Genomic DNA, 144,179 nt, shown 5'->3' with positions numbered 1-144,179 from the left:
CCAATTCCCCCCTCCCCTTCCTGGCCGTTGCTCGCATGTGCCCCCCACTGGTCGTCTAGGGCAGTGGTTCCCAAAGTCGGGGTCGCGACCCAAAGGTGGGCCGCGAGCAGCCACGGGTGGGCCGCGAGATGATTTAAAAAAATAAAATAAAAATAAATAATTTTTTTTTTTTTTTTTTTTTGTCAGGCCACTGAACTTAGAAGCAGGCCAGGACAGTGTTTCTAGTTGTATTCTAAAATTCTATTCTATTGTATTCTAAAATGTGACTATATGGTTTTATATTAACTTAATAAATAAACAAAAACGAAAAATCTACTTATTTCAACGAACATTTCAAACTAAATAACAGATTATGCACATAAAACGCTGAAAACAACCGAAGCAACAATAGTATTTTAATGAGGCTATTATTATTATCATTATTATTTTGCAACAAGTTAGCCCTCTCATAAATAGCACATATAAATGAATAACTAACTTGAACTAACTTAATAGGATTGAAGTGATATTTGGCTTAAAAAATCACCTGGCAAAAAAAAAAGAAAAAAAAAAGCCTGACGATGTCCATTGGGCCGCGGCTCTCTGACGCCTTATTTTCTGGGCCCTGGCCTGAAAAGTTTGGGAACCCCTGGTCTAGGGCAGAGGTTCCTAAAGTGGGGGTCGCCAGATGATTTAAAAAAACAAAAACAAAAAAAGATTTATTTTTATTTTTTTATGCAGTCAGGCCACTGAACTTAGAAGCAGGCCAGGCCGCGTCTATTCTTTTACCAACGGATTTCCAGTACCGCGTTTGCGTTCTGCGATCTGATTGGCCACTGACGTTTCTGGTGCGATCTGATTGGCCACTGACGTTTCTGGTGCGATCTGATTGGCCACTGATGTTTCTGGTCATGTGACATCTGCGCCCAATCGCGTGACGCGCCCATTTCCGCAAACTACCTAACGCCTAGTTTATCACTGGTTAAGCTTAGGCGACTCTTTTGAAGTTGGTTAAGGTTAGAGTATGGAATCAGGGCTGGTGTTCTATCGCCCTGCTCTAAGACAAACTCTAACCTTAACCAATTTTGAAAGAGTGCCTAAGCTTAACCGGTGAAAGAAACAGGCGAGGCAGCCTAGTAGCTAACGTGAGCTTGCGCTACACTCAGTGTATGTAGCCTAGTAGCTAACGTGAGCTCGCGCTACACTCAGTGTATGTAGCCTAGTAGCTAACGTGAGCTAGCGCTACACTTAGTGTATGTAGCTTAGTAGCTAACGTGAGCTCATGCTACACTCACTGTATGTAGGCTAGTAGCTAACGTGAGCTCGCACTACACTCAGTGTATGTAGCCTAGTAGCTAACGTGAGCTCGCGCTAGCGGACAACAAAAGCAAACTAGCGATTGGGCGCACATGTCACATGACCAGAAACGTCAGTGGCCAATCAGATCGCAGAACGCGAAACTGGAAATCCGTTGGTAAAAGAATAGACGCGGCCAGGCCAGTGTTTCTAGTTGCAGCAGCGCAATAGTTAGATAACCTAGGTGGGGAACAACCAGGAGATCACTGCAACTCACACAAGTTGGAGAACTATCTCTCTCTCTCTCTCTTGCTCTCTCACACACACACAATGTGATTGGTGGAGGCGGGACCCTTACAAAAAACTGTTGTTGCTAATCATTGACACATGCTAGCCTGTAATAATCCCCCCCAGAAAAATCTACTTTGCATTTGATATATTGCAAATATATGCCATCACACACACTGGCATTTAAAGGGTTAGAATTATAAAATGAATATGTGGTGTTATGATCAGGGCTGAAGTTGAATAAAAGGTTTGAATTTTTTTCAATCTGACATTACAAAAAAACAGAAAATCCATCCAAATCAGTGTTGTTGCTAATCATACATATGCTAGCCTGTTTTTTCATAATAATTTGTGATGCCATCACAAACACTGGCATTTAAAGGGTACAAAAAAAAAAAAAGCCTGCACCAGAATGCAAGAAATGAAGTCTTTGTAACAAAAAAATTCCTGACTGGGGCTATATTTTGCACTATATTTCCTGGCCTGAATGATTTCCCCAGTACGGCCCTGGTTAAAAGCCTCCAATGCGTATTAGTGTGTGTGCGTTTGAACGTTTGCATGTTTCAACCATAAATTTCCATTTATAAAAAAAAAAAAAAATGATAATTTTTAATATTTTTTTTATACCTCCTATAATAGTGGGGGTGGCGGCTCTCTGACACCGTTATTTGGGGGTTGCGGCCTGAAAAGTTTGGGAACCCCTGGTCTAGGGAGTTCTGAAGTCTATCAGATGCTTCCTCCATCACATAGGAGACAGCCAGCAACCTCTTTTCACCTGCCAGCGCGGACTCTCATTGGTGAAGTGTAACGCGTGGGAGGTCACACTACCTTCACTATATCCCTTCTTTGCTGTGCAGGCGCCCTGACCGACCTGTAGGAGTCGCTGTTTACAATTACCAGAATACCACCCCACCGGCTTCCCTCCCGCTGACTCTGCCAATTGAGCCAGTATGATGGCCGGCCAAGCCGGAGGCAACGCTGACAGCCGGATTCGATACCGGTGTCTCTTAATAATAATAATAATAATAATTAATTTTATTTATATAGCGCTTCTCAATGACCCGAAGTCGCTGACAGTAGTTAGGAACATAGTAAAAACAAAGAAACAAAACACAAAGAAACAAAAACAAAGAAACAAAAACAAAAGGAACATGAGACCATGGCGGGAACAGGGGAAGACAGCATGAGATAGCACAAAAAGACAGAGCGACAGGAGACCGACATCAGTCGGGTTGGAGGGGGGGGGGGGGGGGGGGGGGTTATGGGTGGGGGGGGGGGGTTGAAGGCAAGGGAGAACAGGTGGGTTTTGAGGCGAGCTTTGAAGGTGGAGAGTGTAGGGGAGTCTCTGATGGACTGAGGGAGGGAGTTCCAGAGTCGGGGTGCAGTGCGAGAGAAGGCCCGATCACCAACGTTTTTGAGTTTGGATGTTGGGACAGTGAGGGAGGCAGTGGAGGAGGACTGGAGGGAACGGGTGGGGCGGTAGGGAAGAAGGAGATCAGTCAGGTAGGGGGGGGGGGGGCAGGCTGTGGAGGGCTTTGAAGGTGAGGAGTAGTGTTTTGAAGTTTACTAGTTGGTGACGAGCGCTTAGACCGCTGCGCCACCCAGCCGCCCACCTACTCTTACTAGTTATACCACTGGCCAGTATGGCTTACTACCATTGTATATTCATATCTGTATCGCTATACATAATTATACTGTACATACATCCATTTAGCATATTACTTACAGTAGTAGCTCCTTATATACATTATATAAAATGTAATCACTTGTACATTGTATATTACTGTTGCACTTTACTGTTACATTTGGATGCCAAATGTATTTTCGTTGCACTGTACTTGTGCTGTTATGATTACAATACTGGAGGGAACGGGTTGGGCGGTAGGGAAGAAGGAGATCAGTCAGGTAGGGGGGGGGGCAGGCTGTGGAGGGCTTTGAAGGTGAGGAGTAGTGTTTTGAAGTTTACTAGTTGGTGACGAGCGCTTAGACCGCTGCGCCACCCAGCCGCCCACCTACTCTTACTAGTTATACCACTGGCCAGTATGGCTTACTACCATTGTATATTCATATCTGTATCGCTATACATAATTATACTGTACATACATCCATTTAGCATATTACTTACAGTAGTAGCTCCTTATATACATTATATAAAATGTAATCACTTGTACATTGTATATTACTGTTGCACTTTACTGTTACATTTGGATGCCAAATGTATTTTCGTTGCACTGTACTTGTGCTGTTATGATTACAATACATTTCAATGTAATGTAATCTAATCTAAATTAGGACATAATCTAAACATGAGACCATGAATCCAGCTTTGTCTTTGCTTCCTCACCGTCACTTACATATAATAATATTAATTAATAATAATAATAATAATAATAATAATAATAATAATAATAATAATAATAATAATAATAATAATAATAATAATAATAATACATTTTATTTATATTGCACTTTACATTATACAATCTCAAAGTGTTACAAGTTAGCTACAGGTCCTGGCCCTGGGGGGTTTGAGGAGGCTGGCGGCTCCAGATCGGGGGTCAGGTCGCCTATTGCTTATTAACAGCGGAGCAGTGCTGCCGTTGCTTCCGCGTTTTCCCTGATTGGCTGCGACACGCCCCGCGGCTGGCGCGGCAACCGCAGAGTGGAGCGGCAGAGCTTGCGGCATTATGTAGCCCTAATCCGCCATGATTTTCATTCGAAGCTCAGCTCACCTGGCAGCGCAGCGGTCCTGCGGTCCTGCGGTCCGTTGTTGACAAGTTCGAATCCCATAAAATTTTTTTTTAACGTGTATTCTTTCGCCGGTTAAGGTTAGGCATGGTTAAGGTTAAGGTTAGGCATTGTTTCGGAGTTGGTTAAGGTTAGAACGGTTAAGTTTAGGCGCTGTTAAGGAGCTGGTTAAGGTTAGAGTTTGTCTTAGAGAATGGCAATATTCTTTCTATGGTTAAGGTTAAGGTTAGGCATGGTTAAGGTTAAGGTTAAGGTTAGGCATTGTTTCGGAGTTGGTTAAGGTTAGAACGGTTAAGTTTAGGCGCTGTTAAGGAGCTGGTTAAGGTTAGCGTTTGTCTTAGAGAATGGCAATAGACAGCCTATTTCCGCACTGCCGCTCTCTCGCGCTGCCGCGGTCACATGGTCAAATTGTCACATTCTTGCACTCCTCCGCTGTTAGAAAGCAACACGCGGTCAGGTCACGTCACGTGTGGCACTTTGTGGAGTGAGGAGTTAACTTCCGCATTAATCAGCGACCCTTTAATAAGGGCTTAGTCAGAACTGATGAGAAACAGTATCAAAAGGATACTGGATTGGGGAGCCCAGTGAAGCTACAGGGATCTCACAGGACATCCAGCCTCTTCCACCGGCTCCTTGCGGAGGACCAGCGCAGACAGACGTGTGGAGGGAGGCTCCCAGAGGACCAGCTGCTTAGCGGCCTAACAAGCCTCCTGGTTGTCCTCAGCAGCCACTCACACCACCCTGCTCCACGCGAGAAGTATAGCTGCTGCTTGATTTCACCAATAATTGGGATCTTGCCTCTTGTCTGGCCCACAGCCTTTGCTATGGTTAATAAAGACAGGCCTCTATGAAGAGGTACAGTAGGTGTGTGTGTGTGTGTGTGTGTGTGTGTGTGTGTGTGTGTGTGTGTGTGTGTGTGTGTGTGTGTGTGTGTGTGTGTGTGTGTGTGTGTGTGTGTGTGTGTGTGTGTGTGTGTGTGTGTGTGTGTGTGTGTGTGTGTGTGTGTGTGTGTGTGTGTGTGTGTGTGTGTGTGTGTGTGTGCGCGTGCGTGCGTGCGTGCGTGCGTGTGTCTGTTAGCTGTGAATGTTGTGGCAGGTTGAGGTCCAGCAGGGAACAGGCAGCTAATGAACAGCCAGCGGCAGGTTTACCAGGTCATTCAGGACCAAACATACTGACAACACAATGACTCTTCATCAATCACCACTATGTAACCAGTGCCCTGGTTGTAGAGAGAGAGGGAAAGAGAGAGAGAGAGAGAGAGAGAGAGAGAGAGAGAGAGAGAGAGAGAGAGAGAGAGAGAGAGAGAGAGAGAGAGAGAGAGAGAGAGAGAGAGAGAGAGAAATAACCAGCAAATAGAATTCCTTATTCAATCAAAAACTTGTGGAAGTGTTTAGAATTCTACTATAGCCCAGAATGTCAGTGTTTATAATACTAACACTGTTCTGTCAGCATTACTTTGACCATTTCTACACCACTTCACTTATGACATTATTATCAATAAGGTAATAATAGTATTCCATTGAATGAGTGTGATTCAAATGTAAACATTAAGGGAGCCCCACCACCAAAAAATAAAGAAATAGTAACAGAGAAATTGTTTTCATTCTCTAGTTAACGGGAAGAGGACCGTTTACAGTTTGTGTAAATCCTGTCATAAGAGCTTGGCGACCACTGTTATAACACATTCTAATCCACCACAGCTGTGAGCTTTAAAGGAACATGTGCTTACCGTCTTCTCAGACAAGAAGATAGATACCAACTTCCTCTCTGCAAGCTGGCCTAGCTTAGCACAAATGAAGTGTGTACAGACCACTAGCCTAGCTTAAAGGTCCTGCGTCTTATAAATGGCCTTTTCCAGTGTTTAGCATTGTTTCCTAGAAATGGGGGATTATATCAATGTGGTCTGTGTCTCTAATCATCATATTAACTCATCAGTCTCAGGGGCGGAGCTTCCTACAGGCGATATAGGCGGTTGCCTAGAGCGCCACCAAGAGGGGGGCGCCAAAAAAAAATTAATATTTTTTTTAATTTTTAATTTTTACATTTCTTTTGCTCTGCGCAGTTTTGGCGCCCTCCTATATCTGCAACCATTATTTTTACATAAAAAAAATCTAACATAAGGGAAAATGAGCCAAAAATCAAAAACGGTCAGTCGGTCTGAGCCTCAGTTTTAGGTGTTCACAGTCAGAACATGCTAGAGCGCTGTGCATTGATGGGTATCGGTCAAGTGTTTATAGAATTGAGCGTTGAGGAAAGAAAGACTAACATTAGAGAACTATGAAGAGGCAAAAGCCATCCGGCCATCCAGTATAAAAAGAGAAGAAAAGAAGAAGACGAGAAACGTGCCAAGGTGAAAGGTATGCAATTTTGTACAACTTCCAAGACCTGCCACACCAAGAGCTGATGAAGCAAGCAGAGGCACTTAATAATGGATTGGACTTGTACACACCTTGGCTTAAACCATGGAGGGCAATCTGATTTGGATGGGAAGGAGCTGGCTCAGGAGTTGGCAAATTTGATGTGATTGATGACTTTTCAGCGAGGAAGGCCAGAAGGATTGCACTATAAATGGAAACCAGTAGGAGCTACAGGCTAACCTTGAAGTGTGATGATAGGGAGTGGAATGTAAATAGTTCTTTAGACAAAGTGAATTTGCAATTTTTATTTATTTGTTTGTTTATTTAGCATCTTATATTTTGATTATATATGTGTAACATATTTTACAATATATAATTTTCTTTTAAAGCAAATTTGCACGTTATTTTATTGTTTGTTATTGTTATTATTATTATTGATTGTTAGCTAAGTTGTTTGTTTTAATTCTTTAGTGTGCACTTTACATTTCTTCTTAATTTTCTTTGAAAGCAAATTTGCACATTCTTTTATTGTTTGTTATTGTTATTATTATTGTGTGTTAGCTAAGTTGTTTATTTGTTTTAATTCTTTAGTGTGCACTTTACATTTATTCTTAGCTCTTGTTCTTGCTTGTAAAAAATAAAGGTGCAGTACTTTACTGTATAACTGTTGACCCTTTCACTGCCACACGACGGAGGGTTAACCCTTTACTATCACACAACCGACGGTCGTGAAAGGGTTAACACTTTGCCGCCCGACCACGTATAAATACGGGTTTCGAATCCATGCGTTGTGGACAGAATCACGTATAAAGCCGTGGCAAGTTGTTATTGCTTTTATTCCATTTTAATAACCGGGTCAAGGTCGCGGATCGGCACTGCATATATTCCCTAGTCTGTGAAATTGAGAATGTGCAATACCGGCCAGATCCTCTTAGGGGCGCCATCGCTCCACTGCAGTATGCCCTGTGGGCGAATGGAAAACTTTTTTTCCCTTTCAATGGAGTATTTTAGTACCCGGATCCTGGATCTGCAGCATGTACCGTGGATTACGTTTCGAATCGCAGATTTCACCATGGAATAAGGGGATTTATCATCAGCCAATGGACATATCGATCTACCAGATGCCGATCGATAACGGGGAAATGCTCGGGGGTATCCCACCGGCTTATGGTAAGATCTTTTTCACATAAATTACAGCCGGATCAGAGCTTGCTATGATACGCAACCAGCCGATCGGCGTATGTGGCTAGTTACACGGACACTGTTAGTGGTAATCAATAATACTAAACGACGTCCCCCGCCCCCCCCCCCCCCTTTGATGCATACATGCTTTGGGACAGTACCGATGATATGCAGTTTGAGTTATTTCTTTAGCATATGTAAAACGGAAATGTCGTTGAATATAATGTTAGCAGCTATTAGCCCTATAACTAGCCTTCCAGAAAATATACAAGACAAAACCCGCTATAATGCTCATATTCACGGCGCTATAAAATGACAACCTATTGATGATTTCTTTTTGTCTTTAAGCCATTTTGAAGGGACGGTTTATGAACTCAATTGACAATGAGAATGGACAGATAGCAATACTATAAAGTATAGATTTAGCTGTACAAAAAGACACCGGTCTGTTGACAAAAGCTGGTCCTCAACCACTATATTAGACGCATCCCAGCGGTCGCCAATGTGTTAACCTTCTGTGTATTGTCGCAGTGAAAAGGGTTAACCGGTTGGTAGCGCGGCGATGTTTTGATTTTGGGGGGGGCGGGGGCGCAGTGGTGAACCTCGCCTAGGGCGCCAAATGTGCTAGGTCCGCCCCTCTCGAGTTCACGAGATCTTCCCTCACTCAACTAAGCCATTCTGATTTGACTGTTTTGCTGACGTGAATAAGGCACTGGTTGTAGTCACCGCCCACAATTCGCTCAACAACAGAGCAGTGAAATTACTTCCTGAAACAGAGGGTGCTGACAGACAGCAGAGAACGAGGGAGAGAGAGATAGAGAGGGAGAGAGAGAGAGGGAGAGAGAGGGAGCGAGAGAGAGAGGGACCGCGGCGCAGGAGTGTGTGTAAATGTGTGTGCGCCGCGGGGATGGGTCTTCTCCCCGCAGTCGGGAGCACTCCATATCACTGTCAAAATATCTTTGCGCACGCTCCCACGCGCACGCCCGTATTCCGATCCGTGCAATAATATTCACAGAGGTATATATTGTCACAGGGCTCGAAATTGCGACCAAATTGGTTGCATATGCGACAGAAATTGTATCTGTGCGACCTCAAAATATAATTGGGAGCATTCGTGCGAGTGAAAATAATTGTTCTGGTGCGACCCCCCCCCCCCCCCCCTCTCTTATTGACGCGGATTAGCTACGGAGCTAACAGAGTGTACCACTATGAATTGAAAATGGGGGACCCTGATGTAAACAAGACAAACGTCTTTCTCTGGTCTGCATCCCCTTAACAATTGTGTGTATTGAGCCGTACTGTATTGTACCCATTCTGCAATCTGTTAATACAATTTTCATTCATTCATTCATTCACCATCCATCTGCGATGCAACGGAGAGGATTAGCTATGGAGCTAACAGAGTGTACCATCCATCTGCGACGCAACGGTGGCAGCAACACTTGAAACGGAGTAACGTACAATGTGGAGTTCATACTACACTACACGTATGAACTCGACATAATGTTAACGTTACTCCGTTTCCATGAAGTGTTTAATTAGCAGCAATCTGTTCTGTTGTTGAAAATTTAACGTTAAGTTAGGTATCCAACGCACTTTCTGCGAGGACAGGAAGCCGTCATGAAATCGTTGTAGTGATATTGTAGTCTTTTAGTCTTATTAACTAAAAGATTTTTACTAAATAAAAAGCAGCAGCACTATTGGATAACTGAGTCATGTTTGTTATGTATTTCTTTCTTTAGGGGAGTAGGACATTTGTTTCACAGTTTTAGCATGATGTTTTATAGATGGCTAGGTTAAACACTGGTTTTTGTTTTTAAGAGGGGGGGTTTGATAACTTTGATTTTATTTGATTGAAGTTTATTTCAAATATGCAACACAACAAACAAACATCAAGTACAGATATAGCCATAAGCCGTTCAAATAATAAATGTATAAAAAAATAAAATAATAATAATAATCTAAAAGAACCGATAAGAGTATCGATAAAGTACTGAACCGTTAAACAGTATCGTAAGAGTAGTAGTATCGATAAAATCCTAACGATACCCATCCCTAATTACATTACTGTTATATTGTTGTTTTTTTATCAATAAAAAATATATTACATATATATTGTTGGTGCTCCTTACATTTTGGTGGGTGCTCCTAAATTTTTGCTGGTGCTCCCAACTTTTTGAAGTTGGGAGCACCAGTGCTACCAAGTAAAAATGTTAATTTCGAGCCCTGTGTCATTTGAAACAAGTTACCAATGCATTGTCCCGTGGGATTATGCCCCCTGTGGCGAAATTAATTAGTATCCCCCTCAATCTCTCTATCTCTCTCTGTGTGGGTGACTGTCACTCAAAGCGCTTATGGGCGGAGCCCAGAACAAACAGCTTGAAATCTTGAGGTTGAAATTTTTTGCTTTTGAGTACTAAAAATATAAAACAATGAATATGTTTGAAAAAAACTTTACAGATGTGTTCCATAAACTCACAGGAATTGTATAAAGTTGCCCAAATAGTGAAAGGAATAGCAATGCATGTCCCCTTTAAAACATCCGGGAGAGGTGTTTTTGACCAACAGCCAGACTAGCTGATCGGTATCTGCTTCCATTCATTTGTGCTAAGCTAGGCCAGTGGGTAGAGTGTCCGCCCTGAGTTCGGGAGGCAGGGAGTTAAAGCCCCGGCCGAGTCATACCAAAGACTATTTAAAAATGGTACCCATAGCCTCCCTGCTTGACACTCAGTATCAAGGGTTGGTTTGGGGGGAAGTCCTTGCGACATACTAGCGTCATGTCCAAGGGGTGTACTTGTACATCAAGCTGCCTCACGCTACGGAAACAGGAGATAGGCTCCTGCCCCATGTGCCGTTACGGCTCGAGAACCATTGGTTCTCAAAGGCAAACTTCTAGGCCAGTTTGCAGCCAGATAGCTTTATACTGAACTAACAGAGGGACAATTAGTATCTATCTTCTTGTCTGACTCTGGAGAAGGCGGTAAGCACATTCCCTTATGTGTTCCTTGAAGTACGGTTGTAGCAGCAACTTTCCCATGAAAAATAAGTTTTGTTATAATACCATGGAGTGGTTTTGTGGAGGAAACACAAGCAGCCAGTGGTCAGAGTGTCTTGTGAGGACTTGTTTGTAATGTATTGCTTCTTCCATATGTCCCTATAGCACGCTGGGCCAATAAGTAGATAATCTATAGAATCTAAGCCCCTCCAATCCAATCAAGGTACTTAATGAGGGGGATGTCGAATTATGTGTCCACTCAATATAGCTGTTATCCACTGAAGATAACTGAGATTAACTCTTATTGAGATTAACTTTTATACATGGGTAGCTTGGGCTTCTTGACTCAGAGAAGTGTGATATATGAGAAGATGAAAGATTATCATTTTGTTAAAGTTGTACTGTGTGATCTGCTGTAATGTAATGTTATCCAAAACTTCTTCTGTTTACTTTGTGTGTGTGTTTTTTTTAGGTATGGTGAAATTGATGTTTTAGTAACATTGATGAGCATTCTGAAAGCAATTCTTAAAAAGATTCACTTTTAAAAACAACCTTAATTACTGTGTAGTATTTTGTTTTGTTTTTTTGTTTTCTGTTTCTTTGCTTGCATGTCATTTTAGCCATCTTAATTGTTAGTTTCATTGTGCATTGTGTGTTGAGTACTGACTTTTAATAACTTTGTTTTGCAATAATAATAGTTTTTATATGTTTTTTTGTGTGGACCCCAGGAAGACTAGCTAGTTGCCATGGCACCAGCTAATGGGGATCCGTAATAAAATAAAATAATGTGCACTCCTGTGTGAAGAAATGAGATTCATAAATCAATAATTTGAAAGATTCTTTGATTTATTCTGTCTAGTGTCACCATGAATCAAACAAACTATTTTGGAGACAGTTGCAAACGTGAGCCTACCTAACGTCAGTGGTGGAAAGTAACTAAGTATTTTTACTCAAGTACTGTAACTTAATTACAATTTCGAGCTACTTGTACTTTGTGTGTATTTTCATTTAACGGAACTTTATACTTTTACTCCACTACATTTCAAGGGAAATGTTGTACTTTTTACTCCACTACATTTATTTGAACCCATCAGTTACTAATTACTTTGAAGAAAATGATTTTGCATAGAAAACATAATATATAAAGGCGGCTGGGTGGCGCAGCGGACTAAGCGCTCGTCACCAACGCGTGCAACACCGGTATCGAATCGGGTTGGGCCGGCCGTCATACTGACTCAATTGGCAGAGTCAGCGGGAGGGGAGTCGATGGGTGGTAATCTGGTCGTTGTAAACAGCGACTCCTACAGGTCGGTCAGGGTGCCTGCACAGCAAGGACAGGAGACGTCGAGGGTAGTGTGAGCCTCCCACACATTACACCTCGCCAATGAGAGTCCGCGCTGGCAGGTGAAAAGAAGTGGTTGGCTGACTCCGCATGTATCGAAGGGGACAGCCGCCCTAAAATAAAATATTTATGAAGATTATATACTTTCACGTTTGAAGCCTGTCAACTTCAAGAGGACGTTATCAGAGCAGCATAACTGGACCACATACCACTTTAACATAACCTGTAATCAGAGCAGCATAGCTGGACCACAACCACATACCTCTTTAACATAACCTATAGAGGTCAATGGATACACAAACGTCATGTGGAATGTGTACTTTTACTTTAGATACCTAAGTACATTCAATAGCAAATACTTTTGAATGTACTTACCTAAGTAGGAACTGTGTAGGCTACTGCGCGCAGGGCCATGTTGACTACAAAGAAGTATCTCATGTTAGGCAGTGGTGGAAGAAGTAAACAACACAGTAAGCAACTTTCCAATTTCCTCCCGACGACACGTTTATTTATTCAGTTATGAAAATAAACCACGTAATATTTTTTTGTCTGTACCTTTCTGCGGTCCAAACTGCCCTCCCCCAAAAACAACGCAGCGCTGCTTTAACAAAGTATGAAAAATATGTCTTGAATGCAACTGTAAACTGCCTCCCTGTTTTTTTGGCAGGAGGCGGCAGTGGTCGACAGAGAGACTCCTGTGGGATGAAACTGACCTTGAAATTTGAATGCCCTGAGCAGAAACGCCGTGTTAGCTGTCCATGAAGAATGACTGTAACTCAATCTTCCTCTGATAGTCCGAGCAGATAGAGCCCCACGTTGACTTTCCCCTCTGTTTTTCACCCCAACACGCCCGTCTTGGGTTCTCCTGGTTTGCGCGGCTGTCGCCTGGCCTGACAACCTCAGTGTACAATGATGAATTGGGCACTTTGCCCCCTGACCATTCTGCTAAGATTAAAAGCAAACAACTTTTGCCTCAGTTGACGAGGTTGGAGGTCATGATGAGGTAGAACCTTTTTATTGAGTTTTGAAGTCTTTTTTTTTTGGATTTGTTTTGGTCTGTTGAGTGAACTGGGACAAACTATACTTTGTAGAGGTGGGAATTCTGTGTGTTTTTTAAAGATCCCCTCCCATCAAAAACATGTTTTATTTTATGGTTAACTCCTCTTGGAGGCATGCCTTTGACTACACAGATAGTTATTTATGGCTCCTCTTGGAGACATGACTTTGACTCTACAGATAGTTATTTATGGTTAACTCCTCTTGGAGGCATGCCTTTGACTATAAAGATTGTTATTAACCCTTGGAGGCAAGACTTTGACTATACATATTGTTATTAACTCTAGGAGGCATGACTGACTATACATATTGTTATTAACTCTAGGAGGCATGACTGACTATACATATTGTTATTAACTCTAGGAGGCAAGACTTTGACTATACATATTGTTATTAACTCTGGAAGGCATGACTTTGACTATACATATTGTTATTAACTCTAGGAGGCATGACTTTGACTATACATATTGTTATTAACTCTGGAAGGCATGACTTTGACTATACATATTGTTATTAACTCTAGGAGGCATGACTTTGACTATACATATTGTTATTAACTCTAGGAGGCATGACTTTGACTATACATATTGTTATTAACTCTAGGAGGCATGACTTTGACTATACATATTGTTATTAACTCTGGAAGGCATGACTTTGACTATACATATTGTTATTAACTCTAGGAGGCATGACTTTGACTATACATATTGTTATTAACTCTGGAAGGCATGACTTTGACTATACATATTGTTATTAACTCTAGGAGGCATGACTGACTATACATATTGTTATTAACTCTAGGAGGCATGACTTTGACTATACATATTGTTATTAACTCTGGAAGGCATGACTTTGACTATACATATTGTTATTAACTCTAGGAGGCATGACTTTGACTATACATATTGTTATTAACTCTGGAAGGCATGACTTTGACTATACATATTGTTATTAACTCTGGAAGGCATGACTTTGACTATACATATTGTTATTAACTCTAGGAGGCATGACTTTGACTATACATATTGTTATTAACTCTAGGAGGCATGACTTTGACTATACATATTGTTATTAACTCTAGGAGGCATGACTTTGACTATACATATTGTTATTAACTCTGGAAGGCATGACTTTGACTATACATATTGTTATTAACTCTAGGAGGCATGACTTTGACTATACATATTGTTATTAACTCTGGAAGGCATGACTTTGACTATACATATTGTTATTAACTCTAGGAGGCATGACTTTGACTATACATATTGTTATTAACTCTGGAAGGCATGACTTTGACTATACATATTGTTATTAACTCTAGGAGGCATGGCTTTGACTATACATATTGTTATTAACTCTGGAAGGCATGACTTTGACTATACATATTGTTATTAACTCTGGAAGGCATGACTTTGACTATACATATTGTTATTAACTCTAGGAGGCATGACTTTGACTATACATATTGTTATTAACTCTAGGAGGCATGACTTTGACTATACATATTGTTATTAACTCTAGGAGGCATGACTTTGACTATACATATTGTTATTAACTCTAGGAGGCATGACTTTGACTATACATATTGTTATTAACTCTAGGAGGCATGACTTTGACTATACATATTGTTATTAACTCTAAGAGGCATGACTTTGACTATACATATTGTTATTAACTCTAGGAGGCATGACTTTGACTATACATATTGTTATTAACTCTGGAAGGCATGACTTTGACTATACATATTGTTATTAACTCTAGGAGGCATGACTTTGACTATACATATTGTTATTAACTCTAGGAGGCATGACTTTGACTATACATATTGTTATTAACTCTAGGAGGCATGACTTTGACTATACATATTGTTATTAACTCTAGGAGGCATGACTTTGACTATACATATTGTTATTAACTCTAGGAGGCATGACTTTGACTATACATATTGTTATTAACTCTGGAAGGCATGACTTTGACTATACATATTGTTATTAACTCTGGAAGGCATGACTTTGACTATACATATTGTTATTAACTCTAGGAGGCATGACTTTGACTATACATATTGTTATTAACTCTGGAAGGCATGACTTTGACTATACATATTGTTATTAACTCTAGGAGGCATGACTTTGACTATACATATTGTTATTAACTCTGGAAGGCATGACTTTGACTATACATATTGTTATTAACTCTAGGAGGCATGACTTTGACTATACATATTGTTATTAACTCTAGGAGGCATGACTTTGACTATACATATTGTTATTAACTCTGGAAGGCATGACTTTGACTATACATATTGTTATTAACTCTAGGAGGCATGACTTTGACTATACATATTGTTATTAACTCTAGGAGGCATGACTTTGACTATACATATTGTTATTAACTCTAGGAGGCATGACTTTGACTATACATATTGTTATTAACTCTGGAAGGCATGACTTTGACTATACATATTGTTATTAACTCTGGAAGGCATGACTTTGACTATACATATTGTTATTAACTCTAGGAGGCATGGCTTTGACTATACATATTGTTATTAACTCTGGAAGGCATGACTTTGACTATACATATTGTTATTAACTCTGGAAGACATGACTTTGACTATACATATTGTTATTAACTCTGGAAGGCATGACTTTGACTATACATATTGTTATTAACTCTAGGAGGCATGACTTTGACTATACATATTGTTATTAACTCTAGGAGGCATGACTTTGACTATACATATTGTTATTAACTCTAGGAGGCATGACTTTGACTATACATATTGTTATTAACTCTAGGAGGCATGACTTTGACTATACATATTGTTATTAACTCTGGAAGGCATGACTTTGACTATTGTTATTAACTCTGGAAGGCATGACTTTGACTATACATATTGTTATTAACTCTGGAAGGCATGACTTTGACTATACATATTGTTATTAACTCTAGGAGGCATGACTTTGACTATACATATTGTTATTAACTCTAGGAGGCATGACTTTGACTATACATATTGTTATTAACTCTGGAAGGCATGACTTTGACTATACATATTGTTATTAACTCTGGAAGGCATGACTTTGACTATACATATTGTTATTAACTCTAGGAGGCATGACTTTGACTATACATATTGTTATTAACTCTAGGAGGCATGACTTTGACTATACATATTGTTATTAACTCTAGGAGGCATGACTTTGACTATACATATTGTTATTAACTCTAGGAGGCATGACTTTGACTATACATATTGTTATTAACTCTGGAAGGCATGACTTTGACTATACATATTGTTATTAACTCTGGAAGGCATGACTTTGACTATACATATTGTTATTAACTCTGGAAGGCATGACTTTGACTATACATATTGTTATTAACTCTGGAAGGCATGACTTTGACTATACATATTGTTATTAACTCTAGGAGGCATGGCTTTGACTATACATATTGTTATTAACTCTAGGAGGCATGACTTTGACTATACATATTGTTATTAACTCTAGGAGGCATGACTTTGACTATACATATTGTTATTAACTCTGGAAGGCATGACTTTGACTATACATATTGTTATTAACTCTAGGAGGCATGACTTTGACTATACATATTGTTATTAACTCTAGGAGGCATGACTTTGACTATACATATTGTTATTAACTCTGGAAGGCATGACTTTGACTATACATATTGTTATTAACTCTAGGAGGCATGACTTTGACTATACATATTGTTATTAACTCTGGAAGGCATGACTTTGACTATACATATTGTTATTAACTCTAGGAGGCATGACTTTGACTATACATATTGTTATTAACTCTAGGAGGCATGACTTTGACTATACATATTGTTATTAACTCTGGAAGGCATGACTTTGACTATACATATTGTTATTAACTCTGGAAGGCATGACTTTGACTATACATATTGTTATTAACTCTGGAAGGCATGACTTTGACTATACATATTGTTATTAACTCTGGAAGGCATGACTTTGACTATACATATTGTTATTAACTCTAGGAGGCATGACTTTGACTATACATATTGTTATTAACTCTGGAAGGCATGACTTTGACTATACATATTGTTATTAACTCTAGGAGGCATGGCTTTGACTATACATATTGTTATTAACTCTAGGAGGCATGACTTTGACTATACATATTGTTATTAACTCTAGGAGGCATGACTTTGACTATACATATTGTTATTAACTCTAGGAGGCATGACTTTGACTATACATATTGTTATTAACTCTAGGAGGCATGACTTTGACTATACATATTGTTATTAACTCTAGGAGGCATGACTTTGACTATACATATTGTTATTAACTCTAGGAGGCATGACTTTGACTATACATATTGTTATTAACTCTAGGAGGCATGACTTTGACTATACAGACCTTGTCACCAGAGCACCTTTTTCATATTCTTCCCCTGGAGACAGAGTTTCTCTGTACTTTCCTGAAATCTGAGTTGCATGTGTGACGTCACCAATAGGTTGAAACTATATGGTCCAATATGTGGTAACTTGACACTTTTAGCCTCAGCAGACATAGAAATGTGAGTTGGTATTGACATGTCTTGAAAGAATATAAGCTGCTGACTTGGAATTCCAGTATGAGCTTGTTTTCAATTTGCATATCCATAGATCCTTGCGTTCTCGATGACGGCACATCTGGAGGGGATATTTAAGATGTTCTAAGTCTTTTTATTTTTGCTGAATTATGAATACCTTTTAACACGTAAAGGACCGAACATCGAATCATGACCTCAAAATCAGAATTCATGTTGAAAATGTGTGACCCCCCCCCCCCTATTAAACTACTGGGACACGTTCTAGCATGGTGACTAGACATTATAGAATTATATACAGACCTTCAACTGCACTGCAACTGTTCCTAATTTATGCAAATGACATGTCGTCAGCTTGTGACTGCAACTTGTTCCTGTTTGCGGACGACTCAGCCCTGCTGCTCTCTGACAAGAACAAGTTACAGGTTGAAAAAACCCTCAGCTCGGAACTAGGCAGAATCTGCATATGGCTCGCTGATAACAAACTATCATTACACATGGGCAAAACAGAGTCCATTCTCTTCGGTTCAAATAACAAACTCAGCAAGACCGACGGCTTCTCAGTTACAGTGGGTGACAATATTGTCACAAGGAAAGATGAAATTACCTACCTGGGTTCCATCCTAGAGGCTAATCTCTCCTGTGACAAAATGGCATCCAATGTAATAAAAAAAGTCAACCAACGAACTCGATTCTTGTACCGGATCTCCTCTCTGGTAAACAAGAACACCCTGAAGACTCTGGCAGGAGCACTCATTCAGGGGTACTACGACTATGCTTGCACCTCATGGTACCAAAGCACCTCAAAGGCGCTAAAAACAAAATTACAAACATCTCAAAACAAACTGGTCAGACTACTGCTTGACCTTACTCCTAGAACCCACCTCACCCCTGCCCACTTTGACAACCTAGGATGGCTTAGAGTAGACGACAGAGTACAACAACTTGCAATGGGCCTGGTCTACAAGATACACTACACGACCAAGGTACCCATGTACATGTCAAAATACTTCCCAAAGGTCAGTGAATACCACGATCACAACACCAGAGGGAGCTCCACAAATCATGTTAAACCCAGATTCGGCTCAAATAAGGGACTAAACACGTTTCGCAATTATGCCACATCAATGTGGAACGCCCTACCCAAAGCTGTAAAGGAATGTGGATCACTACCCACTTTCAAAACCTCTCTCAAGGGACACCTACGGGAGACTGCAATTCAACACTGGCCCCTGTAAATATCCTAACCCAACCCCCTCCAATGTACAGTCATTTACCTAGTATGGGTTTGTCAATAGTTCAATGTACAATTTTGTTTGTTTGTACAGTGTCTCCTCCCCCCCCCCCTCAATGTACAGTATTACTTGTTTATACAGTGTGCCCCCCGCCCCCCCCCCCAACCACCTCCAATGTAAATTACCCAGTATGGTTGTCAATATCCCAATGTACCCAACCCCCCCCACACAACCTCCTCCAATGTACAGTTTCTACGTCAAATGTATATACTCCCTTTTCTTGACTCCTTCTGTATCACAAACAGTACTGTATTTGCAAATCTGGTATGTCATAAATGTATAGATGTAGCAGTACTGACTATCTGTATGTCATGTATGTCATATATGTCCTGATGAATTGAAAATGGGGGACCCTGATGTAAACAAGACGAAAGTCTTTCTCTGGTCTGCATCCCCTTAACAATTGTGTGTATTGAGCTGTACTGTATTGTACCCATTCTACAATCTGTTAATAAAGTTTTCAATCAATCAATCAATCAAACCTTTGTTTACACTGTTTCTTTTTCTCATATTTCTATATCAAATTTGATTGCTTATATTCGTGTCTTTCTACTATTACCCTGCCCATACCTGTATCTCCCTTCCCCCCTCCCCCATAGGCTACTGCTATGACGCCCCAAATTTCACCAAGGAATCAATTAATTAAAGGAACATCTTATCTTATATTACCGATACAACTTCTCTCATAATGTTTCCTCCAGTCACACTAGGAGGGTATATCGGTCCATAAACTCTCATGCACTTGTGAGCTTAAGGGACTTGAATATACAATATGTCAAAGATACATAATATAACGGCTTTAATGATGATAATGACTAAAAGACATTTGAAACAAAGCGATATGCAGACGATTTCAACCTTCAAGTCGCATTCTGTCTTGATTAAATGCGCTGAAAGAAACATCAAAAGTTAGAACACGCTGGCGCTCTAGTAGCACACCATGTATCGCGCTGCGTCGCGAAGCGGCCGCCCCGGGTTCGTTTCTCACTCCCGGTGACTTCCATTTGTCGCATGTCTTCCCCCTCTTCTCCCGTTCATCCTCTCCTCATCTGTCGGTCATGTCTGACCATGAAAAAGCGATAAAAAAAAAAAAGTTAGAAGACGCATAACAGAAATTGACCTAAGACCAGGTGTGAGTCATTCCCTGCATTTTTTAAACTACCAGTAATTTTTTAGGCAGCACCTTTCTTTTTTCTCTGTAAACTGTAAACAAATTCTAGTTACTATGGCAACATTATGAACTGTTAAACTAGCAGTTGTACCGGGACTAAGAAAAGGGGAGCTGGACAAGTTAACTAGCCGGCGCGGGTCAGTGCCGGGGCCATCACTCTTAAAGTCGCTGTGCAGAGAGACCAGATGTTGATTCACTTGAGATTCTGTGGGTTGACCAGCTGAGGTGTGGATCGTTGAGCCTCGTTCTGACAGTCAGAGTCTTGAACACTGAACTCTCCACACACAAGCACACATGAGCACACACACAACACACATACTGTATATGCTCACAGTCACTTTAGCACGAAAACACACACACACACACACACACATGCTGCACACACTCACACTCAACGGTCACTTTACACAATGAAAAGGTCACTTAAAAAAAAAGAACAGGAGTGGTTCTTGTATAGTATATAGATGGATATAGCAAGATAGCATAAGGATATATAGTATAACTGCAGATTGTATACCGGTAGTATAGTATTGTACAGTAGTGTACATAAGACCCAGTGCCTCATCCGTAGCTAACATTGTATTGCACTATCACAGGACCTTAGCATGCCTTTTACCATGCTCTTTGTAAACTTTATGTACATTTTACCTGTTGTCTTATTCTTATTACTTGTATTATTGCACAATCACTGCGGGCATGACCGCCCGCATTTCACTGTATGCTTGTATGCCGTGACAAATAAAACTCTTGACTTGACTTGAGGAGGACCACCTACATTCACCGTCCCTCTGTCCCTCTGCCCCTCTGTCCCTCTGCCCCTCTGCCCCTCTGTCCCTCTGCCCCTCTCCCCCTCTGCCCCTCTGCCCCTCTGTCCCTCTGCCCCTCCCCCACTGTCCCTCTCCCCCTCTGCCCCTCCCCCTCTGCCCCTCTGACCCTCTGCTCCTCTGCTCCTCTGTCCCTCTGCCCCTCTGTCCCTCTGCTCCTCTGCCCCTCTGCTCCTCTGCCCCTCTGCTCCTCTGCCCCTCTGCCCCCCTCCCCCTCTGCCCCTCCCCCTCTGCCCCTCTGCTCCTCTGCCCCTCTGCCCCTCTGCCCCTCTGCCCCTCCCCCCCTCTGCCCCTCTGCTCCTCTGCCCCTCTGCCCCTCTGCCCCTCTCCCCCTCCCCCTCTGCCCCTCTGCCCCTCTGCTCCTCTGCCCCTCTGCCCCTCTCCCTCTGCCCCTCTGCCCCTCTGCTCCTCTCCCCCTCCCCCTCTGCCCCTCTGCCCCTCTGCCCCTCTGCCCCTCTCCTCCTCTGCCCCTCTGTCCCTCTGCCCCTCCCCCTCTGTCCCTCTGCCCCTCTGCCCCTCTCCCCCTCTGCTCCTCTGCCCCTCTGCCCCTCTCCCCCTCTGCCCCTCTGCCCCTCTGCCCCTCTGTCCCTCTCCTCCTCTGCCCCTCTGCCCCTCTCCTCCTCTGCCCCTCTGCCCCTCTCCCCCTCTGCCCCTCTCCCCCTCTGCCCCTCTGCCCCTCTGTCCCTCTCCTCCTCTGCCCCTCTGCCCCTCTGCCCCTCTGTCCCTCTGCCCCTCTCCCCCTCTGCCCCTCTGCCCCTCTCCTCCTCTGCCCCTCTGTCCCTCTCCCCCTCTCCTCCTCTCCCCCTCTGTCCCTCTGTCCCTCTGCCCCTCTCCCCCTCTGTCCCTCTGCCCCTCTCCCCCTCTGCCCCTCTGCTCCTCTGCCCCTCTGCCCCTCTCCCTCTGCCCCTCTGCCCCTCTCCCTCTGCTCCTCTGCCCCTCTGCCCCTCTGTCCCTCTGCCCCTCTGCCCCTCTCCTCCTCTGCCCCTCTGCTCCTCTGCCCCTCTGCCCCTCCCCCTCTGCCCCTCTCCCCCTCTGCCCCTCTCCCCCTCTGCCCCTCCCCCTCTGTCCCTCTGCCCCTCTCCCCCTCTGCCCCTCTCCCCCTCTGCCCCTCTGCCCCTCTGCCCCTCTGCTCCTCTGCCCCTCTGCCCCTCTGCTCCTCTGCCCCTCTGTCCCTCTGCCCCTCTCCCCCTCTGCCCCTCTGCTCCTCTCCCCCTCTGCTCCTCTGCCCCTCTGCTCCTCTGCCCCTCTGCCCCTCTGTCCCTCTGCCCCTCTCCCCCTCTCCCCCTCTCCTCCTCTCCCCCTCTGCCCCTCTGTCCCTCTGCTCCTCTCCCCCTCTGCTCCTCTGCCCCTCTGCTCCTCTCCCCCTCTGCCCCTCTGCCACTCTGCCCCTCTGCCCCTCTCCCCCTCTCCCCCTCTGTCCCTCTGCCCCTCTGCTCCTCTCCCCCTCTCCCCCTCTCCTCCTCTCCCCCTCTGTCCCTCTGTCCCTCTGCCCCTCTGCTCCTCTCCCCCTCTCCCCCTCTCCTCCTCTGTCCCTCTGCCCCTCTGCTCCTCTCCCCCTCTGTCCCTCTGTCCCTCTGCCCCTCTGCCCCTCTGCCCCTCTCCCCCTCTGCCCCTCTGCCCCTCTCCTCCTCTCCTCCTCTGCCCCTCTGCTCCTCTCCCCCTCTGCTCCTCTGCCCCTCTCCTCCTCTCCTCCTCTGCCCCTCTGCCCCTCTCCTCCTCTGCCCCTCTCCTCCTCTCCTCCTCTGCCCCTCTCCTCCTCTCCTCCTCTGCCCCTCTGCCCCTCTCCTCCTCTGCCCCTCTCCTCCTCTCCTCCTCTGCCCCTGTCCCTCTCCCCCTCTCCTCCTCTCCTCCTCTGCCCCTCTCCTCCTCTGCTCCTCTGCTCCTCTGCCCCTCTGCTCCTCTGCCCCTCTGCCCCTCTGCTCCTCTGCCCCTCCCCCTCTGCCCCTCTGCCCCTCTGTCCCTCTGCCCCTCCCCCTCTGCCCCTCTCCTCCTCTGCCCCTCTGTCCCTCTCCCCCTCTCCCCCTCTGCCCCTCTGTCCCTCTCCCCCTCTCCTCCTCTGTCCCTCTGTCCCTCTGCTCCTCTCCCCCTCTGCTCCTCTGCTCCTCTCCCCCTCTGCCCCTCTGCCCCTCTGCCCCTCTGCCCCTCTCCCCCTCTGTCCCTCTGTCCCTCTGTCCCTCTGTCCCTCTGCCCCTCTGCCCCTCTGTCCCTCTGTCCCTCTCCTCCTCTCCCCCTCTGTCCCTCTGCCCCTCTGCCCCTCTCCCCCTCTGCTCCTCTGCCCCTCTGTCCCTCTGCCCCTCTGCTCCTCTCCCCCTCTGCCCCTCTGCCCCTCTGCCCCTCTCCTCCTCTCCTCCTCTGCCCCTCTGCTCCTCTCCCCCTCTGCTCCTCTGCCCCTCTCCTCCTCTCCTCCTCTGCCCCTCTGCCCCTCTCCTCCTCTCCTCCTCTGTCCCTCTCCTCCTCTGCCCCTCTGCCCCTCTCCTCCTCTGCCCCTCTCCTCCTCTCCTCCTCTGCCCCTCTCCTCCTCTCCTCCTCTGCCCCTCTGCCCCTCTCCTCCTCTGTCCCTCTCCTCCTCTCCTCCTCTGCTCCTCTGCCCCTCTCCTCCTCTGCCCCTCTCCTCCTCTCCTCCTCTGCCCCTCTCCTCCTCTGCTCCTCTGCTCCTCTGCCCCTCTGCTCCTCTGCCCCTCTGCCCCTCTGCTCCTCTGCCCCTCCCCCTCTGCCCCTCTGCCCCTCTGTCCCTCTGCCCCTCTGCTCCTCTGCCCCTCCCCCTCTGCCCCTCTCCTCCTCTGCCCCTCTGTCCCTCTCCTCCTCTGCTCCTCTGCTCCTCTGCCCCTCTGCCCCTCCCCCTCTGCCCCTCTGCCCCTCCCCCTCTGCCCCTCTGCCCCTCTCCTCCTCTGCCCCTCTGTCCCTCTGCTCCTCTCCCCCTCTGCCCCTCTGCCCCTCTGTCCCTCTCCCCCTCTCCTCCTCTGCCCCTCTCCCCCTCTGCCCCTCTCCTCCTCTGCCCCTCTCCCCCTCTGCCCCTCTCCTCCTCTGCCCCTCTCCTCCTCTGCCCCTCTCCTCCTCTGCCCCTCTCCCCCTCTGCCCCTCTCCTCCTCTGTCCCTCTCCCCCTCTGCTCCTCTCCCCCTCTGCTCCTCTCCTCCTCTGTCCCTCTCCCCCTCTGCTCCTCTCCCCCTCTGCTCCTCTCCTCCTCTGTCCCTCTCCCCCTCTGCTCCTCTCCCCCTCTGCTCCTCTCCTCCTCTGTCCCTCTCCCCCTCTGCTCCTCTCCCCCTCTGCTCCTCTCCTCCTCTGTCCCTCTCCCCCTCTGCTCCTCTCCCCCTCTGCTCCTCTCCTCCTCTGTCCCTCTCCCCCTCTGCTCCTCTGCTCCTCTGCTCCTCTCCTCCTCTGCTCCTCTGCTCCTCTGCCCCTCTCCCCCTCTGTCCCTCTGCCCCTCTGCCCCTCTGTCCCTCTCCCCCTCTCCTCCTCTGTCCCTCTCCCCCTCTGCCCCTCTGCCCCTCTGCTCCTCTCCCCCTCTGCTCCTCTGCCCCTCTCCCCCTCTGCCCCTCCCCCTCTGTCCCTCTCCCCCTCTGCCCCTCTCCTCCTCTCCCCCTCTCCCCCTCTGCCCCTCTCCTCCTCTCCTCCTCTCCCCCTCTGTCCCTCTCCCCCTCTGCCCCTCTGCTCCTCTCCCCCTCTCCCCCTCTGTCCCTCTGCCCCTCTGCCCCTCTGTCCCTCTCCCCCTCTGTCCCTCTGCCCCTCTGCCCCTCTGTCCCTCTCCTCCTCTGCCCCTCTGCCCCTCTCTCTCCACGAGAGCAGGAACTCTGAGAGAACTGGAACTCTACACTGTAAACAGTAGTGGAGTCATTAGGACTGAGAGACTCAGGCAGGAAGGGAAAGTGAACGACTGGCTTGACTCCCAGGGATTCTGTTTCACTTGAGTTGCTTTACACCAGCTGTGTGAATGTCTCAGTTATGATGCAAAGTATAGTCTAAATGGTAAACGGTAAACGGCTGCATTTATATAGAGCTTTTATCCAATGCGCTTTACAATTTGTTGCTCACATTTTACCCATTCACTCACATTCACACACTGACGGCGGAGGTGACCATGCAACCTGCTCATTGGGAGCAGTTAGGGGTTAAGTCTCTTGCTCAAGGACACTTCGACACACTGCCCGGGAGGAGCGGGAATCGAACCGGGAACCTCCAGATTACCAGACGACTGCTCTACCTCCCGAGCCACTAGTCTACCCATAGTCTACCCAGATAACTTTGTATGATAGCATGCACAATAATACTGTATACACCATGTACATATATATTTACTGTATATATATTTCTATATTTCCATATCTGTCTGAATATACCTGCTTATAATCCCTTCTATATACCTATTTATACACCTGCATATAACCCATATAACTCTGTATAATAGCATACACAATAATGCTGTATATAACGTATACATATATTACATTTAGCGTATATCTATATATACCTGCATATAATCCTTTTTACATAACTTTAGATACTATATCTATATCTGTACATATCCCTTACTCATACTAGTCATACCACTGGCCAGTATGACTTACTTACTACCATAGTATATTTATACCTGTATCACTGTACATAATAATACTACAACTCTGTACATACTCTGATTACTATTACTCAGTAGTACTAATTTATATATTTTTATATTAAAGTTGTCGTTGTACTGTACTTGTGCTTTTGAATATAATATAATATGATGATGCAAAGTATTTGTTTATCCCGACTTTTAACAAATGTCACGTAATTTCATAACGTCACGTAATTTCATCCAAGCTATATTTTTATTTATATTTTTTCATCCATTTAATCGAATGGATGGAAAACGTGCTGAAAATCATTTAGGCCTATATATCTACACAGTATGAAAGCATGAACTCTCTTGAACTCAACTGCATTATGTGACACTGAACACTGTTGGAGTTGGTGTGTGATACTTTTGGCCAAAAGCGTAATCCTGTAACATTAGCACCATGCGTCAATATTCAACAGTGTCCATGTATTTCAAAATGTGAATACAGTGTACAAGTGAAACATGAGAGAATACATGCTGAAATGACAGACAATTGTACAACCAGAAAGGCTTCAATGTGGTTCCATATTCCCTGGAATATCTTTAGGAAGATAGGAGGTTGATGAAATATGATTTTTAAATTGGCAAACTTCCCTTTAACTGTCCGTAAATATTGTTGTATTGGAAAATAGAGCCACCCTGTGGAACAATATGGTAATTACAGTTAGTAAAAATAATCACTGTTGTATGATTGTTTTTGTCAGAGATGTATTGGATGAAAACGGAATATAATGACATTGTTAATAATATTGTACTCACAGGGACAAGATATGCAAAGCGATACCTTGTTCCTTACATATGTTGATGAGAAATAGTCTGAAATTCAATTGTGGTGACAACATCCGCTAATCTACTGTAAATGCCAACGACGTTGATTTAAATTTAAAAGGTGACGACACATGGATTTGAGAAGTAATTAAAAAACTAAATGGAATTCAAATATTTTCTGTTATTTTTTCTTTAAAAAAAATTTCAAGATTCAATTTAGAAGAAAGGAAAACACAACCAAGGGTTACAATTTAGATTAGATTAGATTCAAATGTATTGTCATTATACAGCACAAGTACAGTACAACGAAACTAAGTTTGGCATCCAACCAAATTATTAAATTATCAAGTCTGATATTTTTTAAGTATAGGTGGATATGTTGAAAGCAGGAATAGTATTAACGCTGTATAATAGCATGTACAATAATGCTGTATACCATATATATATATATCTTTATTTACCATATGTATCCACATCTGTCTATATATATTCCTTATCCTCTTACGCTATTGGCCAGTGTATGAATTACTACCATAGTGTCTTTATACCTGTATCACTGATGTACATAATAATACTATAACTGTAAATATACTGTAGCCTACATACATCTGATTAGCACTATTACTCAGTAGTACTCTTTATATATTTTATAACCAGTTTAATCACCTGTACATTGTATATTACTATTGCACTATTACTGTTTAATTTGCACTCTGCTGTATAATGCCAATACATTTAATAATAATAATTAATAATAATTACTTGCATTTATATAGCGCTTTTCTAGACACTCAAAGCGCTTTACAATGTAGGGTGGATATTGCCTCCTTCACCACCACTGGTAGCACCCAACCCTACGCCGGCTCAATGGTTACCATACACTGGCACCCGGTACACATCACACTACACAATGGCTGAACGGCTCAGGAGACCTAGGGATTGATATCAGCCAATTAAGGGAAATTTGAATCTAATCTAATTGAATCTAACTATTTCTAAAAAGAACCAACCATGAATATCGTTCCAGAATTGCCTATCGCTCTGTACAGTACAGTGTCCCCCACCCACCACTCCTACCCAACCTCCCCCCCCCCCCCCACCCAACCTCCTCCAATGTACAGTTTCTACGTCAAATGTATATACTTTTTCTCTGGACTCTTTTCGTATCACAAACAGTACTGTATTTGCAAATCTGGTATGTCATAAATGTATAGATGTAGCAGTACTGTCTATCTGTATGTCATATATGTTACGATGAATTGAAAATGGGGGACCCTGATGTAAACAAGGTGAAAGTCTTTCTCTGGTCTGCATCCCCTTAACAATTGTATGTATTGAGCTGTACTGTACTGTACCCATTCTGCAATCTGTTAATAACGTTTTCAATCAATCAATCAATCTGGCAGAGGAAGAAAAGATGTTCCATTGAATTTTCTCCAGATCTACTTCAAAACAAAATATATCAGCGACATGATATATTGATAATAAAAAAAATGGGACTCGTTCACTTTAGGAACAGGTCGAAAAGTACCTTGCGGAAAAAAATCGAATCTACGAATTCCAATCTGGCTTCAGAACATCCCACTCCCCTGACACATGCCTTCTCTATTTGAACGACCACATCAAACAAGAGGTGGACGCGGGCAAATACTGTGGCATGGTCATGCTGGACCTACAAAAGGCCTTCGTCACTGTCAATCACCCCATTCTGATTGACAAGCTAAAAGAAAATGGTTTTGATAGTTTATCAGTGAGCTGGATGCAATCCTACCTGGAGGGGAGAGAGCAGATGGTGGAGGTAAACGGTACTCCACCCCCCCCCTCCCGCCCCCCTCCCAGTGAGCTGTGGTGTTCCACAAGGAAGCATACTAGGACCGTTACTGTTCCTAATTATGCAAATGACATGTCGTCAGCTTTTGACTGCAACTTGGTCCTGTTCGCGGACGACTCAGCCCTGCTGGTCTCTGACAAGAACAAGTTACAGGTTGAAAAAACCCTCAGCTCAGAACTTGGCAGAATCTGCACCTGGCTCGCTGATAACAAACTATCATTAAACCTGAGTAAAACAGAGTCCATTCTCTTCGGCTCAAATAACAAACTCAGCAAAACCAACAGCTTCTCTGTTACAGTGAGTGGGTGATAATATTGTCACAATGAAAGATGAAATTACATACCTGGGTTCCATCCTAGAGGCAAATCTTTCCTGTGACAAAATGGCATCCAATGTAATCAAAAAAGTCAACCAAAGAACAACATTCTTGTACCGGATCTCCTCTCTGGTAAACAAGAATACCCTGAAGACTCTGGCAGGAGCACTCATTCAATGGTACTACGACTATGCTTAGACCTCATGGTACCAAAGCACCTCAAAGGCACTAAAAACAAGATTACAAACATCACAAAACAAACTGGTCAGACTACTGCTTGACCTGACTCCTAAAACCCACCTCACCCCTGCCCATTTTGACAACCTAGGATGGCTTAGAGTAGACGACAGAGTACAGCAACTTGCAATGGGCCTGGTACAAGATACACTACACCACGAAGGTACCCATGTACATGTCGAATTACTTCCTAAAGGTCAGTGACAGAATACCACGACCACAACACCAGAGGGAGTTTCACAAATCATGTTCAACCCAGATTCGGCACAAACAATGGTCTAAACACGTTTCGCAATTATGCCACATCAATGTGGAACGCACTACCCAGCCGTAAAAAAATTTGAATACCTACCCACCAAGTTTTCAATCAATCAGGAGGGACAGGGGGGACCCTGATGTAAACAAGACGAAAGTCTTTCTCTGGTCTGCATCCCCTTAACAATTGTATGTATTGAGCTGTACTGTACTGTAGTCTGTAGTAGTACCCATTCTGCAATCTGTTAATAAAATGTTCAATCAATCAGACAAGCCATGTGATGTATTTGTCTCAAACACGCTTTCTTGATCAATATCAGTGCTTTGAAGACAAAGACATCAAATCTACTTCTATTTAACTTCAGAGAAGAGAGATGCTACTGACCAACGGCTTAGTATATTTCTGTTGGATCCGCTGCCACGCGCAGGGTTGTGCAGTCCAGCTTGTGGCACCTGCCTGCTAATTACTTGGGCTGTACCTCCCCCTTGTGGTGAAAAGAAGAAGTGTGTTGTAAGTTCCTTGCAAGCCACACTGTGCGACACAAATTGAATAATCTTGGGTACGACCATCAATCTGATGCATGTACACTGTGCGATGAGAGTCGTAGGCTACGACGCAGACTACGTAGCGTCATAATAAAGCGTAGCATCATCATAAAGCGTTATCCTGTGTGTCATCAGTGTGCGTCAACCTGACGAGTTGTAAACAAGACGGTCGTGATACGAAGAAGAAGCAGACTGTGAACATGCCAATGTCCAGGAAGCGAACACTTGCCATAGTGGCTTTTATGTGCCTAGAGAGGCCGGCTATATTTAAAAAAAAGAGAAAGAGAACAAAGTCGTGGCTAGGGAAAAGAGGCCAACTGGGAATGCCAGTCCTGCAAATGGAACTTGAGGTAAGTAACGTTATTAACGTCAGCATGCTAACGCTACATGTGTCGTAGCCTCCTAATGAATGTTGAGCTTGTTATCACTGCTAGCTTGTGTTGTTCCCAATGCACTCATTAATGTCTGCCTGTTGTACTTCTAGATACTAACGTCAGCATGCTAACGCTACATGTGTCGTACCCTCCTAATGAATGTTGAGCTTGTTATCACTGCTAGCTTGTGTTGTTCCCAATGCACTCATTAATGTCTGCCTGTTGTACTTCTAGATACTAACGTCAGCATGCTAACGCTACATGTGTCGTACCCTCCTAATGAATGTTGAGCTTGTTTACCTCACTGCTAGCTTGTGTTGTTCTCAATGCACCCATTAAAGTCTGCCTGTTGTACTTCTAGACAGATGATCGAAGTGGATTCAGAAGTCTACTCCGCATGGATGTGGAACAGTTCGATCATCTGCTACAGCTGGTGGCTCCTTATATCTCCAAAGCAGACACCCAGATGAGGAGAGCGATCACTGCCAGAGAGAGACTGTCCATCACACTGCGATACTTAGCAACAGGTAATAATCAGGGGTTGTAGTGGAGGGTAAACCCAAGTGAACTCAGGCTACAGTGTATCCGCGGTGACCAGAATGTAACTATAGAATGTGTCAGTCTAATAGTTCTGATATGCTGCAGTTTGGCACATTTATTTGTCGACGCGCATACATAAATGATATTCTACAATCATTCTCCATGCTGACAGGAGAGTCGTTCACTTCCCTGAGCTTCCAGTACCGTATTGGACAGAGCACTGTTGGTGTGATTGTCAAGGAGACATGCAAGGTGTTGCACCAGGTCCTGAAGAAGGATCACCTGACGGTAAGATCCATTTAGAAGCAGCTAGAATGTAACATATGGGACAATCATACCTAGATCAGATAAATATTGATAGATTCATGTCACTGTTCTGATGCAGTCTGTCTGTCTGTTTGTGTAGACACCGACTACAGAGGCTGAGTGGAGAGCAGTGGCCAGTGGCTTCCAGGAGAATTGGCAATTCCCTCACTGTCTCGGAGCCATAGATGGAAAACACATCACCATCCGCCCACCAGGCAACAGTGGGAGCACCTTCAGGAACTACAAGTCTCGTTTCTCTGTGGTCCTGATGGCTGTTGTAGACGCCAATTATCGTTTCCTCTATGCGAATATTGGAACCCAGGGCAGAGTGTCTGATGGAGGTGTTTATGCCCACTGTGACCTGAAAAAGGCATTGGACAGCAACCAGTTAAATGTCCCGCCAGCCCAAAGTCTGCCAGGTACAGATGTAGTCACCCCTTTCATGTTCATTGCAGACGAGGCTTTTCCGCTCCACACACACCTGATGAAGCCATACCCCTTCAGACAGCTTGACCATGACCAGCGTGTCTACAACTACAGACTGTCAAGAGCGAGGCGTGTTGTAGAGAATGCGTTTGGCATACTTGCCAACAAATGGCGAGTCTTTCTCACCATCATTCCCCTAGAACCAGATACAGTGTCCCAGATAACCCTGGCTGCTCTCTCCCTGCACAACTACCTACGAGCCCAGGCCACAGACACCTACATCCCCCCTGCTCTGGTCGACACGGAGGATGAGGACCACCACATCATCCCTGGGAGCTGGCGCAGTGATGCCGCCCTGGCATCAGTGCCTGCTAGCAGGGATCGGAATGCCAACAGAACTGCAAAGGAGCAGCGCGACACACTGAAACAATACTTTGTCTCACCATCAGGTTCTGTGCATTGGCAGGAAGACATGTTGTAATGTCCTTTTGTACTTTTTTGGTTATAAAGATGGTGTTTGAACACTAGGCCTATACACCATAGCCTAACTGTTGGGCCTAAAATCATTATACATGTCCTAAAAGAAAATAACATATGCCTAGGCCTACTTGTAGGGCCTATCGAGTTCAAATGTAGGCCTACATGTTAAGCTACGTAAATATCCACACGTTAAATACGATAACCATATAGGTAGGCCTACAGGCTAACCTTGTTATTCTGTTTTATTTAAAGGCACATAGGGACATGCATGACATATATAGTACTGTTACATTTGTGACATATACGATATGCAAATATACACTGTTGATGATATGATATAATGTTAATAGACTAGTGTCTCATTCTCCGTTGCTACTTTACTGTTTGTTGGATACCATTCCCCCACATAGAGACGAATGTTGGTTTTTGCCTCTACACTATATATAATATAATAATTATCTCCTATCAGGTTGGTTCTGTCCACCTGTCTCTCTGTCGGCAGCTAACCTCACAAACTACAGGGCAGTTTTATGACAAGCATATAAGTTAATTAATTTCCATCATTGTCCATTGAAATGCATATTCAGTATGAAGTTACAGCTTTTGATTCAGGGCTGACCAGACGTGTGCACCAATCAAGGGGGGGGGGGGGGGGGGTCACCTCATCGCCCAGCCGAAGGGCATTGTCTCCGATTAGTACAACGTTGGGGAGAATTAAGAGGGGAGAATGCAAGGGAACAAACAACACACATAGAGTTAGAGTAAACAAAAACAACAGCTCACCAACAACAGGGACAGTGGTCACTAGCTTACTTGTAGATTTACTTGGATGGAAGTAAGACTGCTGGACCTTGACCCTGAAGTTCTACAAAATTGAAATATCAATCTAACACGGGTCATTGATAACCCCGATACAAGTGGTAATTAATCATTTTCTTTGTCTTTATTATAACTGCTTTATTATTCATTTCATTCTATTTCCTTGTTTGTCTGAGAAATGTAAATAAATGAAACTGGAATGGTTTATCAAAGTAATTATTTTTTTATTTGAATAGCAAGTGCTTCAAGATTAGCAAGTGCTTCAAGATATCAAAAAAATTAAGAAATTACAGTATTTCTATACAGTATATACAAATACAATATATATAATAAATATATAAATATATACTATAATATAAATATACGCTCTGCTCCCCCTTTTGATCACAAAAAAAGAATGTAAGAAGGTGCTTCAAGATATCAAAAAAATTTAGAAATTACAGTATATGAACTTACTGTTCACTGCTCAACAGGGGCTAGAAAACTTCAAATAAAGTGCAAAGTATAAGGAAAATAAAACGTACTATAAAAAAAAAAAGATTCCTGAGGCAGGCAGCCACGAACCCCAACCACGGAGGACCCGGTGTCCGGCACCCCCGCGGGCCAAAGCATCACGCCTCTTTAATGCCTCGACCCGCAGAGACACCGAACCACGGCCCCCCCCCAGTCAGAGCCCACGGCCGCCAGACCCAGAAAATATACATCATTAAAATTACAAGAAAAAAAACAAGTGGAGGAAAATAAAACGTACTATAAAAAAAAAAAGATTCCTGAGGCAGGCAGCCACGAACCCCAACCACGGAGGACCCGGTGTCCGGCACCCCCGCGGGCCAAAGCATCACGCCTCTTTAATGCCTCGACCCGCAGAGACACCGAACCACGCCCCCCCCCCAGTCAGAGCCCACGGCCGCCAGACCCAGAAAATATACATCATTAAAATTACAAGAAAAAAAACAAGTGGAGGAAAATAAAACGTACTATAAAAAAAAAAAGATTCCTGAGGCAGGCAGCCACGAACCCCAACCACGGAGGACCCGGTGTCCGGCACCCCCGCGGGCCAAAGCATCACGCCTCTTTAATGCCTCGACCCGCAGAGACACCGAACCACGCCCCCCCCCCAGTCAGAGCCCACGGCCGCCAGACCCAGAAAATATACATCATTAAAATTACAAGAAAAAAAACAAGTGGAGGAAAATAAAACGTACTATAAAAAAAAAAAGATTCCTGAGGCAGGCAGCCACGAACCCCAACCACGGAGGACCCGGTGTCCGGCACCCCCGCGGGCCAAAGCATCACGCCTCTTTAATGCCTCGACCCGCAGAGACACCGAACCACGGCCCCCCCCCAGTCAGAGCCCACGGCCGCCAGACCCAGAAAATATACATCATTAAAATTACAAGAAAAAAAACAAGTGGACAATGGCACTACCACACTACCAGTTGTACTGATTATCAGTAATCATATTCAGCCTGCGTATCTGAATTTTCACTGAGCATCCCCATGTAGCTACTAGACGGTTGAGAACTGGGAGTGGGAGGAGGCTGGTGGTAGGGTTGAAAGGTTTGCGTTTGCCGCTGGTGTGGTGTGTTGTGTGGGAAGGTGCGATACATCGGCTGATTCGGCTGTGATGCAGGACCCTGCACCTGTTGACGTATTGACATGCTTCTGTCCTGAGATTCATAAATCATCCTCATGATGGACCGCCTTGCTCGCATTTTTTCAACAGGATCCGTTACGTGACGCATCTCACTGCCCACCTGTTTACCAAAAATTACATCTTCATCATCATCATCTCTGTTGTCTGAAACTACTTGCTTGAGGAGGTCAATCTTCTCTCTCTCAAGGTTCAGCCCTCTCTCCCATGGCTTGCTCCGGACCACTTTTGCCTGACCACCCGGTGTGGGTGTGGGTGCGGGTGTGGATGTACGGGTTGGTGGGTCCTGTGCTGATGATTCTGACACCGCTGATTCCCCAAGGTCATCACTCTCTGGATCTTGTTCAGCAGTGTCAGCACAGCTGTCCGTCACTGAATCATCTAGCTGGATGAAGGACATAGGATCAGAATAATCTTTATTGACCAAGTATACACACAATGATTATGCAGGTGACACCATTTGTGAACTGTAGGACACAGTACAAGGTGATAATTAAGCAATAAACCACGAGAGGCAGTGGGTTACAGGGTATTTTACAAAGGCTACTACAGTATATAGTTTGTAGATATATGGAAAATATATAGTTTGGTATAAAATTCCAAATAGAATGGGTTACAGAGAAACGTTCATCCAGTTGATTTTAAACGTGTAATTAAAAGAGAAATTTAAGAAGTCAAGGCCACCACAGACTATAGTATTCATTATTAAGAAATAAACGGTCTGACAACTTTAGTGGTTCAATCCTGATGAATTGAAAATGGGGGACCCTGATGTAAACAAGACGAAAGTCTTTCTCTGGTCTGCATCCCCTTAACAATTGTGTGTATTGAGCTGTACTGTATTGTACCCATTCTGCAATCTGTTAATAAAGTTTTCAATCAATCAATCAAGTATGTACAGTAAGTACGTTATTATTGTCAATTTCCAAATATACACATACCTCCAGGGTGCTGTAGGACTGACGAGGCAATACATGATGCTTTAGGAAGTCCAGGTACTTCAGTATCCATGTCTGTCGCTGGGTTGGGTCTTTAGTCCCACTTCCACTGGGTTTGGGATGTAATAGCTTCCCGTATTGGGTGCGCAGGGACGCTGCATGCGTTACCACCTCTTCGGCTGTGAAGCGCAATAACAACATTACGTTAGTTAATGTACACTGAAAGTGGGCTGACAGAAACAAGACTGTACTTGCATAGTGTGTGTGTGTGTGCTAGCTAGCCAGCCGCTAGCTAGCCAGCCGCTAGCTAGCTAGCTAGCTAGCCAGCCGCTAGCTAGCTAGCTAGCCACTAACGTTAAACTCACCCGGGAGCTGCAATTCCTCCGCCATTTCCTTCCATTCTTTGTCCTTCTGTACACGGTCATGGTAACAGCTGGAGGACACATCATACAGGCATGGCTTCTGTTGCCACAACTCGACAAGCCTCTCCTCTTTGATACGACTCCACACAATTGGCGTCCGTTTGCGGGGCGGCATTATTGGATTGTACAGTCACTGTCCCACATAAACGCACATGTGTCGCACTGATCACACGTCATCATGCGGTCGCACTGATCACACGTCATCATGCTGCATTTCTATTGGTTGGTAGCTGACGCTGGTCGTAGAATATCAAGCACTGTCAGATATGTGTCGCAGGCATCTTTGATCGCAAGACTTGCACGTCGGTCATCTTTGAACCTCTCTCACTGTGCGACGTACGACCTGCGTCTTGGAGCCACGATTTCGCCCACGACCACAGATTATGCCACGATTGGTCATCTTTCGTCTGGGACGGCCGAAAATCGCCCAGTTAAGAGCGGGCATAGACCAAGTGGTTCTTAACCCTTTTCACGACCCCCACCGGTCACAGAACGACCCCCGTCGTGGTCAAGTTGAGACAGAACGGTGAATTCTGACACCAAATAATGATATTTCCCATTTAATTGATAATTTAATTAATTAATCAAATGATTAAGAAACTATTTACTTCCAGGTAACCACCAAAATATATTCAAAGATAAAGAGGGAAGACAGGACTTAAGCTGTAGCCCTATTTTCAGAAATTCCGCCTAAAGGTACATGCCCAAGTAAATGGAAGATTGCTCCACTTCTACAAGGTAAATTTGCATGTTCTTGGTATAGGAACATCTAGGAGTAGGGACCTGGGACTAGGGACATCTATGGACCTCAGGGAATGTATCCCCAGTGTCAGATATATTGTGTCTGTTACTATGCTTGAGTACATTGTAATGAACCAAAAGGAGAATATAAATTATTTGTTAGTTTTCCCCCCATCTTTGATGGTGAATAACACCATGCTAACATTGACCAAAAGCAAAAAGATCCTTCTTGAGATAGAGTATATTAAAGAGCTAAGCAAATGAACAAAGGGCAGATCATTTACAGGTTTCTTTTGTAGACACAGTACTGAATTTTGCCATTCAGACACATGCAATATTAAATATGAATATAGAATATCAGTCAGGGGCGGCTGGGTGGCGCAGCGGACATTGCGCTCGTCACCAACGCAAGAGACACCGGGTTAGAATCCGGCTGTCGGCGTTGCCTCCGGCTTGGGCCGGCCGTCATACTAACTCAATTGGCAGTTAGTGGGTGGAAGTCGATGGGTGGTAATCTGGACGTTGTGGACAGCGACTCCTACAGGTCGGTTGGGGGACGCCTGCACAGCAGAGACAGGAAATGGCGGGGGTAGTGTGAGCCTCCCACACGTTACACCTCGCCAATGAGAGTCCGCGCTGGCAGGTGAAAAGATGTGACAGGCTGCCTCCTCGTGTATCGGAGGGGACACGTGATGCAAGGCTTCTATCCTCCCTACAACTGGCCAGTGGGGGGCATATGCAAGCAACGTTCAAGACAGGGGAGGGGACAGTGTTAAGGCCTCTACATGGCGGAATACCATCCGCCATTGTTGTAGCCAGCAAGCTATGCTATCAATATTAGCTAAATAATTAGCGTCATAGCTGGCCTTTTTCTGAAAACCCAAGCACATATTGTTCCATAGCATATGCCTTCAGTTGATCATGACAAATCCTCTCTTACCTTGACGATTAAAAAGCCTCCATAATTTAGTAAATAAAGCTGTAGCCAGCCAGCTAGCATTGATGCTATACAAAATGCTATCCACATTAGCTACATAGCTAACCAACTAAATACAATGGTATCCTGAGGTAACGTTAAATACAACGTTTGCTAGTCGAAATGACTGGACACACACAGGGACAAGTTAAACATCAATCAATTAATTTATTCCAACAGGTAGTTTGAGCTGCATGAGCCGAGGTCTTTCTCTCCTCTCCATTGGAAACTAATGACGTTACGGTAACGTTAGCTCGAAAAGCACAGAAACGGGCGACAGAAGTTAAGCTGCTAGCAACAGACACTATAACACTTCCGGTCGGGGGATTTCAAAATAAAAGAGCGACGTCTAAAAGCATCGGAAATACGTTTATTTTGTACATTATCTAACGTTAACACGAACCTAAACTAACTTTAGTTAAACAAACTTTGCGCGTCGATGTTGCAGAAGCATAAAGGCAGAGTGTCTACAACACCGTTGCTTTGTCGATGTTGTGGTGCAGTTGCTTTGAAGTTGCTGTAGCATGTAGAGGCCTTTAGAGCAGGGTTCGAATTATCACCTGAGAGCTATGGGGGCCCCCTGAATCTTTTTTTTTTAAATTTTTTTTCCTGGAATTGTGGCTGTTTTCGAAGTCATATTTAGAGGAATATCTCATTAGGATTAGTCTAATACTAAGTAATAATGACATCACACAACATTCTAATAATTAGACCAGGGGTGTCAAACTCATTTTCACAGAGGGCCACATCAGCATTATGGTTGCCCTCAAAGGGCCAAAGACCGTATTAATGTTAATGTAATGTAAAATAAATGTAGCTACTCATTTACATATTGTTAAACATGTTGTTTCTGTATTTATTACTTATTCAAGTTATACATATTGCATATGCATTTGCATAGATGTAGAAATATATGTTAGCTTATGTTATTTTTACAAATAATTTTAGTTTATCAGAACCCCATATTACTCCATCAATCAATGATCAAACCATTCAAGTAAATAACAAAGAAGAATATCATCAAATACAAGCTATGACATTAAGTTTGTTCAAAACCTTTTTGTCACAGTCAAGAAGGGCAGAACTAACAACTGAGCTGCAAAGAACACGTGGGACAGATGTAGCAGATGTTACAAAAACAAATGGCTGCACACAACCTTGCAGAGGCCACTAATGGAAGATAGTTTAATTAACTTTAATTAACAGATTGCAGAATGGGTACAGTACAGTACAGCTCAATACACACAATTGTTAAGGGAATGCAGACCAGAGAAGGACTTTCGACTTGTTTACTTCATCAAGGTCCCCCATTTTCAATTCGTAATGAAATTGCTATTATGTGTCTGCATGAACACACAACTGTAACTGTACTCAAAAATAACAAAATAAGGGTTGTCTCAGTTTTGGGTGGGACTTGTTTGCGTCCCTACAGCTTCTTATTCAATTGAGCGAGATGCTCGGTTATGTCACACAGCCAGCTTGCATCTGACAGTTCAGACAATATTTCTTCAACCCTTTGTTACCTATTCCGCCTGGATCTTTTTTGTATTTTGGGCTGTAAAATTGTCAAAGAATGTCTGAGGAGTAAGTGCTTTTGGCTTTTTTCCTTTGTTACTTCATCAATACCTCAGATGTTCAACACACATGTATGTGTAAGAATGTGTAATAACTAAGGATGTCAAAGCTTTATTAACGCATTAACCCACAATTATTTTAACGCCGCTATTTTTTTACCGGCGCTCTTGTGGCGGGCCGCATTTGGCCCGCGGGCCATGAGTTTGACACCTATGCATTAGACTATTGTGTGATGTCATTATTCAGGCTCATTCTTAACCATCAATATTTGTTCATTTTCTTACTCACCTCTGATATATAATGCCATATTTACTTATTTGCATTTTGCATCTGAAAAAATACAACAATTTAATTTGAAAAATTAGACCAAATTTATGAACTTGAATTAACATTTATTTGTCTCTGCACTTATAAATCAAAAACTAACAAAATAATCTAATGGAAAATAAATAGTTGTATGGCACAACAGCAGCATTTATCAGGATACAGTAAGTAACATTATCATCTGATAATAAAATGAACATAAAATAAATACTTGTATAAATCAAAATAAATAATGTTATAAACAAATGTGCACAGGTAATCAAGAACTGTATGAAAAATAGTAGCAGCATCTTCTTAGAACAACAAGAAGAAAAGTAACTACTGCAGCATGTCACCGACATGCAGACTGGAAGAGCCGGGATTCAAACCACTGACCTCTTTTATCCAAAGCGAGTAGTGACGACTATATTCTCTTCCTCAACTTCTTGCTCTGAGAGCTAGTCACAGTCCCATTCATCCACTGCTCTGCCAAATGGGCTCCAAATGATTTATTTAACAATATCTTGGCGTTTTTACATGGAAGGCAGCCAATGCATCCCTCCTTGGCAAATAACCAGTCATATTTATTTTTCCAAAAGTTCCACTGACTCGGACCCCAGCATTGTGGTGGTTGAGTAGCAGCGCAGTCCAGGTCTAGTGGTGGAGACTCGGGTCTGGCAGTGGCAACCGGCGCGGTAACAATAACAGGTGCACTGCGCACAGGAGCAGCAGAGCTAACACTAGTACTAGCACTAGCAGTGTCAACTTCAGTGACAGTAGCGCTAGAGCTGCCGCGGTATTGATATTTTCCTTACCGCACGAATTTGCGCAATATTTCCTACCGCCGCGGTAATTACCGCACAGTGCGCACAAAAAAAAAAAAAAGTTTGAATGCATTTTTTCTTTTTTTAGTAGTCTACTCTTATAGCCTGCCTCTAGTCTAATGGTGCTTTTCCACTGCATATTACCTACTCGACTCGACCCGCTTTAGGCACCTGGTACTTCGTTCCTTTTCCACTGCAGCCAGGTACTACTCCGTTTGGGGAATGGGGATGCAGGCGGGGCCGCCGCCGCTCGCTTGTGTACACTGAAAGCTCCGTGGGCATAGATGTCCAAGGGCTTGCAGCAAGCCAGAGTTTAACACAGTTTCAATCAATCAATCAATAACAACATTAACCAGACTCTCGTTGCGTCTATTCTGCCAAAGCTAACGTTACCTCTCATTGTGTATTCTACCAAGCAAACCCGGGTTTAACGTTGTTACCTCTCGTGTATATCGGCTGACTGTAGTATTAGGCTAATCACAACAACAAACTTAACACATCAGCGATCTTGTTGTGACACTAAACTCTCCGCTCGGTGGTAAATTGGGTTGATGTCGGTTTTGTTTCATCAATAAATAAGGCAGAATACACAGTGAATCCATTCTTTTTTGTTTATTGCACTTGGTTCTGTCGCAAACAAATCCTGAATGAAATGCATCCTTAGCGAGGCAGTAAAGATGGCGGCGCGGCGTTCTGTTTTCGTTCAGAGGCTACAAAGTGTGACGCGTCGAGTAGGGGGTATCTGCAGAGCCGCAGAGCCAGGCTGGACCAATAGGGTCGCTTGGAACCGAGTAGGGTATATCTGCAGAGCCGCAAGCCGCAAGCCAACTTTATTATTATGATAAAAAACAGCGGTGACGCGGTATTGAGCCTAACTCTGCGGTGAGCGTGATGCAACAGCGATACCGCGGTAATGCGGTTATCGCGGCAGCTCTAAGTAGCGCTGCTAGCTGCTACACTAACAGCGTCAGTCTTTGGCCTTTTTATAAAACCAAAGCTGTCCAGCTTTGTACAGCCTTGCGGCGGGTTGAGCCTTTTTTTTTTCTTTCTTTTTGGCGGCATGTGGCGTACTGTTTAGTGTTTATGTTTTTAGTTGCAGGACACAGACCGGCAGCTTTCTGTTTACAGCAGCTGCTTGCTGCTTCTTCTTCACTAGGTTGGAGTAGCGTTAAACTTATGGGTGACGCATAGCGGCTTGGAGGTGAAATGCAGCCTATTCCACAACATTAATTACTCAGTTCTTTTAAAAACTGAAAAGAAAAATATGATCTATTAACAATTTATTTAGGTAACATAAATAATACTAATTCATAAAAAAAAAAAAATATATATTATATAAATTTTTTGAGAGACCCCCACAGGGGGTCTTGACTATGGGGGCTCAGACTATAGCTATGGGGGCTGAGCCCCCATTGGCCCCCTCATAATTCGAACACTGCTTTAGAGGGTGGGAAAGCCGGTGGGTGGGGATTGGACGTTGTGGACAGCGACTCCTACAGGTCCGTTGGTGCGCCTGTACAGCAGAATCAGGAAGTATCGGGGGCAGCGTGAGCCTCCCACGCGTTACTCCTCGCCACTGAGAGATCGCGCTGTTCAGGTGAAAAGATGCGACAGCTGCCTCCTCGTGTACCGGAGGGGACACGTGATGCAAGGCTTGGTCCTCACTGCAGCCGACCAGTGGGAGGCATAGTCTAGCAACGTTCGAGACAGGGGAGGGGAGAATTGGCGAGGCGAAATTGGGATGGGAGAAAAATAGAAAATAAGAAGAAAAAGTAGATAAAAAAAAGACCGGGGAGGGGAGAATTGGCACAGCGAAATTGGCATGGGAGAAAAATAGAAAAAGTGGCTTTATATGGTCAAGTGATACGTCTTTTTAAAGGCCCAGATCTCGTCTGTCAGATTCCTGTCATTACTTATGGATGTAGTACCACCAGGCAGGCAGAGGGCAGCAAAGACTGAATACAATTGACTGTAAATACAGTTACTTGCGAATTATGTCCATAGTTCCAGATTGAGATGCATTTTTTTCCTAGACGTTCACAGAAAAGTAAAGAAATAGATGTTTTATTTTATGGCAATAACGTTGAGGTTTTTTCGACCCGTTAACACATTGGCAACCGCTGGGATGCGTCTAATATAGTGGTTGAGGACCAGCTTTTGTAAACAGACCGGTGTCTTTTTGTACAGCTAAATCTATACTTTATAGTATTGCTATCTGTCCATTCTCATTGTCAATTGAGTTCATAAACCGTCCCTTCAAAATGGCTTAAAGAAAAAAAAATGCATCAATAGGTTGTCATTTTATAGCGCTGTGAATATAAGCATTATAGCGGATTTTGTCTCGTATATTTTCTGGAAGGCTAGTTAAAGGGCTAATAGCTGCTAACGTTATATTCAACGGCATTTCCGTTTAATATATGCTAAAGAAATAACTCAAACTGCATATCATCGGGACTGTCCCAAAGCATGTATGCATCAAAGGGGGCGGGGCGGGGGGGGGGGGGGGGTCGTTTATTATTATTGATCACCCATAACAGTGGTTGTGTAACTAGCCACGTACGCTGCTCGGCTGGTTGCGTATCATAGCAAGCTCTGATCCGGCTGTAATTTATGTGAAAAAGATCTTACCATGAGCCGGTGAGATACCGCCGAGCATTTCCCCGTTATCGATCGGCATCTGGTAGATCGATATGTCCATTGGCTGATGATTAATCCCCTTATTCCATGGTGAAATCTGCGATTCGAAACGTAATCCACGGTACAAGATGCTGATTCAGAATCCGGGTACTGAAAATCTCCATTGAAAGGGAGAAAAAAAGTCATCCATTCGCCCACAGGGCACTTGCAGTGGAGCGATGGCGCCCCTAAGATCTGGCCGGTATTGCACATCCTCGAATTCACAGACTAGGGATTATATATGCAGTGCCGCTCCACGACCTTGACCCGGTTATTAAAATGATATAAAAGCAATAACTTGCCACGGCTTTATACGTGATTCTGTCAACAATGCATGGATTCGAAACCCGTATTAACTTGTGGTCAGGCGGCAAAGTGTTAAGATATAAACACGACATTCCAGTCAATGCTTGTAAGAAATAACCACGGCTGGTGTAAGTTGGGTAGTGTAGTTTTATGAAATGTAGAAGTCCATCGAAAGCCCTGGGTCTCCTCTTTCTTTTGAAGACCAAGATTTCATGACTTCCTGTTCTCACGTATAAATCGTCCGATTTCCAATGCAATGTGCAGAGATTTTTTACAAGCTAATAACACTTAAAATCATTGCTAAACAAACATAGTGCTGAAAATATACACTGTGACTGCTGTTTTGATAGGGTTATGGTCTTTACTCTTGGCTACATTTGAAAAAGAAACCTCACTTATATGGACTGTATTGATCTATTTGTGCAGCGTTAAATAAATCTACCAGGCTGATCGGGCTTAAACAGGAAAAGCAATACTTTTATTTATACCTTTCTGTTGATGTGTGTATATATATTGTGTGTATATGTGTGTATATATATTGAGCTGTACTGTACTGTACCCATTCTGCAATCTGTTAATAAAGTTTTCAATCAATCAATATATATTTACATTTTTTTTTATCTATAGCATTAGCACCTTTAAATTAACAGTTGAATCTACATGGTACTCATGCCAAACGATGATCGTAAATCTTAACACATTGGATGCCAACAACGTGATAATTCGTTATTGCCCGCCATGCGTTGAACGCCAACAACGTGATAATTCGTTGTTGGGATCAATATTTCATTTTTTCACCATGGCATTCATAATTGATCCAGCCTCCCTGCGGGACTGCAGCTGCACCCTGTCTGATATTGCAACGCCTCAATACCGCCGCCTGGTGGATGATCGGGCGAGTTACACTCCACGCCAAACCGGAAGTGGCACTGGTGCATCGATGAAATCCCTCCGGCAGTAATATCTTGTTACATGGGTCCAGACAAACACTTGTGTGCATGGGATCGCTTTCTAAACGCAATAATCTATATGATTTCTGCGTTTATTGCGTCATACAAACAGGAAATGGATCTAGCAGATCGACGTCAAATAATTGGAATATTTTTCCTCCAGTCTCATCGGTGAACGGTAAAAGGAATATAACGTTATTTTCAGCTTGATTGTCCATTTCTTTGTTTGCAATCCATCTGATCAATGTATCAACCCATACTAAATAAAGCAGTTACTGACGATCAAGGGATTATAAACGCCCCCCCCCCCCCCCCCTTTCATTCACGCATGATGAAGCATAATCTATACCGATCATATACATTTGAATTTTTTAATATAGCGTGTATAGGAAAGAAACACCAATCAATAATCTATCATATGCTTCAGGGCCTATAACTTGCGTTTTTGGAATTACAGCAGAAAAGCTTAAAAACATACTTATATTCTCGACGGTATTAACACAACAATGTATGAATAAAAAAATATAACGTTCCCACATCCGGAAAGATAGATACCCGATGTTGAATGGGCCATAGTAATGTCAATATAGCTATAATATTTAAAAAGTTATAGCCCTGCAAAGAAGGTAAACATCTCCATAGGCTTACAGCGGTGGCAGACTGGACCCAATGATGGGCATACTGCGTGGCAATCAAAGTGTTAACCGACCACACTTTTGATTTTGTGGGGGAAATAATCTACGCTGGTGACTGGAGAAATAACTGAGCAGCTTCAGAGACAAAAAAAACGAGGGAAGTAGAAATTAAACGAATGTCTTTTCTTTCTCGTTCCACCGCCCAGGTTTCACAGCTGACCTGCGTTCCAACACCGGAGGCCAGGCGTTCCGTGTTCGACCACTGGCAGATCCTGCCCGGTGACCCCGGTGAGGAGAACACCCGGCCGGCGCAGGTGGTCAACGAGACCCGCAAACGCAAGGGCCTGAAGGAGGGCATCCCAGCACCGGGTTAACTACCTGGACAAGATGTAGCTCGCTGTTGCCGTACTGCTTTTCTCCAGTGCAAAATCACTTTAAATTATCAAAACATTCAAACGATAACCAATAAAAAAAGAAAACTAAAAAAAACATGTATACACAACATTGTAACTGAACATAGGCTGTGTTTTTACAGATTGAAACAATAAAAACATGATACAGCTTTGTAAGAAACACTTCTATGACATCTTCATTCTGACAGAAAATAAAATCAAGCACCTTCAATTTGTGAGTCTTTGCTTTACGAGACGGCAACTTCAATATGTTGACGTTAACAAGGTGTGTTGCTATGGTATCAAAGTGGTTTGCAAGGGTTGAGCTGCGCCTTTAGACAACTGGCCTTCGGAAATCATGGAAAAGGTTTCAGTGCAGCAAGGGACTCGAACAGAGAACAAAAAAATCATTCATTGATCAGTCTGGATTTAAACATTTCTATATTTTACATTGCAGGGCTGTACACAGTAAAATGGGACACACCATGTAAATGAGCTGTTGAACAGATCCTAAATCAGCTGTTGCAAAACTTTGCAGACAGCATTGATTCAATCTCTGACATTGATGTGATGAGTCCTAATCGTGTTGGAAATGAGCATCCGATTTGAATCCAATGTGAATGCAAAATATCTTCACTGCACCCAAGGGCTTAAATGAAGAATGACGGACCTGTTTTCTGTGACTCCCATCTCATTGTCTTTCTATACCAGAGGCTCCCATTCCCAGCGTAAAAGCCAACATCTGTATATATATATATATTATTACTCTTATGTGTTTGTAATGAACTGACCTGCTGTTAAAAGGATTCATGTGTCAATCAAGCCCTAGATCACAGACTAGTTGCACCTGTAGAGAAACCTACATCATAATGACTCATCATGAAGGCCTCATTCTGCACTAAGGAAAGTCCAACATGGACTGAAACAGCCATGTGTACAGCCCTGCAATGTAAAATATAAGAGAATCCAGACTCTAGTCCGAATCCTTTCTTGCTAGTGTCTACGGTATAAATGAGCAGATGGATCCATATTCCCCAATCAGTTTGCATTTGAACAAATACAAAATGTAAAAATTAACTGGTTTAAAAGGTGGTATAGATAACATTCAGCCACTAGATGTCGCCCTAGAACACCAGCATATAATTTATCCAATCGGGTGCATTCCACGTGGGAGGGGATGCGTGAATACTTTCGACAACAAATGTTTGTTTCCGCGTGCGAGTTTTGCGCTCTGATTGGCCAGGTCATGTGACATATGCGCCAATCGTGGGACAGCAAGTTCTGAGCCTATTTCCGGGTCTAACAGCCTGCAAACTACCTGGCGTGCTATTGCCATGCTCTAAGACAAACTCTAACCTTAACCAACTTCGAAAGAGCGCCTAAGCTTAACCAGTGTAGACACTTGCGGTCCCACAATTGGGCGTACATGTCACATGACCAGAAATGACCTGGCCAATCAGAGACGCGGAAACAAACATTTGTTGTCAAAAGCATTCAGGCGGAGGGCGTACATGCACAACATACATTTTGGACGTGCAAATGCATTAATCAATTCTCTCAAAAACGTATTCCGCACCTAACTTGTTTTGAGGTTCACATAAAATGTAGTACGAAAAAAAGCTGTAGATGGTAATAGACATTAACTTACTAAACATACAGAAAAGGTAAAGAAAATCTTACCAGCAGTATCAGGCCTGTGGAATATGTCCTATTAGGGGTGAGGTAGGCACTTAAAAAAAAAAGCAAACACACCAGTCTCTGTGATTGTCTGGTTGGTGAGATTCAGGATTCCTGGGACAATCAGATTGTTTTGAGCCTTCCAAGCGATGTTCCCAGGGTCACATCAATAACTAACACCACCATCATGTACCTCACTCTCACTGACAAATACACACATAGAAGAAAACCGCATTCTAGTCAAGAGACTGGGAAATAGCTTTTATTAATTAAAAAGAAAACGATCCAGCTGGAAGCTGCCGCTACCTGGACTTAAGTGATTCAGAGCTTGATCTGATTTCAGATCAGTTCACTGTTGCTCATTCCCTACCCCACCTTAAAAGGAACATGCCAACATTATGGGAAAACCACTTTCTCCAGTCGGACAAGAAGATGGATACCAATTTCCTCTCAGTAGAAAGCTATCCGGCTGCAAGCTAACATAGCTTAGCACAAATTAATCAGATAGTGGTCCGTATCTGCTTCTAGTAATTTATTCTAAGCTAGGCTATCTTGCAGCCGGATAGCTTTCTACTGAACTTAGAGGAAATAGGTATCCATCTTCTTGTCCGACTCTGGAGAAGAATGTAAGCGCATTTCCCATAATGTTGGAGTGTCCTTTTAAGTGAATGTAGGTACTTCCTTTAATCTACACCTGGGGAACCACACCTCTGACCACAAACAATAAAGTCTGGAGAAAGTCATGAACTGTGGCAGCAGTTTGATTGGCTCAAGAGTACAAATGGCGTACTATAAGTATAAAGTATAGTATTTTGGTTTGCAAAAAAAGTATGCAGTCCTCAAAAACGAAAATGGCCATGGGAAATTCATTAAAAGTTGTTTATAAACCCATCATGTAGGAACCCTAACCTTCACAGATCCATCATGTAGGAACCCTAACCGTAAACAAACTCTGGCCTTTACCTTACAGGTCCATCATGTAGGAACCCTAACCCTGACCTTTAACTTTACAGGTCCTCGCCAATGTCTTTCTGGGCTATGGGATCTAAAAAGCACAAATAAAAACAGGATGATCAAAAAAGGAAAGTACTAGAGCACACAAATCATCGTAGAAAGACTTCTTAATAAAACATAAAATAATTAAACATCTTCGCACCTAAACTAAGTCTTTCTGAGATGATCCGTGTCTACAGTACCTTCCCTTGCTCAAGTCTGAGCAGCACTGGCCGCCGTCTGACGAACAGGTTTAGCATGTGAACTCTGACTTCTTGGCTAGAGCAGTAGGTGTGGCTCGGTAGGTGAGATGACATAATGTACTATCTGACCATTTCACCAGACTGTGGGAGACCAAAAAAACTTGACATGGGGACACTCCTATTCTTAAAACCTCGTAAAGATGAACAGTAATTTAATAAACTATTATTGCTGTGACTGAATTTGAGAGAAACATAAATACACTTTGTTAAATCAGTCAGTAGAACTACAGTGAGCTGCCTCATGACGCCCCCCTGTCACGGTACTGACAGGCAGCCGGTACGACCAATCAAACATGCTTGTTCGCCTTCCACGTCTCGATTTGTCCAATTAAAAAGGGAAAGAGAAGGCCAGTCAAAGCCAACAAGAAGTACAGTAAAAAAAACAACACAGTCCCAATCTCTCATGAGACGTATGAAGAGGCCAAGCTCGGGGAACAGAGTCGTCATGGCAAGTCCAAACTTTATCGCTCGTGGCTTCCACCTCGCCAGCCTCCTGTCTAGAGGTGAGGTGAAAAGCGAGGAGTTTGTTAAGAGCTGCACGTGTCCAGAAGAACAGTCTTCTTTCACCGGTGATCTTCAGATCACTGAAGGGCTGAAGAGCAGAGACATTCGTGAAGGTCTGCTGTTGGAGATGTGGCCAGTCTACACATCAGGCCAGCATGGTGTCATCAGATCAGCATGGTGATCTGGCCACGCCTCTTTTAGGGGGGGGAAACTTGGGACAGTAAACAAGGGGGCAGGGGGAGGTTGGGGAGCCAACAGACTTATCAAGCTCCATACAATCTATTACCTCGTAGTTTTAAGTCACCCAGAGATTCATAAATGTAATGTTATATGTCCAGGGAGGAAAATGGGGAAAACGTCCTGCAGTTGAATGGGGGAAATACCACAACTTGGATAGCGTGAACGCTCCACGATGGCCAGTGTTGAAAAGTAATTGCTTGGTGTAAGAAAACAAACGTTCAAAGCATCCTGCTGACCAAATACAATAGCGGTCAACAGGAACGGCATTCGTGTTTCCCCCCAAAAGTAGGCGTGCTGGCAAGTACTGCCAAAGTCCCCGGATCTAGCGCCAGTCTGGCGTATCCTGTGCTCAGTCTAGCGAGATGATGTCCGATATGCTGTTGGGACCGCCTCCTCCGCCAACCCCTCCTCCTCCTGTGATGACACGGGTCTCGTGAGTGGAGCTGGCGACGTGGGCGCTGGCCTCGTAGTGGCTGGTTGAGGAGGAGACCAGGGAGGAGCTGGTGGTGGCGGCTACGGCACTCTGGAGGCTGCTGGTCAGATTATCCAGGAACATGGGCGCCCGGTAATGCTGCATATACACAGATACAACAAAGGGTCAATGCTGCATATACACAAACGGCAAGACTCTGGGTCCTATGATCTATGATGCCTCTAGCTCAGGGGTTCTCAAACTTTTTTATACCACAACCCCATTTTATTTTGGATTTTTTTTGGGGACCCCACACTTAATGTATCGTGGAATTTCAATGTGGAATTAAGGAATAAAGATAAAAGCACACGTTGTTGAACTTGATCATGCATATTTATTAGAAAATGTAATTACAATACTAGGTCATCAATACACATTTATAAAACAAGGCATATTTTGCCAAAATATGTTGCCAGAACATATAATTAAAAAAAATATATATATATATATTTCACCTACCCACAACCCGACTTTGGGTCGCGACCCCTAGTTTGAGAACCGATGCTCTAGCTCAGGGGTGCCCAACCTTTTTTGAACCAAGATCTACTTTTTAATTTGCCACCTAGCCGAGGAATTGTTTTTTGATTGTATTCCACTTTTGCTTTGGCAATGTAAACATGTTTTCTTTTAATTGAATTGACTGTGTTTGACCTACTCTCGGCTAGTATTAGTAGTAATAGTAATACCCATTCAATATGCACATGACAGAAAATATTATATGGCATAGAAAACATGTTTACATTGCCAAAGCAAAAATGGAACAATACAATTAAAACAAAAAAGGATAGGGGAGCTCCAGTAGCTCACCGCGTACCTCGAACGCTATTTCGGCGTCGGGGACAACCGTGCGCGTCACGGATCTGGGGTACACGAGTTCGACTCCCGGACTCGCCGTATTTTCTCAGAGTGTCTTTCCCCCCATCTATACCCCATTCAACCTGTTTCTGTCGGTCATACTTGACCAGAAAAAGCGATAAACGCGAAAAGAACCAGCTGACTGGTCAAAGTATATAAAAAAAAAAAAAAAAAAAAAAAAAAAGGATATACCGGTATGTACAATTAAAAGGGAATAGGAATGATGTGTAAACAGAGCTGTCACATTGCAACTGACAACACACAGTCAATTCAATTAAAAGAAAACATGTTTACATTGCCAAAGCAAAAGTGGAATACAATCAAAAAACTATTCCACAAAAAGGTCCGTCAACAGTCACTGATAGTTCTCCTTTATCTTAAATGTTTAGTAGAATTAAATGTCATTCTCTACTAGGGATGGGTATCGTTAGGATTTTATCGATACTACTACTCTTATCGATACTGCTTAACGCTTCGGTACTTTATCGATACTCTTATCGGTTCTTTTTGATTATTTTGCCCATTGCTCGCATCAATTATATTGCATGTCATTGAAGGTCCGCGCTGGTCTGTGTCTAATGAAATTACAATTGCATGTCATTGAAAGTCCGCGCTGGTCTGTGTCTATAATGAAATGAGGGGAAAGCTCTGTGCTAAAGCAAGCCTCATCTCAGCCGCGATGTGACATATACTCGATGCTATATAAAAATAATCTCGCGGTCTACTTGAAATCAACCCGCGATCTACCAGTCGATCGCGGTCGACTGGTTGGGCACCACTGCTCTAGCTCATGAAATTAACTCCAACAGTCCTTAAAGCTTGAGATTCTCCCCTGTTGCAGAGTTTAAAACCTTGATCACCAACCTTTGTCAATCAAGTTGTACATGTTTTAATTGATCGTTATCCTTACTTGTCATATTGTTATGATTTTATATGCCTTTTTTTAAGCTTACCGGTAACTCTATATGTACACTCAACGTGACTAAATGAGGGAAACCTCAGTTGCCTTTCGAGTTTAAATAAAGGTCTGAAATTAAAATAAATACCCACACAACGAAGAGTTAATGCTGTGTACACACACACAACGAAGGGTTAAAAGGTAATGCTGTGTATACACACGAGTTTAAATAAAGTATAAATAAATTAAATGATTTAGGCTTCATTATTAATCAAATCTGACAACATGTCGTGCCATGGTGGATTTTCGTTCAACTGACTACTCTCTGCCAAATCATGTTTATTGATCATGTGAACAATTGGTCACCGTCAGTGTGCGTTTAGTTAACCCTTCACATACAAGTCTATCATAACGAGACCATGTGTTACATTACCTGAGGGTCTGCTTGGATTAGAGAAAACAAGTCCAGACCTGAGAGAGATGTCGAGACAAAAACACATGAGGAATAACATCATTATAAAATTATACAAACAATGTACAGAGTAGGGCTGTCTTAAATACTTCGAAGCTTCGTTCGATGGCACAAGCTTCGAACATTAAAAAAAAATCGAAGTTTAAAAAAAATTATATATATATATAAAAAAGAAATCAAATTTTTTTTAAAAATGTTTACTTCGATTTGTGTGCGTGTATGTGTGTGTGTGTGTGTGTGTGTGTATGTGTGTATGTGTGTGTGTGTGTGTGCGTGCATGGGGCCATTGGGTGGGGCCGGGGGACAAATACACTGGAGGAAAGTAACCCAGCTCAGCAGCACTGCCCAAATTATATCATCACTATTGCCTGTTTGAAGGATATCATCCTCAAACACATATACACCTACATGCCTTGTAGAATTCCACACATAAGAAAGAAAGATACTGGGATGAATAAACAAAATAGGAAATAAAATGTAGAAATGCATGCAATACATAAATAAATATGAATCTCCATATATGAAATAGAACATTTAGATAAGGTGCTACTGAGATGTTTTGGTGAGTTCTTTGTTTTTTTGTGGAAGTAGCCCTTCTTAAAAATGCATGAACATTCACTGATAATTGGTCTGTAGTGGAGTCTACAAGGTCTACATTGCCGGACCATGTAGAATCCGGAACTTGTAGACAGACATAATTCTGTGCATAGTTTAGTCTACACAGGCCAGGGTTCAAAATTAACGGGGGCTTGGAGCAAAATGCCCTCGAAAATTGACCAAATGCCCTCGAAAATCAGTTAAGGGGGGCAAGAAAAGCCCCAGACAGTTTACTAATTATATATATAATTATATATATGCTCTACAGTGCGAGCATTTCCCTCGTATTTGCCCCTAATAATATGTGTGTGTGCGAACCGGAAAAATCATTTACTTGCAGTGTGCGAGATGAGTGAAGATTACAAAACAGCTCCGCTGTTAATAGTTCAGAAACTGGACTGAAATTCAGTTTTTGGGTGGAATGCAAGGAGGGAGGGAGGCGGGGCCCGCTGCGTGTTACAGGGTGCTTGAGGTGCAACGCAGACAGACCGAGAGCTCTGCTCTGCTTTCATCAAGCATGCATAGTGTAACATTAAGTTACACTGCTATCTTAACGTTAGCAAGCTAAGCATCTGCATAGCGCGACCTGTGTAACGTTAAGTAACTTGTGTTCGGCGGGGAAAGACCGTTCCATTTGTAACACAACTTCAAAGAATAACATCCAAATCCGATCCCGATGCGCATTTCCTTCATTCCACATTAGACATTCATTGATCCAGAGGCAACCGGCTATTAGTCTGCTATTTGTAGATATATCAAGACAACAACACAACTTGCCCTCAGGGACAATCATATTTAATCTATTTAGATAGAGTATGTATTATTTACAGATAATTGAAGGTACCTCAAAACATGAAACCAAGCCATGTCACACATTGTGTGTGTGTGTGTGTGTGTGTGTGTGTGTGTGTGTGTGTGTGTGTGTGTGTGTGTGTGTGTGTGTGTTACTTGAACAATTGGCACTGTGCTCCTACATTTCTTTGTGTGCTCCTAAATTTGTATTTAGATTTTATTTATTAACATTTTATTTAGGAGCACATGTGCTCCTTGGGAAAAAGGTTAGCGTAGAGCCCTATATATGGAGACATTAACATTACGTTATCAAACATAGGGACGAAGACTGTAAAAAAAAGTGTCAACAATGTTTTATAATCTTTATGTTAATTTTCATTATAAAAATGTTGTGCCCCCGAAATACAAAAAAAAGCCCCGAAAATCAATTAAGGGGGGCAAAAAATTCCTTGAATAATTTTTTTTATTTCTAACCCTGACACAGGCCATATTTCAAATAATCAAAATCTTACTTCATTCATCTTAAACATTCTTGATTTGGGGGATTGGTAGTTCCCATGAAATCTGAAGTTGTTCAAACGACAACAGCGATCCACCTTGAATTAAATCACACAGCAGAGTGAAACCTTGTTGGCTGCGTCACAGTCACGAAAGGGGCTACTTAATTCATTAATCCAATCCACTTTATTTATAGAGCACATTTAAAAACAACAAAGTTTACGAAAGTGCCGTACAAGTCCCACAACATAAGATAAAAATTTTAAAAAAATAAAAAAAAATTAAATAAATTAAAATTAAAATATTCGAAGCTTCGAATTAAAACCGAAGCTCGGCCCCGAAGCTTCGATTGCCAAAAAAAGCTTTGAAGGTCAGCCCTAGTACAGAGCTAAAGCAAAGTTACTCCCGGACTGTGTGCAAAGGTTTTTTTTCAATACATGAAAGAAAATATGATTTGAGAGACATTTGTACATTTACTGTTCAAAAAGCTAAAAAAGGTATTAAATGGAGATGTATTGGGGTTAACTTGTGGAACAATGCCGAAATGCTCATTTAAGAATGAGTAATTGGCTTTTGGTTTTGAAAAATAAATAGTTTGTATAGCTATTTTTGAAGATTACAAATGTGAATAATAAAAAGTTTTAAATAAATGTTATACTGTTTGAGTCTTAATTTTGTTAAGAATATAGGACAGGCATGTATAAGCATTATGCTTAGGCTCAGCCTGTACCTTTTCAGTCACTGCCAAATCAAAGATTGTTGAATGATTGTACATATTGTATTGTGTGTGATGACTGAATAAAACTACTACTGCAACATAGTATATAATTAGATTATAGTGTCTATTGTAACTATATTTACTGTAATGCAAATATAACTATATATATATATATAAGGCATACAGACCCATTAAAAGCTACGTTTACTATAATCTGCCCCCTAGTGATCTAAAAAGTTAACAGCATGTATTAGAAACACTTCAGAGAACCAGGGAGCTCAATCTGAGAAGAATAATCTCAAAAGGCTTGATTAATTTTGACGACGCGAGATGAAGTAATCAGTAAAAAGAATGGAACCGCTCTGCAGTAGTCGTGACCACAAGGTCTCAGCCGGCTGCCTTACTCTGCATGTCTGGTGGGTGGTGGTGGATGGTGGCCAGCGTGGAGTGGTGGTAGGGGACTGCATAGTCTGCCAGCGTGGACGTCAGGTAGGGGGCGTCCAGGGCCTGGATGTTTGGCACTCGCACCGTGGATGGCTGGTATGTCAGCACTCTGGAAGAGGAGGGGAGAGGACATGGTTTGAAAGTTGAGCTCTTGTGAACTGAAATTTGTGTAGAAAGTTCTCAACAAATGTAGAAAAGTACTACTATCATGTATTACTGACTTAGTGTAACTAAAGACATGTTCGTCACCTGGTCTTCAACTAAAGACATGTTCGTCACCTGGTCTTCAACTAAAGACATGTTCGTCACCTGGTCTTCAACTAAAGACATGTTCGTCACCTGGTCTTCAACTAAAGACATGTTCGTCACCTGGTCTTCAACTAAAGACATGTTCATCACCTGGTCTTCAACTAAAGACATGTTCATCACCTGGTCTTCAACTAAAGACATGTTCATCACCTGGTCTTCAACTAAAGACATGTTCGTCACCTGGTCTTCAACTAAAGACATGTTCGTCACCTGGTCTTCAACTAAAGACATGTTCGTCACCTGGTCTTCAACTAAAGACATGTTCATCACCTGGTCTTCAACTAAAGACATGTTCATCACCTGGTCTTCAACTAAAGACATGTTCGTCACCTGGTCTTCAACTAAAGACATGTTCATCACCTGGTCTTCAACTAAAGACATGTCCATCACCTGGTCTTCAACTAAAGACATGTTCATCACCTGGTCTTCAACTAAAGACATGTTCGTCACCTGGTCTTCAACTAAAGACATGTTCGTCACCTGGTCTTCAACTAAAGACATGTTCATCACCTGGTCTTCAACTAAAGACATGTTCGTCATCTGGTCTTCAACTAAAGACATGTTCATCACCTGGTCTTCAACTAAAGACATGTTCATCACCTGGTCTTCAACTAAAGACATGTTCGTCACCTGGTCTTCAACTAAAGACATGTTCATCACCTGGTCTTCAACTAAAGACATGTTCATCACCTGGTCTTCAACTAAAGACATGTTCGTCATCTGGTCTTCAACTAAAGACATGTTTGTCATCTGGTCTTCAACTAAAGACATGTTCATCACCTGGTCTTCAACTAAAGACATGTTCATCACCTGGTCTTCAACTAAAGACATGTTCGTCATCTGGTCTTCAACTAAAGACATGTTTGTCACCTGGTCTAACAGACATGAATTTGCATCTGAATCAGTATTTCCTACATTATTGCCATTCTGCAAATGAACCCCTGAACAGGCCAATCTGTGGTTAGGTGATAATGGTTGCTATGTCTTGATATACGAGAAATATATAGACATACTGGATCTTGTAAACAGGTCACAGTGGAGCAGTAATAACATGCTTTTCCAGTGTTTTACCTGCTCTACCGCTGCACAGAAGTTTGGCGTTTTCTTTTATAAAGTGATCACCAATGGTTACAGGCAGCCATGGTGGAAGAAAGGTTGTAGTGTCTATAAAGCTGCTGGAGACTGACCCCTTCCCGTGTATCTCCTCGGTCTTTGACATGTAGAGGCAGCGCTTCTTCAGCGGCGGGTCCACGTCCTCCTCTTCCTCCTCCTCCTCTTCTGAGGAAGAGCTCTCCAGGGTCAGGTCGATGATGTCGGCCTTCTTGCTGGAGTTGGGTTCGGTGCTGGTGGGAACCACTGCACTCTGGCGCACAGGAGCCGTGGCTGAGGTGACACAGGTTAGAGGACGTTACTCAGGGACAGAGGACAACACGGCGCCCGCAGGGACCGGTCGGCGGCAAGACATGTTCTAAAAGTAGTACTTATAGTAGTAATTTTATAGTTGCTTTTCTTTTTGGACATTAAATATCTTTGGAACCATTTGTGATAAAGACTCACTTTAAATTGTATCTGAAATCTCGACGGCAAAATTGAAAGTGTATCTCTCCGCCGCCCACAGGCTGAGTGGTCGTTTCTGTATCCATCTATCATATATCTATGTCAGTCACTATAGTCAATGGAAATGCTAGAAATGGTCAGGTGGGCTGGGAGAACCAATGGAAAATGATCGTTTCTCAATAGTCCAGTGCGCTCCACAGATCGGGCCGTCAGACAGACACGCGCTAGTTGCGCGTAATGGAGTTAAGTGGTCTGACAACTATATAATTTATTGTGCAGCTTGAATGCTATTTGGATAAGATGCAAAGAGGGACATTGATAGGAGCTCAAAACAGAAAAGGAGGAGAGCTATATGATGGAGGGGCCTTTGTGTGTGTGTTTGTGTGCGTGTGTACGAATGGTCGGTGAGGGCAACTTATGCTCAACTTTAGGAATGCTCTGCGAGGGAAACTTACTCTCAACTTTAGAAATGCTCTGCGAGGGCAACTTACTCTCAACTTTAGGAATGCTCTGCGAGGGCAACTTACTCTCAACTTTAGGAATGTTCTGCGAGGGCAACTTACTCTCAATTTTAGGAATGTTCTGCGAGGGCAACTTACTCTCAACTTTAGGAATGTTCTGCGAGGTGAGCGGCTAAGTGGCACAGTGGGCAAGGCGCTCGCCACTAACGCAGGAGATGCTGGGTTCGAGCCCAGCTCTCGGCGTTGCTTCCGGCTTGGCTGGTCGTTCATACTAATACAATTGGCAGTATTAGGGGGTGGGAAAGCCAGTGGGTGGGGATCAGGAAAGTATCGGGGGCAGCGTGAGCCTCCCACGTGCTACTCCTCGCCACTGAGAGATCGAGCTGTTCAGGTGAAAAGATGCGACGGCTGCCTCCTCGTGTACCGGAGGGGACACGTGATGCAAGGCTTCATCCACATTGCAGCCGACCAGTGGGAGGCATGGTCTAGCAACGTTCAAGACAGGGGAGGGGAGAATTGGATAATACGAAATTGGGATGGGAGAAAAATAGAAAAATGGGGAGAAAAAGTAGATAAAAAAAGGAATGTTCTGCGAGGGCAACTTACTCTCAACTTTAGGAATGTTCAGCGAGGGCAACTTAGGCTCAACTTTAGGAATGTTCAAGTTTCAAGTTTCTTTAATAGTTGTCATACAGAAGTACAGAATACTTTTATACAAAATGCTTCTTACTGTTACGCTCCAGAGACTGTGCTAGACAAGATAAGTATGAAATAAAATAGTATAGCATGTAAAATAGAAGTAAAAATAGGTCACAGTGTTCAGTATAGACATATGTACAATGTTCGATGCAGAATAGAAGTAACTGAGTTACCATACAATATACAATGTACTATGCAATGTACTACAATGGACTGGCAACATCACCTCCTGGTTTGGGAATAGCACTGCACAAGACCGTAGCAGACTACAAAGAGTGACACGTTCAGCCGAACGCACAATTGGAGGGGGGCTTCCCACCCTCCAGAACATTTACAACAAGCGGTGCAAGGGGAAGGCTAAGTGTTACAAAGGATCAGATTAAACCGAATATATATATTTATTTATTGATATATATTGCATAGTATTTGTATATCGTTTGATATCCCTTGTATATTCCTTGTACGTATACACGGAATGTCCCTTTAGCCTATTACAGACCATAATATTTCATTCTCCTATTGGACAGCGGTCCACAGGCGCCAGAGCCGTGCCTCCAGAGTCAGGTTCAAAGTCACCGTCAAGACATGTCTGAACATGCCCGGCCTTGCCCAGGGCTACGAGACAGAGATGAGGCTGGCACTAGTTTGTTCGCCGTGCATATAAATATGGCGCAGGTGAATACAGAAGCACTTAGTCAGAAGTCAGAGTTACCCAATAAGTTGAAGCCTCACCCACGATACTCCGTGCGGTGAAGTATGGCCTTTTTGGCCCCAAAATAGAGCATCGAGACCGCGTGCGAATTAATAACTGAATTGTCAGAGTTTGGCGCTATACCGTCGAGTGCGACATATTTCTATTAAGTCAGTAATAGTCTATTTGTGTATAGTGTATCGTGCGGCTAAAGTTCTACAGTGACCAGCATCACCAACGCTTCCTCGTATCAGCTAGAGTGCTTATCCAGGCTGGGCTGCTTTCATGGCGCTTTCACCCGAGGAGACCTAGACGAGAACCGTGTGGACATGTACACTGGATTAATCTACCCGACGACTACATAGCCCTTTGCGGCTGGATTGTATTTGTTTTGGTCCTGTGATTTATGGAGCGGAGAATCGCCGACGCCTGCACGTGTTGGATTTACCCTGTGAGGAGCCAGGTCGAGTCGGCGCCTCAGAGAGCCTGAGGCCGGCTAGCTTTCTTCACTGTGGAGCTACAGTCTACGGAGAACAGCTGTATTCGTCTGTGGATCAAGAGACTATTGCACCGTCTCCTGTACTTGGAGTCTCCTTAGTCATCGTTGACCAGACTCTCTACTACCGACAGATCCTCTACCCCTGCTGGCTTACAACCGGGGGGACCCTTCAGTATCTCCCGCTATATATTACTAGTGTACCATAGATATAATTCCCTAAGATTCAGGTTGTATAATTACCTCCTGCGTAACCAGAGAATGGACATTCATTATTGATTTGCCTACGCATATTCCTTTGCCTTATAAGCGCATCCAAAGTATAATAGATACGTATATTATGTACCTTTTGCTGCAATAAATACTTGATTATTACTTTGTGTGGAACCGATTTCATTGTGGGAAGTGTTCATCATATTTATATATCATGTACTGTATGGCCAGTAATTAAAGTACATAAAGCGGTAGTGGTTTAATGATACCATACTTATCAATACAGTCAGGGAATTGTACCCCTCAGTTACAATTGGTCCTTCGAGCCGGAGGGTAACTAGTGTAATATTAATATAGTGGTATTAATATTGACATGGCCTATGATGAACACTCCACAAAATGGTTCTCCTAAAGTAGATCGCCCGCAGCGTAGACGGCAGACACCTCAGTACTTAGAGGATTACGTTGCCAATATACTACCTAGCTTTCTACAGACGGTAAACGCGGAAAAAGTAGATAGTAAAATTATGTCCGACCCTATCGACCAGGCTACCCCGCCAATAGAGGCCCTAGTGGGTTCTAACGTAACTGACCAAGCTCACGGTAGGGACCAGGAGGGACCCGACATGACTTTACCCCCCGTCAAGACCGAAGAAGTAGTCCCCGGAGAGCTCCAGGATAAAGACAGCCCTCCAGGGATGGAACCCGACCCACCACAAGAAGAGACGCGCACCCAGGAGATGGATCTCCTCGGTACGCGACAGGAGAACGGATCTCCAACGAGTACTGCCGGGAGCCGATCGCCTCGACCGGCGTCTTCCCCCAGCGAGGCGGACAAGATGCTGGCGCAGGCACTCATCGCCACCCTGGCAGCCTCCACTGAACGCGATCGACTTCAAGCGCAACAGACGCGCGAGCGCGAACATTCTGCAGCCGAGCGAGAGCGCTTCCAGGCGCAACAAAGGAGTGAAGACGACCGCATAAGACTGGAGACCAGACGCCTTCAGACGGAAGAGAACATTGAAAGAAGCTGCGCCGATGCACAGCACGCCGCCGCCAATGCACAGCGCAACGTCGCAAATGCACAGCTCCACGCCGCCCATGCCAGCGCGACGCCGCCAACGCACAGCGCGACGCCGCCCAGGCCAGCGCCAATGCGCAGCGCCGCCAATGCCCAGCGCGAAGCAGCGCGCGACGCAGCCCATGCCCAGCGCGAGGCAGAGCGCGACCGGCTGCAGGCGCAGCTGATGGACAAATTGGTTGCCATGGCGACACCCCCTCTCTCCGCACGGAGCTCCCGGAGATCGTCACGACAAGGGTCTAGGACGCATTCCCCTACCCGACCAAGCGACCCGGGACCCCGCCAACAGGAGGATCCTGTCCACGTCTCCGAACCCCCTCCCCGGCCGGTCCATACGAGACCCAGCAACCGGGAAGAACCGGACCACGCCGAGAGACTGAACAGAAGACTCCAGGTCCTCGCAGAGGAAGAGGAGGAGGAAGAGGAGGAATGTCAAGCCGACCAGCAGCAACGTACTCTGGACCAGGAGGCCCAGTACAGCCCCGACCAGCAGCAACGTACTCTGGACCAGGAGGCCCAGTACAGCCCAGAAGTCAGCCCCGAGGCACTGCGCTACAAACCCCCGACTCAACTCACGGGTGAGTTTGACGCACCGCCAGCCCAGAGGAACAGCACCTGGGTACCCGGCCCTTGGTACCCACCAAGTACCAGCCCAAGACGACACGTAAGAGGAGACTCGCCTAGGAGGCCTCTCCCCCAACGCTCACCGATGTGCCAGTCATCCATGGCATCGTACCTTGGCACACCGACGTTCCCGGACTTCACACACGAGAACAGAGCACAGTACACAGAGCTACGAATGTGCTTAGAGACAATGATGTCCGATGTAGTTGATGAACCGTACAAATATGCTATCCTACTGAAGCACCTCAAGGTGCCCTGAGCGCACAATATAGCGCTGGCCTATGCCACCTCTACTACCCCATACACCGCGGCTCTAGCAGCACTCGACCAAAGATATGGACGCATATGGGACTACGTAATACAAGAGATAAGGCATATTGACCGCCTACCCCCAGCCACAGACAATCGCTCACTAGATGACCTGTCTATCAAGGTACAATCCCTGGTAGGGATGCTGGGGGCGCAAAGAGAAAAGGGTATGCACGAACTGTACGCGAACTCTAATGTCGAGAGGATTTTAGAGAAGCTTCCGCCCGCCCGACAAGAGCGCTTCAGGCGGCAAAGAGACCACCGTGATCCTAACGGTCCCGAGCCATCCCTCCTAGACCTAGCCGACTTCCTGGCGAGAGAAGTCAACAGCCTACGGTTGGATACGTTTATGCGGAGCACACCAAGCTCCAGAGAGGGACCTAGGAGAGCAAACGATGGCCGCAGATTGGTGACCGTCATACACCAATCAGAATCAGTACCGAGCAGCAAGAACCACAACACCCCCTCGACGAAAGAGGACCAGTGGAAGATTGAGTGCCAGTACTGTGAGGGAGAACATCGGCTGTACCAATGCAACACTTTCGGGAAGCTGACCACGGACGAGGTGAGTCAGTGGATCAAGGACCACCGCCGCTGCTTCCGCTGCGCGCGCAGCCACCTAGCAGCTGAGTGCCGCTTGAAGAAGAAGTGCAGCAGGTGCGGTGGCACCCACTTGGAGGTCCTGCATGACATCAACAGGCGTCAGCCAGGACAACAGAGTGGGCCCGTCGCGGTAATGTACCATGCCGAGGCGGTGGCACCAGTACCGAAGAGCCACCAGACCGCTCCCTACTGTACCTACTGCGACGGCGGACACTGGCTGGCACAGTGCGCCGAATATAAGACACTGAACCCCGTCCAAGTTGACCAGTGGCGTGAGGCGGCCCAGGCGGGCGCCGCTTACCACGCAGGGGCGGCCCAGGCGGGCGCCGCTTACCGCGCAGCACGGTGCGGAGCCCACCAGAAGGTCCAAGGCAACCGACCAACAGGAGTGCTCCACATTGACCAGCATAGCGGGACCCCCCGAGTGCTCCTCAAAGTGGTCAGAGTGCTCCTGAGCTACGAGGACAAGGTCCTGGACACTTACGCCGTCCTGGACGATGGGTCTGAAAAGACTCTCCTCCTCGCTTCCGCAGCAGCCCAGTTGGGCCTGCGGGGTGTCAAAGATACCATGACCATACGCACCATCAGAAGGGACCAGAAGACCATAAAAGGTGAAAAGGTCTCCTTCAAGATAGCAGCGGTGGACCAGCCCGAGAAGCAGTATAGTATAACCAACGTCTTCACCAGCCATGACATAGGCTTGACTCCAGGGTTCGAAATTAACGGGGGCTTGGGGCATAATGCCCTTGAAAATGGATAAAATGCCCTCGAAAATCAGTTAAGGGGGGCACTTAATGCCCCCGACAGTTTACTAATTATATATATTTATCCGGTAATGGAGCGTCTGTGTATCGTATACGGTTCAGATGACGCGCAAATAAAAAAAATCATTTGGCGGAGCCGGTGTTCTGCACTGGCTGCAGCAGCAGCAGCAGCCAGGTGCTAGTCAGTTTGTGTAAAAATGGCACGCACAATATAAATCAATCTTCATTACGACTTTAAAAACATAGCCATTAACATTACATAGGCCTACACACATCTTGCCATAGCGTTAGCAGTTTGTACAATGTTTGTAGCTGTTAGCTAGCTAGCCCTTCACAACAACAGCTAACACCGTAGCTACTAGCTACTGTAGCAGAGGAGGAAATGGGAGTCTGAGAGGCGGGGTGTTTAAAGACAATGATAGGCGTTTATTCAACATCCAAGAAGGCTAACATACAACTGTGTTTTACTAACTCCAACCGGGACTATTGCCGCTTTCGCGCTGCTTGTTGACGTTATGAACTGCTCCTAACGTGACCGGAGCTGAAGGTGGCGGTGCCACACGCTAAAATGTCCGTGGGGACCCGGCGCCAACCCATAGATAGTTCCAACTCACCGAATTACGTAATCCACCACAGTTGCACTCAATATTTAAATAATGTTAGTCTAAATATATGTAGACAGAAACACAATAATTTCAAGCAGAAAACGAATCTTTCCATTAAGAACTGACAAGCAGGGAATTTAAACATGGTTGACATTGTTTTTGTGTGTTTATATTAATTAAAGAAAGGAAAGTCTAGTGCTGGCTGAGCATAGTTTGTTTGCACTAAATTAATACTTTGACAAATGTAGCCTATATTTTTCAGTCAGTTCGGTCTTTGTGTGCCAAACATTATTTAAGGCTGTAAACACTGTAAACCTTTTATTTTATTTTTAATAAATGAGAAACATGTTTAGATTTGAGTGTTATAGAAAAAGAAAGCAATACGCTTGGACCAGCACTCACAGATTTTGGTATATTTAATGGCAGCCTGAAACAAACATGTTTCGGAACGATTATGTTCCGAAACATGTTTGTTTCAGGCTGCCATTAAATATACCAAAATCTGTGAGTGCTGGTCCAAGCGTATTGCTTTCTTTTTCTATTATACTCGACGGGATTTCAGCACCCAGTGTTATAATTTGTGAGCGCAGTCTATCTTGACTTTTAGATTTGAGTGTTAATTTTTTTTTAATAAAAATTAACGTATATCGAACTGAAAACCGTGACCCCAAATTCGTGATATGAACCAAACCGTCCATTTTGTGAACCGTCCCACCCCTACCGTTTATCATAAAAATTCAGTGCCCCCGAAATACAAAAAAAAGCCCCCGAAAATCAATTAAGGGGGGCAAAAAAAGCCCTTGAAAAAAAATGTTAATTTCTAACCCTGCTTGACTCAGTACACCTACCCCATCCCACAGCTGATGGCTAAGTATGTGCACCTACGTCAACTACCTATACCGCTTATCGACGGCGCCACACCGACCCTGCTCATCGGCTCCGACCACGCGGACCTCATTCTCCCAATTGAGGCGGCCCACATCGGACCCAAAGGATGCCCAGTCGCGGTTCAGACCCGACTGGGATGGACGCTCCAGGGCCCCCTCTACGGACTTGACAGTCAACCCACGTCTACAAGCTGCCTACACACAAAGGCGAGCGACACCGGCCACTCCCTCGTACAGCAGAGGCTATTGACATTAAGCGAGAGGCCCGTGAGAGAACCGTGGGCACCAGAGGGAGTTCGGAACTCCACCCCCCTCAGCTGCGCTTCAGACGTAGCTGACCTCGAACCCAGCACCCCAAGCGACTCCTTGACGGGGCGGCCGGGACCGGCCCCTCCTCAGACGGGGTACAGAGCAAACAAGAGAAACAGACGGAGGAGGAGGAGGCACAGCCAAGCACAGATCAAAGCAGTCTCAGGCCCGCTTCCTCCTAAGCGCCCCTTCATCCCATCCAGTCGTCATGACCATAGACCAGTCACTACCCCGAGCTGCGTGGCCGGCCGGCCGCGTAAGCAAAGTGACCACTGGTGCCGACGGAAAGGTCAGAGTGGCAGAAGTGCTCGTCCAAGGGCGGACCTACAACCGACCCGTGGCGAGGCTGATAGAGTCGCCAAGGCTCCCCGACTCGCTTAATGACGACCATGACCCCTGACTTTGTGAACTGCCTACCCTCACAACGGACATTGAGTAGTGGACAGTGCGGTTAATCTGTCTCTGCTTATCTAATTAGGTGGGACTAATTAGGGGGCGGCTGTTACAAAGGATCAGATTAAACCGAATATATATATATTTATTTATTGATATATATTGCATAGTATTTGTATATTGTTTGATATCCCTTGTATATTCCTTGTACATATACACGGAATGTCCCTTTAGCCTAGTACAGACCATAATATTTCATTCTCCTATTGGACAGCGGTCCACAGGCGCCAGAGCCGTGCCTCCAGAGTCAGGTTCAAAGTCACCGTCAAGACATGTCTGAACATGCCCGGCCTTGCCCAGGGCTACGAGACAGAGATGAGGCTGGCACTAGTTTGTTCGCCGTGCATATAAATATGGCGCAGGTGAATACAGAAGCACTTAGTCAGAAGTCAGAGTTACCCAATAAGTTGAAGCCTCACCCACGATACTCCGTGCGGTGAAGTATGGCCTTTTTGGCCCAAAAATAGAGCATCGAGACCGCGTGCGAATTAATAACTGAATTGTCAGAGTTTGGCGCTATACCGTCGAGTGCGACATATTTCTATTAAGTCAGTAATAGTCTATTTGTGTATAGTGTATCGTGCGGCTAAAGTTCTACAGTGACCAGCATCACCAACGCTTCCTCGTATCAGCTAGAGTGCTTATCCAGGCTGGGCTGCTTTCATGGCGCTTTCACCCGAGGAGACCTAGACGAGAACCGTGTGGACATGTACACTGGATTAATCTACCCGACGACTACATAGCCCTTTGCGGCTGGATTGTATTTGTTTTGGTCCTGTGATTTATGGAGCGGAGAATCGCCGACGCCTGCACGTGTTGGATTTACCCTGTGAGGAGCCAGGTCGAGTCGGCGCCTCAGAGAGCCTGAGGCCGGCTAGCTTTCTTCACTGTGGAGCTACAGTCTACGGAGAACAGCTGTATTCGTCTGTGGATCAAGAGACTATTGCACCGTCTCCTGTACTTGGAGTCTCCTTAGTCATCGTTGACCAGACTCTCTACTACCGACAGATCCTCTACCCCTGCTGGCTTACAACCGGGGGGACCCTTCAGTATCTCCCGCTATATATTACTAGTGTACCATAGATATAATTCCCTAAGATTCAGGTTGTATAATTACCTCCTGCGTAACCAGAGAATGGACATTCATTATTGATTTGCCTACGCATATTCCTTTGCCTTATAAGCGCATCCAAAGTATAATAGATAAGTATATTATGTACCTTTTGCTGCAATAAATACTTGATTATTACTTTGTGTGGAACCGATTTCATTGTGGGAAGTGTTCATCATATTTATATATCATGTACTGTATGGCCAGTAATTAAAGTACATAAAGCGGTAGTGGTTTAATGATACCATACTTATCAATACAGTCAGGGAATTGTACCCCTCAGTTACACTAAGAGAATTATTAAGGACTCGAGCCACCCGAACAACTGCCTCTTTGAACTGCTGCGGTCAGGCAAGCGATACCGGAGTCTTAAGGCGAGCACAGAAAGACTCAGAAGAAGCTTCTATCCCCAGGCCATCAGGCTGCTAAACGAACAATAAACACTATGCAACAACCATCAAATGCACACAGCACACACACCCACACACTCACTTAAAGGGGAACTATCTTATAAATGGCCTTTTTGAGTGTTTAGCATTGTTTCCTAGCTATGTGAACTTATATTAATATGATCTATGTCTAAAAATTCTCATATTGGCGCATTCTTCCAATTCTCCTCTCACAATATTCACCCTCACTGAACTGAGTCGTTTGAAAATGTGCCTATATGTGATGTCATATAGTCACTGCTGCATGTTAATGTTCAAGAGGCGGCGCAGGCCACACAGTGGTTTAGGAGCCCAGGCTCAAAACAGCTCGAAATCTTGAGGTAGAAAAATGCTGTTTTTGAGGACTTGATTAGAAATACAAAACAATGAATAAAAAATATATATATATTACAGAGGTGTTCCATAGACTCACAGGAATTGTGTAAAAGTGCCCAAATAGTGAAAGAAATAGTAAAATAGTTCCCCTTTAAACAAACAACACACTGCAGCACCCACTCTCCACACTTTAGATCACACAAACACACTTTATATTTATTGATAAAGGATTTGCACTACAACTCGTACACCTACTGTAAATTGTACGTAAATTGCACATCATCCTATTTCTGCCTTGCACTATATAGTATTGTATATTAGTACACTACACAGTACTGTATATTATATGGTAACTCAGTTACGTCTACTCTGCATCGAACATTGTACATATGTCTATACTGAACACTGTGACCTCATTTTTTTTTACTTTTTAAATAAATACTATGTTATTTTATTTCATACTTATCTTGTCTTGCACAGTCTCTGGAGCGTAACAGTAAGAAGCATTTTGTATAAAAGTATTCTGTACTTCTGTATGACAACTATTAAAGAAACTTGAAACTTGAATATACAATACTATCTAGTGCAAAGCCGAAATGGGATGAGGTACAATTTAGGTACAATTTTAGGTACAATTTTACAGTAAGGTGTACGAGTTGTAGTGCAAATCCTTTACCAATAAATATAAAGTGTGTTTAGGTGATCTAAAGTGTGGAGAGTGGGTGCTGCAGTGTGTTGTTTGTTTAAAGTGAGTGTGTGCGTGTGGATGTGTGTGCTGTGTGCATTTGATGGTTGTTGCATAGTGTTTATTGTTCGTTGAGCAGCCTGATGGCCTGGGGATAGAAGCTTCTTCTGAGTCTTTCTGTGCTCGCCTTGAGACTCCGGTATCGCTTGCCTGACCGCAGCAGTTCAAAGAGGCAGTTGTTCGGGTGGCTGGAGTCCTTGATGATTCTCTTAGCCTTACCCCTGCACGCTTGTTGTAAATGTTCTGGAGGGTGGGAAGCCCTCCAGAACAGAATGGTCTGCGAGGGCAACTTACGCTCAACTTTAGGAATGGTCTGCGAGGGCAACTTAGGCTCAACTTTAGGAATGGGCAGCGAGGGCAACTTACGCTCAACTTTAGGAATGGGCAGCTGGACCGTCTCCTTCTTTGGTCTCATGGGGCACCACGTCCCGTCCTCCTGGAACTTGATCTCATCCACATCTGAGCAGTCATTCAGGATCTCCATGAACAACCTGGAGAGACAAGAGACAAGAGACAGAGGAGTGGTGGACTTCAGTACAGGACCCAGGGTTTCCACATTGATCTACTTTTACATTCCTTGGTATTATATTAATGGCACCATGACAAACAAAGACACAAACAAGGTCTGAGGCAAGTAAAATAAGCCTATTTTATTTCGGCCCTTGGTCCAGGAATAACCTCTAGACATCAAATTGGCCTCTCCAATCTCTTTGTATTGCTTCAAACAAAGAATCTCAAATCCTTGCCACCTGCTGCTCCTGCTTTGATGTGTAGCACTTTTCTACAGGTTGATTGTTATCGTTATTGTGCTTGTATTTTATTAAGCTGAATTTTATTTTTCATTTAAAATTTCGGTTGTATGGTAGTCTACTGTATGTGTATTGTGCTTTGTTATGTATACCGTACTTTTCGGACTATAAGCCGCGGCTTTTTCCCCCATTTTTCGACCCTGCGGCTTATATAACGGTGCGGCTTATATGTGGACCAAACCCGAAGATATTGCTTTTTTTACTGCATTGAAATGTTATTTATCTGTTCCCTTATTTGCTAAACTTAATACAACTTGTAAATGAGTTAATTCTTGTTATTTGTCCGACAGTATTGTGACAATCCCCTCTGTGCACGAACCCTTACATATGGTAATTAAACATTAAAACACCTGCGGCTTATAGTCCAGTGCGGCTTATATATGTACACATCATTCAATTTAGCTGCTGCGGCTTATAGTCAGGTGCGGCTTATAGTGCGAAAAGTACGGTAGTCTAATTCAGTGGTTCTCAAACTGTGGTACGCGTACCACTAGTGGTACTTGGTGGTACTGCTGGTGGTACTTGAAAACATTTACAAAAAAGCTAAATAAATCTTTAATTCAACTTCAGCCCTGATCATAACCATTTATCTTTTTAGATTTTTTGTAATATCAGATAAAGAATGAAATACTCCCACTTTTCTGAAAAGAGTTGGTGTTAAATCTGACATAAAAATCCATCAAAATCTGTGTTGCTGCTAATCATTGACACATGCCTAGCCTGTAATAATCACCCCCAGAAAAATATACTTTGCATTTGATATATTGAAAATATTAAACTTTTTGTGTGTTTCTTTTAACAATAATTTGTGATGCCATCACACAAACTGGCATTTAAAGGGTAAAAATTCAAAAAGTCCTGCACCAGAATGCAGGAAATTAAGTTTTTGTAACAAAATAATTGTGTGTGTGTGTGTGTGAGTGTGAGTGTGTGAGAGAGAGAATGACGGGCAATTGCTTGCTATGTGAGAGAGAGAGAGAGAGAGAGAGAGAGAGAGAGAGAGAGAGAGAGAGAAAGAGAGAGAGAGAGAGAATTAAGTACATTTGCTGAAATACAGTTCTTAATTTTCTCACTTGCTATGTGAGAATGTTAGTTATTATGTTCTCAATGCCCCTTGCATTGTATGAGTTGTGTGGAAGCGTTTGCTAGTTCTAGTGCTATCCCTTTGTACATTGTGTCTGACAAAAGTTAACAATAAATAATGGTATTAGGAATACATTTGCCTCCTGCGTGAACTGTGCATAGCTGAATAGACTGTATTTTAACGCCGGTCATATGGTGGTACTTGGAGAGCCAGCTACCCTCTCAGGTGGTACTTGGTGTAAAAAGTTTGAGAACCACTGGTCTAATTCATGCTTGCCTTCTTGGCCAGATCACCCTTGAAAGAGACCTCAGTCTCTTAAATAAAGGTTTGATGAAACAATTCTTTATCCCAGTCCTCGTGTACCTGCTCCTACCTGTCAACCTGCGCTATATACAGGCACGTGCCTCACTAAACCCATCCCACTATGCAACATCGTGACATGGCATAATTGTATTGGTTCTGCTGACCCGTCGATGATGAGGCTGTCATACGCAGCTTTCTTGTCGCACACAGGGCAGATCCAGGTGGGTTTCTTCTCGTTCATCTGCAGGTAGAGCGCCGCGTCAAAACACTGCAGGTGGGAACAGGTGACCGCGCGACACGGCACCGTCAGCCGCATCTTACCCAACTGAGAGAGAGAGAGAGAGAGAGAGAGAGACCATATGAGGGAGGGAAGGAGCGAGAGAAGGAGGGAGAGCAAAATAATATGGGAGGGAGGGAGAGGAGAGCTGCATGGTCATGGCTACAAGGTATCTGCATTTTGTTGAAATGCATTATAATTGAGAAAATCGATGATCAGATAAATACTATTTTAGGTTAAGGTGGAGTGTGATGTCTCCAGTGAGGTTAAGGTAAGTGTTAGATTTATGAACAGTGAGGTTAAGGTAAGGGTTAGATTTATAAACAGTGAGGTTAAGGTAAGGGTTAGGTTTATAAACAGTGAGGTTAAGCAATGCTTGACAGGACAGGTGGGTGGCGATAATGTTGAATTTTTTTGCCTACTATAATAATGTTAGACTCGATGTGTTTGGTCGTGGACTTGTTGTTCGGTATTGGTTCATCCGTGTGTTTATGTGTAAATAGGACTGTTGTGTGTGAATTTTAGTGTTGGATCAGAGGGGTTAATCTGAGCATGTGTATTTATTTAGACACCTGTGTGGTGTGGACTATGTGTGGTTCTGTAATACTCAATTACTCATACATATAGCCTATGGCCTGTGTCGACCGGGGACGTTTTATGAGTTGGCAGCTCCTTCCTGTCATTTCTATGCTACAGGCACGCTCCTTTTCCCAGCTCCGTGCCCCCCCCCCCCCCCCCCCCCCCCCAAAAGACAAATAATGAGCTCCCCCGAAGACCATGATATGGTTCGCACACTGAGGGTAAGGGTTAGGTTTATAAATTGTGAGTTAAGGTAAGGGTTAGGTTAATAAAGTGAGGTTATGGTAAGGGTTAGGTTAATAAATCGTGAGGTTAAGGTAAGGGTTAGGTTAATAAAAAGTGAGGTTAAGGTAAGGGTTAGTGTAACTGAGGGGTACAATTCCCTGACTGTATTACTAGATATGATACTTACTACCACTACCTTTGTACTTAATATTCGGCCACCCAGTACTCGGCATAAATATATTATGATGAACACTGTCACGTAGATGAAACGGATCCAACACAAATGTACGAATTAGAAATAGGTCTTTATTTCTACACAGCGATGGTGTGTAGAGCAAGCACTTAATCAAATCAATCACATTTATGAATGGGAATTAGTATGCACTTTTATGGCAAGAGTATTCGTCGGTATATCAATAGAGAATGTCCAATCTCTGAAGGCGCAGGTGGTACATATACGACCTGGAATAGTTTAAGGAATAACAGCAATGATACTTTAATGATTATAGACTGGATACACTAGGGGGGGTTAATCCGGTCGCTTGTAAGCCGACAGGAGTAGGAAGGGGGGGGGGGTAGAATCCGGCTGCCTCATCCGGCCAAGGGTATCCCAGGTGAACCCACTGTAGTGCCGTTCAATGCGCCGGCGATCCTTGGACCACAGATGAAAGCAGGTGGACTCTTTGTGGGCCGGCGTCCTCCGGTCCACGGAGGAGAGACGTGAAGCGACCTCGTCTTGCAGAGCGTCTCCTCACCTTGCGTCCTCTCCAGGGGGGGGGTTCCAACACACGGCAGTGTCGGGGGTCTTTATCCATGGAATAATCAACGTATACAAAGCATAATCCGTGCCGGGGAAGGCGGGCTGTCGTCGGTAGAATAATCCGGTATACAGGTCCACTCGCTCGTCGGCTCTGGGGCTCCTCGGGTGCAGCTTCACGTGGGGTCAACCACCCTGGATAAGCAGCCAGTTCTCTGCCCGAAACAATGGGGTACTGACTACGGTAGTATTCTCACCGCACGAAGCACTATATATTAACAGACTATTATTAGCTTAATAGACTACGTCCAACTCGACGATATAGTGCCAAATATGACTATTCAAATATTAATATACACGATGTCTCAATACCGATGGTAGGCGAACTTGGCCTTACTCCCACACGTGGCGTCGCGGGGAGGCTTTACGTCTGTGACTCTATTGGAGGGTAAGAAACTGGACTGAAAAGGAAGTCCTACTTTAGTAGCGCAGTATATATACGCACTATGAACAAATAGTCCCATTAGTGGTGCGGTAGCCATATTCCTACGCGGAACTAGGACTTGTTCGTACATGTTGAGCGGTACGTTTGAACTGGGTCTGAGGGGTATGGCAGCCTGGCACCAAGGTCTCGACCAATAGTAGAATGGAGACTATTATGGGATGTTCAGTAGGCTAGAATGGATATTCAATGCATATTGTACAAGGAATATACAAGGGATATCAGGGAATATTAGAGAATATACAAATACAATTAAATATATATATATAAATAAATATATATATTCGGTTTAATCTGGCCCTTCACAACAGCCACCCCCTGATTGGTCCCAGACCTAATCAGTTAAACAGAGACAGATTAATCGCGTTGTCTATTTACACATAAGGGTTCGCTGTAGGGGTCAGTCAACTTCACAAAGTCATAGGGTTATAGGGTCATGGTCATCATCGATTGTGTCTGGGAGTCGGGGCAGTTCTATGAGCCTCGCCACGGGACGGGTGTAAGTGCGACCCTGGACGAGCACTTCAGCTGCTCGGACCTTGCCGTCGGCACCGGTGATCACTTTGCTTACGCGGCCGGCCGGCCACATAGCTCTGGGCAGTGATTGATCAATAATCATGACGACTGTTCCTTCTGTCAAATTGTCTCTCTCCTTTACCCACTTCTGGCGGGTCTGTAGAGACGGTAGGTAGTGCAGTAGTAAACTGCTCCAAAACTTGTCGGCTAATACTTGACTGTACCTCCACATTCGTCGGCCGTTCGCTTCTTCAGGCCGGTACATTGTCTGGGGTAATGCAGGATCTAGCCGCCCCATCAGGAGTGTGTTGGGGTCTGCGGAGATAACAGTGCTCAATCCACAGAACACAGGCTTCTTATTCTCAGCCTCCTCCTGACTGGCTTCCCTCGGGATAGGCGTGGGCCACTGTCCTTCCGGGAGTCTTAGGAATGCTGGGCCGTCACTGTAGACATTGCGACGGGTGAGGTCATCCAGGGGCATCCCCCGGGTGATGACGTCAGCTGGGTTCTGTTTTGTATCAACGTAGCGCCACTCTGTTTCTCCGGTGAACTCTTCGGTTAAGTCTTGAATCTCGGTGACTCTGACTCCCACGAAGACTTTGTACTTGCATGAGTCCGATTTGATCCAGGCGAGTACTGTCGTGGAATCTGACCACAGGATTGTTCTAGACACCGGTATGGTGAGCTCACGTTGGATGAGCGTGGCTAGGTGCGCTCCGGCTAGGGCTGCGCAGAGCTCTAGACGTGGGATAGATTGTTGCTTGCGTGGGGCTATTCTCGAGCGGGCGAGGACAAAAGCTGTGTAGATCTCTCCCCCCCTTTCTTGGGCCCGCAAGTAGGCTACTGATCCGTATGCGACCTCTGAGGCGTCACTGAAGACGTGTAAGTCCATTTTACATGTCTCTGGCCTCACCGTGGGTGGGAAGTAGCTTCGGCGCATATTAACGCCTGGGAGTGAGTGGAGCTCCATCTCCCACTCTCTCCAGGTGGATGCAAGGTGTGCGGGAATGGGGTCGTCCCAGCCCTGGTCCTTGTCCCACAATGCTCGTACAATCATTTTTGCCCTGGTGGTGTACGGTAGAATACATCCTAGCGGGTCATATTGTCGGGCGAGTGTTGTGTACACACTCCATCTGGTGGTCGGCGCCGCCGCCGGCCTTCCCTGCTCCGTAGTCAGGGGCTTGTGTCTGTAGTGAAGCGAATCTGTTTTGAATCGCCACACCAATCCCAGGGTCATCTCCTGGGCTTCTCCCGGGATTGTAGCCATCCAGGTCTCGCTGCTGGCTGCCTTGTCCTCGGAGGAGAGGCTGCGCAGTACTTGCGGATCGCTGCTGGCCCACTGCCTGAGATCAAAGCCGCCTTTGATCAATGAGGCGCGGAGTTTAATCAGGAGAGCCTCGGCTTCTTCCTGGGTTGAAAGGCTTTGTAGACAGTTGTCTACGTAGAAGCTGTTCTTTACGCTGTGTCGGACCTCTTCGTCCGCTGCTGGGTCCTCTGCTACCTGTTTCTGTAGTGCAAATGTAGCACAGCAGGGGCTGCACGTCGTTCCGAAGGGGAGGACTTCCCATTGGTAGATGGCTGGGTGCTCATCTCCTGGCTTCTCTCTCCATAGGAACCGTAACAGGGGCTTGTCCTCCTCTACTAATCTCACCTGCAGGAACATTCCTTTAATGTCCCCGCTGATGGCCACCTTTTCTTGGCGGAAGCGGAGTAGAACGCCGAGTAGGGAGGGGCCGAGTGTGGGACCGGGCAGTAACTCTTTATTCAGATTTTGGGATCCGATCTGGTAGCTGCAGTTAAATACTATGCGGTCTTTACCGTTGTGATGGACCTTGTGGTGAGGCACGTACCACGATTCAGTGGTCTGGTCAGCCTCTTTAATGTCCATCTTTGTGACGTGTCCCGCTGTGATGAGCTTCTCAATCTCAGCGCGGTATACACTCTCTTGGGCGGGGTTCTTGGCTAAGCGCCGCTCCGTGTTCAGCAGGTACCGTTCTGTGGCGTCTGTCTTGGCGTGGAAAGTAGGCATTCCTTCTCGCCGCAGGAGTGGCGTGGCGTATCTCAACACGCCGTTGACCGGGACTCTCTTGGTCCCTGTCTCGAGGAGGTGAATGGCGTAAATGTCATCTTTAGAGCGAATGTCTTTCTTTCCGTTCTTAAAGGGCATTTGTTCCAAGGTCCATAACCGCTCTACGTGTTGCAGGAGTGCGGTTTCTCCCTCTGTGACTCGGGAGTGTAGACATCTAGTGGCTGTACTTCGGTTGAGAGATTTGGCGAGCGGGCCTTGGAGAGTCCATCCCAAACGGGTCTCGACTGCTGCAGGACAGCCTCGGGGTCCGGTATGAACCCGGTCTATCGGGACAATGAGGTCTGCATGGTCGGAGCCTATCAACAGGGTCGGCATAGCATTGTCTATGAGCGGGATCGGTAACTTGCGCAGATGTGCATATTTCTCCATCAGCTTGGCGACGGGGTATGTGTACCGCGACAGTCCTATTTCTTGGCTGGTGAAAGCGTCTGTAATCTGGTACCGTCGCTCAGGCTGGCCGCTTGCTGCGATAGAGAATGAGACATTCTCGCCCTTTATCGTCTTCAAATCTCGTCTTATTGTCCGAATTGTCATTTGGGTTTCGCTTCCCCGCAGCCCTAGCTGGGCCGCAGCGGAGGCGAGCAGAAGGGTCTTCTCTGACCCGTCATCGAGGACGGCGTAAGTGTCCAGGACTTTATTCTGGTAGCTTAGTGTCACACGCACTACTTTTAGGAGTACTCGGGCTCCACTGCTGCTGGCGGGATCGATGTACATGACGCTCGCTTTGCTGCTGGATGGTGCGGGTGAAGGGCGCCGTCTGTTACTGTCGTGAAGTATGTCCAGATGGGCTCCATCGCACTTGGTGCACCTTTTCTTTAAGCGGCATTCGGCTGCCATGTGTGAGCGCGCACAGCGAAAACAGCGCTTGTTGGACTTTATCCATTGACTTGCTTCCTCCGCGTTCAGCTTGGGGAAGGAGTCACATTGCGCTAGCCAGTGTTCTTTCTCACAGTAGGGGCACACTATCTTCCACTTCTCCGTTCTGGAGGGGGTACTGTGGCTCCTGCTGCTCGATACTGACTCCGATTGGTGCATCACAGTCACCGATCTTCTTCCATCATTTAGTCGTCTGGTTCCTTCTCTGGAGCCAGGGGTGCTCCGTCCGAATGTATCTAGCCGTAGGCTGCTGACTTCTCTCGCCAGGAAGTCTGCTAGATCGAGGAGGTTCGGTTCGGGGCCATTCGGGTCTCTGTGGTCTCTCTGCCGCCTAAAACGCTCCTGTCGAGCGGGCGGCAGCTTCTCCAAGATCCTTTCCACATTTGAGTTGGCGTAAAGTTCATGCCTCCCCTTCTCTCTCTGCGCTCCCAACATCCCTACCAGGGACTGCACTCTGATGGACAGGTCGTCCAGTGCTCGATTGTCTATTGCTGGGGGTAAGCGGTCGATGTGTCGGATCTCCTGGATCACGTAATCCCATATGCGCCCATACCTCTGGTCCAATGCTACCAGCGCTGCTGTGTATGGGGTGGTGGAAGTCGCGTAGGCGAGCGCTATATTATGTGCGCGGGGTACCTTTAAGTGCTTCAGTAGGATGGCGTATTTATGGCGTTCATCCAATACATCCACCAACATGGTCTCCAGACACATGCGGAGTTCTGTATACTGGGCCCGGTTCTCTTGGGTGAAGTCGGGTACCATAGGCGTGCCAATGTATGACGCTGACTGTGGATACATCGGCGAGCGTTGGGGGAGAGGCCTCCTCGGCGAGTCTCCTCCCGCTCCTTGGTATGGGCTGGTACCGGCAGTGTACCATGGCCCGCTTGTCCAGGTGCTGTTCCTCGGTGCGGGTCGTGCGTCGTGCTCACCCGTGTATAGAGTCGGGGGTCGGTAGCGCAGCTCCGCGGGAGTATAGCCTGGGCTGTACCGGACCTCCTGGTCCGGTAGAGTACTGTGCTGTCGTCGGGCGTGGTTCTCCTCCTCTTCCTCTTCGTCTTCAGTTAGGTCATCCAGTGCTTGTAGTCTCTGGTTTAGCCTCTCCACAGGATATGCTGCTCCTTCCCGGTTGCTAGGTCTCGCTTGGACCGGTGGGGGGAGGTGGTCTGTGGGGGGTATAGACCTCGTCTGTTGGTCAAGTTCAGGGTTGTTTACTCGGCTAGGGGATGCCGCCCTGGAGGTGTGTCTAGACGAGTTCCTGGAGCCTCTGGCGGAGGGAGAGGGTGTTGTCCGTCTGATCAGCTGTTCTATTAGTTGCGCTTGCTGTCTGTCGCGCTCTGCGTCCCGTAGAGCACCAGCAGCTGCTCGCTGGCTGTCTGCTCGGTCTCGGGCCACATTCTCTTCCCTCTGAATGAGTCTTATTTCTAGACGTATATGCTCTTCTTCGCTCCGCTGCTGGATCTGCAGTCGGTCGCGTTCAGCAGCGGCGTTCAGGCTGATGAGGAAGGCCTGCTGTAGGGTCCTCTCTGCCTCGCTGGGGGAAGGCGGTTGTATAGGGGAGCCTTCCCTCGGGGTACTCCTTGCGGAGCCTTGGAGCTCTATCTCCACGGTGCTCTCCCCGTCTTCTTCCGTGCCGAGTTCTCTCTCGGTAGCGTTGTATTCCTCCCGGGACTCGTCGGGGACTACTTCTTCAGTACTGGCGGGGTGTGAAGTCATGTCTGGTTCCCACTGGTCCCCACCGTGAACTTGGTCAGTTACATTAGAACCCGTAGGGGCCTCTATGGTCGGGGTAGTCTGGGCGTTGGGGTTAGACATACTTTTACTTTCTAGTTTTACCGCGTTTACTGTTAGTAGAAGACTAGGTTGTTGACTGACAGCGTAAGCCTCTAAGTACTGAGGGAGCCGTCGTTCGCGCTGCGGGCGTTGGTTAGGAGGATCGTTTCGTGGAGTGTTCATCATAGGCCATTTCAATATTAATAACACTATATTAATATTACACTAATTACCCTCCGGCTCGAAGGACCAATTGTAACTGAGGGGTACAATTCCCTGACTGTATTACTAGATATGATACTTACTACCACTACCTTTGTACTTAATATTCGGCCACCCAGTACTCGGCATAAATATATTATGATGAACACTGTCACGTAGATGAAACGGATCCAACACAAATGTACGAATTAGAAATAGGTCTTTATTTCTACACAGCGATGGTGTGTAGAGCAAGCACTTAATCAAATCAATCACATTTATGAATGGGAATTAGTATGCACTTTTATGGCAAGAGTATTCGTTGGTATATCAATAGAGAATGTCCAATCTCTGAAGGCGCAGGTGGTACATATACGACCTGGAATAGTTTAAGGAATAACAGCAATGATACTTTAATGATTATAGACTGGATACACTAGGGGGGGTTAATCCGGTCGCTTGTAAGCCGACAGGAGTAGGAAGGGGGGGGGGGTAGAATCCGGCTGCCTCATCCGGCCAAGGGTATCCCAGGTGAACCCACTGTAGTGCCGTTCAATGCGCCGGCGATCCTTGGACCACAGATGAAAGCAGGTGGACTCTTTGTGGGCCGGCGTCCTCCGGTCCACGGAGGAGAGACGTGAAGCGACCTCGTCTTGCAGAGCGTCTCCTCACCTTGCGTCCTCTCCAGGGGGGGGGGTTCCAACACACGGCAGTGTCGGGGGTCTTTATCCATGGAATAATCAACGTATACAAAGCATAATCCGTGCCGGGGAAGGCGGGCTGTCGTCGGTAGAATAATCCGGTATACAGGTCCACTCGCTCGTCGGCTCTGGGGCTCCTCGGGTGCAGCTTCACGTGGGGTCAACCACCCTGGATAAGCAGCCAGTTCTCTGCCCGAAACGATGGGGTACTGACTACGGTAGTATTCTCACCGCACGAAGCACTATATATTAACAGACTATTATTAGCTTAATAGACTACGTCCAACTCGACGATATAGTGCCAAATATGACTATTCAAATATTAATATACACGATGTCTCAATACCGATGGTAGGCGAACTTGGCCTTACTCCCACACGTGGCGTCGCGGGGAGGCTTTACGTCTGTGACTCTATTGGAGGGTAAGAAACTGGACTGAAAAGGAAGTCCTACTTTAGTAGCGCAGTATATATACGCACTATGAACAAATAGTCCCATTAGTGGTGCGGTAGCCAGATTCCTACGCGGAACTAGGACTTGTTCGTACATGTTGAGCGGTACGTTTGAACTGGGTCTGAGGGGTATGGCAGCCTGGCACCAAGGTCTCGACCAATAGTAGAATGGAGACTATTATGGGATGTTCAGTAGGCTAGAATGGATATTCAATGCATATTGTACAAGGAATATACAAGGGATATCAGGGAATATTAGAGAATATACAAATACAATTAAATATATATATATAAATAAATATATATATTCGGTTTAATCTGGCCCTTCACAACAGTTAGGTTTATAAACAGTGAGGTTAAGCAATGCTTGACATTAAGGCTTGTCCGATTGTCCGGGACAAGTCAAACAAATGGTCGGACAAGCATAATACAGCTTTAACATGTCCGAACGGACAAGTACAAAAAAAGATATATTCCTCAAACGAATAGTAGCGTTATTCAATCTGATCAGAAAGTGCCCGTCTCACAGTGTCACACTGGAAACTCACAATCTCTGTACGTCAATATTACTTGTCCCGGACAAAAGATCAGAATGTTTAATAAAGGTTCCTGCGGTACTGGCCATCCTCTGTCAAGGGAGCACTCGCAAACATGCTGCGCTATTTGAAGAGGATAATGTTAAACACAGAAGATGGAGAACAGACTGCATCCAACCCTAGTACAACCCTCAAGTCTAAGGTAAGGACACATTTAAATCACAGGTGTAATGTTAGTCTATGAACTGTATACAGTAGTCAGCTGCTAGTTAGCATTCAGGGTTCAAGCTTGATAGCAGGCTGCTTGCTAGCTAACGTTAGCCCTGTGTGAAAAAAACAGTACACAGCAGTAATAGCTAACAGTTGATTTGATTGTGAGTGTGTATCGTTGGCGCAAAGCAGCCCGCCCCATGTTAGCTAAATGTATCTGTTATATTAACGAGGCTTGACAACAGAGGTTCAAAGTTAACTTCACATTTATTGGCTGTTCGTTTACATGTCGCTTCATGCATCGGACTCCAGCTTACAACTGTGTGTCTTGACTTCCTAGTAGGGGTGGACGGTATGGTCTAAAATGTATATCACGGTATAATTTGAAGCATAGACGGTAACGGTATATATCACGGTATCAGTGTTTCCGTTAGATTTTTTTTTTGTCTGATAGGCAGGCTATATAAAGAATGACATCCTCAAGGCATGTAGATTTATAATATTTTAACTTAAAACTAGGCTCTGCAGCTGCATGCTTCTCGCAAAATCCAGCATCCAGCTCCCGCTGCCCAGCCGTCGTTATCAGAACACTACACACATATCATAATGTTCAAAGCAAACTGTAGTTGATCACCAGGTATGTTTTATTAACGTAGAATAATTCATATAAGAAAAACGATAGGGAAATATACCGTTTATACCGTATACCGTTTATACCGTCCACCCCTACTTCCTAGTGTGACATCACTCAACTACGGAATCCAAGAGGCTCAAACTCAAACCCAATACATCAGTGTCTGTTGTAATGACTATGCTGCCACCGAAAATGCCAGTTTGGATTTCTGTACTTTTCACTACGTGTTTTATTACTTCATAAACTATCCCATCAGCCCTTAAAATAATAGAGTTGCAGGGCGCCCTCGTGGCGCATACCATAGTGCCTCGCGCACCTACGCGGCCGACCCGGGTTCGATCCCAGCTCCCATCGTTATTTGTCGCATGTCTCCCCCACCTCTCCTCCCGTTCGCCCTCTCCTCTGTCGGTCCTGCGTGACCAATAAAGCTGTAAAAATGCTAAAAAACTAAAAATAATAATAAAATAATAGAGTTGCAAATATCCATAATAATCTACAAGACATCATTAACAATATATATTTTTACATCATAATGATTGTGAAATCTTTCCACCTGGGAGCCTTTTGACTAAATCAATTTATTTTCTCTTTCTCTACAGAAACAAAGACTGAGGCAACTGAGACTGAGATTTGATGCTCACTCTCTCACACACACACAGTATTACTCTGACAATAATATAAGAAAGGTGTTTCAATATTGTTATTGTTTTGTTGTTACCGGTTGATCTAATGTGCCTATTGTTAAAATAAATTATTATTTCAAATCCTAATAATTTGAATGGTGTTTTTTTATGGCAATAACAACTATAGACGACAAAACCAAAGTAAAGAAACAACATTTAGATTTAGAGAGGGGAGATGAGGAAGATGAGCTGGTGCTGATGGGGAGTGAAGATGAGCTGGAGCCTGGAGGACATACAGTATATACCCCACACACACACAAATGCGCACACACACACTGTGTTTAAGTTATTAAATCATAATAATTGTCCAAATCTCTTGTCGGTTTTATTTATTTTTTAATAGGCCTTTATTTTCACAAGTACGTTTCGGACAAGTAAGTTTAGCTTTCGGACACGTAAAATATCTCAAAAAGTTAATGTCAAGCCCTGGGTTAAGGTAAGGGTGTGGTTTATAAACAGAGAGGCGATGCTCAACTTCTACAGAGCCACTGTGGAGAGCGTCCTCACCTTCTTAGTGACGGTGTGGTATGGAAACACACCCGTCCATGATAGGGGACAGCTAGAAAGAACTGTACGCACAGAGTCAAAAATAATTGGCTGTGATCTTCCTTCTGTGGCCTCTATATTAGTGATGTTAAGATTCACCGATTCGCATCGGTGCACCGGCATAAACATTCACGATGCGAGTGCACCGGTAGAAAAAGGGCGCATCGGCTACAATTCAGGCTGAACTCACGATGCATCTTGTTGTAGCGCCTTTGTATCAGTCAAAACCGATTAATTCATATAATTTCCTCTCATCCACTTCTGTCAGCAGTGCAGTGCACAGCACACAGCAGACACTATCTTTGATTCGCTACTACGGAAGGCGAGAGCCGCGTCACAGTTATCAACAAACAATGGAAGTCGAGAAAGAGATACATCAGTGGTGCCCAACCAGTCGATCGTGATCGATCGGTAGATCGCACGCTGGTTTCAAGTAGACCACGAGATTATTTTGGAAAATCATTGTTACGGGGTCTAGTTAGATCGAGGCGATCGGCAATCGCTTGCTTTGGTTTTGAATACCCGGATGTAGAGGAATGTGAAGCACTTTGCTTACAGACGCTGAACTTGATACTTGCGTCTGTCGTTATTCATGCCGTAGAAACATCCACACAAACATGGTGTCAAAAGTAGTTGAACTTACGTCCATGTATACATATTAGCTGGTTCTGAAGACAACATTACAGAGGCCGATACAAGTAACGTTGGGCTATTGTCAGCTAGCATGGCGGCTAATATTCCACCCCCCTCCCCGATGAGCTTCACAGGCGACTGGAGCGTCAGCTCGGACATATTCTGTGCCGAATACGAGGACTATGCACTCGCTACGGGTATAACCAAGAAGGACATGAACATTCAGGCTGCAACTCTGAAGAGTGTGGTGGGAAGCGAATGCAGGCACATTTACCGTCACAACCTGAATCTCACCGAACAGGGGCAAGGGGACGCTAAAGTCATACTGGATACGTTGGAAAAGTACTTCAAACCGGCGAAGAACGTCATAATATGAAAGGTACGTGTTCGGGAGCAACAAGAGGAAGGCGAATCCATAGACAGTTTTGTGACCAGACTGAGAGAAAAGGCAGCAACATGAGTACGGGCAGCTAAGAGATTAAATGATTCGTGACAAAATTGTACTAGGTGTTGCAAACGAGAGCATAAGACGCAGACTGTTGAGAGAGAAAGGGCTCACGTTAATCACCGCTGTTGAAATGTGCCGAGCAGCGGAACAGGCTGATATGGGAGTGAGAGCGATGGAGATAGCGAGCCCATGCGCCGACGCTGTTCACGCCGTTGCTAGGCAACAAGTCAGGCATAACCAAGGGAGACGGAGCTATTCACCCAGAACTGGAGACACAGATTATACATGCAAATACTGTGGCAACTCTCATCCAAGGGGCAGAGAACATTGCCCAGCATTTGGGAAACAGTGCAAATCATGTGGATCACAGAATCACTTTGCAAAAGTGTGTCAAAAAGCAAAAGAAAACCCACTGATGGAAAAGACCACTGCATTGTAAATACAGCTGACAATTCAGAGCAAGACAGTGAGGATGACATATATGACTGACATTTAATTCTACAAAAAAAAATAGATAAAGAAGAACTATCAGTGACTGTTGACAGACCTTTTTGTGGAATTGTTTTTTGATTGTATTCCACTTTTGCTTAGGCAATGTAAACATATGTTTTCTCATGCCCATTGAATTGAGTGTGTGTTGTCAGTGTGTATGCAGTGTGAAATAAATGGGTCACGCTGCCTGCATGCCCAACGTGAGAAGTTAGTCTTGTCATTCTTGTAATTCCTACACTACACCATTACAATGATATATAAAATATCATATTATATTATATACCCATTCAATATGCACATGACAGAAAATATTATATGCCATATAATATTTTCGGTCATGTGCATATTGAATGGGTATTACTAATACTATTACTACTAATACCAGCCGAGAGTAGGTCAAATTTGGGCTGGTAGCTCTCGGCTAGGTGGCAAATTAAAAAGTAGATATTGGTTCAAAAAAGGTTGGGCACCCCTGAGATACATGATCCAAATTCCTCAGAGACTCAGCAGCCGCCATCACCCCAGTCATCACACACATAATAAACCTCTCCATAAAACAGGGACACATCCCCAAGGACTTCAAAATTGCGAGAGTAACACCCCTGCACAAAAAGGGCAGCAAATTAGACCCAGGCAACTACCGCCCTGTTTCTATCCTTACATCCATCTCGAAAGTCATGGACATTTTTTTTATAGAAAAGTACCTTGCGGAAAAAAATCTAATCTACGAATTCCAATCTGGCTTCAGAACATCCCACTCCACTGACACATGCCTTCTCTATTTGAACGACCACATCAAACAAGAGGTGGACGCGGGCAAATACTGCGGCATGGTCATGCTGGACCTACAAAAGGCCTTCGACACCGTCAATCACACCATTCTGATTGACAAGCTAAAAGCAATTGGTTTTGATAAGTCTATCAGTGAGCTGGATACAATCCTACCTGGAGGGGAGAGAACAGATGGTGGAGGAAAACGGTACCCTATCCCCCCCCCCTCCCAGTGAGCTGTGGTGTTCTACAAGGAAGCATACTAGGACCGCTACTGTTCCTAATTTATGCAAATGACATGTCGTCAGCTTGTGACTGCAACTTGTTCCTGTTTGCGGACGACTCAGCCCTGCTGGTCTCTGACAAGAACAAGTTACAGGTTGAAAAAACCCTCAGCTTGGAACTAGGCAAAATCTGCATATCGCTCGCCGATAAACTATCATTACACATGGGCAAAACAGAGTCCATTCTCTTCGGTTCAAATAATAAACTCAGCAAGACCGACAGCTTCTCAGTTACAGTGGGTGACAATATTGTCACAAGGAAAGATGAAATTACCTACCTGGGTTCCATCCTAGAGGCTTATCTTTCCTGTGACAAAATGGCATCCAATGTAATAAAAAAAGTCAACCAACGAACTCGATTCTTGTACCGGATCTCCTCTCTGGTAAACAAGAATACCCTGAAGACTCTGGCAGGAGCACTCATTCAAGGGTACTACGACTATGCTTGCACCTCATGGTACCAAAGCACCTCAAAGGCACTAAAACCCAAATTACAAACATCTCAAAACAAACTAGTCAGACTACTGCTTGACCGGACTCCTAGAACCCACCTCACCCCTGCCCACTTTGACAACCTAGGATGGCTTAGAGTAGACGACAGAGTACAGCAACTTGCAATGGGCCTGGTCTACAAGATACACTACACGACCAAGGTACCCATGTACATGTCAAATTATTCCCAAAGGTCAGTGAATACCACGATCACAACACCAGAGGGAGCTCCACAAATCATGTTAAACCCAGATTCGGCTCAAACAAGGGACTAAACACGTTTCGCAATTATGCCACATCAATGTGGAACACCCTACCCAAAGCTGTAAAGGAATGTGAATCACTACCCACTTTCAAAACTACTCTCAAAGAACACCTACGGGAGACTGCAATTCGAAACTGGCCCCTACAAATGTCCTAACCCAGTTGTACAGTAAATGACCAAGCATGGCTTTGTCAGTATTCCAGTGTACAGTGTCCCCCCCCCACCCACCCCCTACCCAACCACCCCCCGCCCCCACCTCCAATGTACAGCCCCCCACCCACCCACCCAACCCCACCCCACCTACCCAACCTCCTCCAATGTACAGTTTCTACGTCAAATGTATATACACTCTTTTCTGGACACCTTTTGTATCACAAACAGTACTGTATTTGCAAATCTGGTATGTCATAAATGTATAGATGTAGCAGTACTGTCTATCTGTATGTCGTGTGTGTCATATATGTTATGATGAATTGAAAATGGGGGACCCTGATGTAAACAAGACGAAAGTCTTTCTCTGGTTTGCATCCCCTTAACAATTGTATGTATTGAGCTGTACTGTACTGTACCCATTCTGCAATCTGTTAATAAAGTTTTCAATCAATCAATCAAAAGCGTGCCGAAAGGTACATACAAATCTAACGTTTGGATTCTACAAAAAAGACGGACAACTTGATAAATCGCAAGCAATTTGCAAGCGATGCAGTGTCCCAATAAAGTACACAAGTAGTACAACGAATCTGGCGACGCACATAAAGAGGCGACATGGTGTGGATACTAGTACGTACGGTGTGGGGCTTCCTCGGATTCAGCTGAAGCTAACCCGGCCAGCGGCAGCAAGACCGGTGAGATATCAGCTTTTTTTCACGCTCCGCTGGCTAACGAGTCTACCTGTTCACAGGCAATAACAAATGCTATCACCTACTTTATCTGTAAAGATATACAGCCATACAGTGTCATCGAGAACGAGGGCTTCCAACACCTCCTCCACATTTTGGAGCCCAGGTACCATATTCCAAATAGGAGGTCCTTTACCGAGAAACAAATCCCTGCTCTATATGACAAAGTGAGAAGAGAGATACTTGACTCGCTGAGCAATGACCAAAGAGTTGCAATTACAGTCGATGGATGGACGTCTCGCGCCACTGACTCATATGTCACGGTCACGGCACACTATATTGATGGCGAGTGGGTATTGCAAAACCATGTTCTGCAAACCAGAGTATTCAACGAGGCCCACACAGGAAATAATATAGCAGTTTTACTGCAAGACGTTTGTCGCGAGTGGAAAATTGAGGACAAGAATCCAGCGTTGGATAACGCAAGCAACATGCTACTGGCTGGAGTTGCTGCAGAGATGGAGCCACATGTGCGATGCATCGCGCACACACTAAGGCGCCGGTTACACCTTTCGTTTCATTTTCGTTTCATTGTCAGATGAGTTTCGCCGCAACGTGGCAGCCTCGAGTCACACTTTCGTTTTTGTCACCTGAGCACACTGATGTAGTACACTGCCAACGCAGTAGGTGGCAAACATGAAGGCAATTTCAACCAATCAGAACTTAAATGTGCCTGCAAAGCAAATGTCAACAAGGCGGGCGCCTATGGGCGCCACCATCTTTTGCCTATTTACCCAGTGCAGCACTTCTTTTTCAGCAAAGTCTAATAAAAGTGCAATAAACAAAACGGATACATTCACTGTGTGTTCTGCCTGTCATTTGTTGATGAAACAAAACTAACATCAACACAAGTGACCACCAAGAGCGGATAGTTTAGTCTAAAAAAAGATCGGTAGCTACATTGTTAGCTGCATGCTAACGTCAATGGAATATGCCATTCTAACAGTATAGCATTGTGGCTAGAAGCTAACGTTAGCTCACGCTAGTTAGCCAGCACCAAACTGATGATATCGGGAGCTATCAGTAATTAGATAACATTAGAGACAACGCTGTGTGTATTAAACAAAGGTGAATAGATGACTGGGCCATTTTGTTTAATGCTTGTTAAGTTGAAAGAGGAGCTTTGAGCTAACAGGGTCTGATAGCTAGCCAGTGGTAATGCTAGCAGAATTAATGGATGTAAACTTTATTTAACATATTGCATAATGGGTACAATACAATACGGCTCAATACAAACAATTGTTAAGGGAATGCAGACTGTTGTAGCTTGGACTGGGGTCCAGGTAGCTGCAGCTATTTGGGACACGGAGCTATGTCCCAAACACACACACACACACACTGTTGTCACCGGAAAGGCACGCAGATGGTATCTACTGCGCATGGGCGTTTTCGCAACAGCGGCTCTGTGAAGGCTACACGACTGTTGTCTGCGAGTTTTTGGCGTTGCTCAAAAACGCAAACACAATTTAGCGTTTCAGCTAGGGCCACAACGTATCCACCAAAAAACGCCAAAAAAAGCATTTCTGTGTAAAAGGGACATGAAACATATTCAAAAACGTATAAAAACGAGCACAAAAACACTGTGTGTAACATGCCCCTAAACCTGGCCTCGCAAAAAGCCCTGAAGGTATGTATATTTCTCTCCCACGGCACCCACCCCCTCCTAATGTAGTCCCCTCCCCATCATATGTATATATTTTCCCTGTTAGGATCTATGGGTAACAGTACTGTATATTTGCATATCGAATATGTCACAAATGTAACAGTACTATATACCTGTATGCTGTATGTCCCTATGCCATAAATGTGTATGTCATAAATGTCACTATGAATTGAAAATGGGGGACCCTGATGTAAACAAGACAAACGTCTGGGACCTGGGACTTATAGGAACCCAAGGGGGACAAAGTAGACTACCCTGGTACTTTGATTAATGTATACTCAGTAGATAGTAAATTATAAATTATAACACTACCTCATGCATACTGCACCTTATGTGACACTGTGAATAATGTGAATATTCCTCAGCTAGTCAGATAGTAAATTATATTGACCATATTGATCAAATTGTTTACACTGCCTGTGTTGTCTTTTACTACCTGTATACTGTGTTGTTTTACTACCTGTACCCCTCCCCCCCTCCCCCCCATGCTGCTATGATGCCTGAATTTCCCCAAGGGGATCAATAAAGGAATATCTTATCTTATCTTTCTCTGGTCTGCATCCCCTTAACAATTGTGTGTATTCATTGAGCCGTACTGTATTGTAATTGTACCCATTCTGCAATCTGTTAAATAAAGTTTTCATTCATTCATTCATTCATTCAGGTGGACTGGGTTTCAGAGCTTCTGGTGAAAATTAGGAAGGTGGTAAAATGTTTTCACAAAAGCCCAAAAGCAACTGAAGCTCTCCGTGAAATGCAGACCCAGTTACACCTGCCTCACCACAAGCTAGTGCATGATGTTTCCACAAGGTGGAACAGTTCACTGGACATGTTGTTTTTGGGAACAGCAGCCTGCTGTGTTGAACACCCTGCTGACAAGGAAGATAAGGAGGGGAGAAGGCTTGGCCAGCCTGACAGAGGAAGACATGATACTGATCCCAGAGGTCATCAAACTGATGTCCCCCCTGAAAGTAGCAACCACACTCCTCAGTGAGGGGGGGGGAAACACCATCTCAATGATCTCCCCAATGCAGGCCAAACTGCAGAGGCATTTCCAGCCATATGAGAGCGATCTACCGGTCATTTCAGAGATGAAGGAGCGATTCAGACAGAACTTTGATGGCCACTACACATATCTCCAAGACCTCCTCCACTATGCCTCAGCACTTGATCCCCGCTTCAAGGACCTGGCTTTCCTGGATGGCAACGACACTAAGGACATGATATTCATGGGGATAATAGCAGAGGTGGTGAAGATGGATGGACAGGTAAGAATATACTACTATATTACGTTTTAAAGAGTTATTTGGTAACGTGATGGTAATGACAATGTTCTCCGACATTCTAGGAAAAGTGTTAAATATATTAAATTCCATAAAGTGATGTTTACAACAATGTTCATATTATGATTCCTGACAAAATGACTATAAAGCTTAATTGATAATTGAAGGTTTTATGCAATTTTATTTTTGATAAATTCATGTTCCCAAAAGTGCCCAAAATCAAATAAACGCCCATATATTGTAGCTAGTGTCTGTCTCACTCTCACTCTTATTTACCTGTGTCTTACTTAACTGATGCTTATTTGTTTAGTTTAAGGAAATCTAATAGCTAATTTGTGCTGATTATTGTCAGGCAGGGGACGTCGGTGACACACTTGATGAGGACCAGGCAGCTGAAACAGAAGGTGACACTCTGAATGAGGACCAGGGAGCTGAAGGTGACACTCTGAATGAGGACCAGGGAGCTGAAGGTGACAGGAGCCCCCGCAGAGAGGAAGACAAGAGTGACAGGTTTGTTTTGATAGGAACTGTGCCACAAGTTATAAAAGTGTTGATTTGAAAATGGGTGTGATATTATTGTATAGTATGTCATAATTTTTGTAGTATATTATTGACTGACATAATTTTTCAGCACAACTGATAATCCCCTCTTCTCTTCTTTTCCACTCCCTAGATCTAGATTGGCCGTGCACCCCCTTGTCACCTCCCGACCTAGCTGACGCACCCCCCAATGGGTTTCTGTTAGAAAAGATTGTTGCTGGTCTCCGTGCACAGATTTTATTTTATCTCTTCCCACGGCGACTATGGATAGGGAATTTCTTTATTTAATTAAAATGTTCACGACAACATGGATGCATGTACTCTGCCAGCATGTTTAATATCCATAATACTAAAGGTCTAAGATTTGTATGAAATTTTATTGTAATTTCTTAATTTTTTTTTAATATTTGCCACCATTAGCCTTTTCATGTCACGCACCACCTAGAGGGCGCTCGCGCACGTGCGCGAGCCACAGTTTGGGAACCACTGCCCTAGATGATGTCCCTCCCATGAAGAAGACGGCCTTGGACCAGATGTTGGGTGATTTCCTCCCTGCACGATCACCAGTGAAGAAGAGTACAAGGGAGTGAGCTAAGGAGGACATCTTCAAGTACAGAGAGAGGAATGCTTTAGGTTTGAGTGGTGATGTGTTGCAGTGGTGGAAAAAACAAGTGGATCTTCCACTGCTCTCAACATTGGCAAAGAGCTATCTGTCCATCCCTGCAACAAGTGTACCCTCTGAACGAGTGTTTAGTACAGCCGGTGACATAGTGACAGCAAAGCGCAGCTTGCTTCATCCTGATCATGTGGATCAACTAATATTCCTGAAGAAAAACCTTAATGTAAGACATGAGTTAAATCCCTCAGTGAGGTGTTATGTCAAGTGCAATGCCCATACTACTGTCTGCCAGGCTGATGTGCTTAACACTCTTTCAGCAGGTAGACTAACTCAGCAGTGAGCAGAGGTGTGATTTCTATATGAACAATAAAGAATAAAAAATAACCTTTTGATTGAAAAAGAGTCCAGAAAAGAGAGTATATACATTTGACGTAAAAACTGTACATTTGGAGGAGGTTGGGTGGGGTTGGGTAGGAGGGGTTGGGGGGCCTTTCACAAACAGGTCTTTCATAACTGCTTACAATTGTAAGGAAAAATGTGAACTAGTATTGGCAGTCACAGGGGACAGGCTGCTGTAAACACCACCCTCACTGAGTGATTTAAACTCATATGTCTTAACATAGTGCAATGCCCAATGTTAAGAAATACTTTAAGTAAGACATGAGTTTAAATCACTCAGTGAGAGTGGTGTTTACAGCAGTGACTGCCAATAATAGTTTACATTTTCCTTACAATTGTAAGCGGTTAACCTGTTTGTGAAAGGTTATTTGTTATTCTTCAAATATGTAAAGCACTTTTTTGTACAATTGTAACTTCAAATATGTAAAGCACTTTTTTATTAATTTATTATTTGCTGCATATAAGGAAAACCAAACCTGTGATACCATAGAATTGTATGATTATTTTGCATTGTGTTGAATCGCATCGTATCGCCCCGAATCGCAGTATATTGAATCAAATAGTATCTAATCGTATCGTATCTCAACAGGGGGTGTATCGCATCGCATCGCCCGGTGCTTCAAATGTATCGTTAATGTATCGTATCGTTGGCACCGTATCGAGATGCGCATCGCATCGGCCTCAGTGATGGAGATGCACATCACTACTCTATATATGCCACACACATCAGGCGGAAAGGGGAGAAGGTGATCGGTGACCCCTCTCACCCTGCTTACTCTTTAACCCCCTTCCCTCTGGTAGAAGTCTCAAGTGTAGGACATCTCGTTTTAAGAATAGCACATATCCCGAGGTTGTCCCGTCAGTGTCTAGTTTTTTACCAACAAACTTGCATCCGATTGGCCACTGACGTTTCTGGTCATGTTACATCTGCGCCAATCGCGTGACGCCCGTTTCTGCGCCTATTTCCGCCTCTAACAGCCTGCAAACTACCTAACGCCTAGTTCTATCACTGGTTAAGCTTAGGCGACTCTTTCGAAGTTGGTTAAGGTTAGAGTTTGGAATCAGGGCTGGTGTTCTATCGCCCTGCTCTAAGACAAACTCTAACCTTAACCAACTTCGAAAGAGTGCCTAAGCTTAACCAGTGATAGAAACAGGCGTCACGCGATTGGCGCAGATGTCACATGACCAGAAACATCAGTGGTCAATCAGATAGCGGAAAAATATTTGTTGGTAAAAGACTAGACGCGTCCCGTCACCTGAACTCAAGCCCTAATGCACAGGCACTTTGTAGTATAAGGGCTAGCATTAGCCGGCACCTTAAAGGCCCACTTGCAAGTTGTATTTTTGTTCAATAAACAATGTGACTAGGCCAACAGTGACTTTCATGAAGAGGGGAAAAAATGTATCGAAATTGACCCAATTTTAGCGTTTTTAATCAAACATTTTGTCCGCCCAACCACAACCACATGCATATTTTAATCCATGGTTCATAGCGTGCGTGTGTCATCTTAATGATGACGTCACACAAGGTACAGGGCAGCAGGGCGCCTGAGAATCACAGGCAGGTAGTGGCAGGAAGCAAAGAGCCTTCTTGTTACTACTACTAGCCGAGGAATCTAGTATCCGTTTCACCTAACACTATTGCTCCGTGATCATAGCCATTTATCTCTAAAGCTAACCACTATTTGTAAAAGCCACAACCACGTTACCATATTTTTAAATACTAATGTAATTGTGTCGTTGTACATATTGTGTATATAACGTTAGTAGCTAGCTAGCCAGCATTCTCGAAACTCCTAACATGCCCCGATTTAAAATGGTTCTCTCCTCTTTGTATACCTTTGTCCTCACAAACAAAGTATTCTGCCAGGGAACTTATGGACACGACAGTAGTAGTAGTTATAAGGTGTTTGAGCTTGTAACGTTAACGTTAGTTAGCTATCGTGGTAGCCCGTTTTGTGACCAAGTGCATCACAGTCATGAAAGGGGCTACTATTGTGCTATCAACATGCCGTGACGTGTAGCTTGCTAGCCGGCATGATGCGGGCAGTGCTTTGCCCCACAGGTCTGAGAAGAGGACCTGCACATTTTATACGTTCCCGAAACTCTTCTACATGCCCCGATTTAAAATGGTTCACAACAGTAGACATAATGCTAACGTTAGCGGGGTAACGTTGACGTTAGCCAGAGCCATATAGCCAGCTTGGTACTATGACCCGTGACGGGGATAAGCCGACAGCCTAACAGACCAATAGCGCTGCTGTACTGAACAACAAGCTGCCTAGTGGTACATGTAGTTCTTTTTTTACGACATTAAAAACCATATAACTACCTTGTTTCAACCAAAAATGCAGTTGTAGCTGGTCCATCAAAGTCTCTCCGACGATTAAACCCATTTGCGTCTTGTAAGGCGTCCATTTGGATCAAGGAAATAGCTTTCTGCACTCGTCAAACTCCATTGTAGTGGATCAGAAGTAGGGGAAAGTTACCTGCAGTGACGTCACGGCACTGATAGCGTCTGATAAGCTTTTTGATTGGCTCCATACATGTTATTCGTGCGTGGACATTTTTAACCCTTTCTGAGTGGAATTTCCGGCGTCAAATGGAAAAAAATAAATAATGAAATTAGATACCAATGATGTAAACTACCCATAATTGAAGAGTAGGGTTTAACCTGCAAGTGGGCCTTTAAGGCAATATGCAATTTAAAATGGAGCACTGCGCTCTTTTATGCACTGTAGCATTTTTTTTTTTTTTGGTGAAATACTTCTACTTCAAGGATTGCATTGTATGCACAGTATGTATTCTTGTATGTTTTTATATTGTATGTTTTATACTGTATGTTTTTTCCACTGTTTTATGATGTAATGAGCATTGCACAGAGACAAATCCCAATCAACCATGTGTTGAAATGGCAATAAAGTATCTATCTATCTTATAAACAGTGAGGTTAAGGTAAGGGTTAGCTTTATAAATAGTGAGTTTATGAATTATCGATAGGGCCTTTAACCTCTTAACAGCAACAAATTTAGCATAAAACGCCTGTCGATTGCATACTGAATGTAAATTGGACGCTATTCTGGAACCATTTGTAGCAGATGCACAAGTCTGGCCTCTTTTGAAAGGAAACTCAGAATTCTCTTTTTTCATAATTACTCTGAGTGCTATTGTCAGAGTTACAAAGGTTTGAACACACTGAAATGTGTGTGCAGGCCGTCGGAACGTTAAGAGGTTAACTCAAGACACTAATTGCAACAGCAGATGCAGTGGCCTCATATGGTCGACTGTTATTTTTTGTGGAACACAAATAACTAAGTCTTGTTATCTTTTGTTGAAACCACATGACTAAGTCTTGTCATCTTTTGTTGAAACCACATGACTAAGTCTTGTCATCTTTTGTTGAACACACATGACTAAGTCTTGTTATCTTTTGTTGAAACCACATGACTAAGTCTTGTCATCTTTTGTTGAACACACATGACTAAGTCTTGTTATCTTTTTTTAACACACATGACTAAGTCTTGTTATCTTTTGTTGAAACTACATGACTAAGTCTTGTTATCTTTTGTTGAACACACATGACTAAATCATGTTATCTTTTGTTGAAACCACATGACTAAGTCTTGTTATCTTTTGTTGAACACACATGACTAAATCATGTTATCTTTTGTTGAAACCACATGACTAAGTCTTGTTATCTTTTGTTGAACACACATGACTAAGTCTTGTTATCTTTTGTTGAAACTACATGACTAAGTCTTGTTATCTTTTGTTGAACACACATGACTAAGTCTTGTTATCTTTTGTTGAACACACATGACTAAATCATGTTATCTTTTGTTGAAACCACATGACTAAATCATGTTATCTTTTGTTGAAACCACATGACTAAGTCTTGTTATCTTTTGTTGAACACATATGACTAAGTCTTGTTATCTTTTGTTGAACACACATGACTAAGTCTTGTTATCTTGTTTAACACAAATGACTGAGTCATGTTATCTTGTTGAATACACATTCAAGTCATGAATATCAGGTTTTATTTATAACACGGTTCACTTACTGGACACATGAGCGAGACTCGTAGACTTGTTGTAGCGATCTCACTGTCTGGATCCGCTGTCAGCTTCTCTTTTACTAACAGAGGGAGATGAAGAGGGAGAGAAAGCAGACGGCGTGTCAGGAAACGTATCATGTAACTCAACACAGAATCAAAACAATTATGTTCAATACAGTGTATCAACATTTAAAACTGTATCAATGATTCTCCTTGTATACCGGTATATTACTTAATGCACTGGAGTAGTCTGGGTTCTATGTTCCTTGTATCATTACTTAAAGCTCTGGAGTGGTCTGGGTTCTATGCATCTTGTATTATTACTTAAAGCTCTGGAGTGGTCTTGTATCAATACTTAAAGCTCTGGAGTGGTCTGGGTTCCATGAGTCTTGTATCATTACTTAAAGCTCTGGAGTGGTCTGGGTTCCATGAGTCTTGTATCATTACTTAAAGCTCTGGAGTGGTCTGGGTTCCATGAGTCTTGTATCAATACTTAGAGGTCTGGAGTGGTCTTGTATCATTACTTAGAGGTCTGGAGTGGTCTTGTATCATTACTTAGAGCTCTGGAGTGGTCTCGTATCATTACTTAAAGCTCTGGAGTGGTCTGGGTTCTATGAGTCTTGTATCATTACTCAAAGCTCTGGAGTGGTCTGGGTTATATGAGTCTTGTATCAATACTTAGAGGTCTGGAGTGGTCTTGTATCATTACTTAGAGCTCTGGAGTGGTCTGGGTTCTATGAGTCTTGTATCATTACTCAAAGCTCTGAAGTGGTCTGGGTTCTATGAGTCTTGTATCATTACTCAAAGCTCTGGAGTGGTCTGGGTTCTATGAGTCTTGTATCATTACTTAACCTGTTCCACCCCAGGTGAAAATCTGCATAAAATGTATACCTAGGTAAATGGAATATTGCTCCACTTCTACAAGGGCTATTTGCATATTCTTGGTATCTAGGAACATCTATGGACCTCAATGAATGTATTCTCAGTGTCAGAAATATTGTGTCTATTACTAGGCTTGCTTAAATTCTGATGAAACAAAGGAAAATATGAATTATGATTTTTCTTTTCATCTTTGACAGTGAATAAAACCATGATAATAATGACCAAACTTAAAAAACTGCCACTGAGCTAATTCAGTACCCTCTTGAGATCATGTGTACAAAAGATCTAAGGAAATTAATAAAGGGAAGATGATAAAATTGAAGGTTTTGTATATACAGTACTGAATTCTCCCATCCGGACCAATGCAATTTGAAATATTATTATAGAATATAGAATATATGCTTATACAATACCTTATTATAGCCAATTCGCACATTTATATATATATACATATAGTATCTTTCAAATGGCCGAGTTCAATTTGGATATAGTATCACCAGGCATGCGTAATAACATATACAGATATTTAATGTAATCGACTGTACTTTTTTATTTCTCCCACAGTGTAATCATTCTGTAACTAATTTCAGATCTGATTCTTCCTACATGATTACAATAGTGTGGAGAAACTGACTGCGTTTCAATATTTGTCAAAAACGTTACCTTTTGTAGCTTATTATCGCGAATCATAACAATTATTGATATGATTTCTTCAGAACGCCGAACTTTGAACGTCCACAGAAGACCACAGGAAGTGTAGTTTTGAGAAATGCCGACACTGGCAGATAGCTGGCGAGGCGATCTTCAAAATGGCCGCAAAAAAACTACAATTCCCATGGTTCAACATTTCCATTTCCGGTTCCGCGTCAAAAACGCGACTGAAAAATAAAACCTTAAAATGATAAAAACTCACTTTTAACCTATTGCTAAACTATTGCCAACCTAACGTTTTACATTCTACATGTATTTGTGACATAGTAGTGATAATAATACTTGAAAACGTTTGATTTTAAAAATGCAAATTTATTGCATCACTCATAAAAATATTAATATATGATAATAATGTCAAAAAGGGGTCGGTACCGACCCCGTGGGGGGGAACAGGTTAAAGGAAAACTCCAACATTTTGGGAAATTAGCTTATTTAACATCTTCCCTGGAGTTAGACAAGAAGATACATACCTTTTTTGTCTCTGTGCGTGCATTTAGCTTAGGGAACAGTCGCTCCGTTAGCATAGCTTAGCTTCATCACTGGAAGTGAGGCGGGCCGGAGCCTTACAGTGTATAGTTTGATTGATTGATTGAAACGTTTATTAACAGATTGCAGAATACACTCCAAATACAACTCCAAAACGTTCATGTAAACATGTTGTGACCTGTGTATTCACCACGTGGAGAAATAAAAAATAATTGAATTAGACTATTACGTTTTATAAGCAAATATACTGGGAACAATTTTTTTGCCCAACCACTCCTCTCTGAGCGCAGCCAGTGATTTCAACGTGTCGTCGTGATTGTTGACATTCTCATTCGTTCAAAGGATCCGAACCGATTGAAGTTTATGGATACCATGACTTGAAATCCTCTTACCTTGATGATTAAAAGCTTCCCCAATTTAGTAATCCAATGGCTGGTATTGATAATATACTACTAACGCTCGGAGCTAACCAGCAACCGGACACTCAAGCAGATAACGAGAGCAATGACTTCCTTTCTGGGGGGTTTCAAAATAAAAGAGCGACGTCTATAGCAGCGGAAAACGTTTATTTTGTACATTATCTAACGTTAACACGAACCTAAACTAACTTTAGGTTAGTTGTAACGTTAGTTTAGGTTCGTGTTAACGTTAGATAATGTACAAAATAAACGTTTTCCGCTGCTATAGACGTCGCTCTTTTATTTTGAAACCCCCCAGAAAGGAAGTCATTGCTCTCGTTATCTGCTTGAGTGTCCGGTTGCTGGTTAGCTCCGAGCGTTAGTAGTATATTATCAATACCAGCCATTGGATTACTGTTTTCTAAATTGGGGAAGCTTTTAATCATCAAGGTAAGAGGATTTCAAGTCATGGTATGCATAAACTTCAATCGGTTCGGATCCTTTGAACGAATGAGAATGTCAACCATCACGACGACACGTTGAAATCATAGGCGGAGTTTGAACTTGACGCCAGGGGGTGCGACTGCTTGGCGAACTATACCCGCGCGCACGCGCAGCGGGCGCGCGCGATTTTTTTTGACCTTTATTTTATTATTTTAGCGTTTTTACAATGCCCTAACCCCTAATTTTTTATTTTATTTAGGTAGTACAGCAGCACACACACACACTCACACACACAGCACTACGGGGGATCATTTTTAACTGACTTAGGCTCTAATTATTATTATAGAGACTCTCGAGCAATAATAATTATTACAGCCTCCATTTTTCGTGGACGAAAAATATACCAGGCTATAGATATCAATTTTCCCGAAATAACGCTACCTGCCTCGACAAAATTCGTGCATTGGTTATCCAGATACATTAATTATCATCTCAGAATAAGTGGCTTTGTATCGCGCTGCTGCTGCTGCTGCTGGCCGCGCGTTGCCGTTAACCCTTTCACTGCCACACTACAGAAGGTTCGCCTTATAATGTGACATGATTACTACTATAAAATGAATGTATTGTAAAACAAAACATAATAGAATTCAGATTTGTTTCTCACAATTATTATAATTTTATTAAAATAAAAATAATCTTGATTAAAAAAAAAAAAAAAAAAAAAAAAAAAAAGGCAATTTCACCCCCGGCCACCAGGGGGTGCAATGCACCCCCTGCACCCCCATAAACTCCGCCCATGGTTGAAATCACTGGCTGCGCTCAGAGAGGAGTGGTTGGGCAAAAAAAAATGTCCCAGTATATTTGCTTATAAAACGTAATTGTCTAATTCAATTATTTTTTATTTCTCCACGTGGTGAATACACAGGTCACAACATGTTTACATGAACGTTTTGGAGTTGTATTTGGAGTGTATTCTGCAATCTGTTAATAAACTTTTCAATCAATCAATCAAACTATACACTGTAAGGCTCCGGCCCCGCCTCACTTCCAGTGATGAAGCTAAGCTATGCTAACGGAGCGACTGTTCCCTAAGCTAAATGCACGCACAGAGACAAAAAAGGTATGTATCTTCTTGTCTAACTCCAGGGAAGATGTTAAATAAGCTAATTTCCCAAAATGTTGGAGTTTTCCTTTAAGAGCTCTGGAGTGGTCTGGGTTCTATGAGTCTTGTATCATTACTTAGAGATCTGGAGTGGTCTTGTATCATTACTTAGAGCTCTGGAGTGGTCTTGTATCATTACTTAGAGCTCTGGAGTAGTCTTGTATCATTACTTAAGAGCTCTGGAGTGGTCTTGTATCATTACTTAGAGCTCTGGAGTCGTCTTGTGAGCTCTGGAGAAGTCTTGTAGCATTACTTAGAGCTCTGGAGTGGTCTTGTATCATTACTTAGAGCTCTGGGGTCGTCTTGTGAGCTCTGGAGAAGTCTTGTAGCATTACTTAGAGCTCTGGAGTGGTATTGTATCATTACTTAGAGCTCTGGAATGGTCTGGATTCCTGATGCCCTTCATCCTCAGCCTCTGGAGCAGCAGTGGGGACGTCAGCTGTCTCACCAGGTACACCGACATGGAATACGTCTGTGGAAACAGCGTCAACAAACAGGCACTATTAATTACAGACGGAAAGACAGCATTCTGCTAGATTAGATCAGCCTCTGAGTTTCAGACGGGCGGCATAAAGAGTAACTAAACACATCCTCCCCTTCGCTGCTCCTAGTGGTTGGTATTCACAGTGCTTCACACCCCGATCTGTGATGACAGACTGCCTCTTTATCTCTGATAGTACCTCCTCCTCCGACAACACCGAACTCTGGCAGCTAAGGGTACGTGATATTGTTTGTCAAATAGTGTCGAACTTGAGTGTTACACTCTGAGTGCATAGTCATATAGAGACATATTAGCATAGTAGGTAGTAATATAGGCACAGTAGCCTACTTAGTAGCTAAGTGTATAATAGTAAAGGACAGTACAGAGGTTAGTAGTTAAGAGTGGCTTAACACGCATTGTTTGACTACCGTAATTCCTCTAATAGTAACCGGGTCTCAAATACAAGCCGGGTCTCTATTAATGGCCGGGTGCGCTCTTGAGCTAAGCAATTATAAGCCGGCCTCCTAATACAAGCTGGGTTACTAATATACTGAGCTGCATACTGAGCTAGTTACTGGATTTCACTTTGAAAACGTTGAAATGACCAGTGACCACCTGTAATTGCACTGTTTACTATTTCATACAGTACTTGGTTTCAATAAATGAACCCAGTACATTTTACTGGGTTCAAACTGACACAAAATGTTGATTTATTCATTATGATCCGTTTGAAAATTTGAAATATAGGCCTCCCTCTTATACAGGCCTCCTCCTAATACAAGCCTGGTACCCGCTACAGTTGAAACAAATACAAGCCGGGGTTACTATTAGAGGAATTACGGTAGTTTAATAATATCCCTAATGCATGGTGGCATGCACAGTCTCTCTCTGCGGCAAGCAGTTTGCATCGGAGGCGTGAGTTTCAAGATTAGTTTTTTCTGCGTTTTTTCATACTTTTAAATACGTGGAAGTAGTCAATCTTTTCCCATACCTTCCCACACTTTGCAGACATGCGTAGGAGGCGCCCTGTGAATACCTACTGACACGCAGGACAATATTTGCAGGGGAAAGCAATAGGAAAAAGCAGAATAAGTTGGGATATGTGAATACCTTTCCAATCTCAGGTGCCCACGTCACTGAAATCTGATTGGGTACCGCCGATGATAGTCGAACCAATGAGGTAATGTTTAGAGATCTCCCTGGTCTCTTCTGTTCCACTCCATTTTTAGGTGGTGGCGCGTAACCCTACAGAGAAACACACGTGCAGAACTCCATTACTCCCGTCAGTGGACCTGAATGATCTAGACCAGTGGTTCTCAGAGTGGGCTCTGGGGATCCGCAGTGGTTCTCAGAGTGGGCTCTGGGGATCCCCAGGGGTGCCTGAGAGGGTTCCAGGGCGTCCCCAGCAAAGGAATAGATTAATTTAACTGATATTTTCCTTCACTAGTTTAGTACAATGAGAGAATACAACAATGACTGCTCTGATCACAGGTTTCACTCTGTTATCTCCCCACCTACATAAATGATAGACTAAGGAAATCTAAAAACAAAGATCTTCTCAAATGGAGGTCCCGGAGACAAATCAAATGGGGGTCCCTGAGACTAATCAAATGGGGGTCCCTGAGACAAATCAAATGGGGGTCCCTGAGACTAATCAAATGGGGGTCCCTGAGACTAATCAAATGGGGGTCCCTGAGACAAATCAAATAGGGGTCCCTGAGACAAATCAAATGGGGGTCCCTGAGACAAATCAAATAGGGGTCCCTGAGACAAATCAAATGGGGGTCCCTGACCGGTTATGTGTCAATTTGGGGGTGCTAGGGGTGAAAAAAATTATTATACAGCAATATATTACAATCATTTGTGTGCCGATATTATATTGATAGTGAAAAGAAATTCTGTTTGGGACATAATTTGCAGTCGAAAAAGGGTAATAAATCGCAATATACTGCTATATCGTGACTCTAGTATGGTGATAATATTGTATTGTGGGGCCTCTGGTTATTCCAATCCCTAGGTCCTTGACATGAAACAGTTTGAGAACCAATGATCTAGAGCAGGGGTTCCCAAAGTGGGGGTTGCGACCCCCAGGGGGGTCGCGAGCCGCCGCGGGGGGGTCGCCAGCTGATTAAAAACATTTAAAAAAAAAGATATCATCACACACACTGGCATTTAAAGGGTTAGAATTATAAAATGAATATGTGGTGTTATGATCAGGGCTGAAGTTGAATAAAAGATTGTATTTTTTTCAATCTGACATTACAAAAAAACTGAAAATCCATCAAAATCAGTGTTGTTGCTAATCATACATTATGCTAGCCTGTTTTTTAACACATCCACCACCAATCCCGTTGTACAGCGTGTTTGCCGGCCATGCGTTGCCTGCCAGACCACGCTGTACAGCGATATTGAGATCATATTTAATTTTTTCGCCATGGCATTCATAATTTCGCCACCCAGCCTCTGGTGATACAGTGGGACCCTGCACAATAGTGCAACGCCTCAATACCGCCGCCAGGTGGATGATCGGGCGAGTTACAACCGGAAGTGGCCATCAGTGCATCTGGGAAATCCGTCCGGCTGTCACATATCGTTGCGGGACTACAGACAAACACTGGCGTGCATATGGATCGCTGCCATAACTCAATAATCGATATGATTTGGGCGTTTATTGCGCCATACAAACCGGAAATGGATCTAGTAGATCGATGTCAAAGTGGGATCTTTTTCCTCCAGTCTCATCGGCGAACGGTAAGAGGACAGTAACGTTATTTTCAAGCCGATTGTACATTTCTTTATTTACAAACCATCTGATCAATAAATCAACCCATACTACATAAAGCATTTACTGACGATCACGGAATTATAAACGACCCCCCCCCCCTTTCATCCGCGCATGATGAGGCATAACGTATACGATCATGTACAGTTGAATTTTTTAATATAGCGTGTATGGGAAAGAAACAGCAATCGATAATCTATATGCGTTTAGGCCTATATCTCACGTTCTAGGAATTACTGCAGAAAACGATAAAAACATACTTATATTCTAGAAGGTATTTTTTGGAAGAATCTATGAATGAAAAAGTATAACGTTCCTACATCCTGAACGATAGATAATCGATGTTGAATGGGCCATAGTAATGTCAATTTAGCAATACAATTTAAAAAGTTATAGCCCTGCAAAGAAGGTGAACATTTCCATAGGCTTAGAGTGGTGGCAGTGAGCCTACATTGATGGATAGAACCGTGGCAGGGAATGTGTTAACAATCATTTGTGATGCCATCACAAACACTGGCATTTAAAGGGTACAAATTAGGGCTGGGCGATATATTGAGTATACTCGATGTATCGCGGCTTGTTCTACGTGAGATGTAGTAAATTACTATATCGTGAACATCAAGTATACGTTGTCACGTCGCGGCTGATATGAGACTTGCTTTAGTGCAGAGCGTTCCTCTCATTTCATTATAGACAGACCAGCGCGGACCTTAAATGACATGCAATTTCATTACACAGACCAGCACGGACCTTCAATGACATGCAATGGGCTAACGTTAGCTGCTAAGTTAAACCATAATAGGCTAAGCTAACTAGCATTTAGCTGCTAGCGTTAGCTCAAAGCGGACTCCACGACACTAGTTCCATTAGTGAGAAAAGGGGGTGGGTTATATTGACGACGCTTAACAGAGGTTTAAAAATAACTTCATATTTATTGGTTATTCGTTTCTTGCATCCAGTTTCAATCTCCATGTGTTCAACTCCCTGTTTACATTTGAGTGTGACATCATCTCTCTCTCTCTCTCTCTCTCTAATGATGTAAAGTGGCCAAACGTTACAGTATAAATACTAACTGGATAGTTGATGATATAAACATTTCATTTCATTATCTGAAATATTCTAAAATCATTAAGTCTGCTATAAGCCATTATCCCTTTGTAAGGCTTTGTGTGTGATTATTATTTTCTCACAGTAGTGTGTATATATATATATATATGTGTGTTTGGCTAAAGTGGATAGAAAACACAGTACTGTGCAAAAGTCTTAGGCACCCAATAGTTTTTATATATAAAATGTCTTAAGATGTAAATAATTTTTTTTATTAGTGTGTCAGTAGACTACTCTTAGTACATTTTCATTTAATTATTTTTTAAAGCATCTTCATGGTTTAATAATGGAAACATATTTTGCAGGGACTTATTATAATCATCATATTGGCGTGACTGTATGCATCAAAGGGTTAAATCAAGCATTTTTAAGTGCTTTAGAGGAAATGTCAAAATATCGCGATATATATCGTGTATCATGATATGGCCAAAAAATATCACGATATCATTTAGAGGCCATATCGCCCAGCCCTAGTACAAATAAAAAAATTCCTGCACCAGAATGCAGGAAATGAAGTCTTTGTAACAAAACATTTCCTGGTGGGGGACCCCCAGACCCCCGCTTAAAAAGTGGCCTGACTGGGGCTATATTTTGCACTATATTTCCTGGCCTGAATGATTTCCCCAGTCCGGCCCTGGTTAAAAGCCTCCAATGCTTATTAGTGTGTGTGCGTTTGAACGTTTGCATGTTTCAACCATACATTTCTAGGTATAAAAAAAAAAAAATTAAAAAATTTTTTTTTAACCTCCTATAATAGTGGGGGTCGCGGCTCTCCGACACCATTATTTGGGGGTCGCGGCCTGAAAAGTTTGGGAACCCCTGATCTAGAGTAGACTACATAAGGTTGGATCTTCACTGACTGAGTCAAACACCTGTACTTACTGGCAATGGAAAGAGTTTCCCGTTGACTTTTATACAAAGGCTGTTTGGGTAATTGTCCTCTTGTGGGCAACTCGTCTCCGACAAGCAAAACCTGAAAATGCAGAGAATCATTTTTAACACCAACATATCCTGTACCAACAGGTGAAACAACTTCAAAGTGAAATTGTACTTTGTATAATGTTTAGAGATGTAGTTTTGTTTTTATAAGGAGTACTTCACCCAAAAATGATGATTTGTATATCAATTAATCACCCTGTGATGCCTTGAATTCATGAAGATATTTTTTTTTGTTAGCAAGGTTTTAGCAAAAATTCATGTGTTTATGAAGTACTGAGCACATGACTGGATAAACGACACTTGGATTATACTGCACAAGTTGTGAGTGAGTATTTAAACAATGTTTTGATAATAGTATGGCTGCTGTTAAACCAAATCTCCATTAATTTCAATTCATCAAGTGTTTTTTGGGATTCTACATAAGCTACAGTGTTGGGGATTCTACGTTCACCGAGACATGCAAGGGGGAAAAAAGTTATTGATGTACAAATCATATTTTTGGGTGAAGTACTCCTTTAAAACATACAATAGCTTTGCATGTGTTGTGACCACATTTCGGCTATCCATACTGATGTTACGGCCTGTTCACGACCAGAAGACTATTGATTTAAAGGGGATATATGCCTAAATTAAGATCGATACACATTATTCATATAATCTAAAAGACAGTCCAAAAATGATTTGCCGCGTTCAAAAAGAGTCCAATGTGATCACAGCCTAAGAGCCAAATCTACCACCAACAGTTTTCATTCCATTCCAGACATTCTCACCGAAGTTGGATTTGAACCATATAGTCCCTTCTGCCACCTGGTAGGTAGTCCCTTTAAAACAGAAGGATAACGTACAGATTACCATGCCGAATTCCTGGGTGTGGCAAGTACTTCCAAGTGGGGTTTTTTGGAGGGGAAAAGGTCCTGTACCTGGATATGCAGACTTCCCGTACTTGCTGGGGGGTCAAGGCAAAGATGAAGTACTTCTCTTGGTGGTATCTCTGAACAGTACTTGCTCCTGAAAAACACAGTACAGGTCTTATACTTTCACGCAGCAGGCAGTGTTTTTTGGAATATAGAGGTACATACTTCTAATTAGGGCTGGGTTGCAGCTGAATTCTACACATCTGACAATATAATGATGTCAAACTAATGATGTTTTTTTTACATTATATCCATAATCCTTTATATATTGTGTTTAGTGTGCATATGCATATGCATATGCTTATTAACCCATTCAGTGCCAACCACGAGATTAGTCGGGTTAACTCGCCATGCGTTGAGTGCAGGGCACGAGATTAGAGCCCGCCACCCGCCAATGGCGGGCATATTTTAGGTTTGGCGAGTGACACTGAGAGGTCTGCCCGCCACCTGGCGTGTACCGTAAAATGTAAAAATCGAAATATTGCTTTTTTGACTGCATTGAAATGTTATTTATCTGTACCCTTATTTGCTAAACTTAATACAACTTGTAAATGAGTTAATTCTTGTTATTTGTCCGACAGTATTGTGTCCCAATGCTAATTACATATGGTAATTAAACATTAAAACACCTGCGGCTTATAGTCCAGTGCGGCTTATATATGTACACATCATTCAATTTAGCTGCTGCGGCTTATATTCAGGTGCGGCTTATAGTGCGAAAAGTACGGTAGTTCATATCGATACTCTTATTTTGAAAATCCTGTGCGGGTCTCATTTCCGCCCCAAAGCGCAGCTCCTCCAGTCATAATATCGATGGCTCCGGCAGTTAGCAACGTTCGGTTCATATGATACTCTTATTTTGAAAAAACCCATGGCAACGAGTCATATCCGCCCCAGTCCGTGCTTCTGCTCGTATCAACACAGAGGCAGTCTGCTCTAGTCTAGTGCGGACCTCCGTGAGCTAACGTTACTGTTTAAACAATGACCCAGTCAACTATTCACTTTTAGTTTAATACATGAGGCATTGTGTAACGGTATCTAGCTGGCTAGCTACTGATAGCTGCTGATATCAACAAATGCTTCAGCAATAGTCGAGTGCATAATACCTCCGTTGAAGTCCGTTAGCTCGGTAGGCAACGTTAGCTCACGTTAGCTCTATATGTCCCAGTAAACTAAATAGTTCACTGAGGCGTTGTCTTAACGTTATCTAGCCGGCTAGCAGTAGCTACAGATAGCTCCTGATATCTTATAACATTGATTCGATGCGTATTCGAGCTGAGGGCATGCTGAATGTGATTCGACCAATAGGGTCCAGCTGCAGCGCCGCCGAATCCTGGCTGCATCTGGAGGCTACTAAGTATACACACCAGCGTTTCCGTTAGCCGGTAATTACCGGTATTTGACCGGCAAAATCTGTTGAAGTCCGACATATTTAATCTCTCCGGTCATAATGCCCGGTGAAAATAATTCCCTCTAAGCACAATTTGAATTGTATTAAAATAGGCTAAAATTAAATAGCCTATGTGATGAACGAAACAATCATTACATTTGTTTCATCGTTGCTTCTAATAATGACAACGATGTTGTCAGCGAGAGCTTAGTGCTGGGTTTGCGAGTGCATGTGCAGCTGCAGAGCCGGAGCTGCAGCGGCACAGTGCAGTACTCCAATTCAGCCATTGGCAATTCACCTGTTGGGTGGGGGGCGCTGCTGAGCGGTCCCCAGATAGAGCCAGAAAACAGCTGAATCTGCTGCTCTGCATCGACATACTCTCGCAAATAAGTCGTTGGGAGGTGGAGTCGTCACGCAAACCCACGATAATGTTGCCGTCTCTCTCTGCCAAATTTCTCAGTTCTTCGCTTGATATAATTAATACAAATGTCCAATATAACGGAATTCGTTAGCTCATAAAATGTGATTATAACAGACTGCTGTTTATTAATGTCGGGCGACTGCCCACAGACACCTATTTGATTTAAAGTCGGCAGCAGCACGGAGTCTCTGGACTTATTTTATTTGGAATATAATGACTATATACGCAAAAGTAGCCTAGTTTTAAGTAAAAATATTATAAATCTACATGCCTTGATGATGTCATTCTTTTGTTTTGTTGTCATTCTTTTGCCTATCAATTGTTTTTAAGCTCAATAAACTCTGACCGGAATTTCTCTCATTTGACCGGTAGATTGAAATCTACCGGACACTGAGGCCGGCAACAATTTTTTCTAACGGAAACCCTGATACACACAGACAGTGGAGCTGTTTGCAGATAGCGAGAAGTCACTTCAGAGAGAGAGAGAGAGTACACATTTAACTCTGGCCTCTTTAAGTGTCTATTCTTCAACGTAATAGCTTATCTACTTGAAATGTACTGAAAAAAATGTATATATGTGACACAAAAATGCGTTTTTTTTGGCCGGTAAGAAATATGCTTGGCGGGTAGAATTTTCCCATCTACCCGCCACTGGCCGGTGAGTCAAAAAGTTTATTTCGTGCCCTGGTTGAGTGCCAAGACCCAAGAAAACCAGAGAACTCGGGTTTTAATCGTTATTACTTTTATTAGCAATATCCATTCATTTTTCATCCATCCAGCCTGACGTTATCATTGGGAATGGGTCTGAGCTCGAAAAGGGCAAATACCACCGCCTATCGTCTCCCGGATGGTATTGCACATCATTGGATTGGATGGGACTGTGCATCAGAGAAAAACTCCGGTCCGGGGTTTTCCCATCTCGGGCAAGCAGTATCTGTTACCACATTCACTGGGGAGGCTCGGAGCAGTTTTCGATTGTGTTTTGGTGCTATAACGTTGGATCAATAAACGCGATCAATATTTGGAATGGCGATCAGGAATTGGATTAATCTTTTTGCAGAACATCTGATCTGAGGTAAGGACTCTTATGTTACCAGTCTTGGGTTAATCAGATATTTTTTTCTCCGCCATTGCAGCGTGTGTGTGTGCGTAACGTTAGCCGTATCCACGGCATGGATCATCGATTTTTCAGCCCGCCTCTCTAGCGTGCATAAGTACACATATACTATTGATAATCTAGCGTTTATTTGAAAACTATTCATAAATCAGCCAAAAAATTTCGACATGTTTTGTGTATTCCAGTAAAGGGCTATTATCGCGGATTTCTCTGGAATTCGCCAAAATCTCAACTAAGTTTATTGCACCAACGACTGCCATCTTGAGGAACATCTGGCATCCTGCTATCTCATCTTAAATGTCAAAGAATGTTATACATCTTGTTGACTAATGCATCCCTAATTGAAATGACTGTGTTCCCACTCTTTTCTTCCATACGTGTAATAAACTAACATATTGAACTTTAGGAATCGCCTCCTGATCATTATAATTTCAGACAGCAATCAAATATTCCTATTTTAATATCAATGAATATATCGGGATATATTGTTAGTCTGCAACACTACTAGACATCTAAGAAGGGAGATCCCCCATTGAATGGCCCTTCTAAGGTTTCTCTCCTCCACACTGCCTGTGGAGCATTTTTCCCTATTGTTAGGTTTTAGTGAGTTTTTCCTTACCTTCGCGTGGGGTATGTCTGGGAGTGCTTGCATTCTTTCATTTATTTGCATTTATTTTAAATTTGTTGGACCTTATGGTGTTCTTGTTCTGTTCTTGACTTATTGTTATGTTTCTTCTTGGCTTGTTTAAAGAAGACGTGTACGGCCCATGGGGGGTGTGTTGTCGGGCCTTACAAATAAATTTGATTTGATTTGATTTGATGATAAAATGGTCATCATTACAGTATCGGCACTGATGGGTGGGAAACTGATGGGTGGGGATCGGGCGTTGTGGACAGCGACTCCTACAGGTCGGTTGGTGCGCCTGCGCAGTAGAATCAGGAAGTGTCGGGGGCAGCGTGAGCCTCCCACGCGTTACTCCTCGCCACTGAGAGATCGAGCTGCACAGGTGAAAAGATGAGACTGCTGTTACCTCAAGTACCGGAGGGGACTTGTGCTATGTATGACTTAGTCCACATTGCAGCCGGCTTGTGGGAGGCAAGAAACAGCGTTCGTGACAGGGGAGGGTTGAATTGGATGATACGAAATTGGGATGGGAGAAAATATAGAAAATGGGAGAAAAAGTGGATAAAAAAAAAACTTTATTAGCCAGCAGCTGGCGAACTAACAGTTGCAGAACTTGAGAACTATTAGGAATGTCTGATCACTAAGGCCGGAATCCACAGAGGCTTTGCACGTTTTTTCCGAAGCAAAGCCGGCGCATCTCGCTCTCAAATGAATGAAATTAGGTTGCTCATGCGTAAACATAGGCTTTGCGTCCCTGCAATTGGCGTATATTTAAATGAGGTAACATGGGCGGAAAATCTCCCCTTTCTATGTAAATGAGCCTCTAAACAGGTGATCATGGCAGCAGTAATTGTAGCAGACCGTGAAAGAATATAGAATATCTCAAACGACAATATCAAATCAAGATATTGAGCATCGTACTTATTTAAATATCGTTATATAACGTTGTGGGCTTTGGCGTAATGCTCGTATAAACATAATCTAATTTGAGCGACAAATATAAAGCCACATGCAGAGATATATCGCTATAGTGGCTGTATACAGTGCGCACCTGCACGTATTGGGATGGAGAAGAGTTACCGTTAGTTTGCGAGCCACTCACCTAGGCCTGCCGCGATAAGCAATAAATCGATTAATTGCCGCGATAATTAAAATTAATGCAATGATTTTGACGGGCGCGATTAATTGCTATTTGCGCGTTTGTTTTAATGAGGCGGAACCAGTGCCCCTTGTCAGTCACTGTCCGTGTTGGGAGGCGGGCCGCTGGCTTTACTACAGAGCAGAGAGCACAGCACAGGAGCTCCGTGGGGCAACACCACATAGCTTAACTACATTTCTCAATAGTGTTGCTCCTTTTAACCAAGTAGCGTTATTTGTAGTGTAACGTTAGCGTTTTAACGTTAGTAGCTAACGTTAAAACTAACTTAAAGTTAGTTGTTCACCAACAATCTCAACATTTGTTTTATCATTAGCTCATGTCGATCTACTAGTAGCATCAGCAAGCTAACGTTAGCTGGCCCCAGTCCACTAGCAGCATGTCGATCTACTAGTAGCATCAGCAAGCTAACGTTAGCTGGCCCCAGTCCACTAGCAGCATGTCGATCTACCAGCAGCATCAGCAAGCTGGCCCCAGCCCATTAGCAGCATGTCGAAGTAGTAGTAGCATCAGCAAGCTAACGTTAGCTGGCCCCAGTCCACCAGCAGCATCAGCAAGCTAGGATAATCACAACAATACTTCCGGTCCGGTCGGTGGGCTTCAAAATAAAAGTCTAAAACACCGGAAAAGACGGAGCGGTGGGCTTCAAAATAAAAGTGTTGGGAAATAAATTTCTCAAAAAAAAATTCTCTAACCGGTCGCAATAATATCGCTTATCGCGATATTTTCGGGGGCAATTAATCGCCCAGCAAAATTTGTTATCGTGGCAGGCCTACACTCACCTGCACATTACGTATTGGAACAGAGAGAAAGATACCGTTAGTTGGGGAAGAAAAAGTGAGAGAGAGAGGAGAGAGTTGTTTTTTGCTACAACGCTGTATGGTAACGTTGGTGAAGTGAATTACCAGTTAAAAACGGTATCGTAATATCGCCAAAGCCAGGAGAAGTGGAGTGACTATAGGAACCCGGTCCGTACGAGACCCCCCTATGCAGCGACTATCCGACTGGTTGCATGTAAATTTGATTAGCCCCAGGATATTAATGTGACCACAGGATATTAATGTGATATGTTACACCCTGTCCCCTCCAGTTAATAAGAGTGTCCGCCATTTTGTGTACATTTAATATTGGTTAATATATCATTTAGTATTTGCCAAGCTCATTATTTAAATACAGTCAGGGTTGTGTAGCCCCTTAGCTACAGTCTGTTTGTTATTTCTTCCCCTATAAGAGACCGTAGGTTTTATGAAAGGCGCTAGATAAAACGAAGTTATTATTATTATTATTATTATAAAATGAATAATTAATTAATAATAACCTTCACTAGAATATAATCTAATTATGAAATCAAATATAGGCCAGGGCTTTACAACTTAATAAAGAGATTGAATACAATTAAATGGGATATAAGCGGAATATAACACAATATGATTATAATATTATTTCATGGTATACATTTAATTTAGTTTCTATCCTATTTAATATATATTATTTATTAAGTTGTAAAGCCCTGGCCTATATCTGATTTCATAATTAGATTATAGTGAAGGAGAGGAGGTCTTATTAATTAATTATTAATACAAAATAATAATTAATATAATATTATATTATAATAATAATAATAATAATAACTTCAGAATAATAATAATCATGACATTGCATTACTGCTGATCAGCACCTATATCAGAAATAAATGTTTACTGTATTGATCATCATCTCAGAACCAATCATTTGGAATGTCAGTGCTTAGCCTTATTTCTAAATCACGCGTTGCGAAGGCTATTGGCACTCGGCTTTATATTGCTCGAACAAGTTAGATACTGTTCATAACTCATTAGATCTATTTTCTTTAGTATTCCGTTCATTTTGTATTGTATTTCGTAATGTATAGAGGAGTGCAAAAGAATAGAATCTTTATTGTCATTGTTGGTCCAACGAAATTGAGTTTAGAGCATCACCACATACAAACATACTGAATATAGCATGTATGAATAATAACATCAATAATATAATATCAATGTCCCAAGTGCAATAGTGCTAGTGCAAATGAATAGTATGACAGTCCAGTTGAGTTAATGGATGGAGTGATTTCTTGATTTCTAATTTCTTTTCTTTTTTTGGTCAGCGCTAAACTTGACAGCGCGCTACATTTCTTATACATTTATTCAATTTCATTTATTGCCTATATTTATGTCTTTCTTCTACTACCCTGCCCATACCTGTCCCTCCCCTCGCTGCCCGAATTTACACAAGGGAAATAAAGAAACATCTCATGTTAAGATTTGAGATAAAGAAAACAGACCTAAGCTGGAGGGCTTGATGAGGACGTCCAGCACGTCATAGAATGGCAGGGCCTTCATCTGCACGTCGGGGTGCACCGGGGGCAGCAGCGGCGCCGGCTGCTGGAGGTTCATGCTGGCCTTGGTCTCCTGCAGCAGCACCGGATCACCGGCCGGGTGCAGCGACGGCGCAAAGTCTGCGTCGCTGGAGTGACTTCCGTCGACAGAAATGTCAGAGTTCACCAGAGTGACGCCTCCCTCGGTGGAGAAGAAGGCCGATTTGATAGCGGCCAGGTCGGGGACGTGGGCTTCTATCACCCGGGGGTAGCGGCGACGATAAAGCTCCTTGATTTTGATCTGCACGGCGGGGCTGCAGCGGTTCCTCAGCAGATACAAGGCCCTCAGGACAAGCTCGTGTTTACGACCACTCTTGTTGCGGCCGGCGAAGCCCAGTAACACCTGTAGCTCGGAAACTCGGAAGCTGGAGACCATGCTCTGGAAGAGACGAGCACACGGCGGACATGAGGGATGACGGGGACGTGGAGCAGCACAGCCAGGCGCAAAAAAGCCACAGCAGGACAAGTTAGATTTTTGTCTAAACACACTTTTGAACAATGTAACAAATACTGAAGTTATGACAAACAGCCACTACAACAAATGGAATCTATAGGACAACTTGATGGGAAGATGGAATGTTGTCAGTGTCATACAGAGACTGGACCTCCAGCAACAATAAGATGTCAATGTATTTTAGACAGTACTAGTGCAGTGCCCATTCGAAGTGCGTGTCCATTCAAAGTGGGCCAATTGCTTGGCTCCCAATATTGCTGCTTGCAATATCCGTTAGGTAGAAATCTGTAATGTTTTAAAACGGCGACCTCTAGACAAAAGAGTGTCACTTGGTATTTTTGTTTGTTTTGGTCTGATGTGTGGGTTGGAGTTTAGTAACTTATTGTACTGTGAAATTTCTCCAGACCTCTTGGCAGAACCTGAGGTGTGACCAACAACATAAAACCATCCCTCATCACCACTCAACTCCAACCCACACATCAGACTAAAACAAAAGATTTAAACAAAGTGCAATACCAAAGTGGTGCTTTTACCTAGAGGTCACCATTTGACAACATTACAGTTTCTACCTTTAATGCTTTGGCCTGGTCATGAATGTTTCATGACAACATCACCGGTCACATGGGAGAAGCCACGAACACCAACATGGGCTAATTGGGCTATATAGGCTGTGAGTGAAGGAAGCGGACAGTGCCGGTTAGCCTTCGGGAGAGGTGTTAGTTGGACAATGCCTAGGCTAACCGGCACAGTCCGCTTCCATTCATTGTGCTAAGCTAGGCTAACGTGAAGCCAGATAGCTTTCTACTGAACGCAGAGAGGAACGCAGAGAGGAAACTGGTATCTATCTTCTTGTCTCTCTCTGGAGAAGACGATAAGCTAATTTCCCAAAATGTTGGCGTGTTCCTTTAAGTCTCTGTAGGACACTACTGACATCCACAATCTGATATAACAATGGATTTTTTTTTAAACATTACATTGTACGGGTTAGCAAGCCTGGCCTAGAAGCAAATGAGGAAAAAAAGACTTGAACTTTTGACAACACGTACAAAACATTCACATTTAGATTAGCTAAGAAACTAAATAGAAAAGTAAGAAAATCCCCAACTGACCCTTCATTATCAGTTCCATGCTGGATTCCTATGTGTGTTAATCCTTCCTTTCTTACAAATCCTTAACATGTGTGACCGTTACGCATCTAAAAAAAACAGTGAGAATTGCAAGACTGATTAGGTAACAACACGGGCATGGCGGGGCAGATGGAGGGTGAGCAGTGAGGCAGAGCTTCTTTTGGGGAGAAAGAACACATGGTTATTGGCAAAGCAAAAGACACGCATAAACAAAGGATCATATTAGGTGTCTGCAAAGTAGGGCTGTGACCTGAACGCTTCGAAGCTTCAATGCTTGCCGTGGTGACAATCAATGCCAAAATCCCTATTTGTATGCTTCGTTTTATTTATTTATTATACTTTTTTAGTTTTTACCACTCCAAACATTTGCCTGCATAAGCATAAGAAATAGAAATAACTAATCTACCAGACTAATCTCGAATTTAACCACTGTGTTGAAACTTTGCAGATGGGAAGAATGAAGCTTAGATTAGATTAGATTAGATTAGATTTGCCGATTGTCACTCATGAAGATTCGAAGCTCAAAACATGGTCATCGGGACAGCCATACTGGAGAGTTTAACAGGTTTAGGCTAACAAACAGTTGAATTATATCACAACAAAACTAAAACAGTCAGCTTTAAAAAGGAGACTGTCACAAAAATATATTTGTTATTCCTATGGTCTAGGATGGTCTAATATATATTTGTGAACATGAATAATAACTCTTCCCGAAAACCAGCAAACTAAGATCTAGACTAAGTCTCTTGAGCCTTCAATGTCACCACTTACAATAACATCAATTCATTCTTCAGCTAAAGAGATATTTTACGGAAGCCCTAAGAGGCCATACATTCATCATTTTATTTACTCCGTTTTCCTGTGATAACGAGTTAATTTAATTAGTTTTCTCATGATAATGGATTAATTTATTTCGTTATCTCGAGATAACAAATATCGTTTTCTCGTGATAACGGGATCATTTTCTCGAGATCTCGAGAAAACAAAACGATAGTCTAGTCTCTAGTATATAAAAAATCACTGCAGGAGAGGGCGGCCGGGTAGTGCAGCGGACTAAGCGTCTGTCTACCACCACAGAGCCAGTGGGATCGAATCCGGCTGTGGTGCCTCCGGCGTGGCCGACCGTCCATACTAACACAATTGGCAGTGTTAGCGGGTGGGAAGCCGGCGTGGGAGGGTCCTGGTCGCGTGTATATTTTCCCTAACGGAGTTGCACTTCCGCGTTCGGTTTGCGCGATCTGATTGGCCACTGACGTTTTTTTCAGCGCCAATCGCGTTACTCCTAACAATCACGCCAGCAGGCTGTTACCCTAAACCTTACCTAACCATAACCAACTAACCCTAACCTTAACCAACTAACCCTAACCTTAACCAACTAACCTTAACCAACTTCGAAAGAGAGCGACTTCGAAAGAGTCGCCAAGCTTAAGCAGTTTGTTAGGAGTAACGCGATTGGCGCTGAGAAAAACGTCAGTGGCCAATCAGATTGCGCAAACCGAACGCGGAAGTGCAACTCCGTTAGGGAAAATATACACGCGTCCTGGTCGTTGTAAACAGCGACTCCTACAGTTCGGTCGGGGCGCCTGCACAGCAAGGGAAGGATCTGGGAGAGGTAGTGTGACCTTCCACACGTTACACTCTCCCGGTGAGAGTCCACACTGCCAGGTGAAAAGAAGCGGTGGGCTGGCTGCACATGTGTCGGAGGAAGCATGTGATAGTCTCCGCCCTCCAAGACCGACAGTTGGGGGTAGAGTGCGCAACGACCAGGAAGGGGAGTGGGAATTGGCATAACGACTAACATTGGGATGGGAGAAAAACGGAAAAAGAAGGGGGGAAAAAGATAATAATTTCTTTTTTTAAATCACTGCAGGAAACATCATTCAGTGTAGCAATGTCAGAGGAGCAGGGGGATATTGATCACCGCGTCACTTCTCTTCAATCAAGGCCTGACACAGGCTGAAATAGCTTTATGCCTTGCTGTTACAGATAATATACACATTAGTGTGCGTCATCTAAGAAGACGGTTAGCATTTTAGCAAGGCTTCAGCTTTACCGGCGGCGCAATCAAAGTGAGCTCTCAAAGAGCACCTACGGGAGGCTGCAACTCGAAACTGGCCCCCGTAAATGTACAACCTCCCCCCCCTCCCACCCACTAGGGCTGAGCCCAAACGTTCGAACCTTCGTTCGTTACGTTGGCATTCGAATTCTAAATCAACATTCGAATTTATTTCAAAGTAGGTCTACAGATGCCAGTGTTTTTTCTCCTCTTCTGTGTTTTATTTCAAAGTAGGTCTACACATGGTAGTCTTTTTTCAAAGTAGACTACTTTTTATTTTATAAATGTTCCACAAATAAAGGAAGGACTCAAATATACCTGAATAGTTCAGGGTTTTATTTCAAAGTCGGTCTACAGACACCAGTATTTTGTCTCTTCTTCTGTGTTTTATTTAAAAATAGGTCTACACAGCCAGTCTTTTTCTCCTCTTCATAAGAGTTTGAGGTTTTCCTTTGTTATAACAGGTAAAAACAGCAATAAAAAGTCAAACTTTTTCTTTTTGTTGCTTTATGATTCCATTAATGCAACAAACTGTGTGCTATAAGTATAAAGTATAATAAATCACAAATTACTTTGGGTATGCAATTGTCAGGCGTTTTATGCTAAATGTGGGGTATGCTTGGGGATAACTATATATAAAATGTTATACACTGTTATCTTCATTTTAAGGGTAAATTGGTTTTGCGGCTCCAGAGGAATTTTATTTTGTGGGGGGGGAATTGCTCTTTTGATAGTAAAGGTTGCTGACCCCTGTTCTAGAGTGATTCTGTGTAATCGCAGGGAACTCCGCCAAACAGCGCTTTACTGCATTCCACTATAAATCGTGCCACTCCTCGCCTGGATCAATAATCATTCTGAAATAAACGCTAGATTATCGGTATTATGTTTCACCATCGATGCATGAAGGGGGGGGGGGGCTCCGTGCTTTGATCACAACCAACGGGACACGGCCCACACACACACCACAGACTAGGGCTGGGCGGTATGGTCTAAAATTTATATCACGGTATAATTTGAAGCATAGACGGTAACGGTATATATCACGGTATATTCATTTATCTTAAAATGTCTATATAAATGCTTCTTAAGTTGTACATGTATATTTGAAAACGATTCATAAATAGGCCGAAAAATGACAGTTTTTGTGTATTCTAGAATATTCCAGTAAACGTCTTTTATCATGGAATCTTTATATTTTCCTTGAAAACGAGGGCTTTTCAAAATGCTATAAAACGAAAATGAACCGATAAAAAAACAATCCGCTTCGACAATGTTGACTGGAAAACGAGTCATTGATAAGCGACGGGCAGATTAGACACATAGCCATAATTTAAAACATAGATTAGGCGTTTTTAACGCTAACATTGAAGTGGATGATGGGCATTCAACCGGTAAATCAAGGTTAAGCTTGGGCTCTGAAAGTGTTAATGCGCGCACAGAGAAGAAAAGGGTATGTATCTTCTTGTCTAATTCCAGGGAAGATGGCAAATAAGCTAATTTCCCAAAATGTTGGCGTTTTCCTTTAACGGCACTCAACGGTCGGGCCTCAGAAACGTGTTAACACGTTAACGGCACTCAAAGGGTTAATCACTTTATAATTTTAGTTTGAGGATATTTATTTAAAAAAATTTAATTAAATAAAAAAATTTTTAAAAACGAACGTTCAAGGGCGGCTGAGTGGCGCAGTGGGCAAGGCGCTCGCCACTAACGCAGGATATGCTGGTATCGAGCCCAGCTCTCTGCGTCGCTACCGGCTTGGCCAGCCGTCATACTAACACAATTGGCAGTGTTAGAGGGTGGGAAATCCGGTGGGTGGGGATTGGACGTTGTGGACAGCGACTCCTACAGGTCGGTTGGATGACGCCGGTACGGCGGAAACAGGAAGTATCTGGGGCAGCGTGAGCCTCCCACACGTTACTCCTCGCCACTGAGAGTTCGAGCTGTTGCGGTGAAAAGATGCGACAGGCTGCCTCCTCGTGTACCGGAGGGGACACGTGATGCAAGGCTTCTATCCTCACTACAGCCGACCAGTGGGAGGCATAGTCTAGCAACGTTCAAGACAGGGGAGAGAAGAATTGGAAATACGAAATTGGGATGGGAGAAAAAAATTGAAAACAAGGAGAAAAAGTGGATCCAAAAAATATATAAACGAACGTTCGAACATCCGTTCGAAAAACCCTGACAAAGTTTGAATCTCAAAAACAGGCTTCGGGGACAGCCTTACCACCCACTAGGGCTGACCTTCGAAGCTTTTTTTGGCAATCGAAGCTTCGGGGCCGAGCTTCGATTTTAATTCGAAGCTTCGAAAAAAAAATTAAAAAAAATTAAAAAATAAATGTTTTTTTAATATTTTTTTTTTTAATATTTTTTTTTTTTTTTAATCTTATGTTGTGGGACTTGTACAGCACTTTCGTAAACGTTGTTGTTTTTAAATGTGCTCTATAAATAAAGTGGGTTGGATTAATTAATTAAGTAGCCCCTTTCGTGACTGACGCATCCAACAAGGTTTCACTCGGCTGTGTGATTTAATTCAAGGTGGATCGCTGTTGTCGTTTGAACAACTTCAGATTTCATGGGAACTACCAATCCCCCAAATCAAGAATGTTTAAGATGAATGAAGTAAGATTTTGATTATTTGAAATATGGCCTGTGTAGACTAAACTATGCACAGAATTATGTCAGTCTACAAGGTCCGGATTCTACATGGTCCGGCAATGTAGACCTTGTAGACTCCACTACAGACCAATTATCAGTGAATGTTCATGCATTTTTAAGAAGGGCAACTTCCACAAAAAAACAAAGAACTCACCAAAACATCTCAGTAGCACCTTATCTAAATGTTATATTTCATATATGGAGATTCATATTTATTTATGTATTGCATGCATTTCTACATTTTATTTCCTATTTTGTTTATTCATCCCAGTATCTTTCTTTCTTATGTGTGGAATTCTACAAGGTGCGCGCACACACACACACACACCTACACACACACCTACACACACACACACACACACACACACACACACACACACACACACACACACATTTAGTCATTTAGCTGACGCTTTTATCCAAAGCGACTTACAAGTTCTGTACGACAAGACAGCAAGAAGGGTACAACTCTATCAGCTGAGTAACAATGTTCATCAAAGTGTTGCGTGTTACAGTGTAGGTTAGTTTATTAGGACAAGTGCATGACAGTAAGGTTAGTCACGGTTAGATTTTTTATTTTTTTTTTATCATTTCAGATAATGGTTGAAGAAGTGAGTCTTTAGTCGACGGCGAAAGATTGGACGGGATTCGGCTGTCCTAACTGGGATGGGTAGTTCTCACACACACACACACACACACACACACACACACACACACACACACCTACACACACACACAAATCGAAGTAAAAAAAAAAATTGAATTTTTTTTTTGAATTCTTTTATTTATTTATTTTTATTTTTAACTTCGATTTTTTTTTTAATGTTCGAAGCTTGTGCCATCGAATCGAACGTTCGAAGCTTCGAAGCATTTAAGACAGCCCTACCACCCACCCACTCCAAATGTACAGTTTCCTCCCCCTCGTATGTATATATTTTATGTTAGGATCTCTGTTTAAAAGTACTGAAATAAATTAATCTGTTATCACGGGAAAACAATCTTTGTTATGTCGAGATAACAAAATAATAAGTCGTTATTAGGGATGCCCCGATCACGTTTTTTGCCACCGATACCGATCACCGATCGTCGTGAGCCATATCGGCCGATACCGATACCGATCGTTTTTGATTAAAAAGAAATTAAAAATTATTTTATATAATTTTTTTTTTTTTCTTTTTTTATAAAATATATATTATAATTAGACTTGTACTTGTATTATCTGCGAGACATCGCCACCACGCAACAAGTCAAAATGCTCGCTATCTGCAAACAGCTCCACTGTCTGTGTGTACTCTAGTAGCCCAGCTCCAAAAAGGATTCTCCGGCGCTGCAGCGGGACCCTATTGGTAACGTTATGCTTTGGTCATTTCACATTCAGCAAGCCCTCAGCTCGAATATGCATTAAATCAATGTTATAAGACATTGATATCAAGAGCTATCTGTAGCTACTGCTAGCCGGCTAGATGACGTTAAGACAGAACTTTAGTTCAATGGGACATTTCGTTTTGAACAGTAAACTAACGTCAGCTAACGCAAGCTAACGCAAGCTACCGGAGGTATGAACATGGACTACTAGATTTTCTGGATCATTTGTTGATATCAGGAGCTATCGGTAGCTAGCCGGCTAAATACCGTTAGACAATGCCTACTAAACGTGAATAGTTGACTGGGTAATTTTGTTTAAACAGTAACGATAGCTAGGTACTAGGTAGCTAACGTTAGCGCAGGTCGAATGCACTACAGACTCGAGCAGAGGAGCCGCACCTCTTTGTTTACAAACTCTACACGGGGGCGGGCGGGGCTAGGGAGGAGGAGCAGTTTGCAGGTCCTGTGCGTCTGAGACAAGCGAGTGAGATATCCACTTGATCAGTTTCCGCGATCTGCGAATATGACTCATTATCGGAATTCCCCGATCGCATATTTATACTGATTATCGGCCGATAACGATCGGTGGCCGATCGATCGGGGCATCCCTAGTCGTTATCACGGGAAAATGGAGTAAATAAAATGTATGAATGTATGGCCTCTTAGGGCTTCCGTAATATTTAGATAACCAGTAAACAAAACCTGTTAACTTTCACTTCTATTTTCTGTATATAAAATTTTTTAATTAATTGTGTTGCAATGCTAACAGAATGGCAGTATTCAGTGGTTAGGGTGGGTCAGATGCAGAAAATCATTTCCACGTACGTAGTCATGAATAAAGTATAACTTAAAACATATTCAAGCTAATGTAACATGTCTATGGCAAAATCCCATTCATCCGATGATCCGACTGTGCTCTGAGTCACCTTCTTGGTCTATATATCTTACTATTATTAGTCACGCTGCTGGTCAATATGAGTTACTATCATGCCATGGTGTCTTTTAGTGTTGTCAAAAATATCGAAGTATCGATACATATCGATACTGAATATTTAAAACGGCTTCAATACTAATTTCCCGAAGTACCGATATTTTACTTTCTGCAGTATCGGTACTAGGGATGGGTATCGTTAGGATTTTATCGATACTACTACTCTTATCGATACTGCTTAACGGTTCGGTACTTTATCGATACTCTTATCGGTTCTTTTTGGTTCTTTTTTTGCAAGAAAAAAAGACAATTAATTAAGAACAGAATCAACATTGCTTTATTATTTATAAATACAACTTTATAAATAAGTATTATAAATAAATATAATTTCTTCAGCAACAGCAGCAGCAATGTTCTTTTATATAACTTTATAAATAAATATAATAAATGAATATAATTTCTTCAGCAACAGCAGCAACAATGTTTTAAATGTGTCTGACTCTGAATTATAGACTTTTTATAATAAACAACAAATGCAAAAGGCTAACAGAACTGTGACACTCGTTCACCCTATCCTCTGTCATCCTTCCTCTAGCTGCTAGGGTGAAAGGACTTTGGGTGGTGGAGGGAGGTAGAGGGAAGATGTGTGGTGGCCCTGGGCTCACTGGCCTGGGACACATTGGTGGCTGACGCCTCAGCTTGACGATCTATAAAAAGTTTAGATTGTAGTATTTGTAGCTAAACAATTATTTTGTTTATTAGCCTATTTGTAATAATTCGTTATTAGCCTAGGAAACTCCGTATCTTGGCTTACCGGCGGCAGTGGACGTGGATGCAGATGGAACACTGCGCGCAAGGCAGTCGAATACGCGCATTTCTGCACACTAATATCATGTTTTGCCAACAGATGTTTTGATAAATTGCTCGTATTGCCACCCTTACTGGCAAATGTTTTGTTGCACTTGTGGCAACGTGCGTTGTATATCCATACTTTCTTTAGAACGCTTCGCTCTATCCGCCATCACGAGTCACGGTGCATGCAGACTCAGAGCTGTCTGTGTCTGTGTGCAGTGCGCTTCAGCACGGAGAACTTTCATTAAGGAGTACCCGTATGTAGCACTACTAGCGAGCGACTCGCGAGGAGTGTGTGTAATAATGACTCGCTGTGGCTCGCTTCTCGTGCAGAGACAGAGAGAGGATAGATCGTTTGCAACTTTTAAATAATAATAATAATAATAATAATAATAATAATAATAATAATAATAATTTCTCTAGAGTATCGATAGCAGTACCGAGGACGTCGGAGCTTATAAATACTCCGGTATTTTCTAATATAGTACCGGTTCCCGTTTAAAACCGGGGTCCGGGGGGCATCCCTAATCGGTACCAGCTGGCTTGCTCCCGCAAGTTGTTGACAGACAGACGCGCTGCCAGAGCCTTGCCCTTCCGCCTCCTCCTCCTCCTCCTCCTCGCTCAGAGGAACAGACACAAGCTGCTGCAGCCTCCTCCCCCTCACAGCCGGGCAGCGCAGCCCTGTCTTCAGTTTGTAAACAACGCTATTATTAGCTAACGTTAGCCGTCGTTCCTCCGTTAGCTTAATGCTAGCTAGCTGGCCACCTATTACTTCATGGAAACGGAGTAACGTCAAGCCGAGCCCACTACACTAGTACACGCATGAACTCGACACAACTACCCCGTTTACAACGTTAGGTCTAGCGGAGCCGGAGCCCATCCTACACCAGTACACACATGAACTCGACACAACGTTACCCCGCCTCCATGAAGTGTCCAATTAGCAGCAATGTTGTTGAAAATGTAACGTTAATAAATGCTCCGAGCATAGCTCCGGAGAACTCTCCAGCAGCCACTCTCTCTCTCGTGACGGGTCATAACTAGAACGGTGCGCTCAGTAGACCTAAAATCTCCAGCAGAGAGAGAGAGAGTCAGTCTCTCTCTCTCTCTCTCTCGCTCTCTCTGATCTAAAGATAAACAAAGGGTTTTAAAAGTGTATTTATCTTCTCGTATAGTACCAGAGAGAAGCTGAGGAGAATCAACCAGCAACAAAAGCAAAATAAAAAAAAAATAAAAATAATAATAATAAAAAAAAATTATGATCATTTTTTTTTTTGGTATTGAAAGTATCGAAAGTATCTATACTTTTCAAGGTATCGTATCGAAGTCGAAATTCCAGTATCGTGACAACACTAGTGTCTTTACATGCGTCTTTATACCTGTATCACTGTACATCAGTGGTTCTCAAACTTTTTACACCAAGTACCACCTGAGAACGTAGCTGGCTCTCCAAGTACCACCATATGACCGGCGTTAAAATACAGTCTATTAGCTATGCACAGTTCACGCAGGAGGCAAATGTATTCCTAATACCATTATTTATTGTTAACTTTTGTCAGACACAGCCACAATGTACAAAGGGATAGCACTAGAACTAGCAAACGCTTCCACACAACTCATACAATGCAAGGGGCATTGAGAACATAAAATTAAGAACTGTATTTCAGCAAATGTACTTAATTCTCTCTATCTTTCTCTCTCTCTCTCTCTCACTCTCTCTCTCTCTTTCTCTCACACAGCAAGCAATTGTCCGTCATTCTCTCTCACACTCGCACACACACACACACACACACACAATTATTTTGTTACAAAAACTTAATTTCCTGCATTCTGGTGCAGGAATTTTTGAATGTTTACCCTTTAAATGCCAGTTTGTGTGATGGCATCACAAATTATTGTTAAAAGAAACACACAAAAAGTAAAATATTTACAATATATCAAATGCAAAGTAAATTTTTCTGGGGGGGATTATTACAGGCTAGGCATGTGTCAATGATTCAACCAACTCTTTTCAGAAAAATGGGAGTATTTCATTTTTTATCTGACATTACAAGAAATCTAAAAATAAATGGTTATGATCAGGGCTGAAGTTGAATTAAAGATGTATGACTGTTTAGACTGCATTACTCTCGGTCAGTGATCTCCTGGTTGTTCCCCACTTAGATTATCTAACTATTGCGCTGCCGCAACCAGAAACACTGGCCTGGCCTGCTTCTAAGTTCAGTGGCCTGACTGCACAAAAAAAAAAAAAAAGAAAAAAAAAAAAATGTTTTGCTTTTTTGGAAATGTTTTCAAGTACCACCAGCAGTACCACCAAGTACCACTAGTGGTACGCGTACCACAGTTTGAGAACCACTGCTGTACATAATACTACAACTCTGTACATATATCTGATTAGCACCATTACTCGGTAGTACTAATTTATATATTTTATATCCAGTTGAATCACCTGTACCATTATATTTGTACTCTGATTGGATGCAAAGCGTCCTTTAGTTGTACCGTACTTGTGCTGTATAAGGACAATACATTTGAATTGTCATTATACTAATCTTTTTTTTTGATCAAGGTTTTTTTATTTGAGATTTTGTTTTTACAGGGCCAAAAGAAAATAAAAATAAAATAAGGCCCTCCCTCCCTCCCTCCCTCCCCCCACCCCTATACCAGACAAAATCATTCTACAATATCTTAGATCAGTGGTTCTCAAACTTTTTACACCAAGTACCACCTGAGAACGTAGCTGGCTCTCCAAGTACCACCATATGACCGACGTTAAAATACAGTCTATTCAGCTATGCACAGTTCACGCAGGAGGCAAATGTATTCCTAATACCATTATTTATTGTTAACTTTTGTCAGACACATTTACATTTACATTTAGTCATTTAGCTGACGCTTTTATCCAAAGCGACTTACAAGTTCTGTGCGACAAGACAGCAAGAAGGGTATAACTATCAGCTGAGTAACAATGTTCATCAAAGTGTTGCGTGTTACAGTGTAGGTTAGTTTATTAGGACAAGTGCATGACATTAAGGTTAGTCGGGGTTAGATTTTTTTTTTTTTTTTTTTTTTTTTTATCATTTCAGATAATTGTTGAAGAAGTGAGTCTTTAGTCGACGGCGAAAGATTGGACGGGATTCGGCTGTCCTAACTGGGATGGGTAGTTCATTCCACCATTGTGGGGCAAGGACTGAGAATAGGCGGCTTCTCTTTGATGACCCTCCGGGAGCTTGGATAGGAGTAGATCTGAGGCGGCCAGAAGATGCAGAGCGTAGGGGTCTTGAGGGTGTGTAGTTAGAGACCATTGACCGGAGGTAGGCGGGAGCGGTTCCCTTTGCCGCACGGTATGCTAGGTCGAGGGCCTTGAAGCGGATACGTGCAGCAATGGGGAGCCAGTGCAGGTCCCTAAGAAGTGTGGTGACATGGGCCGACTTCGGTAGGTTTGAGATCAGGCGGGCCGCTGCGTTTTGAATGAGTTGAAGAGGCTTGGTGGCAGTGGCCGGGAGGCCAGCTAGCAGTGCGTTGCAGTAGTCGAGGCGGGAGATGACTGTTGATTGGACGAGGAGTTGGGTGGCTTCTTTTGTCAGGAAGGGGCGTATCCTTCTGACGTTGCTCAGGAGGAATCTGCAGGTTCTGGTTGTCGCTACGATGTGAGCAGAGAAGTTCAGCTGGTCGTCGAGGACAACACCAAGGTTCTTGGCGGTCGGCGACGCGGTCACAGCTGCATTCTCGACTGTGATGGAGAGGTCGGTCAGGGGGGAGGATTTGGCCGGCAGGTGGAGCAATTCTGTTTTGCTTAGGTTCAGTTTGAGGTGGTTGGTCGTCATCCAGGCGGAGATGTCGGACAGACAGGCCGAGATCCGCTCAGAGACGTGGATATCTGAGGGAGGGAAGGAGAGGAAGAGTTGAGTATCATCGGCATAACAATGATATGAGAAGCCATGAGACGTGATAATGTTACCCAGTGATTTAGTGTAGAGGGAGAAGAGAAGGGGTCCTAGGACCGAGCCCTGGGGGACACCCGTCCGGAGGGGGCGGGTGGCCGACAGAGTCCCTCTCCATGACACTTGGTAGGAGCGGTCATTGAGGTATGATGTCAGCCATGTCAGCGCAGATCCAGCCACTCCCATTCCTGCGAGGGCCGCGAGGAGGATCTGATGGTTGACTGTGTCGAAGGCTGCAGATAGATCTAGGAGAATCAGGACAGAGGAGAGGCCTTTCGCCTTTGCTAAGTGAAGTGCCTCTGTGACCGCAATGAGGGCCGTTTCTGTGGAGTGGCCAGTCCGGAAGCCAGACTGATTGGGGTCTAGGAGGTCATTCTGTAAGAGATAAGCAGTAAGTTGGTTGGATACAGCACGTTCAAGTGTTTTAGAAAGGAAGGAGAGAAGAGAGACAGGACGATAGTTGGCTATGACGGTGGGGTTCAGGGTTGGTTTTTTTATGAGGGGCGTGACTCTGGCTTGTTTTAGGGAGGTGGGGACCACCCCCGAGTTGAGTGAGGAGTTGATGGTTGCAGTTAGGAATGGGAGGATGTCCGGTGCTATGGTCTGGAAGAGTGGGGAGGGTAGCTGGTCCAGCTGGCATGTAGTCGGACGGTTCGACGTTACCAGTGTCAGGGTCTCGGCTTCTGTAATGGGAGAGAAAGATGACAGAGTGAAGGATGAGGTTCTCGATTCAGCGTTTGGAATGGGTGGGGGTTGGGATAAGGAGCTGCGGATGTTCTCCACTTTTTCCTCAAAGAAGATCGCAAAGTCTTCGGCAGAAAAAGATGAGGGAGGAGGAGGTGGGGGGGGAGTGAGGAGGGAGGACATGGTAGCATGCAGTTTGCGAAGATTCTTGGCAGAGGCCTCGATCCTATGGTGAAAGAAAGAAGCTTTGGCATTAGTAATGGTTTTGGAGAATGTTAACAAGAGGTTGTGATATGTGTCGATGTCAGCAGTGAGGCGTGACTTTCTATACTTCCTCTCAGCCGCTCTCACCTGTTTCTGCATGCTGCATGTAAACACACAGTCACCGTGACTGACGTTAGTCTAGTCAGAGAGACCTCCGTGAGCTGATGTTAGCTACTGTTACAAAATGACCCAGTCAACTATTCACTTTTAGTTTAATACATGAGGCATTGTGTAACGTTATCCAGCTGGCTAGCTACTCATAGCTCCCGACATCAACAACTGCAGCAAGTGTCCAGTTACATCGCATCAGCATGCGGGCTGCTGACTAGGGTCTAGGTGCAGCGCAGGAGAATCCTTTCATGCTGAATGTAAGAGTTTAGGGTCCAGCTGTAGCGCCGGAGAATCCTTGCTGGAGCTGGAGGCCACTCGAGTATACACACAGACAGTGGAGCTGTTTGCAGACAGCGAGGTTGCGATGTCTCGCAGATAATACAACTACAAGTATGATTATATAATATATATATTTTATTAAATATTATATATATAAAATAATAATAATTTTTTTTTTTATCAAAAAAAAGTTGGCAGGTAAGAAATCTGCTTGGCGGGTAGATTCTTCCCATCTACCCGCCACTGGCCGGTGAGTCAAAAAGTTAATTTCACTCCCTGCACACACACACACACACAATTATTTTGTTACAAAAACTTAATTTCCTGCATTCTGGTGCAGGAATTTTTGAATTTTTACCCTTTAAATGCCAGTGTTTGTGATGGGCATCACAAATTATTGTAAAAAAGAAAAGAAAACACATTCAATACATTTTTGAATGTTTACCCTTTAAATGCCAGTTTGTGTGATGGCATCACAAATTATTGTTAAAAATAAACACACAAAAAGTAAAATATTTTCAATATATCAAATGCAAAGTACATTTTTCTGGGGGGGATTATTACAGACTAGGCATGTGTCAATGATTAGCAGCAACACATATTTTGATGGATTTTTTGTAATGTCAGATTTAACACCAACTCTTTTCAGAAAAGTGGGAGTATTTCATTTTTTATCTGACATTACAAAAAATCTAAAAATAAATGGTTATGATCAGGGCTGAAGTTGAATTAAAGATTTATGACTGTTTAGACTGCATTACTCTCTGTCACAGTGATCTCCTGGTTGTTCCCCACTTATATTATCTAAATATCGCGCCGCCGCAACCAGAAACACTGGCCTGGCCTGCTTCTAAGTTCAGTGGCCTGACTGCAGAAAAAAAGAAAAAAATGTTTTTGCTTTTTTGGAAATGTTTTCAAGTACCACCAGCAGTACCACCAAGTACCACTAGTTTGAGAACCACTGTTAGATCGTTTGTTAATCATTGTTTTTCCTTTTAGCTTTTAAATCACCCGACAGCAGTCACATATCCCTTGTATTCTGCAGATAGAGAAGAGGAAAAGTAAGAACATAATAGAAAAAATAAACCGTAACAAGCTGAGAGACCAGGGAAGCCAGTCAGATCGCCTCCATCACATTATCCGCTTCCATACCCTCAAAGAAAGTCAGGAAAGGATCCCAAATATGTGGAGCAGAGTGGCTGGAGCCTGTCTACAGCGGTCGCATAGAGGGTCTATGTCGGGATATATCTTAGAGAGCCTGTCTTTAGACCAATGCAGTCGGTGTACAATTTTAAATTGGATAACCGCATGTTTAAGGCAAATGGAAGAGGAGAAAATCCCCTGTATTATCTTGTCCCATGTGACCTCTGTGATTGGTTCACCTAAGTCAGCCTCCCATCTGCCCCTGAGGAGGTCTAAAGGTGTCGAGTTGCTTCTATTAAGTAGTTCATAAATTCTGCGTATAGCCTGTTTCTGGATCAGTTTACAGTTCAAGATTGAGTCTAAAATGGAGGCCGGAGGGCACACTGGGTAGCAGTCCGAGTTCGAAGTTACGAAGCTCCAGAGTTGCAAGTATCTATAGAAGTGTGACCTAGGGATCTTGTATTTCTGTACTAGCTGATCAAAGAAGGCAAAGTTGCCGTCTATATAGAGGTCAGACAGCCAGGGAGCGAAATTAACTTTTTGACTCACCGGCCAGTGGCGGGTAGATGGGAAGAGTCTACCCGCCAAGCATATTTCTTACCTGCCAAAATTGTTTTGATTAAAAAAAAATATATATATATTTTATATATAAATTTTTTTTTAAATAAAATATATATTATATAATCATACTTGTAGTTGTATTATCTGCGAGACATCGCCACCACGCAATAAGTCAAAATGCTTGCTATCTGCAAACAGCTCCACTGTCTGTGTGTATACTTGAGTAGCCTCCAGCTCCAGCAAGGATTCTCCGGCCCTGCAGCTAGACCCTATATTCAGCTAGACCCTACATTCAGCATGCAAGGATTCTCCGGCGATGCAGCTGGACCCTATTTAACGTTACGGTCTTTTGTCAAATCACATTCAACATGCCCTCAGCTAGAATACGCATTCAATCAATGTTATAAGACATTGATATCAGGAGCTATCTGTAGCTACTGCTAGCCCCTACCACCCCCTCTACGACGAGCTAGTCAAGATGAGAAGCTCGTTCAGCCACAGACTCATTCCCCCCCGACACTCAACTAACCGCCTCGGACAGTCCTTCATACCAGCGGCCATCAGGCTCCACAACAGTGGGCAGTGACTAGCAGCCTCCAGGCTCCACAACAGGGGGCAGCGACAGCGACTGCTACCAGACATTGACCTGGGACTTATAGGAACCCAAGGAGGACAACCTACACTACCCTACCTTAGGCTTACTGCACCCTACAGTATGTGGATACTGTGATACTGTGAATAATGTATATTTCAGTGGATACCGTGATACTGTGAATAATGTATACTCAGTAGATAGTAAATTATAACACTACCTCATGCATACTGCACCTTATGTGACACTGTGAATAATGTGAATATTCCTCAGCTAGTCAGATAGTAAATTATATTGACCATATTGATCAAATTGTTTACACTGCCTGTGTTGTCTTTTACTACCTGTATACTGTGTTGTTTTACTACCTGTACCCCTCCCCCCTCCCCCCCATGCTGCTATGATGCCTGAATTTCCCCAAGGGGATCAATAAAGGAATATCTTATCTTATCTTATCTTAGATAACGTTAAGACAATTTAGTTTACTGGGACAGATGGATCTAACGAGAGCTAGCTAAGCTAGCTAACGAGGGAACGGAGGTATTATGCACTCGAGTAGACTATTGCTGGAGCATTTGTTGATATCAGCAGCTATCAGTAGCTAGCCAGCTAGATACCGTTAGACAATGCCTCGTCATGTATTAAACTAAAAGTGAATAGTTGACTGGGTCATTGTTTAAACAGTAATGTTAGCTCATGGAGGTCCGATATAGACTAGAGCAGACGGAAGTAAACAAGCCAAATGATAGCTTCCGATTGGTCATTTGCTTTTTTTTCTCATGAAACCAGTCACGTCACTCTACTGTGATTGGACCGTTGACTTGAGTGCGATGTGGGACTTGTAGTTTTTTAACGATCTCGCGGCGGAGAAAAAAAAGACGAGCGGCTATAATCTGTACTCGCACAAGAGTATCGTTATGAACTACACGTCTACACGCCACACGGCGGGCAGCCCTCTAAGTGTCATGCGCCAAAGGTAAAAACAGACCGCCCCTGGCGGGCGGCGGGCTTTAGTTTCGGTCCCTGCAGACAGCGTAATCACTCCACTCCCAACCCAACTGTCAAAGGCCTTATCCATCGTTGATGGGACAAACATGTGATTTCTTGTGATCGGAGCAGCCAGTGATAGTTCCCTGAGGGAGAAGGTTCTTCTAAATTGGTTCCACACTTTTATCGAGTGGATGACAACTGGGTTCGAGGTAAAGCTAGATATGGGCTGTGTGAACGGGAGCTTAGCACATAACAAGGCAGATAGGGAGGTGGACCTAACCGACGCACTCTCCAGTACTGTCCACCAGGGGGCGGTGTCCTCCCCCCTTACCCAGTATAATAACGATCTTATGTTTGCTGCCCAGTAGTAGTAAATAAAGTTTGGAAGCGCCATCCCACCCATTACGCGGGGTAGGCTTGGGCGGTATGACGGTATTACGGTATACCAGGGGATTTAAAAAAAAATCCCGACGGTATTGAAAATCAATACCGTCCGTCACCGTCAAAATCACAGATGCGCTTCAGTTTCTTTTACAGTGAAACGGAGTTTTGAGTGTAGTGCACACACGCGCCAGCAGAGGGCGAGACCAGTCCTCACTAGTGAAGCGAGTGGGTCACAACAGTGTTCACGTTTTACGGTAATGTTGCGACAGTGCTGTGAAAATACCGTAAAGCGTTGTGACGAGAGTTGGTGTGTGTTGTTGTGGTGCACTAGTGCAGTGGTTCCCAAAGTCGGGGTCGCGACCCAAAGGTGGGCCGCGAGCAGCCACGGGTGGGCCGCAAGATGATTTCCAAAAATATATATATATATATATATTTTAATTTTTTTTTGTCAGGCCACTGAACTTAGAAGCAGGCCAGGACAGTGTTTCTAGTTGTATTCTAAAATTCTATTCTATTGTATTCTAAAATGTGACTATATGGTTTTATATTAACTTAATAAATAAACAAAAACGAAAAATCTACTTATTTCAACGAACATTTCAAACTAAATAACAGATTATGCACATAAAACGCTGAAAACAACCGAAGCAACAATAGTATTTTAATGAGGCTATTATTATTATCATTATTATTTTGCAACAAGTTAGCCCTCTCATAAATAGCACATATAAATGAATAACTAACTTGAACTAACTTAATAGGATTGAAGTGATATTTGGCTAAAAAAATCGGTCGCCTGGCAAAAAAAAAGAAAAAAGAAAGCCTGACGATGTGCATTGGGCCGCGGCTCTCTGACGCCTTATTTTCTGGGTCCTGGCCTGAAAAGTTTGGGAACCCCTGCACTAGTGGAGCAAGCAAATAATACGTCTCTTATTATATGTGAACTAAAGAGTACAAGGTTTACACAACAGCCCCCACCCGCTGTTTTATTGTATTTGTACCGTCCTGTACTATCCGCTGTCAGCTGTTTATCTCTCTCTGTGAGCTTGATTCGCTAGCCAGGGTATCTGCAGGTTTAGCCCAGTCAGATTCAAGGCTTTTTAAGACTTTTTAATACCACTCAGAATTAAATTTAATACCAATTTCACGATAACAAAATGGCAAAAATCATGGGTACTCTCAGTACACTCATTCAAGGGTACTACGACTATGCCTGCACCTCATGGTACCAAAGCACCTCAAAGGCACTAAAAACAAGATTACAAACATCACAAAACAAACTGGTCAGACTACTGCTTAACCTCACTCCTAAAACCCACTTTACCCCTGCCCACATTCAAAACCGCTCTTAAAGAGCACCTATGGGAGACTGCAATTCGAAACTGGCCACCGTAAATGTCCAACCCCCCCCCCCCCCATCCTCCTAATGTACAGTCTCATCCCCATCATATATATATAATATTTTCTGTTAGGATCTCTGGGTAACAGTACTGTATATTATTTGCATATCGTATATGTCACAAATGTAACAGTACTACAGTATATACCTGTATGTCATGCATGTCCCTATGCCATAAATGTCATGTATGTTTTTACTGTATTTATTTCTGTATATTTTATTTCATTTTTATTCTATTTTACTCTACTCTTATCCTAGGCAACTTGATTGATTTGCGTTATTATTCTAATTCGTGACCTGTCCTGTCTAAATGTTTAAATGGTGAGCGATTTGCAGTGTCAAATTTCCCACGGGATAATAAAAGTATTTCTATTCTATCTATTCTATGTTGTGTATGTCAATATGAATTGAAAATGGGGGACCCTGATGTAAACAAGACAAACGTCTTTCTCTGGTCTGCATCCCCTTATTATTGTGTGTATTGAGCTGTACTGTATTGTACACATTCTGCAATCTGTTAAATAAAGTTTTCATTCATCCAGTTTTGTTTTTGTGGTTTGGTTGAATGAATACTTTATTTAACAGATTTCAGAATGGGTACTGTTACCCATAGATCCTAACATATATATATATCATATCATCTCACTCTCATCGAACATCAACACAAACGTGTCCTTGTTTACATCCGTGAAAAGATTTTTTGGATGTAAGAAGCCAATCCAAACCTTAGCGACTTCAGAGTCAGGGAACATCGCTTGAAACACCGCTCCTAGTCCCTCATTTCCATTGTAGGACTGATGCTTTGCGACCGTATTTAGAACCCACAGTACCTCAGCTTCAAGGGTTGGCGTGGAGACGAACGTTACCCGGACAGGTGCAGATGTAATAACAATTGGTCCAGGTGGTAGACCTACCTGTCCCTGAGCAGTTGATGTGGACGGCGTCGGCGTCGAAAAGAAATTTGATATTGAAGTTGTCTGCAGGCGGGTTTTTGTAGAGGTAACATGCTTAGCGCTGTGCATGTGTGACTCGACTGCTTTTATTCCCATCGTTCCAAGTTTAAAATCCTTTTAGCAGAGTTTGCAGCGGGCCTCGTACATGTCTTTCACTGGGACCAACCATGGTGCAAACAGAGGGTTTTCGAGCCAGTTCTCATTAAATTTGCACTTTCCCATGTTAAATTAACAAGTGCAAATAAATACAAATCAATTAAACTAAACTAAACGTCAGCGTTATCGCTACGGCTTGAATAACGTGTTACCTATGCTCCGGTGTTCTGAAATAGCTCTCGACGGCGACACACATTAAGGACCATGTTAATTGGTTCCGCCCCACTGCGGTCTGCGTGAAAGAAAAAAAAGCCTGACTTTATCTCCCGTTAATAATAGTTTCCCCCCAGATTTCACAATGAAACATAAGATGACATGGCATGTTTTTAAGACCTCCGAAAGTCGGATTTAAGAAATTTTAAGACAAATTAAGGCCTTAATAGTTGATAGTTGAATTTAAGACTTTTTAAGGTCCCGCGGACACCCTGGCTAGCGTTAGCTCACGTTAGCTAGTGTTAGCTCTGCGGCTAATCTTAGATTACCCTGAACTAAATCAATGACTAGGTTATAAAGCATTAGAGTAGTTTTCACTGCACATAGAAGTAGCCAAACAGCGAGAGCATTTCGGGAGCATATGACCAAAACCCAGGCAATTTCGAGCCGTTAAGGAATCAAATAGTCTGCCATGGCTAGGCTACATGCTAACGGTGCGGGCTTCGTTCTGACTACCATTCTGAGACTGAGAGCTAACAATGATTTGTTTACTTGGTAACACGGGTTGCCCCCCCCCCGATGAAAATGAAAGTCATACCGTCATATACCGTATACCGGGGTATTATGTAGAGCCATATGAAATCCGTTTTATTATTTTCCAAATTCCATTTTATTTTTTCCCAAATTCCATTTTTTCCGTTTTAATATTTCAGAATTCTGTATTTTGCCTTTTATGCTCATTTTACCATCAGAAATAGTGTCCAATAAGTGGGAATGAATAAATGTCCACAATTGAATAAGATATAACAGTCCATTTAATGTTTTTAAGTGCTGCAACTCAGAAATACAGTTCAATTTTACACAATATTTTTCAATTAATATTGTGACAAAATAAAAATACATATTTCAAGTGTAAACAATAGATACAGCTAGCTACTACTGACATTATCACAATGACAATGTCAGTAACCTAGCTATATCTATTATATTGTGATGAAATATAGTAATGCATAATTTAGGCACCTTTAGTTTAGTTTATTTCGTTTATAAAGGACAGTGTATAATGGCAATCGTTTGCATTAAACAAATGGATGGGTGCACTAGATTTAGCAAGAAGCTATCATTTCCATCTATAGTCCTATGTACTGTAACGTTTCATATCTATTTAAGTTTATTTAGATTATAAAGGGCAGTGTATAATGACAATCGTTTGCATTAAACTGGATGGGTGCACCAGATTTAGCTAGAACTTCTAGAAGCTATCATTTCCATAGATAGTCCTATAACGTTACATAGCTATTTAAGTGTATTTAGTTTATAAAGGGCAGTGTATAATGACAATCGTTTGCATTAAACAAATGAATGGGTGCACTAGATTTAGCTAGAAGCTAAACGTCCTAACGTTATAGCTATTTAATCACAATAGTGTCGCAAGTGTTTTTGCGGGTCCAGTCCACGGAACGTTGACAGAATTAGCAAAACACCTTATCACCGGAGGCATAAAAGTCATTAGGATACTGTTCTGCTCTGAATTGAGGGCTTATTGTGGAATTGTTTAGCTTCTTGACGATGTTAACACTGAAGCAGCCAGACGCTTGAGCACCGCGGCTGTGTTGTGTGTAACACGCTGTAGAGTCCCCGCCTCCCCGGTCGCGTGTGCACCAAACGTTCCACCCAAAAACGAAATTTCAGTCCAGATTAGGCCAAATTCTGCAATATTCCACGTTTTGCAGTTGATTCCATTTTTATTGGTTAATTCCGCAATTCCGTCCGCGATTCCGTGAACGCGGATTTCATATGGCTCTAGTATTATGTCATAAAAATAAAAAAGTCTGTAGGGTAACCGTCTGGCCCCGGGGACTTGCCACTCTGCATAGATCTAATCGCTGACGTAATCTCTGCAACCGTAAGTCCCTCCTCCAGATCTGCGGCCCTCTCTGGGTCGACTGTCGGGACGCGGAGGGTCCTATAGAAATCGTCTAGCGTGGAGGGCGCCACTTGCGAGTCCGAGGTGTATAACGATTGGTAGAAAGTTTTAAAGCTTTTATTAATTTTAAGGTTGTCAGTGGCTTTTGAGCCCCGCTCGTCGTTGATAGAGGGGATGGACTGGTTGGCAGTTCTTTGTCGCAGCTGATGGGCAAGTATCCGTCCGGCCTTCTTCCCATGTTCATAGTACCCCTGTCGCGTTTTGGTAATGAGGTACTCAGCCTGTCGCGTTGACAGGAGGTCAAACTCAGTTCGCAGCGATATACGTTTTTTCAACGTGTCGGTTGATGGCGAGTGGCAATGTAGTCTATCTAGCTCCAAAATCTCGTCCGTCAGTTGCTTAAGGCGTGCCGTGTTTATCTTCTTTTGGTTGGCGCAATATGAAATCACCTGTCCCCTTAAGTACGCCTTCAGTGATTCCCAAATGGTTAAAGAACACATTCCCGGAGTCTTAATGTCGAGAAATAATGTAATTTCCGAGGTGATGAAGCTTGTGAAGGCTTCCTCCGACAGAAGCAATGGGTTGAGTCTCCACTGGCGGTGGCCGAGCCGTGTATTCGGGATACTCATTTTCATAACTAAGGGACCATGGTCCGAGATAACTATCGCTCCATATTCGCATTTGGTTACAAGGGGAAGGAGTCTCTTATCCAGGAGAAAGGTATTATGGACCGGGGGGGAAAAAAGAGTATCCTCTGGATGTAGGATTAGGAAACCGCCACACGTCAGCTACCCCATATGATTTAAGAAAGCGCCGGATTGCACGGGACGAGCTAGACTGGGGGGCCTTCCTGGTCGAGCTACGGTCCAGCACCGGGGAGAGTGCACAATTCATGTCGCCGCCAAGGATGAGATGGTGCGAGGTCATATCGGGTAGGCGGGAAAAAAGGCTGGTGAAGAACGTAGGGTTGTCCCAGTTTGGTGCGTAGATATTAGCCAAAATGACCGGAAATGAATGCAGTTTCCCCACCACTATAATTGTTTGGATCTTTCAAGAATGTTCCATTTGAATCCCTCCGAAAGGGCTGACAACGAAGCTCATGCATAGCGTGAGGGGATGAAGAGCATGCAGGTAGACTGTTTTCCTGCAAGGTCTTCAAGAGACTAAGCCTGTCCAGCAAGAAGGCTCAGTTAAAGAAATCTGGAGCATGCTTCAAGTGCTTGTGCCTCCATGGTGAAGACGGCAGTTGCACCCAGAAATTCCTCTGTGCAAAGTATGACTGTCGGAAAGGGAGGTCCTCAGACCATAACTACTTGCTCTGTCCGATGCCACCGACCAAGAAGATGGAAAAGAGTGGAGAGCAGAAGGAGCAGAGCTATTCAAAAGTAGAGAGGAGGGGACTTGGACTGACCAATAAACAAGAGGAGCTCCTTGCCAAACTCTCCCCTGAATTAAAAGCAGAGTTCAAGGAAGCATTCTCAAACAGAACATCAACAACAGTGTGCACCAGCGGTGAGCCAAAAGAATATCCAGTGGTAATGATGCTACTCGAGGTGACGACAAACTCGGGTCAGCTAGTCGGCACTTTGGTCGACCTAGCTTCAGATACAAACTAGATCTCGAACGAAGCCGCTGATCGTCTGAAACTAAATGGCGAAGACATCAAACTGATTGTCCAAGGAGTTGGAGGGGTGGAGAAAACAGTTGCTACCAAAAGGTATTCCTTAAGATTGAGGGTAAAAACGGGACACGCGGACAAAGTGTGTAGAAAGAAGCGCGAACAGAGCGTTCGGTACGCGCACGTGCAAGATGGCGGCTGTCACCCTACTCTGGAGTCCAGCTCTGGCTCCTGTGTCTGTCTCGTTCTCACATGTTGCCTTTGTGATAAATTTGACTAACCTGTGCTTTTGCACTTTCCCTGTACCGGGATAGTAGACTAGAAAAGCGGGGCTGCCCTTGTCATGCCCTACAAAGAGTCATTTTTCACACCTGGACTCGAGCTTTCCTCTGGGCATAACAAAAAATATTGTTTGTTTCCTGTTGGTTGTCAATTAAGGCCATGGGTAGGTAGGTAATCTTTTTAATTTTTTTTTTATTTTATTCTTTCCCACGGCGACTATGGATAGGGAATTTCTTTATTTAATTAAAATGTTCACAACAACATGGATGCATGTACTCTGCCAGCATGTTTAATATCCATAATACTAAAGGTTTGACTAAGATTTCTATGAAACTTTATTCCAAAAAAATTTAAAGGGGACATGCGTTGCTATTCCTAGCACTGTTACTTTACACCAGTGGTTCTCAAACTTTTTACACCAAGTACCACCTGAGAACGTAGCTGGCTCTCCAAGTACCACCATATGACCGGCGTTAAAATACAGTCTATTAGCTATGCACAGTTCACGCAGGAGGCAAATGTATTCCTAATACCATTATTTATTGTTAACTTTTGTCAGACACAGCCACAATGTACAAAGGGATAGCACTAGAACTAGCAAACGCTTCCACACAACTCATACAATGCAAGGGGCATTGAGAACATAAAATTAAGAACAACTGTATTTCAGCAAATGTACTTAATTCTCTCTCTATCTTTCTCTCTCTCTCTCTCTCACTCTCTCTCTCTTTCTCTCACACAGCAAGCAATTGTCCGTCATTCTCTCTCACACTCACACACACACACAATTATTTTGTTACAAAAACTTAATTTCCTGCATTCTGGTGCAGGAATTTTTGAATGTTTACCCTTTAAATGCCAGTTTGTGTGATGGCATCACAAATTATTGTTAAAAGAAACACACAAAAAGTAAAATATTTACAATATATCAAATGCAAAGTACATTTTTCTGGGGGGGATTATTACAGGCTAGGCATGTGTCAATGATTCAACCAACTCTTTTCAGAAAAATGGGAGTATTTCATTTTTTATCTGACATTACAAGAAATCTAAAAATAAATGGTTATGATCAGGGCTGAAGTTGAATTAAAGATTTATGACTGTTTAGACTGCATTACTCTCTGTCAGTGATCTCCTGGTTGTTCCCCACTTAGATTATCTAACTATTGCGCTGCCGCAACCAGAAACACTGGCCTGGCCTGCTTCTAAGTTCAGTGGCCTGACTGCAAAAAAAAAAAAACAAAAAAAAAATAGCTTTTTTGGAAATGTTTTCAAGTACCACCAGCAGTACCACCAAGTACCACTAGTGGTACGCGTACCACAGTTTGAGAACCACTGAATTCCTGTGAGTCTATTGAAGACATCTGTAAGTTTTTTTTTTTTTAAATGCATTGTTTTATATTTCTAATCAAGTACTCAACCATCATTTTTCAGCCTCAAGATTTCAGGCTGTTATGGCCTGGCTCCGCCCATAAGCACTTTCAGTCCACACAGTCTGAGAGAGAGAGAGAAGGCCCCCTCTTTCTTCCTCTCTTTTTTTCTCTCCCGTTCGGGGGTATGTGCCCCCCCCCCCCCCAACCCATAGATAGTTCCAACTCACCGAATTACGTAATCCACGACAGTTGCACTCAATATTTAAATAATGTTAGTCTAAATAAATGTAGACAGAAACATAATAATTTCAAGCAGAAAACGAATCTTTCCATTAAGAACTGACAATCAGGGAATTTAAACATGGTTGACATTGTTTTTGTGTGTTTATATTAAAGAAAGGAAAGTCTAGTGCTGGCTGAGCATATTGTTTGTTTGCACTAAGTTAATACTTTGACAAATGTAGCCTATATTTTTCAGTCAGTTCGGTCTTTGTGTGCCAAACGTTATTTAAGGCTGTAAACACTGTAAACCTTTTATTTTATTTTAAATAAATGAGAAGCATGTTTAGATTTGAGTGTTAAATTTTTTTTTTATAAAAATTAACATATATCGAACTGAAAACCGTGACCCCAAAATTGTGATACGAACCAAACCGTCCCATTTTGTGAACCGTCCCACCCCTACCGTTTATCATAAAAATGCAGTGCCCCCGAAATACAAAAAAAAGCCCCCGAAAATCAATTAAGGGGGGCAAAAAAAGCCCTTGAAATTTTTTTTTTATTTCTAACCCTGCTGTGTAGTCAGTCTAGGTAGATTGTGGGCGGGCATTAGCTACAACCACAGAGCCAATCATAGGGGTGGACGGTATAAACGGTATACGGTATAAACGGTATGAATTTGCTCTACGGTATGGATTTTGCCTATACCGTGTAACCGGTAGTGCAGCTCTAAAATAGCAATGACGTCATGTAACCACAGCGCGACTATTTCACTCGCATTTGCCCCTAAAAATAGATAGAATTAGTCATAGATAATAGATATGTGCGAACTGGAAAAAGTTATTTAGGAGGCTTCGCGCAGTGGGCGTGCCAGCCCCTCCCGCACGCATGTAAACACGGGTCTACTAGTAGTAGTGGGACGGGACGTCTCCCTGAGCTAACGTTAGCTTAGCTACCGTTACAAAATGACCCAGTCAACTATTCACTTTTAGTTTAATACATGATGAGGCATTGTCTAACCGAACGGTATCTAGTCGGCCAGCTACAGATAGCTCCTGACATCAACAAACGCTCCATCAAGTCTAGTAGAGAGTAGACGTGTATGATAGCTCCGTTAGCCGTTAGCTCACGTTAACACAAGTTAGTTCACCGTTCAAAACGAAATGTCCCATTGAACTAAATAATTCACTGAGGCGTTGTATTAACGTTATATATCCGGCTAGCAGTAGCTACAGATAGCTCCTGATATCAATGTCTTATAACACTGATTCGATGCGTATTCGAGCTGAGGGCTTGTGAATGTGATTTAACGTTATACCAATACTAGGGCCCAGCTGCAGCGCCGGTGAATCCTGGCCGTAGCTCGAGGCTACTCGAGTATAGGTCCAGCTGCAGCTCCGGAGAATCCTGGCCGTAGCTAGAGGCTACTAATGTACACACAGACAGTGGAGCTTGTTGCGTGGTGGCGATGTCTCGCAGATAATACAAGTACAAGTCTAATTATATAATATATATATTTTATATAAAAAAAAAAAAAAATTATATAAAATAAAAAAAAAAATTTAATCAAAAACGATGATACCGTGATATATACCGTTACCGTCTATGCTTCAAATTATACCGTGATATAAATTTTAGACCATACCGTCCACCCCTAGCCAATCACATCACTGTCCGCTACCCAGAGCCTGAGTGACGTCACTCAGGCCTTCAAATCAGGATGGCCTAATTTACTGGAGCAGGAAATGGTCTGAGCTGAATCAGAGCAATCCGCCAATATGGTATTTAGACACTAAAACACATTGATACTAACTCCTATTACTATAATACAATGCTAGAGACTGAAAAATGACATTTATAATGCATGTCACCTTACATTTTTTTTATTTTTTTTTTATATATACCGGTATATATTTTTTAAAACTCAAAATATATTGGGTCGCACCTAAATCGGCAGGGTCGGTCGGCAACCGGAAACAAACCATTGCCTGCCGCGCGACACATACCCCCGAACGGGAGAAAAAAAGAAAGGAAGAAAGAGGGGGCCTTCTCTCTCTCTCTGACTGTGTGGACTGAAAGTGCTTATGGGCGGAGCCAGGCCATAACAGCCTGAAATCTTGAGGCTGAAAAATGATGGTTGAGTACTTGATTAGAAATATAAAACAATGCATTTTTTAAAAAAAAAAACCTTACAGATGTCTTCAATAGACTCACAGGAATTGTGTAAAGTTGCCCAAATAGTGCTAGGAATAGCAACGCATGTCCCCTTTAAATTTTTTTGGAATAAAGTTTCATAGAAATCTTAGTCAAACCTTTAGTATTATGGATATTAAACATGCTGGCAGAGTACATGCATCCATGTTGTTGTGAACATTTTAATTAAATAAAGAAATTCCCTATCCATAGTCGCCGTGGGATTTTTTTTTATAAAATAAATTCCCTACCTACCCATGGCCTTAACTGACAACCAAACAATATTTTCTTTTATGCCTCACTTCATACAGAACCCAGTAGACCCCTGTGTTTACACAAAGGAGTCAAAAGAGTCAGGAAAAGTGATAATTGTGATTTGGGTGGATGATTTAATCATCGCAGCAGACAACACTAGAAAACCTAGAGCAGGTGAAAAGTATGCTCTCCACCAGATTCAAAATGAAAGACCTGGGTAGGTTAAAACATTTTCTAGGCATGGACTTCGAACAGTCTGCCAGTTGTGTAAAAATATCCCAGAAGAGATATGTGGAAAAGATCCTGAATCGTTTTGACATGCAAGAATGTAGAACCAGGGAAACACCATGTGATCAAAAGCTAGACTACCAAGAGGATGCTCAGAAATTGACAGATGTAAAAATGTACAGAGAAGCTGTAGGTAGCCTCATTTATTTGACAACATGTACTCGCCCTGACCTATGTTTTGTAGTGAGTAAATTATCACAGCATTTTGCTGATCCCACGGAAGAGCACTGGATTACAGCAAAACATGTTTTTCGTTATCTCAAAAGGCACAGCAGATAAACAGCTTTGTTTCAGAAATAGCAGCGAGGGCTTAGGGCTTCAAGCCTATAGTGATGCAGATTGGGCGGCAGACGCCACAGACAGAAGAAGTACCACCGGGTATTGTGTGAGTTTGGGTACAGACAGCTCACTGGTTTCGTGGAAAACAAAGAAACAGCCCACAGTGGCACTATCAACTTGTGAAGCCTAATACATGGCTCTAGCTATGACAATACAATAATGTATTTATCTAGAACAACTGCTCGAAGGAATGGATACCTATAAGAAAACTGTTGTTTATGAAGACAACCAGGGAACCATTACACTCGCTAGAAACCCTGTGTGCCGACAGAGGTGTAAACATGTGGATATAAAATATCACTTCATCAGATCTGTCATCAGAGAAGAAAGGATGACACTTGTTTACTGTCCTACAGACGACATGGTTGCAGACGCTATGACCAAGCCTGTCTCCAAACTGAAATTGAGAAGATTTGCAGAGGACATGTTTGGTGTGTAAAATATTGCCCGTTATGTAATATTGACTGCCATATTCTTTTGATGTTTTGAACTGTATTTTTTCTTGAAAAAGTTGTTTTGGAAAAGTTACAGTATACACATCATTCATAAGTGGGAGTGTTAAGTGTTAATATGACTGTATGTAACTGCACTTTACTGTTCCACAAGAGGGCGCTATAGGCGTAAGGAGACGCAGCTATTGTAGCTGACGTCAGGTAGAAGGTATAAAAGGGAATTTCAATGTTCCCTTTCACTCTACCTATCACGGAGTAGGTCTTGTTGTGGTACATGTGTGCATATGAAAATAAACCACGCTGGTTAAGGCTAAAGAAGGACCTTGTCGTCATGACCAAGTTGTCAACATGTTATATGTTATTTATCTCAGAATCTCACGGAATTCACCACGTTACCCCTCCTTGACCTGGTTAGTTACCAGGCTACGTTACTTAAGGTGTCATCAACCATGTTTAGCAACGCCAAAGCAGCCGACAGTGATCCAAAAAAGCAAGGCGACTACGTTAAGTAAGATGCCATTACATTATAGTATCTTAGGCATGTGAAACGTTTGCCAACTGGGTAACGTTCCCTTGCTAGCTCCACTATGTTTCCTTTGTAGTGTGTACGTTAGCTAACGCTAGCTAAATCGGGACAACAAGACAAATGCTACATAGACTACGTACAGTTAAACTAAACTGGGTCCACCTGGTTGTTACTAGTAGCTCACTTATTCTACAAATATAATATGCATGTAACCGACTACACTGGCGACGGTCACGTTAACGTTAGTGGGGAATTTGTTGTTAGCATTATAGCTAGCGAGTTAGCTTGCTGGCGGCAGTAAGACAAACTTGTTATGTGACTTGTACTACTATTACTTGTTATTTTACGTTAACATTTACACGTTTAAAAACGTATTCGTTGTCTGTCGATGTGTCAGTATATATATCAAAGTACGTAGCTAGCGAGGCTCACTGGTAGTAATTTGTTTTTATTGTCGCCTACCCGAAGCTCTTCAGAAGAATCCGCCATCTTCTCCGCGCGCGGTCATCCTGTTTGATCTCCTGTCACGTGACGAGGGAGTCGATTCAGAATGCAGTGAAAGGACGATGCAAAAAAGAGGGCACGCACATTGGCTACTTTCAGACTGCAGGTGGAATAGCCCAAATCAGCGGGAACCCAGATAATAAACGACATCCAGGGAAACTAGCACTAACGACATCCAGGGAACAACGACAATGAATGAATGAAAACTTTATTTAACAGATTGCAGAATGGGTACAATACAGTACGGCTCAATACACACAATTGTTAAGGCAAGGGATGCAGACCAGAGAAAGAAGTTTGTCTTGTTTACATCAGGGTCCCCCATTTTCAATTCGTAGTGACATTTATGACATACACAACATATATGACATTTATGGCATAGGGACATACATGACATACAGGTATTTAGTACTGTTACATTTGTGACATACTTATACTATACAAATATACAGTACTGTTACCCATAGATCCTGACAGAGTATATACATATGATGGGGAGGAGACTGTAGCCTACATTAGGAGGGGGTGGGTGGGTGGGAGAGAAATATACATACAGTGGGGAGAGAATATATACATACGGTGGGGAGGAGACTACATTAGGAGGGGGTGGGTGGGAGATAAATATACATACGGTGGGGGGGAACGGCCTTGGGTACCCATGTACATGTCGAAATACTTCCCAAAGGTCAGTGAATATGAATACCACGCCCACAACACCAGAGGGAGTTCCACAAATCATGTTCAACCCAGATTCGGCTCAAACAAGGGACTAAACACATTTTGCAATTATGCCACAACAATGTGGAACGCCCTACCCACAGCCGTAAAAAGAAAGTGAATCCCTACCCACCTTCAAAACCGCTCTCAAAGAGCTACGGGAGGCTGCAATTCGAAACTGGCCCCTGTAAACCCCCCACCCACCCATATAAAAAAGCAGCCATTTAACACACCCAACCCCCTCCAATGTACAGTTTCTTCCCCCTCAAATGTATATACTCTCTTTTAGAAACTCTTTCTCTTAAACAGTACTGTATATTTGTATATCTTGTATGTCATAAATGTCTGGATGTAACGGTACTATTTATCTGTATGTCGTGTATGTCATAACTGTTACGATGAATTGAAAATGGGGGACCCTGATGTAAACAAGATGAAAGTCTTTCTCTGGTCTGCATCCCCTTAACAATTGTGTGTATTGAGCCGTACTGTATTGTACCCATTCTGCAATCTGTTAATAACGTTTTCAATCAATCAATTAATCAATAACAAGAGACACCTGGGAGGCAGTGGCGGCTACCGGCTAGTGATAATTATTCTAGGGGGGTGAAGGGGGTCTTCCCTCCTCTTGGTAGATTTTTTTTGTCAAATCAGTTGTGCAATAGTCAATTGTGTTGTTTCTTTTTTTGTTTTTGTATTATCTTTTTCCCCCTTCTTTTTCCGTTTTTCTCCCATCCCAATGTTAGTCGTTATGCCAATTCCCACTCCCCTTCCTGGTCGTTGCGCACTCTACCCCCTACCGTCGGTCTGGGAGGGCGGAGACTATATGCTTCCTCCGACACATGTGTAGCCAGCCCACCGCTTCTTTTCACCTGGCAGCGCGGACTCTCACCGGGAGAGTGTAACGTGTGGAAGAACACTACCTCTCCCAGATCCTTCCCTTGCTGTGCAGGCGCCCCGACCGAACTGTAGGAGTCGCTGTTTACAACAACCAGGACCCACCCACGCCGGCTTCCCACCCGCTAACACTGCCAATTGTGTTCGTATGGACGGTCGGCCAAGCTGGAGGCACCACAGCCGGATTCGATCCCACTGGCTCTGTGGTGGTAGACAGACGTTTAGTCCGCTGCGCTACCCGGCCGCCGTGGTGAGTTGTTTCTATACAATTAACTTATGACATTTAGGTAACATTAATGAACAAAGGAGACAACTAAAGTATTTACTAGTAAACCTATTTTTTTATTCCAGTCGATCATAATGATCATGATCATACTACGGAGCGCATTCGAGAGAGAGAGAGAGAGAGAGAGAGAG

At 43.4% G+C, this 144,179-nt stretch overlaps 2 protein-coding genes across 3 annotated transcripts; one reads left to right on the top strand and one right to left on the bottom strand.

Annotated features, from left to right (window-relative positions):
- The first annotated feature begins 29,801 nt into the window (after positions 1-29,801).
- Positions 29,802-32,434, top strand: LOC311222786 (uncharacterized protein). The gene is made up of 4 exons (XM_084307413.1): positions 29,802-30,023; positions 30,409-30,574; positions 30,760-30,875; positions 30,994-32,434. Exons 1-4 carry the CDS (start codon positions 29,874-29,876, stop codon positions 31,798-31,800), a joined length of 1,239 nt encoding a protein of 412 aa, XP_084163539.1. The 5' UTR covers positions 29,802-29,873; the 3' UTR covers positions 31,801-32,434.
- A 14,499-nt stretch (positions 32,435-46,933) lies between these two features.
- Positions 46,934-142,151, bottom strand: pias2 (protein inhibitor of activated STAT, 2). 2 transcript variants are annotated; one of them, XM_084338004.1, is made up of 15 exons: positions 142,107-142,151; positions 112,683-112,768; positions 111,027-111,498; positions 104,022-104,109; positions 103,872-103,922; positions 103,045-103,135; positions 99,384-99,518; positions 98,159-98,264; positions 93,716-93,789; positions 69,475-69,635; positions 67,481-67,605; positions 55,930-56,125; positions 54,394-54,542; positions 51,346-51,383; positions 46,934-49,258 (listed from the first exon to the last, which is right to left on the bottom strand). In XM_084338004.1, the coding sequence occupies exons 3-15, from the start codon at positions 111,493-111,495 to the stop codon at positions 49,037-49,039; spliced, it is 1,905 nt and encodes a 634-aa protein (XP_084194130.1). In that variant the 5' UTR covers positions 111,496-111,498; positions 112,683-112,768; positions 142,107-142,151; the 3' UTR covers positions 46,934-49,036. The 2 variants fall into 2 exon arrangements, with proteins under 2 accessions (XP_084194130.1, XP_084194131.1); XM_084338005.1 differs by lacking the exon at positions 142,107-142,151 and adding an exon at positions 131,825-131,944.
- Positions 142,152-144,179: the final 2,028 nt, after the last annotated feature.

The sequence above is a fragment of the Notolepis coatsorum genome (assembly GCF_963971535.1).
Source record: "Notolepis coatsorum genome assembly, chromosome: 2".
Taxonomy (NCBI): domain Eukaryota; kingdom Metazoa; phylum Chordata; class Actinopteri; order Aulopiformes; family Paralepididae; genus Notolepis; species Notolepis coatsorum.
Note: the sequence above shows the minus strand (reverse complement) of the source record. Positions and strands in the feature narration are given on the sequence as shown.

Coding starts and splice junctions, on each gene's coding strand:
- LOC311222786 (XM_084307413.1), top strand. CDS start 29,874: ATGCCAATGTCCAGGAAGCGAACACTTGCCATAGTGGCTTTTATGTGC. Junction 30,575..30,759: donor ACTGCGATACTTAGCAACAG/GTAATAATCAGG, acceptor CCATGCTGACAG/GAGAGTCGTTCACTTCCCTG. Junction 30,876..30,993: donor TGAAGAAGGATCACCTGACG/GTAAGATCCATT, acceptor CTGTTTGTGTAG/ACACCGACTACAGAGGCTGA.
- pias2 (XM_084338004.1), bottom strand. CDS start 111,495: ATGGTCTCCAGCTTCCGAGTTTCCGAGCTACAGGTGTTACTGGGCTTC. Junction 99,519..103,044: donor GGAAACTCTTTCCATTGCCA/GTAAGTACAGGT, acceptor GTTTCTCTGTAG/GGTTACGCGCCACCACCTAA. Junction 69,636..93,715: donor GAGTCTCGCTCATGTGTCCA/GTAAGTGAACCG, acceptor TCTCTCTCTCAG/TTGGGTAAGATGCGGCTGAC.